Below are 139,470 nucleotides of genomic sequence, written 5' to 3'. Positions count from 1 at the left end.
GGGGGGGTTAGAAGGGTTTCGTCCAACTCTTCCTGCTTTTTCTTTTGTTTAGTTTTCATTTCATTCAGTGGGTAAAGTCTAGCTCCCGGTCTTTCTAGCCACACTTCCGCATATCGACTCTCCTCTGGGTTAAGGGGTTTTTTATTATTAACCCAGAGGTTTAATTGCTGTCTTACCCAATCTTCTTCTGACCCATAGACTGGCCAAAAGACATTTTTAGAAATCTTCTTCCCTCCCCATATCTTAGTACAATATTCTATCATCTTCTGCTTATCTTTCCCTAGAGTTCCAGGGAAATATCTCCAATTGTCTAAGATATATGCCAGAGGGGTATTCTTAGGTACAGTGGGTACCCTTCCCATGGGAGTCGAAGGCTTGCTGCCCTTCGCCCCCATCTTCTGGAATATCCACAAACATACACTCACTCGTTATATTCCAGGAAACCCAATCCCGCCCGAACGGCAAACCCGCGAACAAATTCGCAATATACTTACGCGTCCTGCGTCTTCGTCCGGACTCCCGTGCACAGAATTTTTATGGGATTTTACCGGTTTCTCCTTTGCTCATTATTCTAGAATTTAGGTTCGTCGGTAAGGTTGGAGTAAGCTGTTGGTCGCGGGGCCGCGAAATGTCGCGGGGCGCCTCCCCGGAGGACCAAAGCCCACCGTTCCTTATCCGTGTCACAGCACCAGAATTGTTATAAATTGAGACCACAATAGATCATAATCCAATTAAAATTTTTATTAATTATAGCAAGTAGAATATGAGCAAAACCAGCGCTGGACGACAGGGGAGTCTGCGCTCCGCCAACTGCCGTCCTGAGCAGTTCAAACAGTCCCTTTTTATACCTTTTTTTTTACTTTCGTGTTCATGAAGTAGTGGAGGTGTTGACCCTTCATTCATATGCACAAGCGGCATCCTGGACACCTGGCTGTTATCTTATCTTTTGTTGCCTAATCTTTACATTGGGCTTAACATAAATCTTAATAAACAATACCCTAGTCCATAGTTTCTTACATTATAATTATATGCAAATTAATAATTGATCATTGTAACTGGGAGTGTATGATCTTGTAATTTATGTGTATAAATGTAACAGTGAAATCTGCATAGGTGTGCTGGATTTGTGGAGATTCCACTGAGCACCCAACATTGCAATAAAGAAGTGCCTGCTTATTTACTTTGTGTAGATGGGGTTTTTGTTTCTCAGCTAACATGCAGAGAAGGTCTTGGGGGTACTGGTGGATGAAAAGCTGGACATAAGCCAGCAATGTGCACTTGCAGCCCAGAAAGCCAACTGTATCTTGGGCTGCATCAAAAGGAGCATGGCCAGCAGGTTGAGGGAAGTGATTCTGCCCCTCTGCTCTGGTGAGACCCCACCTGGAGAACTGCATCCAAAACTTGTAATGTAAATTAAGATCCTTGAGCCAAAAGTTACTTTCCTAGTGAGTGACCATTCCTCACTTTCACCCTGGTACACACAGCTCTGGAAAGTCATAAAAATATAATGCCTCTATCTATTAAATAAAAGAGTAGGAGCCCATTACAAGCCTGCTTCTGCTGACCAAATTTCAGGGGGTAAGAGAGAGTTAGAATCTATTTATAGAGGTATAAACCTGAAAGCAGCATGTGTTGGGAGGTAAAGCAGAGAGAAACAGCTCATTTCTTATCTACAAGAGCAAAGCCTTCCACATGTGCAAGAAACGCAAGATAAACTTCAAGTTTGACAAATAGATTGATCAATTGGTGTATTATAAAATAACTGAACTGAAAGAAGGATAAGATAGTAACATAATCCAAAATTAAGCAGAAAGAGGGAAAGCAAGTAAGGAAGCATTTAATGAAATCACAGTTGCCTGTTATTACACCAGTGAGGACAGAACCTCAGGCAAACAGCTAAAAGCAGGGCAGAATCACTTCCCTCAATCCGCTAGCCATGCTTCCTTTGATGCAGCCCAAGATACAGTTCTGTTTATACATTTTACTATCATAATGAAATAGGTTTCCTTTTCCAGTTAAAAATTATTTACCAAATCCATGATTGGGATCTTCTCTTTTCATAGACAAATTATGGAAAAGATCAAATGGGTTACTATTGAAAGGCATTCAACAACAATGCAATCATCAGGCAGTCAACAGGTTCACAAAGGGAAAGTCCTGTCTAAACAACCTGATCTCCTTCTATAATGTCACCCAGTGTCCTGGTTTCAGCTGGGATAGAGTTAATTTTCTTCTTAGTAGTTAGTACAGTGCTGTGTTATGGCTATGATGTGAGAACAATGTTGATAAGACACTGATGTTTTTAGTTGTTGCTGGGTAATGTTTATACTAAATCAAGGACTTTTCAGTTTGGGAGGGGACACAGCCAGGACAGGTGACCCAAACTAGCCAAAGGGATATTCCATACCATATGACATCATGCTGAGTATATAAACTAGGGGAAGAAGAAAGAAGGTGGGGGGACATCTGGTGTTATGGTGTTTGTCTTTCCAAGTAACCATTACATATGATGGAGCCCTGCTCTCTTGGGGATGGCTGAACACCTGCCTCCCCATGGGAAGTAGTGAATGAATTCCTTGCTTTGCTTTGCTTGTGTGTGCTGCTTTTGCTTTACCTATTAAATTGTTCTTATCTCAACCCATGAGTTTTGCATTCCTTTCCAATCCTCCTTCCCATCCCTGGGGGGGGGGGGGGGGGGGAGTGAACAAGTGGCTGCATGGTGCTTGCTTGCTGGCCGGGGTTAAACCACAACACCCACCTAGTGGGTGAAGGGAAGATGGTGGATGTAGTTTTTCTGGATTTTAGTAAGGCTTTTGATACTGTCCCTCACAGCATCCTTCTGGACAAGTTGTCCAACTGTGGTATGAGCGGGTTCATGGTGCTGGGTGAAGAACTGGCTGAAGAGCAGGGCTCAAAGGGTTGTAGTGAATGGGCCTACATCTGGCTGGCAACTGATCACCAGCAGTGTTCCTTAGGGCTCAATTCTAGGGCCGTTTTTGTTCGATATATTTCTCAACTATCTGGAGGCAGGAGTTGAACACACCATTAGCAAGTTTGCTGATGATACCAAACTGGGAGGTGCTGTCGACTCTCTTGAGGGACAAGAGGCCTTGCAGAGGGATCTAGATAGTATGGCGCATAGGGCAATGATTAATGGGATGAAATTTACCAAGTCTAAATGCCAGATTCTGCACCTGGGATGGAGTAACACCAGACACAAGTATAAACTGTGAGTGGCTGGAGAGCAGCCCTGCAGAAAGGGATCTGGGGATGCTGGTTGGCAGCAGGCTCAATAGGACTCAGCAGCATACCCTGGCAGCCAAGAGGGAAACCTGCATCCTGGGGTGCATCAAATATCCAGCCAGTCAAAAGAGGTGATGACCCTGCTGTATTTTGCATTGGTGTGGCCTTACCTTGAGTACTGTGTGCAGTTCTGGGCCCCACAATTTAAGAAGGATGTGACACAGGAGAAGAGTCAGAGATCACTCGTACAGATCTGATTAGTCATTTATTGAGTTCTAATCAGTAAATGTAGGTATGTAAAATATTTAATAAGTACAGATGGATTGGTGGTCAATACCCTGCTATTTACTACACAAAGTTAGTATGGGATACAAAGATTAGTGTGTAAGCTTACTATACATATCTTAAATGTTACACGCTTGCAAAAAATGTCACTAACCCATCGATGCCCAGTGTCAGGTAAGGGCTCTCTCAGCTTTAAGCGGTAACCTTGAGAGGCGGCCCTACTCAAGGGGAGATCACCAATGCCACACAGCCAACTGCTATGGAGGGAGAGCTCAACAGACCCTGATGGCTGCACATATTTATACTGTAAAGTGGTTGACTCGTGGTCAGGTTTTCTGCTGTTCTCATGCAGTTTTAGCCGCTTGTCAGCCCAGTCTCCAGCCAAACTGGTTTTGTGGTTTTGGTGCTGGGTTCTTGCTGATAGCTTCACACAACAGGATTAACTTTGGTTAGGCCTACTTGTTGAGCATCTGCCTGGACCAAAGTTCAGTTAGTTCAAACAGGAGGAGTGCTCCTGTCACACTCTCCACCCCATGACTGCAGTCAATTCACTGTACTTCACAGGATGGTGGTACAGTCTCCTTTTGCCTCTGTGCCGTAAATATAGGGCAGTAAAGACATTACCTTCTTGATAGGCTGGTAAATAAGTTAATATATCAGATTTGCTGATTCTTTGATATTAACATATTCACTCATAGATATTATATGTTGAGATAAGCATCATAATTTGATATATAAACAAAGGGTTAACAAAAACCCACAAAACTACAAAGAATAACAAGACTGCAATTAGGTGTAACATCAAATTCAAAGCTCCAGTTGTTGGTGACCATCTAAGGAGAGTTTCCCATCAACGATGTTCTCCATCTTTCTTTACTCTTTCTAGGAGGCAGTATATCTCCTCTGCATCATGATGGATGGTAATTGTTTTGAATTAATTTTAGCAATTGACTCTGGTCATCATGTTGCAACAGTTTTCTTATCAATGTGAGATTCATTCCAATGGGGGTAGGCAATAAATCTTCATACAATGTGTAGTTAGATTGTAACAAGTGGTGGGTTGTGACAGGAGCTGAATAGTTAGTTGCATCCCATAATTTTTGTAAAATTACAAACACAGATAATTGAGTGATCGTGTATATTTACAATGGTATTGCCTATAAATATAGAATCACATAGGTTTGTCATACAAGTGCATCCATTTCCAATGTATACAAGTACAGTTTCAGGGGTTTCATGGGGATGTATTTCAAAATGCCAAACATTTTGTTCACTATCAAGACAAATGTCTTTGTCCTTAATGGTATTACTTTCACAAATCCTTGTTGTTCCAGTACAACACATTTGTCAACAACAACAGGTTGCCATTTGTTCTCATTTTTTTGGGCCCATACTCTATGTTCTAACAGACAGAGGACAGTTTCATTGGTATTTAATCCCAGCACAATGATTTGTTATATGGTGGATACAAAAGCATTACCTATTGTTAAAACAAAAGCTGTGGCTTTACTGTTGGTGGGGACATAAGTGAAATTGACTGGATACCACTGAGATTGGAAATCTTTTTCAAATGGAGTCACATTATCCCAAATTACTTTTGGAATCTCAGTGGACAAAGTGCCCTCATTGCTTTCCCTTATAATTGCTGCTATAGTAGATTGCGCCCATAACTGAGCTTGGATACAGCTAAGAGCTAGAGAAACATTATTCTGGGCAATGCCAAGTATGTCTACAATTAGTTGGTGGTCCTACTCGTTAATTCTTTCCCATTTAGGCAATATATCAGATAAGAGCCATTGACTAATTCCTAGTGCCCTGCAGAAGAGAATTAGGAGAAAGGGTTTAAGAAGTCAGAAATATAGCTCCAAAGAGGCACCCCAAAAGCTCAGGTGGGTGCAGATTTCCAATTTGACTAAACCCCCCCCGATTTATTTAGGAATCTACCCATGGAAAAAAGTATAGAAGTGATTTTTTTCCCTATCAAAGATGCTGAGGAAACACCAATTTTCATAAAGGAAAATATTTCTTTAGAAATGTTTTGAGCTTTCTTAACAAATAAAAGAACTGTCATGGATCAACCCACACTCACTCACAGATTCACAGAATGGTTGGGGTTGGAAGGGACCTCTGGACATCATCTAACACCCCCTGCTAAAGCAGGTTCACATAGAGCAGGTTGCACAGGATCACATCCAGGCAGGTTTTGAATGTCTCCAGAGAAGAAGACTCCACAATCTCTCTGGGAAGCCTGTTCTCTGTCACCCTCAAACTAAAGAATTTCTTCCTCATATTCAGATGGAAATTCCTGTGTTGCAGTTTGTGCACATTGCCCCTTGTCCCATCTCTGGGCACCACTGAAAGGATCCTGGCCTCATCCTCTTGGCATGTGCCTGAAGATCTTTATATGCATTGATAAGATCCCCTCTCAGTCTTCTCCAGGCTAAACAGGCCCAGCTTTCTCAGCCTTTCCTCATAAGGGAGATGCTCCAGTCCCCCTCATCATCTTTGTAGCCCTCCGCTGGACCCTCTCTAGTGGTTCCCTGACTCTCTTGAACTGGGGAGCCCAGAACTGGACACAGTGCTCCAGATTGCAGCCTCACCAGGGCAGAGCAGAGGGGGAGGATCACCTCCCTTGACCTGCTGGTCATGGTCCTTCTAATGTGCCCCAGGAGCCCATTGGCCTTCTTGGCCACAAGGGCACACTGCTGGCCCATGGGCAACTTGCTGTCCATTAGAACTCCCATGTCCTTTTCCACAGAGCCGCCTTCCAGCAGGTCAGCCCCCAGCCTGTGCTGGTGCATGGAGTTGTTCCTCCCAAGGTGCAGGACCCTCCACTTGCCTTTGTTGAACTTAATTTGGTTCCTCTCTACCAAACTCTCCAGCCTGCTCAGGTCTTGCTGAATGGCAGCACAGCCTTCCAGCGTATCGTCTCTTTATCCAGGTCATTGATGACTAAGCTGAACAAGACTGGACCAAGCACTGACCCCTGGGGAACACCACTAGCTACAGGCCTCAAGCTAGGCTCTACCCACTGATCGCAACCCTCTGAGCTCTGCCATTCAGCCAGTTCTCAATGCACCTCACTGTCCACTCCTCTAACCCATACTTCCTCAGCTTGCCCATCAGGATGTTATTGGAGACAGGGTCAAAAACCTTGCTGAAGTCAAGGTAGACAACATCCACTGCTCTCCCCTCATCTGCCCAGCAAGTCAATACATCAAAGGCAGCTATTAGGTTGGTCAAGCATGATTTCCATGTGAATCCATGTTGACTGCTCCTGATAATCTTCTTTACCTCCACGTGCTTAGAGATGACCTCTAAGGATGAGCTGTTCCATCACCTTTCCAGGGATGGAGGTGAGACTGACCAGCCTGTAGTTTCCTGGGTCCTCCTTCTTGCCCTTTTTGAAGACTCGAGTGACATTGCCTTTCCTCCAATCCTTAGGCACTGCTCTTATCCTCCATGACCTTTCAAAGATGGAGGGTGGCTTGGCAAAAACACCTGCCAGCTCCCTCAGCACTCAGGGGTGCATCCCATTGGGGCCCATGGATTTGTGGGTGTCAAGTTTGCTTAAATGATCTCTAACATGATCCTCCTTGATCAATGGCAAGTCTTCCTTTCTCTAGACTTTCTCTCTTGCCTCCAAGCTCTGGAATTCCTGACAGTTGGCCTTAGCAGTAAAGACTGAAGCAAAGGCGGCATTCAGTAACTCTGCCTTCTCTGTATCCTTCATCACCAGGGCACTAACCTCATTCAGCAGCAGGCCCAGATTTTCCCTAGTCATCCTTTTCCTGCTGATGTACTTGAAGAAGCCCTTCTTGTTTCCCTTGACATCCCTCATCAGATTTAATTCCAAATGGACCTTAGCCTTCCTTGTCACCTCTCTGCATGTTCTGACAACATCCCTGTAGAGAAATTTTTAAAAGACCGAGGACATATGTTACCATTGTCTGGGTTGGACAACCCAGGCCTGTTAGTTGAAGCTGCAGAGTAGCTTTAAATTGTCCTTGAAACAAGCAGTGGGAGAAAGAAAACAAGCTGTGCACAAACAAGAAGCCAGGTGCAGAGCAAGTCCTGGGAACCACGGAATCAACACTCTGATCAGGCACCTGCAGCATGCTCACCAATCAGCAACACGGATGCCCACGTGACCAGAAACTTTTATCCAATCACCTGTGTGTAGAGCCACGTGAGCAGTTGGTTTAAGTTATAAATATGACCTTTTTGTTTAATAAAGTGAGCATGGCATGTAGCCATATTGGTGTGATTGTCATGACTTGGCCGACTCTCCATGGGGGACCCTCTTCACATCCCTATATTCCTCCAAAGTGGCCTGTCCCTTTTTCTGCATTATGTAAACTTCCTTCTTCTGTTTGAGGTTTGCCAGAAGCTCCTTCCTCATCCATGCAGGCCTCCTGCCCTCTTTGATTGATTTCATACTCATAGGCATGCACTGATCTTGAGCTTGTAGGAAGTGATGCTTGAATATTAGCCAGCTCTCTTGGACCACCCACCCCACACACACACTTTCCAGAGCTCTAACCCATGGAATTCCTCCAAGTAGGTCCTTGAAGAGGCCAAAGTTATTTCTCCTGAAGTCCAGGGTTGCAATACTACTTTTCCTGAACTCCACCATCTCATGGTCACTGCAGCCAAGGCTGCCTTCACATCCCCAAACCAGTCCTTCTTTATTAGTACAAGATCGAGTAGCACATCTTGCCTCATTGGCTCCTCTACCACCTGTGTCAAAGAATTATTATCAATGCTGTTCAGGAACCTCCTGGACTGTGTGTGCCTAGCTGTGTTCTCTTTCCAGCAGATATCAGGGTGGTTGAAATCCCCCATGAGAACCAGGGCCTCTGTTCTTGAGGCTACTTCCAGCTGTCTGTAGAAGGCCTCATCAACTTCCTCTTCCTGATCAGGTGGCCTGTAGCAAACACCCACAGCAGTGTCCCCCATGTTGGCCTGCCCCTTCATCTTTACCCATAAGCTCTCAACTCATTCTGCATCCATCCCTAGGCAGAGCTCGATACATTCCAGTTGCTCCCTCACATAAAGAGCAACTCCACCACCTCTTTTTGCTGGCCTGTTTTTCCTAAAAAGTACATAGCCATCCACAACAACATTCCAGTCATGTGAGCTATCCCACCATGTCTCTGTGGTGGTTTAACCTTGGCTGGACACCAGGTGCCCACCAAAGCCGCTCTATCACTTCCTCAACTCAACAGGACAGGGGAGAGAAAATATAATGAAAAGCTTGCGGGTTGCGATAAGGACAGGGAGATCAATTACCATCATGGGGAAGTTAGTTCAATATATTACCATTCAAATCAGAGTAGGATAATGAGAAATAAAATCAAAACTTAAAATACCTTGCCCCCACCCCTCCCTTCTTCCAAGACTCAACTTCACTCCCAAATACCTCCTCCCTCCAAACAGCACAGGGAGATGGGGAATAGAGGTTTGTTTTGCCAGTTGACCAGGTCAGCACAAAGTAAACAGACACCTAGTTAAATGTCACAGCACTATCAAAACTAGCTGATTGCAATAAGGCTTTTACCATCACATACCAGGTTAACATCAGTAAGTAGCTCCCACACCTTGGCCAAGCACAGCCACCAATCCCCCAAAAAGTTTCAAAAGTTCATCTACTGTCCATGCTGTTTCTTCATCCTCTTCAGGCCAGTCCACACAGCTTCTTGCCTCTGCTGCATCTGCAGTCTTCCTTCTCCAGGCTCCTCTTCCAGCCACTCTCTCCTCATCCAGGCCCCCTGCTTCTCCTGGGACCTCTCCTACATCTGGGGCATTCTCTCTTTCTCTCTCTTCAGTTAAATAAGTGAGCTTATCTTTACTTACATTTAAAGCAATAGAATAGCAAGTAAAATAATACAGCAAGAATAAAACAAGACAAGGTAATGCACCTAATCACTGGTTTAGAATGGTTAAGAACCATTACCAATTGCCTTAATACTTAATATACTGGATCATCATCCAGATCCGCAGTCACTGGGGAGCCCCAGTTACAGCAAGGTTTTGGAGAGACTTTCTCGGCAATTGGGAGGTCCTATGCACCACATCCACTGATAGGTGAGGTCTTAAGAGGGTCCAGCTTTTATATTGTTGAATAAACAAGTGCGCCTAATTTCAAATGTGGAAACAAATGTTTTCACTCTCCTCTTAGATCCCCCCAAAGCCTGGATAGGGCTCAGGGAGGATCCAAAGGAGTTTCCCTTATCTACTTGATTTTAACCACTGGTTTGCAAACAAGGCCATATATCTGGTTTCATAGCCTTGACTACCTGCCTCTAAGCAAGGAAGGATGCATAATATCTTTGCTAATGATTATATTCTATCTAAGCTACATCTTTCACTAATGATCATGCATATTTTGCTAATGGTTGGATACTATATATATATATAATGTTTGGTTGGCAGGTTCATCGAGAGGTCAACTTTGGCTCAGGACCTGTTGCTCAGGCCTCAGTACTTCAGGGTTATGGTCAGTTCATCACACATTATCTCTGTCACTCCTTTCTCCTCACAGTCTTCCCATACTCCAGCATGGAGTCCCTCCCATGGAAGACAATTCTCCATGAACTTCTCCAACATGAGTCCTTTCCACAGGCTGCAGTTCTTCACAAACTGCTTCAGCATGGGTCCCTTTCATGAGGTGAAGCCCTTCAGGAACAGACTGCTCCAGCATGGGTCCCCTGCGGGTTACGAGTCCTGCCAGAAAACCTGCTTCAGTGCAGGTTCCCATGGGTCACAGCCTCCTTTGGGCATCTACCTGCTCAGGCCTGGGGTCCTCCATGAGCTGCAGGTGGATATCTGCTCCACCATTAACCTCCATGGGCTGCATGGGGACAGCCTACCTCACCATGGTCTTCACCACAGGCTGCAGAGGAATCTCTGCTCCAGTGCCTGGAGCACCTCTTTCCCCTCCTTCTTCACTGACCTTGGTGCCTGTAGAGCTCTTGCTCTCACATATTCTCACTCCTCTCTTCTGCTACAATTGTTAAACATATTTTTTTCCCCCTTCTTACATATATTACCACAGAGGCACTACCACTGTTGCTGATTGGCTCAGCTTTGGCCAGCACTGGGTCCATCTTGGAGCCAGCTGACATTGGCTCCATCAGACATAGGGGAAGCTTCTAGCAGCTTCTCACAGAAGCCACCCCTGTAGCCCCCCCCACTACCAAAACCTTGCTACTCTGTAAATTGCAATGAGATCATGGCCCTGAAACCACACACAGAGTCTTCTTGTTTATTCCCTGTTGGGGTCTGCAGCGGGTCTGCAGACAAGTTAGTTGACTTCAAAGACTTAGCCGTGTACCTTTAAGACAGCCACAAATTGTCAGGTATGTAAACAGGATGTGAAGAACCCGAACTTAGAACCGCAGCATACGGGCACCTACAGCAACAGCAAATAGCAAGCAAGAAGAAGAACACTAAAACCTATCAGGGTCTGACACCTGCACTGTCTAAGAGATATAAATATTTTGTATAAACAATAAAGGGCATTTTGTCCGAACCCAGCTACGCAGACATAGTGTTTTTTCTGTCCGCCTCGACTTGCGTCACCACAATTCCCCATGCTGCGTGCATTGGTGTACAGGCATTTCAGAGAGGTAATTGAGCATGCAGGTTTCCCAGGAGGGTTGCAAGTCAATCCACCATAGCCACACACCCCCTTGAGGTGGTTGGCCTTCTTGCAAGGCAGCTGAGGAACATATGTTGCTGCTCTGGTTGGCCTGGCTTATTCCCCAGTTGGATGTGATGGTGTGAACTTTGCCACTTTGGACCTCGCCCCCTGAATCCTTCAGTTTAAAACCCACCTCACCAAGCTGGTCAGCCTGCTGCCCAAGATTCCTTTCCTTCTTCTAGACAGGTGGAACCCATACCTCCCTAACAGGCTATAGTCAAAGAATATCCCATTGTCATAGAAGCCAAAACCCTCACAATGGCATCAGCCACAAACCCAGAAGTTGATTTGCATTATACATCTATTTCTAACTTCACCCTTTCCTCTAACTTGTAAAATGGAAGGAAAAATAACTTGGATACCAATATTTTTCACTTGCACCCCCAGGGCTTTATAGTCTTCCTTGATTCTGCCCAGGTTCTGACTTGTAGTGTCATTTGTGACCATGTGAAATAGTAGCAATGTATAGTAATCTATGCTCTTGACAGGTTGTGGCACTCTCTTAGAAACATCTTCAACCTTAGCTCCTGGAAAGCAGCATACCTCACATGAGTCCCTGTCAGGCCACCAATGAGTGCCTCAGTGCCCCTTAACAGAGAGTTGCCCACTACAAGCACTCATCGTTTCTTTTTACGGTATCCAGTGTGCTGCTAGTGCAGTTTCTCCTTGCAGACCTTGCTTGTGGGTGTCTATAGCTGGTTTTGGTTGTGATGCTGGAGGGTAGAGACTGAAGCGGAGTCCTGCTTTTGTGGGTCACCAGGGTCCAAAGGTGCCTCATTCTCTGTAGTGTCCATTACAGGAGCATGGTTCTGAAACCACCTATCTATCTCCATCTCATAGATGCCAAAGCTGGCAAAGACATTCAACTTCAATATTTGTGGTGGATAAACTGCTAGGGTAAAGCAGTTCTATTGAGCTAGCTATCATGCCTATGCTAAATGTGACACAAATAACTGACAAAAGGAGTAAGTTAACATTGGTGGTGCAACAGAAGACTAGGGCAGTGTTGTAATTTGCTTTAAGTGACTGGAGGTTCACCATCCACTTTCAACAAAACAGTGACTTGCTGCCTGTGTAGAAGATACTGTTAATGTGTCTGTCTCAACCTAATGTCTATGCTCGGTTGAGAACCTACTGATATTTCACTGGTACTGCTAGGGTAGGAACTGACAAGATTTGGCCCAAAGTTTGCAAAGAGCTTTGAACCATTTGGAATAAATACTCAGAAGTGAATGAGAAGTAGTTTCTCTTGGACAGTTGAAAATAATTGTGGTAGAAAGTCTGCAGGGATTCAGAGACAGAGGAGACACAACTCAAATTAATAGCCGACTGTTCAAATGGGTGGTTCCCATTCCTGTCTCTGACCACTGTGTAACATGGAAGGGTTGAGGTAAATAGAAGTGATTGCATCAAAGTAAAAATATGAGCTCTCCATATTTTAAGTATTTGGATTATTCTTTAAAAGTTAGAAATATTTTTTATGAAGCCATGAAGATGATGAGAACTTAATGGAAGAAATGAGAGCCTTTACTATACTAGAATGGTATATTGGGTTTCTTTTGCAGTGTCTACTTCAGACTACAGGTGTGCCTGGCTTGCAGTAAAGTGTTTTGCAAAATTCCTTTCTACACTTTCTCCTCATAACTCCAAACCTCCAACTAACCCACTTAAATACACTTGAATAACTTTTTAAACAGGGGCAAACAGACAAAAGGGTCTTTCATATGTGTATTGGGCATAATTGCCAGGGGGTTTTGGGGCGTTTGTGTGGCTGTAGAGGTGATCTGTGTAGGTGGAGATCATAGGCTGTCTTGTGTCAGTTACAACTAGCTCCAGATGGCTTGGCAATAGACAAAACAGATCCACTGTGCACCAAAATAGAACCAATCAATCAGATGAGTTTATGGTGCCCCTGCAAAAACATATTTAAGAAAGGATGGTAGCTGCTAGACAGGAGACACAAGTGAGATGCTAGAGCAGTATAGCAGGAAAAACACCAAAGGAAAAAAGCTGCCGGTAGAGGACTGAAGGCGGTGGGTTGATTAGCATTGATAATATGCAGCTGTGGCCTTGCCTCAACTGCAGTGGGTTGATTGACATGGATGATGTGCAGCTGTAGCTCGTTCCTGCTAAGTGGTTAAATAGCCCTAAGGATTATGGGAGTAGCAGTAATGTCTGGTGTCAGGAGATACAGTATAGACAGTAGAATCTGACTGATGGTAAAGTCTTGTTGGAGCCTGATAGCTTACTTGTGCTGCAACAGCTGCCCAGGCAGGGAAAAAAAGAAGACAAGGTACAACTCTGAAGGGACTGTAGCTGGTGGAGGAACCCATGTGCTGGGGAATGTTTGTTTAATCCCTTGAGGCAAATTAAACACACATTTGCACTTAAGTATAAAGACATTTAATGAACAGTGCACTGGACAGAGGCCTACCACCATAAGTGGTTCTTCAAGGAGTTTGTAAAGAAGTGGCAACAGTCAATATCTTATATAGGCTTGCACCAGCACCAATTATATTGTTACATGTCAATACTGTGGCATTTCTTATTTTATCAGCAAGGGAACTTTATATGGAGTTGGTCCACCTCCAGCATTTCTGTTTCTATTGCTTAACCTGGCTGTGTAGTTAGGCCTTCTTGCCCGCCAGGCCAGATCATTCCTCAGTCTCAAGTTATCATTGCTAAGCAGCTACAATTTGAATTTCCCCTTCATATGCTGGAGCAATTGTTCTAGAAAGAGGGAATGACAAAAGAAAAGGGACCACAATGCACTGACCCCAATCTTCTGTGCTGCCTGTGTGGTAGGTTGACCTTGGCTAGATGCCAGGTTCCCACCAAGCTGCTCTATCACTCCCCCTCCTCAGCAGAACGAGGGGTGAAGAAAATAAGATTAAAAAAAAACAACTCGTGGGTTAAGATAAAGGCAGTTTAATAAAGCAAAGGCTGCACATGGAAGCAAAGGGAAACCAAAAGGTTTATTCTCTACTTCCTATCAGCAAGTGATGTCCAGCCACTTCCTGGGAATTAGGGTTTCAGTATGCATAGTGGCTGCTCTGGAAGACAAATGTTGTAATAATGAATGCCTCCCTCTTCTCTTAGCTTTTATTGCTGAGCAGACATCATATGGTATGGAATAGCCCTTTGGTCACTTTGGGTCAGCTGTCCTGGCTCTGTCTCCTTACAAGATCTTGCCCACCCCTAGCGCAGTGGTGGTGGTGGGGGATGTTGGAGAGACAGCCTTGATGCTGTGGGAGCACTGCTCAGCAATAGCAAAAACATTGGTGTATCACCACCTTTCTAGCTAACAATACAGAGCACAGCACTTTGAGGGCTACTACAGGGAAAATTAACTCCATCTCAGCCAGACCCAATACACTTCACTGAAGGAACCAAGTGTAATGTGTCAACAACAAGGGGAACGGAGGTCAGAATGAGGGAAGGAGAGGTGTCTGGAAAGGAGCTGAGTTGTGTTTTCTCTAAGTGTTTATGTATTTGGTTTTATTTCCCATTACCAGAATCAGTAATTAAATGTTTGTTAATTAGCAATAACTTCATCAAAATTCCCTAACTCAAAACTTTTTTTGGCCTGCAACACACATGAGAGCTCATATTTCTCTAATGTCCATTAAGATAACATGAACAAGGAAAAGTTAGATTCTGCAAGACAAATCAAAACTCATTCAGAGAAGAGTAGATATACATGCAGAGACATACTGTATGTAACCATAAATTAACAAGATGTAGTTACCCTAATTTTATTTTCACTATGTATCCTTTTAAGGAGATTTTGTATGAAAGTAAAACGAAACTACTTGTGTTGTGACTAGTTTTCAATCTGTTGTGTAGTTACCAATTTGAGTGGTTTGTCATGGACTAGCAGAAGGCAAGTAGTTGATAAAACCATGAGAACTTTTTCTACTTTTTCAACTCTGAAGAGGACTTCAGCTGGGAAAGAAAAATGCTCCTCCCTTGCAGGAGAGCAGTTCTGTCAAGCCACAGACACAGATAACTTGTCATATAGCCACTAACATGAACATGGTCAAGCACATCCTCATCTATTTTCAGTGCTTACAACCAAGACCAACACCAGGAAAACACTTACTGATAAAAACATTCTACAAGAGGTGTAGAGGAATTTTTAAAGGACCGAGGACATATGTTACCATTGTCTGGGTTGGACAACCCAGGCCTGTTAGTTGAAGCTGCAGAGTAGCTTTAAATTGTCCTGGGAACAAGCAGTGGGAGAAAGAAAACAAGCTATGCACAAACAAGAAGCCAGGTGCAGAGCAAGTCCTGGGAACTGCGAAATCAGCACACTCTCATCGACACACTCTGATCAGGCGCCTGCAGCATGCTCACCAATCAGCGACAGGGACGCCCACGTGGCCAGAGACTTTTATCCAATCACCTGTGTGTAAAGTCAGGTGAGCGGTCGGTTTAAGTTATAAATATGACCTGTTTAATAAAGGGAGCACGGCATGTAGCCATATTGGTGTGATTGTCGTGACTTGGCCGACTCTCCACGGGGGACCCTCTTCGAAGAGGGGCTTCAATGGACATTTTTATGACAGGTCTTTATTATGATTATTTTTAAAGGCACTGTAATTTGGTTGTATATTATGTGATTAGTATTACACTGTCCATGCTCAGTTATTTGCTGCTATATTCCCAGCAGGAGCGTTTTTCTACTTGATGGAAAAGCTTGGAGAGGAAGTTACACATCTGTAAGTTTCATTGCATTCTCAGTTTTAGAGAAATCAACTTTAAATTCAATGACATCCCCTCCATTAATGAAAATGAGAGAACCCCTTATTGGTCAGTCCCACTGGAAATCAAAGGCTATGATCCCAATTCATACCTCTGTACTGTATTAAATGCTTCTACAGAAAACTAGGGTAATTTGTCGCAGGTAAATTATTAAGAGAAGTCATTGTTGTGCGGTTAACTAACAGGGTTTTATTAATGATTAAACAATGATCAAATGATAATTAATTAATGATTGGATGAAAAACAAATGGTAATCAAATGGTGATTAAGCAATAATTGAATGGTAATTAAACAGTGATTTGACAATGATTTGGCAATGATTTAAATTATTTGACAATTATTTAAATGATGATTTAAACAATAATTTAGACAGTGATTAGACACCTGTCACACTCTACTACTTACTAGTCACCAACAATGCCAAAAAGGCAGAAGTTCTCAACACTTTCTTCACCTCTGTCTTTACCAGTACTGTTGGACCACAGGCCTTGGGAACAAAAATCCAGGTTGATGCAAACACAGACCCACCATCAGTGAAGAAAGAGTTGATATGTGAACTATTACAGGAGCTTGACCCCTACAAATCGATGGACCCTGACAATAACCACCCAAGGGTGTTAAGAAAGCTGACTGACATTGCGAGGCTGCTCTCCGTAATCTTTGAGAAGTCGTGGAGATTGGGGGACATCCCAGAAAACTGGAAGAAGGCTAATGTCACCCCCATCTACAAGAAGGGCTTAAAGGAGGATCCAGGAAACTATAGGCCCATCAGTCTTACTTCTGTTCTTGGGAAAGTTATGGAACGAATCCTCCTGGGGGCTATAAACAAGTCAAATGAAGCACGTGATTGGGAAAAGCCAGCATGGATTCACCAAGGGCAAATCATGCTTGACAAACCTGATCATCTTCCATGACAAAGTAACCTGCTCAGCTGATGTGGGGTGAGTGGTGGACATTGTCTACCTGGATTTCTCCAAGGCTTTTGATATGGTTTCCCACAGCCTTCTCCCAGAGAAACTGATGCATTATGGTCTAGACAAGTGGTCCTTGCAGTGGGTGAGGAACAAGCTGACAGGCCACACCCAGACAGAGTAGTGGTAAATAGCTTCTTTTCAAACTGGCAACCTGTCACAAGTGGGGTCCCCCAGGGATCAATATTGTGCCAAACGCTGTTTAATATCTTCATAAATGATCTGGATGATGGGATCAAGTGTACCCTGATGAAGTTTGCCAATGATACCAAACTGAGTGGGGAAGTGGACATTTCGGAAGGGAGGGCTACCCCGCAGAAAGACCTGGATAGGCTGGAAGAGTGGGCTAACAAGAACCTTATGAAGTTCAACAAGGTCTTGCACCTGGGAAAATATAATTCAGGAGTGCAGCACAGGCTGGGATCCACCCAGCTGGGGAGCAGCTCTGTGGAAAGGGACCTGGGGGTCGTGGTGGACAACAAACTCCATATGGGTGAACAGTGTACTGCTGCAGCAAAGAAAGCCAACAGGATGCTGGGCTGCATCAACAAGAGCCATCACCAGCAGAGATAAAGAAGTCATTATCCCACTCTACTCAGTGCTTGTCAGGCCACACCTGGAATACTGTGTTCAGTTTTGGCCCCCACTATGTAAAAAAGATGTGGACAGGCTGGAGAGGGTCCAGAGAAGGGTCACAAAGATGTTCAAAGGACTGGGAAGCCTGTCATATGAGGGAAGGCTGAGAGAACTGGGCTTGTTCAGCCTTGGGAAAAAAAGGCTTAGGGGAGACCTTAACACTATCTTCCAGTATTTAAAGGGTGGTTACAAAGAAGATGGAGTCTCCCTTTTTACAAGTAGTCACATGGAAAAGACAAGGGGTAATAGGTACAAGTTACTCTTGGGGAGATTCTGATTGGACATAGAAGGAAAATTTTTCACAGTGAGAACAATCAGCCATTGGAATAATCTCCCCAGGGAAGTGGTAGATTCCCCAACACTGGACACTTTTAATATTCAGCTGGACAGAGTGCTGGGCCATCTTGTCTAGACTGTGCTTTTGCCAAGAAAGGTTGGACCAGATGATCCTTAAGGTCCCTTCTAACCTGATATTCTAGGATTACTATGCTTCTAATAATTAAGCTATAGCTGGATATATAAATGTTGCTAGCATACAATATACCTTTAGGCCTAATGTAAAATGTCCCTTACCTTGTTATAGATATCAGATGCTGGGTAAGGGGTTTCTCAACCTAAAGGAGTAACCTTGAGATGAGAGGCGCCCCTGCTCAAGGGGGAGATCATTGCCATGCGGCCAGCTGCTGTACAGGAGAGCTCAATGGGCTCGAGGGGTCTACAGATATTTACAGCGTGAAGTGATTGACTTGTAGTCAAACCCCCCTTTGGTGTATGTAGAGGAGTGCAGCTGTAGCAGTTGTAGTTTTGTCTAGTCCCAGCTCAAGCTGGTACTGTTAGCTCCTGATAAGACATGGCCTAGATTCCTTAGTTCCTGAGAAGATATAGCCTAGCACAATTCTCAAGGTTTGTACAGCAGGGCTGATTTCAGTCAGACCTACATGTTGGTGATGCCTGAATCAAAGTACTGTTCACTCAGAGTGGGGGCATCCATGACATTGACTGAAGCAAGTGTCTGTGCATGACTGACAAACACCTTGTATAAAACAAGTTTATAAACACATTAAGGTTGACTCTAGAAGAGTAGAGGAATTGGTCAAATCACACAGAACAGGTAAAGAAAAAAGTAGCAGATTCAAGATTCTGAAGATGTGCCCAATCACTGCAGACCACACAAAAGGTTTACATCTATGCTCAAACAATTAATTTTTGCCTTCTGCATTCGAGTATCATGCATAACTCAAACTTATCAAACAAAAGATAATGCTACCACATTTCCAGGTTGTACATGTCCCTAGTTTAAGTTTCTTGCAAAATCCCACCTAATTCAGCTCTAAAATGCTCTTTGAAAGTATGGAAGCCAGACACTACTTTCACATTTTAGAGATTAAACAGCAAGCAGATTCAACTGATATGGAGCAGTTGCTACTGAATCACAGGAGATGGGCACTTGGTTTATCCACAATCAACATCAAAAAAGGTTTTAGCATCAGTACTGATTCATAGGTCCAATCTGGTGCAAGCTCAGCTTTACAAACTAAAAAACCCAACAGAATAAACAACCTCCATAATGTGTGTGCAAGGTGTCCAAAGTTTATGTACTTGGCAATACTGAAGTGGAAACTCTGCCCCATTGTAGGAGACCAACTGGAAAAACAAACAATCTAATACCAAGGAAAGCTCAGAAGGGTGCGAACAACAGCAGGAGATGAAACTTGTTAAGGGAATAAGGGGTGGAGATCCCCTGAGTCTGTCTGAGGAAGGGCTCAAACACTCGAGGAATGCAAGATCAAACAAAAGGTTACTTTGTATGAACTAAAAACTGATAAGAGGGAACTGCCTGCCAAAGGGTGAAAAATAGCCCCAGAAGCAGTGGAGTCAGCAGGAATCTGCAGTAACTGGGGGAAAGGTAAATGCGGCAGGGGGACATCATGACCACCGGCTCAATTCAAGACCAAAAAGACTTGCCTCCCCCCATGCCTGTAAGGAGCATGCATGCTAATTGACATGGCAAGCTAGGCTGATTTTAATAAGAGGCAGTCCACGCTGAAGGATAAGAATAAAAGAGGAAGGCAAGTGCCATTTTAGGAGGGGAATAAGAATAAAAGAAGGGACTTCTGGATGAGCACTCCTACAAGAAACACCCCCCATCAGCAGGCCTGATGCTGGATCCAGGACTGGTGATACCTCTTTTTCTCTTTTTTTCTCCCTCCCATCCCCTCACCTTATTTTACCTTTTTCTAGTAAGTAATGCAAGGCATAAAACTTTATACACATGGCAAGCGATAAACATTTCTGCTACCCAATTATTTACCAGTGAGACTGACTATGGAATAAAAATCTTTGTTTACCTACGGACCTCTGGTATTGTGTATACCCTATTCCAACCAAGAGAATCATCAAATCTGAGTCACTCCTCCCTCCTTCTTGGTGGGATGTGACACCCATTCAGGACAGATTGCTTCTGATTGGTCTCAATTATTTACCAGCTGGGAACAGTGTTGGGGTTATTCTTGTTTTTTCAGACACACTAAGAAAAGAATCAGTCTCCTTCAAAAATTTTTCATGAAATTTCTCTACTGGCTGTTTGCAGCTACTGTAATAATACACCAGACAATACATTTAAAAAGCATATTTCAATTGTTTGTCAACCATTTCTTTCAAACTGTCATAATCTAGTCAGTTTAATAGACAAATCCACATGCCCTAGACTATTTTGAAAGCTCAGTGTTTCACATACCCAGACTTAAGTAATTTTTCTTGTATCATACCACCAAGATCTTATCAAACTGCTCACTGAAGAGGTGTGTTTCTGCCACATCCAGAAATTCTGTTTCACATTTCTGCAATTTATTTACTTTAACAGTTATAGGTAACCAATTCTGTAATTTTTTTACCTGTTTGTTATTGTCATATAAATGACAGAGGGAAGAAGCAAAAATACTATCATAAAGTTAAGTTTCAAACCAAATTAAAGGACAATTTAAAAGAGTACATACATTATTCCACATCAATCCTCTATCAGTCATAGCTAATAAGACTTATGATGCTAAACCAGTTACTAATAGAGTACTGTATTGCTTTATATAGGAACACAAAAGCTGTTCTGAATTAAAGAGTTTCCTCTTTCCTCATGGTGAGCTTCTCTCATTAAAGAAAAATGGTTTTAAATATTGCAGATAACACATGAAAATCCTCAGGCTTGCAGAGCACAAAATTGCTGAAATACAGCCAGTATGTGATGGTCCAGTTCAGCTGTAAACAGGAGGTTCTCCAGGGTCACCATGTACTGCTGAATTATCTGGTGATGCTGCAGATAAAAAGATAAACCTTTGTTGTTTTCATTCCTCTTCAAACACAAGAACAGGCAGAAGAGTCAAGACATATTGTATCACAGATCAAATGTTTTCACAGAACTAACAAGCACATCTAATTTCCACAACACATTAATCACCGTTGACTGCAAGAATGGAGCGTATGTTGAAATCCTGTTTTGAGAAGTACTGGGTTCCCTGTAGCTACTCAGTTCTAATCCTGATTCTGAACAGTGTGTAAAGGCAACTGTACAGATATGCTAGGATGTTTGCTTTAGCATTAAGTCATTTTTATGATAAGGGTAGAGACTAACTCATAGGGGGAATTATGCCATTAATCCCATGCAACTTCCCATCCTCTAACACAATTTATGTTCACGTAAACACAAATAATTTTCTACTACTCTGGCTGTTGCCAAGAGTTCCAAATTATATTTTTAAATAGGCATTCATTATAATCAGATACATAAATTTAAAACATTTTCATCCACTTGTTAGGCACTTATTTTGGTATACTTGTTCTCTCAAGACTCTACCCTTACTATAATATGCGGTAAGAAAAACTAATCTACATTTACAACCACATCTCAATATTGTTTTGCACTATATTCACAGTGCAAGAAACAAATCAAGGAGCTCACCATTCAGTCATTTAGCAAGTCTGTAGCAAAGATGGGGTCAAAACCAGAGACAGACACAGTCAAAACTCACACTAGTTCCCAAAAAAGACTGGTGATGCCAGCTATGTCTGTTCTAACGGAGCTGGTAAAAATAAGTAACCAAGCTCAGCTCTCAAATCATGTAAGCTTTTCTTTCCAGCAGCTGCCCAAAGCCTTCCAAACCAAGTGAAACTTACCTGTAGGAAGATTTGCTGCAACCTCTCTATACAGCTTTTGTACCAAGGCGTAAATACATCAATCCCACCAGTTTCACAGCGCACTAAGTGTTCAGTTAACAACATAATGAAACGCTGTAGAACACAAATAGAATGTTGGTTCAGCAAATCTTTTCAGATGAAAATAGGTTACTAGACTCAGATAAGATAATCCATGGGACATTTGACAGACAGAAGCTTTGAATGGCAATATCAGAATTAATACTTCATTTAGGAGACACTAAGTAGAGTAACTACTTACATTCAAAATACCTTTTTTTTGTTTAGGAAATTGCATGCTATCAAAAGAACTTGTTTTCTCAAGTTCTTGATGCTGAAACAATTCTTGTTTAGGGGAGTTAGGCAGTTCTTTGATTCTGGATAAGAATAAGCCCATCTACTCCTTCCCATGTACTCACCCCAAGAAAATTATTAAAATACAAATGATGCTGCAAAGACATCACCCATCATTACCTGGAATATAACAAGGAAAAGATTCTTCTGTTCACTCTGTGCTGATTCTACTCTCTCCTGCAAGCGTTCTATTTGCTCTTCTAGAGGTCCATCTTCCCTATCACTACTTTGGTCATTGTTGTCATCATGTTCATCACTTTCTCGCTGTTAAGTAAAAACAAAACACAACTAACTGAAGATGTGACTACTTGTGGATTCTGCTAGTATCCACTGGAGTGATAAACAGGCCTCTTGAATAACTAAACACAGTCTGCAGCACAACTGAAGCTGCTCTGTAGCCTTTCAAGTGCTATATGTTGAGGGTTGCTTACTTTATAAATACAATTCAAGAAGGAAATTGGGAAGGAAGGAGAATGAGAAGCTTAAGCTGAATCAACTTGAGACAATGCCAGGATGGAAAAGGCCTGAAAACAAACAAACAAACAAAACCAAACAGAAGAACCATGGCAGGTTGTACTGGGTCTGGCTCAGGTGGAGTTAATTTTCTTCATAGCAGCCTATATGGTACTGTGTTTTAGATTTGTGACTAAAACAATGTTAAAAACTGTATTTGGTTTATATGGCAAGGTTTTGGCAGTGGGGGAGTTGCAGGGGTGGTCTCTGTAAGAAGAGACTGGAGCTGCCCTGTGACGGACACAGCTGGTTCCAGCCAGCTCCAAAACAGACCCACCACTGGACAGTGCTGAGCCCATCAGAGAAGCTGGTGGCACCTCTGTGAAACATATTTAAGAAAGGGCAAAATACTACATAGCAGAGAGAACTGAGGGGAAAAAAAACTATGAGAAACAACTCTGCAGACACCAAGGTCAGAGAAGGAGAGGGTGCATTCCAGGCACTGGAGCAGAGATTCCCCTGCAGCTTGTGGAGAGATCATGGTGGAGGAGGTGGATACTCCCTGAAGGACTGCAGCCTATGGAGAGGACCCATGCTGGAGTAGAGGAAAAGTGTGAGGAGGAAGGTGCAGCAGAGAGGAACTTATGAACTAACCACAACCTCTCATTCCCCATCCCTCCTGTGATGCTGCAGGGGAGAAGGCGTAGAAGAGTTGGGACAGAGTGAAGTTGAGCCTTCACTGATAAATGTTGGGGAGAAGGTGTTGCGGTAATTTTGTCTTTGTTTCTCACTATCCCAAATCTATTTTAATTGGCAATAAACTTAATTTTCCCCAAGTCAAGTCTGTTCTGCCCATAATGGTAATTGGTAAGTGATCTCCCTGTCTTTACTTTGACCCATGAAATTTTCCATCTCTTTTATCCTCCTGTCCTGTTGAGGAGGGGGAGTAAGAGTGGGTGGGTGGGCATCTGGCTGCCACCCAAGGTCAACCCACTACAATACACTGTTTTAGCTATTGCCGAACAGTGCTTGCACAGCATCAAGGCCTTTTCTATTTCCCACTTTACCCCTCCAGTGACTAGGCTGGGGGTGGGCAAGAGGCTGGGAGGGGACACAGCTGAGACAGCTAACCCAAACTGACCAAAGGGATATTCCATGCCATAGAACGTCATGCTCAGCAATAAAAAAACGGAGGTTTGGTCCTCCAAGGTAGCCATTGCTTGGAGAGTGCCTAGGCATTGGTCTGCTGGTGGGAGGTGGTGGGTGACTGCCTTTGTATCACTTGTTTTTTCCCTCTTTCCTTCACTTATTAAATTGTCTTTATCTCAACACAGTTTTTCTTGCTTTTGCTCTTCCTATTCTCTCCCTCATCTCACTACAGGGGAAAGTGAGTGAGCAGCTCTGTGGTGCTTGGCTGCTAGCTGGGGTCAACCCACCACACAGGTTTAAAGACTTGCAAGATCATTTTCTAGTGGAGCCACAGAAAGACAGTAGGCTGACTATTATCAACAATTAGCAGCTCAGTAACATATCTGTGACAGACCTTTTAAAAAACTTGTCTAAACACTTTTCCAGGACTCAGATTTCATTCAAGAACTTTACTGATGTCACAGGACTGCCAAAACCAAATATCTTTTGTGCCAGAACTCAAATGGATCTGGTGGGTTAGCACAGATGGAGGAAAGGGACTGGAGCTCAAGGTGTTCAAGTGGGAAGATTACATATGAAACCGAAGTGAATGCTCTCCAATTAAAAAGGGCCAGAAAGGCACCCAACTTCATAACAATAAAAATACCATGCTAGTTCCCCTTTTTTAAAAAAAGAGTACATTATATCAGATCTGCTATCTAGTAATTGGATAAGGAAAAGTCCTACACAAGGAAAGTCCTATAAAAGGCTCCAAGGTGCATGGAGCCTCTGTTGCAGCTGTCCCTTGATTAGAGAGGGTAAAGCACCCTTTTAGCTGGTGCTTGGGAGAGGCCAATATGAGCCAGGCCTAGAAGCAAGCTCACAGACAGCCAACAGGTGCAGCAGTTTGTGCAGAAGGGTGCTTCAGCTGAATTTGTACCAGCATAACAGTCTCAGGTATGGTGGTAACATGCCACAGGGCAGATTCCCCAGCAGTTATTGGAGCAGCTGCCCTTACCAAGGCAGAGGCTTCAACACAGACAAAGCTTTGGATGGTAAAAGCACCTCTCCAAGTCCCAAGCTGCAGGGAGTGCCTGGGTCCTCTCTCTGATAACAGGAGAGAAGGTCCTCTGTTCTGCAGGAGGTGTACAGTCTTGGAGGGGCTGTGTTGCCCACTGGAAGAGTTATGGCAAGAAGTAAGCAGACTGTGATCCTCAAACATTATTCCTTAAACCAATTAATCTCAGACTGGCTGATGATTTGTGGCTTGTGCCAATCCTTTGTATCCATTATGTTAACAAGGGCCATGTTAACCATCCCCCACTATGTTGTCTGGATGTGTAAAAGCCTTACTGAAATGAATTAAAACAGACCTTCAAAATTCTCTTCTTCCAAGCAATGATTTAGATCGGGAAGAGGGAAGCTCAGGGCAGGTGAGAAAATTTTGTGTCAGTGCTGGTAAACCTCTGTGGTGCACATCTCAAAAAAAATAAATAAATTACTTCCTCTGCTATGCTCCTAAGCATGGTGCTAAACCTAACCATAACTAGTGTCTGATGTTACTCTGGATTTCCTATTTGTTTTCAGTCAGAATCATACCAGGGAGACATTTACCCTCTGGTTACTGGAGCCCAGCCAGCACCAACAGCACAGGAGCAGTTGAATAGAATTAGCGAAAGCTGGCATATGGAGAGCAGCCCAAATATTTTTCAGTTGTCCAGTGTTTGTGTAAGGTGCTGTTAGTTCTTGGGTCTATTAACTTCCAGAGAAACAAACAAGGAGGAAAGCAAGATGCATAAAAATTATAGATATAAACCAAAAGGATTTAATGCCTAAAATATTTCCCACAGTGAATAAACTCCAGAAATCTTTCCAGTCAAGTGCTTTAATATTTTCTCCTCCAGATTTTTTAATGCATTGTTTAATGCTGTTTTTTGAATGTCCTCTGTGAGTGCTAAACAGCTGCCTACTTCCCTTTGTAGGGCCTGTCCTGCTATGCTTGAGACCAGATGCTTCACCTAAGGGCAACAAAAGACAGTTGTCATGCCACCAAGGTTGGCTCCAGCAAGGCCTACTGATAGGCAAGGAGCCCTGTGATGTGCTTAGATAATGGAAAACATCCACTAGACTGTGGCAAGCCTCTGCAACCACATGAAGATGTAAGCACAAGCTGGTGGCCCTCCTCAAAAACTCCAGGGACAATCAGTCCCAGAAAGACCAATAAGATTCATGCAAGTGAGAAAGGTTGCTCAAGCTAATGCTGTGAAATGGCAGAGGGCACCAGCCCTCTAATCACAGAGTAGAAGGCTTAGACTCCAGTAGCCCAACATGGATGCGTGCATGCCAGGGACAGAAAGGGTTTTGCTGCAGCCTTATCCCAACAGAGAATCTGACAAGGAATATGGAGAGCTCCGGGGTCTCATTTCCTAGTGCCAAGGTGATGATGCCAGGAAAGTCAGGTACTAAAAAGGAGCATAACACCTTGGGCAGTAACGCATTTCATAGTGGCTCTTACTGATGATACTACTCAATGACAAGCTCAGTGTCTCTATCCTTGAAGCTGGAGAATAACACAGTGACAAGCTTCAAGATGGTGATGAAACCTCTGGCCAGCAGAGAAGCATGATCATACAGTGCTTTATCTTTGGCTTTGTCAGGTGCAAAGCATCAGAAAAAGACTCTCAGTCCACCTGAACAACCAGGTGAGATTCTGTAGCGGCTGCTTGTGCCCGAGACCTCTGTTCTGTCAGCACAGCCTGGAGCAATTGAGGATTAAGAGAGATGACTCACAGAGGACCTTTTAGTCCGTCTTCTTAAGAACAAAACAGCATTGGATGGAGGTTGTTGAAGGAGTCATGGGTGGAGCTAAATGATCATGGAATAATGTAGGTTGGAAGGGATGTCTAGTGGTCTCTGGCCCAACATGCTGCTCAGAATCACATGGTATCACAGAATCACAGAGGTTGGAATAAATCTCTTGAGATCATCTAGTCCATCACTACCACCCCCATTCAAGCAGGGTCAACCAGAACAGGTTGCTCAGGGCATTGTCCAATCCAGTTTTGAATATTTCCACTGATGGAGACTCTTGCTCAAAACAGGTCAAATCAGATCAGGCTGTTCAGAGCCTTGTCCAGTGAAATTTTCAGTATCTCCAAGAATAACTGTCCCTTACCCTCATGAACAGCTTCTTCCACTTGCTAATAATTACTGTCTACATTGAAGTAAACTATGTGATTCCATCTCATGTACATGCACCCTAGCTAAACTACTTACTGTCTAAAGCATAAACCCCGATCCACAATATTTCCCATGTTTTTATACATTTATGTTACCATTAACTTGTGTAACAATAGAGCCTTGATACATTTCCAGTAGAAATATACTCATTTCACTGATGGTCTGTGCAGAATAAAGTATGACCCAGATTTGACAACTTCATTGTAAGGGTATGTAGAAGGAGTGTGTCTGCTCCTTTAAGGGTAACTGGTCAAAGGAGCCATATGCAAGAACATACAAAGACATCTATCATCTACATTTCTATAAGGAAAGAAAGACCTGATGGAATTAAATCTGGCCAGGGATGTCAAGGAGAACAAGAAAAACTTCTGCAGGTACGTCAGTGATAAAAGGAAGACTAGGGAAAATGTGGGCCCTCTCCAGAAGGAAATGGGACACCTGGTTACCCAGGACATGGAGAAGGCTGAAGTACTCAATGACTTTTTTGCCTCTGACTTCACAGACAAGTGCTCCAACCACACCACCCAAGTCGCAGAAGGCAGAGACTGGGAGAATAAAGAACCACCCATTATAGGAGAAGATCAGGTTCAAGACCATCTAAGGAACCAACATCTTGGTGAAATGTTTATACAACTGCGTAGTATTCTTTGAGAGAGAAAACATGAATTTTGTATTATGCATATTAGAAGTCATCAGTGGACCGTTGGTTTGGGCGAAGGTAATGCTAGAGCTGATGAAGCAGTCAGCTGTCTGGCAACAAATAAGTTTGAAGAAGCTCGTAACAGCCATGAGATGTTTCATCAAAATGCAAAGTCTTTACATCGACAGTATCAAATACCCATAGCAGATGCAAAGGGCATTGTTTGCTCCTGTCCTCAATGTAGTCATCATGGACCTGGTTTAGGGGTGGGCACTAACCCAAAAGGTCTGAGGGCACTTCAGGTTTGGCAAATGGACGTAACACATGTACCTGACTTTGGGAAGCTTAAGTATGTGCATGTCACAATTGACACCTATTCTCACTTTATATGGGCCACTGCACAAACCGGTGAAAAGGCATTACATGTGGAGAGACACTTAATGTCTTGTTTTGCTGTCGTGGGAGTACCTGTAGAAATTAAGACAGACAATGGTCCAGCGTATAGTAGTCAACGAGTCGCTAGGTTTATGACAACTTGGGGAATTAAACACATTAAAGGGATTCCTCACTCCCCAACGGGGCAAGCAGTTGTTGAAAGGGCAAACCGTACCCTGAAGGATTATCTTCAGAGACAGAAAGTATCGCAGGATATAGACATAACTAAACGGTTGACTAAGGTGTTGTTTACCTTAAACTATCTCTCCCTTAGGGAGGGTAGAGAGGGACCACCTGTTGTTATACATCACCAAACAGCGTGAGGGAACCAAACAACTACAGTTCCTGGTTTGAATGTTTTGTATAAAAATATGGCTTCAGGCGTATGGGAAGGACCTAATCTGGTGTTATTTATCGGTAGAGGTTATTTTTGTATCTCCACAGATAAAGGACCTATATGGGTCCCTAGCAAGTTTGTGCGACCTGTATGTCAAGATCAGAAGACGGAAGAGAAGACTCAGAGCGAGCAGACGGAATAAACTGTCTATGTTGTAAGGGATGTAAACCACGGGTATTATGCCAGTGTATGCTATGTGGGGTAAAATGGTACTGTAAGCCAAAGTACTGTACGTTTGATTAGTAACCGGGCATGAAGCAAGAGAAAACATACGACTAGTGCAATACCATACTGATTGGAGACAGTATACATCATCAGAATCTGTGAATCTGTGAAAGCACAGATTTGTTGGGTGGAATATGTAAAAAAAAAAAAAAAAAAAGAGAGAGAGAGAAAAAAATGTGGAAATTATGGGAGTAAACATGTTTGAGTGGTGGACTTGGTTTATGGTCTTGATGAATTTTTTATCTATAGGCCAAAGTATTATTGACATCTTGCCTAGGACAAACATATGGGTGACATGGGCAAATATCACGGGAATAACAGACTTGTTTAAATCTGCAACAGGCAGACAACCCCTTTAGAACTTGTTTAATTTGTATTCCCCTGCAAGTGAATGAAACAAATTTTGATGGTTTTTGGAATGTTAAAGCAGTGAATCTGACTTCCAATCAGAATGGTACATGTCTGAGTCCAAATGGCAGCATTACATGCTAAGAATATACGAAGGTTAGCATGTTGAGGAGAGAAACAATTTAATCTTACATCACAGATTTTAAGTTTGTTATTGCTTGATGTAGATAGTGTTAGCTATGCTACATTACAAAATAGAGCTGCAATAGATTTTTTGTTATTAGCACATGGACACGGTTGTGAGGATTTTGAAGGGATGTGTTGTATGAACCTTTCCGATCATTCCATATCTATGCACAAGGAGTTGTCACAACTGCAGGGAAACATGAAGCATATTCTTGCTGATGATAATCCCTTCGATGAATGGTTGAGAGGATTGGGGATAACAGGTTGGTTAAAGTCGTTATTGATGGAAGGAATACGCATTGTTATAATCACTGTTGTAACGTTTTGAATTTTTGGCTGTTTATTTTCTTGTTTGAAGAAAGGTTTAACATCTACTGTGAAACAGACATGGGTTGTCCAAAAAGAAAAAGGGGGATATGTAGAGGAATTTTTAAAGGACCGAGGACATATGTTACCATTGTCCAGGTTGGACAACCCAGGCCTGTTAGTTGAAACTGCAGAGCAACTTTAAATTGTCCTGGGAACAAGCAGTGGGAGAAAGAAAACAAGCTGTGCACAAACAAGAAGCCAGGTGCAGAGCAAGTCCTGGGAACCGCGAAATCCACACACTCTCATCGGTACACTCTGATCAGGCGCCTGCAGCATGCTCACCGGTCAGCCACACGGACGCCCGCGTGGCCAGAGACTTTTATCCAATCACCTGTGTGTAAAGTCATGTGAGCGGTCGGTTTAAGTTATAAATATGACCTGTTTAATAAAGGGAGCACGGCATGTAGCCATATTGGTGTGATTGTCGTGACTTGGCCGACTCTCCACGGGGGACCCTCTTCGTCCTGAAGGTGCACAAGTCCGTGGGACCTGATGAGATGCATCTGCAGGTCCTGAGGGAAGTGGCACACGAAGTGGCTAAGCCACTATTCATCATGTTTGAGAAGTCATGGCAGTCCAGTGAAGTTCCCATTGACTGGAAAAGGGGAAACATAACCTCCATTTTTAAAAAGGGAAAAAAGGAAGACATGGGAAAATACAGGCCAGTCAGTCTCACCTCGGTGCCATTATCTTAATGGAGCAGATCCTCCTGGAAACTATGCTAAGGCACAATGGAAAATTAGGAGGTGATTGGTGACAGCTAACATGGCTTCACTAAGGGCAAGTCATGCCTGACAAATTTGGTGGCCTTCTATGATGGGGTTACAGCACTGACAGATGAGGGAAGAGAGATTGATGTCATCTACCTGGACTTGTGCAAAGCATTTGACACTGTCCCACACAACATCCTTGTCTCTAAACTGGAGACACATGGATTTGATGGATGGATCACTCAGTGGATAAGGAATTAGCTTGATGGTTGCATGCAAAGAGCTGTGGTCAACAGCTCAATGTCCAAGAGGAGATCAGCGATGAGTGGCATTCCTCAGAGGTCGGTACTGGGACCAGTGCTGTTCAACATCTTTGTTGGCACCATGGATTCTGGGATTCAGCGCACCCTCAGCAAGTTTGCCAATGACACCAAGCTGAGTGGTGTGGTTGATGCACTGGAGGGAAGGGATGCTGTCCAGAGGGACACTGACAGCCGAGAGGTAGGCCTGAGTGAATCTCATGAAGTTCAACAAGGCCAAGTGCAAGGTCCTGCACGTGGATTAGGGTAATCCCCCAGTACCAATACAGGCTGGGCAGAGAATGGATTGAGAGCAGCCCCAAGGAGAAGGAATTGAGGGTGCTGGTGGACCAAAAGCTCAACATGGTCTGACAATGTGTGCTTGCAGCCCAGAAAGCCAACTGAATCCTGGGGTGCATCAAAAGAAGTGTGGCCAGTAGGTTGAAGGAGGAGATTCTTCCCCTCTGCTCTGCTCTTGTGAGACCCCACCTGGAGTACTGCATTCAGATCTGGGACCTCCAACAGAAGAAGGACATGGACCTGTTGGAACAGGTCCAGAGGAGGGCCACAAAGATGGTCAGAGTGCTGGAGCACCTCTCCTATGAAGAAAGGCTGAGACAGTTGGGGTTGTTCAGCCTGGAGAAGAGAAGGCTCCGGGCAGACCTTACAGAAACCTTTCAATACCTAAAGGGGGCTTATAAGAAGGATGGGGACAGACTTTTTACAAGGGCATGTAGTGATAGGACAAGGGGGAATGGCTTTAAACTGAAAGAGGATAGATTTAGATTAGATATTAGAAAGAAATTCTTTACTGTGAGGGCGGTGAGGCAATGGCACAGACTGCCCAGAGAAGTTGTGGATGACCCATCCCTGGAAGTGTTCAAGGCCAGGTTGGATGTGGCTTTGAGCAACCTGGGCTAGTGGAACACATCCCTGCCCATGGCATGGGGTTGGAATTAGATGATCTTTAAGGTCCCTTCCAGCCCAAACCATTCTATGATTTAAAAGTCCATGCAGTAATACTTTCAATAAGATTGTGTCTGGGTACTCTCCATGAGGGCAAGCTGCCCTTTATGTGAGAACAGCTGGAATGCATGGAGCCCTGCCTGGGGAGGGCTGATGAGCAGACTGAAAGCTTATGGGTAAGGCCTGAAGAGGAGACGGGTAAGGGTGGCATTGTAGTGGGCACCTGACCAGGAAGAACAAATGGATGAGGCCCTCTACAGACAGATAGGAGCAGCCTCATGTTAGCAGGCCCTGGTCCTCACTGGGGACTTCAACCACCACGATATCTGCTGGAGGGACAACACAGCAGGGTATGAGCAATCTAGGAGGTTCCTGGAGTGCATTGATAAAACTTCCTCACCCCAGTGATAGAGAAGCCAATGAGGAGAGGTGCTCTGCTGGACCTCCTACTGACCAACAAGGAGGGGCTCGTTGGGGATATGAAGGACAAAGGCAGCCCTGACTGTGGTGACCAAAAGATGGTGGAGTTCAGGATCCTGGGAGGAGGGTAAAAAGCAAGCTCACAACCCTGAACTTGAGGAGAGCTGACTCTGGCCTCTTCAGGGATCTGCTTGGAAGCGTCCCAAGGGATAAGGCCCTGGAGGGAAGAGGGGCCCAAGAAATGGTTAATATTGGAGGGTTACCTCCCCCAAGCTCAAGAGCAGTTCATCCCAACGAGCAGGAAGTTGGGCAAAAATGCCAAGAGGCCTGCCTGGATGAGCAAGGAGCTCCTGGCCAAACTCAAGCACAAAAAGGAAGCCTGCAGAGGGTGGAAGCAAGGATGGGTAACCTGGGAGGAATATGGAGACATTGTCCAAGCATGCAGGGCTGAGGTTAGGAAAGCTGGAATTCCCAACTGGAATTGAATCTGGCAAGGGATGTCAAAGACAACAAAAAGGGCTTCTGTAAGTACATAGCTGGCAAAAGGAAGACTGGGGAAAATACAGGCCCACTGCTGAATGAGACAGGGGACCTGATGACATAGGACATGGAAAAGGCTGAGGTACTTAATGTTGCCTTTGCCAAAACCAAGACAGCCTCAGTCTGTACTAGCAAGACCAGCCTTCAGGAATCCCAGACCCCAGAGACCAGGGGGAAAGTCTGGAGCAAGGAAGACATACCCTTGGTGGAAGAGGATCAGGTTAGGGAATACGTAAGCAAAAAGGATGTACATAAGTGCATGGGCCCTGATGGGATGCACCCATGAGCTCTGAGGGAGTAGGCAAATGTCATTGTGAGGCCACTCTCAATAACCTTTGAAAAATCATGGTGATTGGGAGAAGTGCATAAAGAGTAGAGGAAAGCAAATGCTACTTTTCTCTTCAAAAAGGGTAAGAAGGAGGACCCAGGGAACTACAGGCTGGTCAGCCTCACCCTGGGAAGGTGACGGAACAGCTAATCCTGGGAACAACTTCCAGGTGCATGAAAGACAAGACAGTCATGAGGAGTAGTCAACATGGATTCATCAAGGGGGAGTCATACTTGACCGACCTGATAACTTTCTCTGATGAAATGTCTGGCCTGGTAGATGCTCAGCAGTAGCCAAAACATTAGTGTGCTCTCAACACCCTTCTAGCTACAACTACAAAGCACAGTGCTATGAGGGCTGCTATGGGGAAAGTTACCTCTATTCCAGCCAGACCCAATACATTTACTTATAAAAGTTATCTTATGGCATAACACTGCCCATTAAAGCACTCAATATTCAAGAGCTGCAGCTAGGAGACAGTACAGAAACAAAACCATAGGCATATCCATTGAATGATACCAGACAATCTCTTTGACTCACAGTGAAATCAATGAAAAGCTCTTCAACAGTCACAAACATTTGTTAATTGCTGATGAACATAGATTAAGGAGGTAAGCAACTACCATGGCTGCTGCTGGGAATGAGCAAGGAGAAGACCTGAAAGAGTTGGGATGAACTGACATCAGCAAACCATGAGGTCCTAGCGATTTCTCAGCTGATGCTCTGTGGATAACTGGCTAGCTGAAAAGGGTCACATAGACATAGTCCAGCTGGCTGGACAAAAATGCACATCGCTCTCAGCTTATCTGAAGTAAAGCAAAAGTTACACAATAACAGGAAGATCGCGGTGGGAAAAGAATGTTGCAGGTGGGAACAGATAACTACAGAAGAGAAACTAGGGGCGGGCTTGGTATTTAGGCAACTAACCAATAATGAGCTTAACTTTTGTAATATGTATGAGCTAATTATAACAAGGCATAAAAGGTGACTGTAAGGTACAATAAAGAAAGTCTGCTGATCACTCATATTGAGTGACTGTGTCTTCCCTCCCTCGTGACAATGCTCATAGGAAATGACTTGTGCTGGTGACAATTTTTGCACGATCCTGCATGTGTTCCATGTTGTACCAAATTCTGATGTTAACCTAGGCCAAAAATTTAGAAGTAGCCTAGTGTTTTGTGCAGGTACTGGAAGAGCATAGATCAAAAAGGAAATACTCTCCTTTCTATGAAACTAAGATAATTTCTATAAATTGGCTTCATTTGATATCAGGATTAAATATTGTAGTCAGCCAAACTGTCTTGGGTACTGCCCTCTGGGGTTGGTACAGGAGATGCCACTCTCACTGTACTTTACAGCATTATTACTTAGACCTGAAGCCCCAAAATAGCCAAATGTGAACTAAAATAAGGACTAATTAGACTGGAGTGGCTGGCTAGGGACACTGAAAGTATTTGGTGCCACAAAACACTCAAATGAGGAAGGCACAGAAAGCACCTTCTTTTTCCCAGTGCAGTACAAAATCCCAGTAACCCAGCTGCTTGTCCAGGAATAACAAGTTTCTACTATCGCTTAGGACTTGAGTCACACAATGTGTCTAAAAATATTTGATAGTCACTGTAAATCTGTAAATCTCACTGTAAATAGTAGTCTAGGTCATACAAGGACATTTGAAAATAAAATTCAAGAGAAGCAAAAGGCAGATGCAACTGTCCGAATCCAGCAGCATCTGTTAAAAGAACAGCGACAGGTATCTCTTCTTCTCAATGACAGCTGGCTGTTTCCATGCACTTCTCCACACAAGATACGAGGTCCTAAATGACTACTTACTAGTAAAATCTGAAAGTAACTAACAACCTACAATAAACTTGAGTATGAATTTGACTGTTCCTATTGCTACCCAATAATGTAACAGGAACCAAGATTCAAAAGACAGAGTGAAAGAAGCTCACATTGGAACAAAAACTTACAAGAAAAACCTTGAATGGTGCAAATGCACATGAACTTCTTTAAAGACTTCACTGAATTCTCAAGCTCTAAAAGCCTTTAGAAAAACATACAAAAAATTGTGTTGACTTTAGTGTCCTAGTACTAGAGATGGCAACACATGTAGATATGCCTCCTGACTCTTTATTCAGCCCCTCCAAGAACCAATTGTGTGTCAGTCTGATATGTGACAGCCTGTGGGTTACTTAAGTGTCAAATATATGTATAAAAAAAACCCCAAAATCCAAATTACCCTTTTGTGCTGTCTTGCCAATCTTGCCTTAGTTTCATCCAGTTCTTTGTGAATCTTCAGTACATGCTTGTTCATTTTACGAATAGTGGAATGTAAGATTTCCCAGACGTAGAACCTAGGAAAGATGCAGAACCCAAAACAGTAAATTGCACACTGCTCCAAGACAGAAAATGTGCAGATCTGCTATAACTCTCAATTCTTCTTATTCAAATCATCAGAAACAGGGCAACTTTGTATTGCTACAGAGCAAGTTAGATAGAAAAGTGCACAACATTGATCTGGGGGAGATTTACAACATTTCATTGCCATTACCTAGGACATCTACTGGAGCGAGCAAACATTCAATATTAAGAAAGCATATCACTCACTTCTTACCTGTACTTTGCACTGAATTACCAAACCAGCACTTTATTTCAGAATCATTCTGCAACACTACTAGCATCAAAATGCCAGGTCTGAGCATTTTTCCCACTCTCAGTAAACAATATATCGGAGGGTGATGCAGGATACATAGAATCATAGAATCGTTTAGGTTGGAAAAGACCTTTAAGATCATCAAGTCCAACCGCTAACCCAGGACCGCCAAGTCCACCACTAAACCATGTCCCTAAGCACCACATCTACACATCTACACATCTTTTAAATACCTCCAGGGATGGTGACTCCACCACTTCCCTGGGCAGCCTGTTCCAATGCTTGGTAAACAATTTCAGTAAAGCAATTTTTCCTAATGTCTAATCTAAACCTCCCCTGGCACAACTTGAGTCCATTTCCTCCTGTCCTATCACTTGTTACCTGGGAGAAGAGACTCTGTCTACAACATCCTTTCAGGTAGTTGTAGAGAGCAATAAGTTCCCCCCTCAGCCTCCTTTTCTCCAGACTAAACAACACACCTATATGCCCTAGGTGCAAGCCAAGACTCCACCAGGCTAGCAGCTATACAACAGGGTTGATGGTTCTTGTCCAGAAATGGTCCTAGAGCTTCTCCTTCCACTTTGGCAAACTTACAGGCTACTTGCATGAATCTTGCTAGCATAGCTTTTTGCAGGACATAGAAATGTACGCTGCAGCTCAGAGGAAAATCCTAAAGCTTGTGTTTTAGGGAAGCAACACAATTTTATGTAGAGTTTAAAGCAAAATAATAAAGGAAACACTACAATTATTCTAAATTTTTAAAAAATGGATTCTAATAATTTAAAATAAAAAGTCAGATAAAAAGCAACTCAAGACAGAAATTCCATACTTGTTACCTAGTAAAATCATGTGCAAGTTCTGAAGAGAAGATCCAGTTTGCTACTGCAGCGCAATCAACAATCTGTGTTCGAATCATCTTATCCACAAGAACAGCAATCATCTACATTTTGGGAAAGACAAGATGGTCATTCCTACTACAAGAAATGTTCAAGTTTACCTGCTGCAACATGGAATCTGTGAAATTACTGTGGGCTAAGGTACATCTAGTGCTGGGTTGTATGAAAAGTTATTAGAGTCAAGTTTGGTTTTATGCAACTTTGCAAATACATTAGTCAAATTAACGAGTGATTTCAAACACTTTAGGAAGCTAGTATTGCTTAAATTAGACATCTCATTTGCTGAACCTAAAAATGCTCAAACTAGGGGAGCTGTATCAATCATGCCAAGTATGCATTCGCATTTTAACAAGTCATCTTTATTCTTCATATATGATGACTTCACTTTTCATTCAAGTGAGTACTTCTGCTATTCCCAAGAGCAAAAATACAAGAACTGAATTTTGAAACAAGGCATCAGAGAAGCAAGTCCCAATAGTCAACATTGGAGTATCCAACCAGAAGACATGTTCCTGTTACATAACCATAAGGTAACAGCAACTGCTAGCCTACTCTCCTTGGACTTTGACAGTCCCCAACCACAACCATGTGCTCTTTCCTGCAGGAACTCTTCATTTTAGAATGAAACCAGCACCGTATATAAGTATTTACTACAGGACCCTACCTTGGATGAGGTTTGTGGGAAAATCAAGCAGGTAGCTACAAAATCTTTGATTAGAACAGCTTTGTGACATTCAGAAGAAAGGGCCCATCTTAATTATTCATGTACTCCATACCACAATACCCAAGAAACTCAACCTGCAACGTGTTTATTCTCATAATCATCCATTCTCAAATATAATAAGAAATTGTAACAAAGCTCAATTTAAGGTAGAAAACTAAATTAATGGAATGAAACAGAGAACTCATGACTCGTTTCTCAATTTCCAAGACTACTTCCTATATGCATTTGTCTTAAGAAATTCTTCCTGACATCATCTAGATAATTCAGTTTGAGCCTTCATGTAACACAGACATAGGAATTCGTGAAAGTATTCGATCTTCATGTTAAAGTTTCCCTTTATGACATCAAAGCCTTTGTGCCCCCAGAAATAGTTGAGGCTGTGACCATCCATAATTTAAAGGTTGATATTTCAGATAGGAACTTATATATATATTTAATCTCTGCTTTTTTTGAGCATTTTATTTAAGAAGCTATTTTACAATATCTTACCTCTCTTTCAGGACCTGACTTTTAAGAATATTAAAAGCAATCTTTAGTAACCCTAGAAAATGGGCCTTAGGCCCAGTAGTAGATGCAAGGATTCTCCAGCACTCAATGAGATTATTTTTGCAAGTCTGGCTCATGCAAGTGAGGCAGCAATCACTTCCAGACATAATATCATATATTACAAACACACCAGGGAAAAGTATCCAAATAACTAATAGAGAAAAAATGAATACAAGTTTCTTACTGTTCTCCATTTATAAAACAACATCAACACGGGGAAACAACAACTGCTGTGAAGAAACTGCATGTTCTAAACTGAGGTATTTTTCATAGTTCTTTCAGCACATTATTTCATCAGACTCAGGAATTAATTTTAAGCATGGTAGTGTCACAGACAAATCTGTTCTGAACATTGGTTCAGAGCAGATTTCCTTGCTCTGCCTGTACATAACACTGATTCCAACCTGGTCTTTGTGGCTCGTGATTGCTAGTGAAAAACCACACAAGTGCTAAATAACCAGGTTCTATCTTTTTACCCTACTAATCAGGTTCTCTCTTCAGCCTACTTCTGTGTTACTAGATCTACATCTTAAAAATCAAAAAGCACAAGAACACTGTTCTAGTATTGAAATCTTGAAGAAAAACAGGGTTGGGTTGGCTTGGGTTTGTTTTGGTTTGTTTTTTAAGTTACTCTCTCGTAAACCAGACCATAGCACAAGGCTGAAAGTCTTCTACGCTGAACTTTTAACATGAAAATCTCACTGATAGAGAATAAATTTGATGTCCAGTTTAAGGCACTTAACAGTAGTAAACACAACTTCAATTCATTTAAATACAAATAGACAGTATTTTTAAGTAAACAAAGGAAATTGTAATGCTTTATATTTTAACATGACTTTCTGTGAGAGGCAACTTCAACAAATATCTGCCATTGATGCTCTTACTTGCGGATGATTCTTCCAAACCTCATATACAACTCTCAGGACATGGAGTTTCCCCTCATCACTTTCAGCAAGTACTTTGAAGACTTCGTGAAACCTTTAAAGAAATATAGGTAGTGAATAGAGGGGTTAGGATCAGGGCAATGAAGCAGAATCATGTAGTAAGGGGTTTAGATGGTCCCAACATTTTCTTTTGGCCAATCTGCAACAATTCTGGAAAGGCTACGCCCTGACAAATGGAACTGTCCTGAGTTTAAAATGTTGCAGAGACAAAACATCTCCTAAAAGCAATATAACCCTGCCTCAGGGCAAACTTACTCCTCAAAGCTAGGCTACAGTTTTCTTGCTTTTAAATGCAGGAGAGAACTCTGCTGCTTGATGTGCTTATCTATAAAACTATCATTAAGAGGATGTAATAAATTTGCAAGTAGCTAATCCAGACACTAGCTAGGATATTTTTTCATTACACTGTGGGTGTTTCTCAAGACTTTGCAATAGTATGCACGAAGAATCATAACACACCAGACTTGTTAGAAAGATTACTTAAGACTTCCTATTAACTCTCTTTTTATTTTAGGTAGATTAAGTTTTCATAATTAGAAGTCACATACAGAAATATCTACACACTTAACGAGTTGATGAACTGCCACACAAATGACCTCCCCACGTTTTGTTTTTTAAAAAACAAATTACTAACCTGCATGTTATTGACTGATTTAAACACAACAGCACAAGCCAACAGCAGTATGCTTGTGCAGGCAACTAACTCATAGCGTAATACCTTTTGTTAGCAACAAAAGCAAGGTGAGAGCTGGGTTGAAAGACATTTTTGTAGGCTACAATGAAGGGTACAAGGGGATTTATTTCAGCATGATTTCAGGAGTAACGTTTACATTTAAGAAAGATACAATGATTTGGGGGTTTTTATTTCAATTACAGACATTTATAACATTCTCTACTGCATAGATGTACATTTCCTCTTGCACTTTATGCCAACATAAAGCTCCAGGAACGACCTAAATGCTTCTGTGCAGTGACTGAGCTTAATGATGGTGACAATAGGGTTGAGTGTTTATGAGTGAGAATCAGGGGGAAGGCCAACAAGGCAGATGTCATGGTGGGAATCTGTTATACAACACCCAACCGGGATGAAGAGGCAGAGGAAATATTCTATAAGCAGCTGGGACAAGCCTCAAAATCACTAGTCCTTGTTCTGACTGGATGGCCAAGCCCAAAGAGTGGTTGTGAATGGAGTCAAATCCAGCTGGTGGCTGATCACAAGTGGTGTTCCCCAGGGCTCAGTGTTGGGGCCAGTCCTGTTTAATATCTTTATCAGTGATCTGGATAAGGGGATTGAGTGCACCCTCAGGAAGTTGCAGATGACACCATTACGAGGGGAGACTGTTGATCTGCTTGAGCGCAGGAAGGCTCTGCAGAGGGATCTGGACAGGCTGGATTGATGGGCCAAGGCCAATTGTATGAGGTTCAACAAGGAGAAGTGCCGGGTCCTGCACTTGGGTCACAACAACTGCACACAACGCTACAGGCTTGGGGAAGAGTGGCTGGAAAGCTGCCTGGTGGAAAAGGACCTGGGGGGGTGCTGGTCAACAGCTGGCTGAACATGAGCCAGCAGTGTGCCCAGGTGGCCAAGAAGGCCAGCAGCATCCTGGCTTGCATCAGAAATAGAGTGGCCAGCAGGACTAGGGAAGTGATCAGCCCCCTGTACTCAGCACTGGTGAGGCTGCACCTCAAATACTGTGTTCGGTTTTGGGCCCTTCGCTACAAGACATTGAGGTGCTGGAGTGTGTCCAAAGAAGGGCAACAAAGCTGGTGAAGGGTCTGGAGCACAAGTCTTATGAGGAGCGGCTGAGGGAAGTGGTGTGGTTTAGCCTGGAGAAAAGGAGGCTCAGGGAAGACCTTATCGCTCTCTACAACTACCTGAAAGGAGGTTGTAGCGAGGTGAGTGTTGGTCTCTTCCCCCAGGTAACAAGCGATAGGATGAGAGGAAACAGCCTCAAGTTGTGCCGGGGAGGTTTAGAATGGATATTAGGAAAAATTTCTTCACCAAAAGGGTTGTCAAGCATTGGAACAGGCTGCCCAGGGAAGTGGTGGAGTCACCGTCCCTGGAGGTATTTAAAAGATGTGTAGATGTGGTGCTTAGGGACATGGTTTAGTGGTAGACGTGGCAGTGCTAGATTTATGGTTGGACTCAATGACCTTAAAGGTCTTTTCCAACCTAAATGATTCTATGATTCTCTTTAACTATTGTGCGTCAAATTAACATAATATAAACAGCACCAAAGCTGTTTCATTGTAAATATGGGTGCAGTTGAAATCATAGCTGGGTATTTTTGTTTATAAGTTTTTTTAAATGGTTCATGTACAAATCTTGTATAAAAATCCAAAATCTTTTCTTATGATAATGCTTTTTTTTGTTAACTTTGTACTGGAGTTTAAAAGCCTATCTTTTAGCTGTTGATTCTACAACTTGCTCATGTTAAATCTCCATGAGTGTCTAATTCAATCTGTCAAGATTTATTTTTTTATGTGTGCGTGCATGCACTTTTTAATAAATTCTTTTTCTCTGTAGTGATCTTTCATCCATCTTGATTCCATTTTAATAGGGCCCTGTCATGCCTGGCAGTCATTCTGTTGAAAGATTTGTAATAGAAGAAAACCTCCACTGCATCATCAAATCACACTGGAAAGAGAGAAAGACTTGGTAAGGTGCTGCTTATTGTTCTGGATTCCCAGCACTGTTTATATACAGTCATGGCTTCCCCTAACATCAGGGACCTTCGGAGCCCAACAACATTTAAGTAAAAGTTTGGAATTCAGAATTTCCCAAAGTGTGCAGTGAACTGTGGTTGATGCTGTTGTTTGGAATAATGTGAGGCTGCAGTATCCTGATCATGGTTTGTTCATGTAATTCAGTAGGGGTGGGGCACCCTGATGATTCCATCCTGGATTATCCAGGATTTCTCTACAGAGCATGCAGTGCTGTAGGGACTCTCAATGTGTTTGTGCCATGCTTTCCAGCACAAGCATGAGTGTTGAACTGGCTCTGTCTGGAAGGTTCCTGTTGCTCCTGCTTCTTCTTCATCCCATTCTTTTTTCCTCTTTTTGTAATTATATGGAAGAGATAATTGAGCTAGATCTGCATGGGAGCCAGTACATTGTCAACAAAGTTTATTATTTAAAGTTCTAATGGTTTGTAGGAAATGATGTTGCAACAATGTAGCAAATCTCAATGAGAGACCTTATGAAGAGGGAAGATGGTTTAATTTTAAAATAAAACTGAAGTAAAGCTCATTCACACTTGCCCTCTCAGGCATCAAAACATGAGTGAGTCCCAAGCAGTCTGTCCAGCAGTCAGGCACAGAGATGCCTGTATCTGGGTTATCTGTTCAAGATTACTTGAATTGACAAGGACAAGGGATTCTCATCAGCTACTGAGTCTTCCTTGTGTCTCCTGGGTTCTTCATTTGGCAGCTGTGTGCTGGTTTGGGGCCTTTTTGTATGCTTAAGGTGTTGACAAGTGGTTGCAATCTTTTGTCTTTCCATCCTGTGTCAGACACCTCTGAGAGTCAGTAGCATTTACTCACTGTTTCTGTTCTGTATCTCCTTATCTGGGCATCTTATGGCTCCTACCCCCTTCTGTCTTCCCACCATTATCTCTTAATGGCTTGAATCTTAGTCTGGATGTGGACTATCATTTTTTTTGGCTGCCCTTCCTTCCCTAAATTGGGTATCCTGATAAACTGCTGGTAGAGGTGTGCTAGGATCTTGATGATTTGTAAATCTAGGTGGCATTAACATATGCTCTAATAGCCTGTCAGAGAGCCACAAAGGTAGGGTGCCCTGCAAGGAAAGGGATGCTGAGGGTGACCCCAGCACAGGCAGGGCAGTGACCTTGCTGACAGGGTGCAGTCCCTCAGGACCCAATCAAGAGCAGAGTGGGTCCATGATGATAACCAGGGTCAAGCACAGTCCAGTGATCACCAGGCAATTCTGTAGTGATGAGGCAGGGCTGAGGTCAAGTCAGTGGGTCAGAATCAGGGAGGTAAAATCTCAGGTGTAGGCATAGCTGCAACACAACTGCAGTGTAGCTCATGCAGGACCAGGTGCAAGAACCTCAGCTTAAAAGCAGCTCCCAAGGAAAAAGGGTTGGGGGGAAACCTCTGCTGAGCATTCTTCAAAGTCATTATTTTAAAGTCATTTAATGGGTCTGGCTGGGATGGAGTTAATTTTCTTAATAGCAGTCCATATGGTGCTGTGCTTTGGATTTGTGACCAAAACAGTGTTGATAACACACTGATATTTTAACTATTGCTGAGCAGTGCTTGCACAGTGTCAAGGTGGCCTTTGTTACTCAATACCCCCTCAGCAAGTAGGCTGGAGGTAGGCAAGAGGCTGTGAGAGGACACATCCAGGACAGCTGACCCCAACTGACCAAAGGGATAGCCTGTACCATATGATGTTGTGCTCAGCAATAAAAGTTTGGGAAAAGGAGGAGGAAGGGGGAGACGTTCATGGTTATGGTGGTTTTTTTCCCAAGCAGCCATTACATATGCTAAGACCCTGCTTTCCAGGAAGTGGCTGGACATCCTTCTGCCAATAGGAAGTTGTGAATTAAATCCTGATTTTGCTTTGTTTGTGTGTGCTGTCATTATCTTGATCCATGAGTCTTCCCATCTTCCTTTGGTTTTCTCCCCATCTTGTGGGAGAGGGGAGTGAACAAGCAGCTGGGGCTAGTGTGTGGTTTGTGTGGTGTTGACTGTTAGCGAAGGCTAACCCATCACAGTCTAGCAGCAAAAGCTTGTGTGTGTGTGTACACTCAGGGCCTTCCTTTTCTCTCTTCTTTCTGGTGCTTTCACATCCAGACATTCCTATTAATTTTCCATTGAGGCCATTCTTAACACTTGTCTTGCAATTCTTTTTGCTGCCAGGCAACAGTCCAGATTTCTTAATTTCTGCTGAAATAATATCTGATATGGGTAATTTGGAACCCATATAATTTACCACAGATATTTAGCTCTCTTGTGCTCCCAAGTAAGAGCCAACAAACTTGATATACTGTGCAAAAATTAGGTAGGAATAGTGGTTTTGGCATGGATATGTGTTGTAGGTTTTTTGTTACAGCTTTTTGACTCAGCAGAGACTAGAAATCCAGCACTGTTGAAGTTAATGGAGGGGACTTCTTTATTCCCCAAAGAAAGTAAGTCTAGAGGGAGGTTATAAGAAGTGCTAGAGAGCTAAAATTTGAAAAAGCACAATTTTTTTTGCTTTTTATAAATAATGGGTGATTCTGTATCTTTTAATCAATTCATTTGTGACACTAATATGTCTTCTGTAGCCCATTAGTTTGGTGGGTTGAGAATGACTGGAAAGCAAATCTATTGTTTGGATATTTATATTTTTTACTTTTCCTGATATACCAATGTCTTTTGTCCTTTAGTGGACAGATGACAGTGTCACAGGTCACTGTGAGGGTTTATGTAAAACTGTGTTTTGTTTAGCAGTCTGTGTTCAAACATCGCTTGGGTATGGAGATGAAATGTGTCTCTCCGAACCATGGTTCAGATACTGCTGTTAATATCTTGTGCCAGGTGTTTTGTATGTGTTCTATGGATAAATAGACTATTTCAGTCTTTGAGGTCTGCTTAGTTTGCCTGTTTCATAAGGGTAAAATCTTGCAAAGAATTAAATATTTCATGTCTATTTAGTATATACATAATTTTTGCTGTGTTTCAGTTTAAATGCATCTGTTAATTTGCAGTGCTGCACAGCTGTTGAGCTATCCAGGAAATAATAAGATACCCTTGAACTACCACATAGTAGAGGTATGTGTTTTACAGATAACCTCTTTATTTCCAAAGTAACAAACCCCAATTAACTCCATGATGAATCTATTAAATTACGGTATGATTTAGGAGTCTGCAGTCTTATCCTGTTGACTTAAAGTGCAATGGCTTTGAACAGGTTAGATAATAACAATAAATTCAACTATTATTTCTATTGTTATTAATTTATTTATGTGATGTTTAGGAGCCTTGTTTGGGAATCAGGATCTTATGGTGCAACAGCATTCCAATTTGTGGTATTTCTCAAGCTGTTCTTGAACGTTTCTCTGTGTTTATCACTCTGATGTGCTAGACTGTCTTGGAGATGACTGCACTTAAAAGATCTTGCAAGTCCGTTTTTTTAGCGATATTCTAAGTTACTTGGATGAATTGCATACCGATTCACCTGAAAGGCTGTGAAATAGTAGTATGTTTTCTTCTTCAAATTGGAGGATTTTAAATAACCATAAATATATATTGGAATAGGAATGTAGTTTTCCTCTTGCTGCCTCCTTTCAGTGGACTGCTAACAAGATGCAGAGCTGCATAAAACCTGCTTCAAAAACTCCTGTCTAAAGTTAAAAGATAAAACATGATTGCAGTAATAATAGCAAATTGTCATGTAAAAAACTTAAAAAGAGGTAGTAAGAAATGAAATTCAGAGCTAATTGCAAGAACTCATAAGATTGTGGAATGCTTACTTTAATCAAGATGGAATTAACGATTCAACTTTGCACTGAAATCCCAAATATTCTGAATGCCCTGAAATTTTGTTTTGGTCAGCTTGAGACACTTTCCGTACTCCAAGTTCAGTCAAAAGAAATCTTAGTTAGTGAAGTTTTTCTGCTGTTAACATCTAAGTGCTTTCAGGGACCTTAAAACCTCAGGTGTTTGTATAACTGTTTTACAGAATATTAATTTATGCTCAATTACACATTACTTCTAAAAACAGTTATTGCAGATCATGATTAAACAAACTACTTAAAGGCCTTGAAAAATTGATTCAGAAACTCATCAAATCTGAAAATAACCAAAGTTTGTATAGATGAAATTTTTAGAATCATAGAATGGTTTGGGTTGGAAGGGACCTTAAAGATCATCTAGTCCAACCCCCCTGCAATGGACAGGCACATCTTTTACTTGATCAGGTTGCTCAAAGCCCCATCCAGCCTGGCCTTGAACACTTCCGGGGATGGGGCATCCACAACTTCTCTGGGCAACCTGTGCCAGTGCCTCACCACCCTTGTTGTAAAGAATTTCTTCCTTATGTCCAGTATAAACCTACCCTCTTTCATTTAAGCCCCCTTTATCTATTGAAAGGCCAAAAAAAGTCTCCCTGGAGCCTTCTCTTCTCCAGGCTGAACAACGCCAACTCTCTCAGCCTGTTTTTATAGGAGAGGTGCTCCAGCCCTCTGATCATTTTTGTGACCCTCCTCTGGACCCACCCTAACAGGTCCATGTCTTTCCTGTGCTGAGGGCTCCAGAGCTGAATGCAGTACTCCAGGTGGGGTCTCACCAGAGCACAGTAGTGGGGCAGAATCACCTCCCTCGACCTGATGGCCAAGCTTGTTTTTATGTAGCCCAGGATACAATTGGCTTTCTGGGCTGCAAGCACACATTGCTGGTTCATGTCCAGCTTTTCATCCACCAGTATACCCAAGTCCTTCTCTGCAGGGCTGCTCTCAATCTCTTCATCCCCCAGTCTGTACTGATATTGGGGACTGCCCCGACCCAGGTGCAGGACCTTCCACTTGGCCTTGTGGAACCTCATGAGGTTTGCACAGGCCCACTTCTCAAGGCTGGACTGGAAAGTTGTTACTCAGCCATGCTGGTCTCCTTGCCTAATTTCTTATGCATGGAAATAGAGAGCTCCTCTGCTCTAAGAAAAATGTCCTTAAAGACCTACAATCTCTCTTCAGCTCCTTTATCCTTGAGGGCAGTTTCCCAGAGGGTCCCATCCACTAATTCCTTAAACACCTGAAAGCTTGCTCTCCTAAAGTTCAAGGTCCTGACTCAACTCTTTGCCTAGTCCATATCCCTCAAGATCGTGAATTCCACCAGGGCATGTGCACTGCAGCCCAGGCTGCCACCAGTCTTGATCTCTTCAATTAGCTCATATGTTTTGGTGAGTAACAGGTCTAGTAATGCTTCTCCTCTGGTTGGGCTGTCTATCATCTGGATTAAGAAATTATCTTCAATGCACTCCAATAGTCTCCTGGACTGCGTACAGCTTGCTGCGCTGCTTTTCCAGCAGCTGTCAGCGTGGTGGAAGTCCCCCAGCAGGATCAGAGCCTGTGAGTGTGATGATGCTTCTAGTTGAAGTAAGAACGCTTCATCAACATCTTCCCCTTGATCAGATGGCCTGTAGTAAACACCAACTATGAGGTTTCCTTTGTTGGCTTGACCTCTAACTTTCACCCATAGGCTTTCAACCTGTTCATTGCTGTCTTTCAAAGACAGCTCTGTGCAATCAATCTTTTTTTTTTTTGCACAGACTGCAAGCCTGTGTAAGGACTCCACTCCTCCTTCCTTGCCTGTCCCTTTACTGAGAAGAAATTGAAAGCTGATATACAAACTGTTTGAGCATAACTGCTAATTTCCTTGGTTTCCCTCCCAAGCATTTGAATTTATTTTGGAATATTAATCTTATTTCTTGTCTACAAATGTTTTCAACAGAGCTGCAGTCTTTTAAACTTTAGTGTGAATTCTGTAGCCTTGTATTCTGTTTGCTTAATGCAGTTTCCTTGTAAGGCCTGTCAAGTTGATAATACATTGCCTTCAACTACAGTCTAATAAACATCTCTAAGAAATTTCCCTTGGTTGGCAGATGGACACAGAGCAATAGATATAATTTAGCCTAACTAATATTTTCTATATATTAAGCCAATGCTTTTCTTTATTTGCAAGACAGAAGTAAATATAAACTGAAAGCACTCTATCCCTTTTCAAATAAACCCACTTCTAGTGGTGGTTGAAAGGATTAATCACCTGTGGGATCTCATGTCTTTAAATTTCATAAGCCCAAGCCCAGAATTCTCCATACTACTCTGTAGACTGTGTGAAATGCTCTGAAGCGTGGCCCCTTTTTCTTAATAGCTCCACATAGATGTATGTGTTGATTGTATTTGTGTCTGTTAAAACAATACAAGAACTTAGAACTTAACTTAGAACTTAAGCTATACAGAGTCTGGGTATGTCATCAGTACCTTGATCTTCCAGATAGCCAGGTGATTTCTTCCTCCTCCCATCAATATCCCATGATATGCCAGTTTGAAAGTTGTATCTGAGCATTTGATAATAAACATTTGAGAATTTAAAAAACATGGTCCTATGTAAAGTCTCAAGTTGATCAGTCCTTATCAAGTCTCAAGTTGATCAGTCCTTATCTATTTTTTTTCTGTTTTGTATCCTGAGGATAGGAACAGTTTTTTGCCTAACAGACATGCAAATACCCTTATATAACTTTTTAGGTGGGAGTAAAGTAAATGCAGTGCTATAAGAAAGGTACAGATGTCACTTTCATGCAACTGTGTTTTCATGTTAAATGCTTATCTTTCATTTAATGCTTTCCTAGGTCAAGAACAGATTAATTCAGCTAGCGTGCTCGCTTCCTTCCTTCCTCAGATTCTGCTATAATAATCCTTTAGCTCGCTCTATAACTTAGTGCATATTTCTACACGGTTTGTTGTATTTAACTAGACATAAAAATTGTTTCATAATGCTAGTCTTATGCATGGTATTAATCTAAAATGATAGGGATAATTAAGGAGGGTTATGTTAGTATTGTTACCGAAATCTCGGAATGAAGAACTTATCGACACCAATGTGATGTAGATAAGCAGACACTTCTTTATTGACGGCCGGGTGCGTGAGCGAGTCCTCTCACAATCAACGCACACCAAGTCTCAAAATCATACACCATATATAGAACTTATTCATACATATTCATTAAGTATTCATGCATAATCATAATATTTCCCGTAAATCATTAATATACTCTCCTCCCATATCCGATTCTGCACAGTAGAGCTTAGAAAGGTCTAGAAATGGGTCTGGGGTACGATTTAGGTAGGTGGTATATGAGTCGGTGGTCGCGATCTCCCCCTGCCGGAATTACCTTTTACTAAAGTTCACGGTTTCTTGGCAGGTAACTACAAGCTGTTCCAGTCGACTCTCCCCAGTTCCCATTAATCCTATATACTGACATTTCAATACACCTTCTACATACAGAAGACTGGTCAAATACAAAGAAACCTTTCAAACCCTAAGTTATTACCTAAGTTTTAACAATGATTCTAGCCCATTCTTCTGGCCTTGGTACGGGATGTACAGAGGATCTCATAGCAGCTTTTACTGTGCAACTATAAGTTTCATTAAAATATATTTCTTATCCTTCTATATTTCTATTCTATAAAATAATTTTATAAAATCAAATAATCAATCAAATAAAGTCAATCAATCTTAACTTATTAGCAAATCTGTAACAGTATGGTGAAGAATTTGCACTATCTTTTGAAGGTACTCTCTTATTCCCAGAACATGAGTTTGACAGAATAAAATGGGCCTCGGTTTGGTAGGTAATTGCTGAATGTTTGCATTGCTTTTCTCAAGTTCAAGACTGCAGGCTGAGTCTGACTGTGCTCTGATTCTGTGTTTTCCTCCCATGTAGGTAATATTTGCAGAATTGTTTCAGCTTCCTTCTCCACCACATATTGAGGTTATGTACACAGCACTCCTCATTGAACTGTGCAAACTCCAGCCTGGCTCTTTACCACAAGTTGTATCCTTTTCATGCTGCTAAAGAGCCTTTTTAAAACAGAGTATTTTTTTCTTTTGTTCTGTACAGGATAGAATAGCAATAAAAGTCAGCAGTAATAAATTTTCCTTCTTTCCGTGTTTAGCTGTATGAAACTACCAATAACACTGTTCACATGAAAGAATAACACAGCTTAACAGTCATAAGTAAAACTTGCATTCACATCTAAACCTGTTCTTTAGCTTGCAGACCAGGCAAACTGAGAGGCCGTGTTCTGATTCTTCCTCAGATCTTTTTGAAGAGCCATCTTGTAGCCAAAGGATGGAATAAATAACTTGCATGTTTCTGAGCCCTGTTCTTACATCAGGGAAGTTTATGGCATCATTGTAGTCACATTAAAACCGGGAAAAGTAAATGAAATTATTAATTTCTTAAATCTTTTGTTTTAACAGCAGTATGAGTGCTTCTAGTCCATTTCACTGCAAAGTGCAGTAGTTAAATTAACTTGTTTGAATTTGCACTCAAATGGACTAGGAATATTAATAAAGTCAATAATAATCTCTCAGGTCAGAGAGTAGCTAATGGTGAGGAAAGAAGTATCAGCTCTTATCTAATTCTGAGTGTTGCATTGGCCCTTTTTCATTGTAATTTTAGATTGTGGCTAATTGAGCTACAGTCACTGAGAATGGAGGACTAACAGACATGCCTACTGGTAATTCCATTCCCAAAGTTTTATTCTACTGCTTGAAATCACCCATTGTTTGTAACCACATAGCCTAAACTCTCACTGAGACTATCCCTAAAATTGTGGGGACCTGCTTGCAGTAAGTATCAATAGGGGTACAGCAACAAAGGATCAGGGTTGGCCGGCCATGGTCTTTGGGTCAGGCCACTGTGGACATACTTTCTTGAACTGTTAATGATGAGCAAAGATGGTCCATTGATTAGGCAGCAACAGGAGCATGTGAAATGTGGTCCATAATGAGATTGATGTCCATTCGTATCATTAGTGTGCAGTTTTTGTTGTCTCATGGTGGGGATTCTGGCTTCCAGTAAAAGCAGCTAATGGTCTTGCTGTAATAAATGGAAGAAACCCAGACTTGGTTTAGAGAATAGATGTTACTTATTGGAGAAAACTGCATGCTTTATTATTTTATTTATTCCTGTGGCCTTTTCAAAATGGGGTAAGTCGTGATATAGAGACAGGAAGCTGTCAGTAGAGAGTTGATGAAATCATCTCTGAAAAATGGAGAGTAACTTATGATTTCAGATGCTTCTCTGTTAACTTTAATAAGAAACTTTCAGCTTGCACAAGCCACAGAAATGCTTTACATGCGCTTGGATACAATGAATACTACGTGTATAGACAGGTAAGTATATATTTTGGGGGCAACAGAATATGTTTCTCATTTTTCTTGTGCATTGGATATCGATGCATTTTTTAAAAGGATCATCTGAAATCCTTGATAAACAGTTTGATTCTGTACAAAATGTTTTTGGGGCTCTAGACTTGAGCCATCTGAAGAGAAGGTAAGGGATGAACTGACCACTTGCCTTTCTTCCCCCAGAAACTCTTTCCTTCAAGTCACTAGTCTGATTAGCTATACAGTGCAGCTAAGACAACTCTTCCACATCCATACCCCCTTCTGTTCTGTACTACTTTCTCCTCCCTGTTGGCCTGAGGAAGGAAAGGGTTGGAAGTGGGTTTATGGGAAGGTTGGCTAGCTGGAAAAGAGCAGTGGTGTTTCTGTGATTTGAGTGGTCTGCATTATGTAGAACTAAAATTACTGTGCAAAAATGTGAAAGCCTGTAGACTTGCACTAAGTTTTTTCACTGCTTATTAAAATGTCATTGGTCTCGTATATGTACAAGAACAAGAGAGACTGCACATTCATCCATAAAGTCTGGCTTTTGACTCTCAGTTCAATCTTTTTGTATGAGTCAACATCGATGTATATTTAATGCATTGATGACTACAGATTGGAGACTTTGGGCTTATCTTTGAGATTTTCTTATAGATGTATTCTACTTGTGAACTAGGAGGTTTGTGGGGAGGTTTTTTTGTTTGCTGTTTTTCTTTGCAGTTCTGGTATTTAATAGAGCTTTCTTCTTTTAAAAAAGGTTTATTAACTGGTTTTCCCACCACTTGAGTAACTTTCAGTTCCGTTGGAGCTGGGAAGATTGGTAAGTCAGTCTGTCTCCCATCATAAGTTAAACCTTCAAACTTAGCCAGCAAATGTCACAACATAGTGGTTCTGTTAACTGCTTTCCACTAATGCTTTTGACCCCTCCCCCCCCACCTGTTTACTACCATTCCTTGGTAGACAAGGTTGGTAACCTGTAGTCATTATAAAAACAATCACAGTTTTCTGTAATGAATCCAAGAAGTACTGTGTTCTGTAAATAGTGGAAACCTGATTTGCCTGTATATTTTTGTCCTTATCACTTCAGTCAGTTGTTTGCAAGCTTTTCAGAAGGGTTCTCCTACTTATTAGTAATTTGCCTTGACTCTCCTTCCATTTGGTTCTCTTTATTCATATGTGTAACTTCACTGTCTGAGTGCCATCCTAACATGACAACCCCCACCCTCCCCCTGAATCTTGATCTTTTGGCTTCTAGCAGGAGTTCCCTGCACCCCCTCAGTGCCTAACCATAGCTTTCCCAAAGCCTTGTATTCCAGGTACCATGCCTTCTGCTTACTCCCATTCTGTTCTGCTCCCACATAAAAAAAAGATTACTTGGGGGCTTAGTCCCTCCTACAGTATAACTTCTGCAGCCTGTTACCATACCTGCATCCCATAGCCAATGTACCTAGGTGTCCCTGGGAAGAGGAGTACAGCCCTGTATGTGATGCATTACTTCAGATTTACTTACATCCCCTGTGTTGTGCCAATTGGGAGTTGTACGTTTGCTTCTTATCAAGTTTGTTCATGTTGATTGACCAAGTGGGAGCCTCCAAATAGCTGTTTTTTCATTGCCTGCATTCCCCTTGTTGGGAACACTGATGTGGATAACTCTCTACCAAGCTACCAGTTTTCACAAAACTTTTAAGAATGTAGCTGTCTTTGAGACTTCTCTTTCTCTGAAATGTATTTAATATTAGCTAAGAACCCAAAAATTGTTTGGAGGGAGGAACATAGTGAAATCATACAAGCTTTGTTTCCTCGGGAAAACAGTCTAACCGACAGAGCAAATGCTGCTTTAATTTTTCAGAGAAGCCATTCAAAAAATTACCTTATGAAGAAGGGATTCTTAAGATTGCTAATGGCCAATAAGGAAGTAGGGATAGACTGGCTCCTTATCTTCAAATTGTGTGCACTGTAAAACGTGAAAGTCTAAAACAGTCTGCTGACTAGGGAGTAATCTGCTGGTTAGCTGCTGTGGGTGACACCTGTTTAGCTGGTAAGCCGAAATGCAGCTCCCAGAGTACAGAAAATAGAAGCAGTCAGCACACCATGGAGCTCCAGACAGTGTGGGGCTGTACAGCAATGGTGGTGATGTGCCACAGGGCTCTGTCCCCAGCGCTGGTTGGAAACAACACCCCTGATAAATTAAAAGCCTTGTTCCAGATAGAGCTTTAGAGGAAGAATGTTGCTGTCGAGGTCTGGGGCTGCAGGAATTGCCTGAAGCAGGAGGCAGTGGTGGTTTTGCTTGTGGGAGGTGTGCTCTGGTCAAAGAGCAGAATTGCCAGGTAAAGGAGCTGTGTAAGGAGGTGAGCAGGCTGTTGTAGCATTAGGGAAGGCGAATGGATCAACAGAGTCTGCGTAGAGACCTTGCAAAGACCAGAGACTGAGCCACATAATGCAAGGAGGAAGGGACAGCAAGACGCTACACTTAAACCAGTGGTGGATGAGAGATAGCCAAGATGGGGGAGGCCAGAGACTTGTAACTTCTGGAGCAGAAGACTCCTCTGTCCTTAGATCTGAACAGTCCTGTAATATCTAATGCAGGGGAACAGGCTCTCTCTGTAAGGGAGGCTTCAGAGCCAGCTGGGTATGAATTGTGCATTAGCAACAGGAGGCAGCAGTGGTTAGAGATCCCTTTCTGCAGGGGATGGAGGCACCCATCTGCTGACCAGACATGCTGTCATGGAAGGTTTGTTTCTTGCTAAAGGCCCATATCCAGGATGGTTATGGAGAGACTGTTAAGACTTGTCTGGCCTTTGGACTATTACCTCTTGCCACTCATCCATGTGGGCACCAATAATACTGCCAGGGGAGACCTGGAATATATCAAGTATAACTACAGAGCTCTAGGGACAAAGGTGAAGGACATGGGTGGTGTCTCAAACCTACATGAGGAGTGGATGCATTTTGTGAGTTAGCAGCTGGCTGCATGGCTGGTGTTCGAGGCAGCACTTTGGGTTTTATGACTGTGGGTCCCTCTAAGGAATAAGGATTGCTAGGGAGAGCCAGGATCCATCTGACAAGGTGAGGCAAGAGCATCTTTGCCAACAGGCTTGCCAACCTGGTGAAAATGGCTTTCAACTAGGTATGTTGGGTGATGGAGTTCATACCATGAAGTGATATGAGGGAATGGAAAATGGGGTGGAAAGAACATGGGGTGGGGTGATGAAAGCGAGAAAGCACTTGGAAGGATAAAGCGGGACAAAAGGGCCCCCCCCTTCAAGTGTCTGTGGACAAATGCACACAGCCTGGGAAACAAAGAAAGTGCTAGAGCTCTGTGTGCAGATGAACCACTGATAAGTAGCTGAGCTGTGATGAGAGAGCTCATTTAACTACAATTCTGTAATGGATGGATTCAGACTCTTCAGAAAAGGCAGGCAGGGAAGAAGATGAGGGGAGTTGCCCTCTATGTGAAGGACCAGATTGAATACCTCTTCTATAGAATAGGCAACAGGCTGATTGAGAGCTTGTTGGTCAAAATAGGAAGAGAGGCCAGTGAGGGTGACATCATGGTAGAATTTACAAATTACCTGATTAGGATTAGAAAGCAGTCAGTCATCTTTAAACAACTGGAGGAATCCTCTGGATCACAGACCCTGTTTTTTATGGAGGACTTAAACCTCCCTGAGGTTCCCTGCTGAAAGGGCAATACGGAAGGATGCAAGTCTGCAAAGGAGGAATTTAGAAACATTGCCTGGGTTGGCAGGGATGGTATTAGGAAAGCCAAAACTCAACTTGAATTGAGATTTGCAAAGAACATAAAGGGCAATGAGAGCTCCTGCTGCTACATTATCATTAAAAGAATAAACAAGGAAAACGAAGGCCTGCAGCTGAATGGGGCAGGTGATTTAGTGACAGCAGAGGTAGCTAAGGTACTCAATGCCTTTTTTTGCCTCAGTCTTTACAAACATGGTCTCTCAAGTCTCTGTGCTTAGAGATAGTGTTCAAGGAGAAGAATTACCAGTAGTGGAAGAGGATCAAATTGGCAATCTCTTGAGAAATCTTAATCTATAAAAATTAATGGGACCAGATGGGGTGCACCTGAGGGTGCTGGGAGAGCTGGCCAATTTCATTGTGAAGCTGCTCTCTATTGTCTTTGCTTTGAAAGGCTGTGTAGATCAGGAGAAATCCTTGATAACTGGAAAAAGGTAAATGTTGCACCCATTTTCAAAAAAAGGTCAACAGAACAATTTGTGGAACTATAAGCCTGTCAGTCTCACTTTGGTCCCTGGGAAAATCATGGAGTGAGTCCTCTTGGAATGCATTTCGGAGCACAAGGGATAAGGTGGTGACTGGGAACAGTCAGTATGGGTTTACCAAAGGTAAATCATGCCTGACCAACCTCATTGCCTTGTATAATGAAAGGACTAAATTTGTGGGTGAGGGGAGAGCAGTAAATATCATACACCTTGACTTTAGAAAAGCTTTTTACGTGGTCTCCTACAGAATCCTTGTATCCAAATTGGTTTGTTATGATCTAGATGGATGAAAGCCTGTCTGGTTTGTCATGCTCAGAGGGTAGTGGTTAATGGTTTGTATTCTACCTGGACCTTGGTTACAAGTGGAGTACTACAGAGGTCAGTCCTGAGACCTGTCCTGTTTAAGATCTTTATTGATGACCCAGAGGAGACAGAATGCACCCTCATCAAGCTTGTAGACAATGTTACATTTGGGGGTGCAGTTGATATGCTTGAGGACAGGGCTGTCATTCAGAGGGATCTATTCAAGTTGGAGAAATGAGCTGAGAGGAACCTCCCAAAATTCTACAAAGACAAATGCAGAGTCCTGTACTTGGAATGAACTAACTCCTGCAATGGGGCAGGTGGGGGACTGACTGACTGGGGAGCAGCTCTGCTGAAAAGGACTTGGGGATTTGCTGGACAATAGGCTAAACAAAACCCAGTATCTTGCCAGTGACAAAGGCTAAACAGTATCCTGGGCAGTGTCAACAGGAGTGTATCCAGTAGATTGAGGGAAGTGATTATTCCCCTTTACTTGGCACTTGTTAGACCTCATCTAGAGCACTGTGTCCAGTTTCTCCCCCCAATGCAAGACAGACATTGAGAAACTGGTGGTAGTTAATCAGAAGGCCACCAAGTTGGTCAGGGGGCTGCAGCACATGCTCTGTGAGCAGAGGCTGAGGGAACTGAGAGGATGGGGCTAGTCTCCATGCTGAGGTGTATGACAGGAGGACAAGAGATAGTAGCCATAAATTCAAACATGGGAGGTTCCATCTGGATATAAAGCAAAATATTTAATTGTGAGGATAAACACTAAACCAGGGGCCCAGAGAGGTTGTGGCATCTCCATCCTTGGAAGCTTTCAGAACTGATTGGACAAAACCCTGAGTGATCCGATTTCATTGTTGACTATGCTTTGAGCAGGAAGTTGGAGTATGTAGCCTCCTGAGATTCTTTCCAACCTAAATGATTTTATGAATTGTGATTATCCAGTGAATGTTCCCTACCTGTAGTATCAGACCAAAACAGATTAGAACACAAATACATTTGTTAGAAATTGTTTGGGGGTTTGGGTTGGGGTTTTTTGTTGTTTTTGGTTTTTATTTGATAGGTCAGACTGTCTTACTCAGGACCTTGAGAAGCCCAAATCCAAATTTGTGAGAGAGGTTTTGGAAAAATGCATGAGGTAAGTAAGACTTCTGAACATCTTGCTTTTGTAGTCAAATTGTAGTTTGGCCATTGCTTCCAGGTAATGATGCATTCTTTTTAAAGTGGCTCTCGTCTTAAGCATACATATTTTCTCAGTTAACTTTTTTAGCTAAAGTTTGTTCTGTTGTCTTGCTCAGTTTTGTTCTAGTGTATCTGTTGTAGAGCACTGCTTTTCCTAGTGGACTAGGGGACAAATAGGTGGAGCAAGTGGAGGTGACATTATTAAGAAGGCTTTACTTTTTCTGCTTGGGGATAGGTAAAAAGAGCTGATAATAGGGCAGGCAGGCAGGGAAGGGAAAAAGAGTTCAGGTAACTTACTGAAAAACTGTGGCTATTCACAGAAATAAGAGGGGTTATATGTCTAATTTAAGATAAATAAGTATCTTCATTGTTCTGAGTATCTCCAATTCTCATGGACCTTAAAAAGAAGCTGCAAAAGCACAACAGCTGTCAGGATTGGGCTCGTGATTGTGGAAATGGGGGTATAGGAGAGTGCAAGAGCAAAATGTTCAAAGAACCTATGTAATTCAGTATTTTACATGGAAAAAGCTTACCTGTTGTTTTGCAAGAGTTTAATGTACAAAGTGTGAAATTGTGCTGCAAAACTATTTCATTTTGTTTGTGTCTCCTTTTGATTTTACTGCAAGTTTAGTAGAGGAATTCAGTGTTTGTAAAGTAAGAAAGATGGAAGATAAAACAAAGCCATTTGGTTTAATCTTCACACACACACACACACACACACTTTTAATACCAGTATTTTACCAATTGTCCCTGTAGCATCTTAGACTTGTGTGAGGATGAAATTCTAGTATTTAAGCATCTACTAGAAAGTTTTGATTAAGTTATCTCTTGCTATCTTTCAGGAACTACCATTGTATTGAGTAAACGTTTTGATTTTTTTTTTTTTTGCACAGTCCAAATTAAAAAATAGGAAAAATACTTTAAATCAGTGAGTTGAGTCAACCCTGATGATGATATGCTATTATAATTCTACTGCTGTGAAACTTACTTTTGTAGGCTTTCCTATCATCAGCGAATAATAGACATTGTTCCTCCAAGCTTTTCTGTTCTCAGTCCTGCAAACCCAGTGTGTGTTTACAAATATGGAGATGAAAGCAATAGTAAGTATTTAAGTTACCAAAACTTCAATTCCAAGCAAATTGTTTCAAAGCAAGGGAATATCCTAGTGTCAAATTACTCTAACTTCATGAAGGAGAACTCAGCTGAAATAAATATGCTTGGTTTTGATCTAGTGCTGTCTGGATCTTTCTAATCTAAACCTTTTTTTAAAAAAATAATCTAGATGTATGAAGTTAAATCATGCTGAGGTGACTGCAGTCTAGGTGTGACAGTTTGCTTTGGTTTTCCAGGAGTCTAAAAAAAGAAAATTTCATTTATTTCCATCATTCAGGTAGAATTCTGTGTAGAAATTAATGTAACAAGATAATATGGACTAGTTTTTGAATGAATAGGGCACTTAACAAAAGATTTTACTAAACAAATCTGGTTTAATGACGCAAACAGAGAGGTAGCAAATCATGTGAAGGTTCTGTCATTATCACAGGCAGAGATAACTGAGAAAATGCAGGTAAATATTGTATTTTTATGAAGCTGATGGAAAATAGAATGGAGTTTTAATAAGGGGAGTTATTCCCCCCATAACTCTGAAGGTCCTAGAAAAGGACCTTAATTTGTGAAAAATAGGAAACCCATTGATTAATTTTATGGAATGGTCATGTGGACAGTGGTATTGGGAGCAGCAAGTTTTGGGAATAGCTGGGAAGTATACATGCTTCTCTGAGAAGCATGCTGATTAAAAATATTCATTCCATCCTAGACTTGAAAAAGTTTATATGAACTTTCTCTTTTCATTTAGGGTCTCTTCCTGGGTATACTGTAGCACTCTGTTTAACGATTGCAATTAAAAATAAGGCCAGTAATGATGAAATCTTCAACATTTTAAAAGATGTGCCTAATCCAAATAAGGATGATGACGATGGTAAGGACATCTGATATTAGGCATTGCAAGGTTGTCATTAGTTTTGCATCTAAACCATTTTGCTGTCCTGTAGTTATGGTTTCTGCTGCTAATTTAACTGTATGCTTTTCTTTCTCATAGTTGGTTTCAGTTTAACAATAAATGGAGGTAACATAGAATTTGTCAGTATTTCTTCTGCTCTTGTCATGTACAGAGATCTGTTCTAGTTAATAGAAGTAGCTTGGCCCTTGATGTGGGTTCTGCTAATTATCCACAGAGGTGGCATGAAGGATATTTAACATTTTTCTTTGCCTTCAGCATTAGAGCTCATTTCATGGTGTCAGCTTTGTCCTGAAGATCAAGTGTCTTTGCCCTACTTGCCTCCTGTTGATACAGCCTCATAGCAGTTAAAGCTAGCACCCTGGCTATCTTAGCTTTCCCTAGATCTAAATGAAACTGTATTCTCACAGTAGGACTTTGCTCAACTTCTTTCCAGATTTGCTGTTGGTCCAGCCTCACGTAATGCTCAATTTCCAAAGCCAATGTGCTCTTGGGGTCTGAAAGGAGTGTGAGCTACCCGTTTAAGGAGTGATCTTGAAAACATAGGGACAGTTTGGGTAATACTGCAATACTTGTAAGTGTTGTTATGTTATGCAACCACAAAGCAGCAGCAAGCCTTTTTTTGCTTGAGAGCCAGTATTGTTTTCCTTGATTTACTATAAAGACCACATAGTAATTGATGTTCTGTTTTTTACCCATTGTTGCCAGCAGGTCTACAGCAGCGTCCAGGGGATTCAGAACCATTCACCTCAGGTGTCCCGTATACCCCTTCCCCCCAACCATTACAAATATCCAACCTCTGTATTATAATCATCTGCAGCTTCCTCTCTTCTCATCCATTCCCCCTTTCCCATGCTCTTGTCTCCTTGCATGCCTGCCTTGTCTCCAACCCAGTGCAGACTTCTGCAGCATCTTCAGCTGTTGTTCCCTGCTTCTCTCTATCAGTGCTCTTAGATGCCACTAGCATAGCTGTGTCTTTGCTGCTATTTCTTGTTAACCTGGAACCATTTCTACATGTTTTCTCCATGACAGATGAAAGTCTCAAGATCTGCACCTTCTAGAAGATATTTACAAACTCCCTGTTCAGCTGTGCAATATCCAGTTGCTGAATTTTTTTTGCTTTAATTTATTTTAAAAAATTTACAAAAATTATCATTAAAGTATTTGGAGCAACTTAAAACCTCTACTTGAAGTACTTGTTTTAACTTTAACTTACAGATGAAGGATTCACCTTCAATCCTTTGAAAATAGAAGTTTTTGTGCAGACTCTGCTCCATCTAGCTGCGAAGTCTTTCAGCCACTCCTTCAGTGCTCTGGCTAAGTAAGTGTGGTATGTGCATTATTTTGGGGCTTACAGAACCATTTCATTCTGACTGTGAGGTGCCTGGTAACTCATCTGCAGGCTTCAGTAACATTTTAGATGCTGCATAATGTGATGTGATGGTGTGTTTTGGGCAGAAGCAGTAACACTACTAAAAGAAAGGTAATGTGAAAACTAGGTTACATAGCTGAATGGAGTTATTAACAAGAGCATATACATCTTAAGCATGTTGATTGCCTTAGGGTGAGGGTTTTTTTCTGCTTTAAGTATCTTGCAAGTATAAAGGTACATATCAATTTGAGATTTTCATGTTGTCACATCTGGCCATATCAGCATTCTTTACCTGAGCATGACTCTGAGTACAGCCTTGAATGTCTGATTCTACCAGTAGCCCTGTAGGGGTTCTAAAATAGAGACTGTTTGGTACTCATAGAATCATTTAGGTTGGAAAAGACCTTTAAGGTCATTGAGTCCAACCATAAATCTAGCACTGCCACGTCTACCACTAAACCATGTCCCTAAGCACCACATCTACACATCTTTTAAATACCTCCAGGGACGGTGACTCCACCACTTCCCTGGGCAGCCTGTTCCAATGCTTGACAACCCTTTTGGTGAAGAAATTTTTCCTAATATCCATTCTAAACCTCCCCGGCACAACTTGAGGCTGTTTCCTCTCATCCTATCGCTTGTTACCTGGGGGAAGAGACCAACACTCACCTCGCTACAACCTCCTTTCAGGTAGTTGTAGAGAGCGATAAGGTCTTCCCTGAGCCTCCTTTTCTCCAGGCTAAACCACACCACTTCCCTCAGCCGCTCCTCATAAGACTTGTGCTCCAGACCCTTCACCAGCTTTGTTGCCCTTCTTTGGACACACTCCAGCACCTCAATGTCTTGTAGCGAAGGGCCCAAAACCGAACACAGTATTTGAGGTGCAGCCTCACCAGTGCTGAGTACAGGGGGCTGATCACTTCCCTAGTCCTGCTGGCCACTCTATTTCTGATGCAAGCCAGGATGCTGCTGGCCTTCTTGGCCACCTGGGCACACTGCTGGCTCATGTTCAGCCAGCTGTTGACCAGCACCCCCCCAGGTCCTTTTCCACCAGGCAGCTTTCCAGCCACTCTTCCCCAAGCCTGTAGCGTTGTGTGCAGTTGTTGTGACCCAAGTGCAGGACCCGGCACTTCTCCTTGTTGAACCTCATACAATTGGCCTTGGCCCATCAATCCAGCCTGTCCAGATCCCTCTGCAGAGCCTTCCTGCGCTCAAGCAGATCAACAGTCTCCCCTCGTAATGGTGTCATCTGCAAACTTCCTGAGGGTGCACTCAATCCCCTTATCCAGATCACTGATAAAGATATTAAACAGGACTGGCCCCAACACTGAGCCCTGGGGAACACCACTTGTGATCAGCCACCAGCTGGATTTGACTCCATTCACAACCACTCTTTGGGCTTGGCCATCCAGTCAGAACAAGGACTAGTGATTTTGAGGCTTGTCCCAGCTGCTTATAGAATATTTCCTCTGCCTCTTCATCCCGGTTGGGTGTTGTATAACAGATTCCCACCATGACATCTGCCTTGTTGGCCTTCCCCCTGATTCTCACTCATAAACACTCAACCCTATTGTCACCATCATTAAGCTCAGTCACTGCACAGAAGCATTTAGGTCGTTCCTGGAGCTTTATGTTGGCATAAAGTGCAAGAGGAAATGTACATCTATGCAGTAGAGAATGTTATAAATGTCTGTAATTGAAATAAAAACCCCCAAATCATTGTATCTTTCTTAAATGTAAACGTTACTCCTGAAATCATGCTGAAATAAATCCCCTTGTACCCTTCATTGTAGCCTACAAAAATGTCTTTCAACCCAGCTCTCACCTTGCTTTTGTTGCTAACAAAAGGTATTACGCTATGAGTTAGTTGCCTGCACAAGCATACTGCTGTTGGCTTGTGCTGTTGTGTTTAAATCAGTCAATAACATGCAGGTTAGTAATTTGTTTTTTAAAAAACAAAACGTGGGGAGGTCATTTGTGTGGCAGTTCATCAACTCGTTAAGTGTGTAGATATTTCTGTATGTGACTTCTAATTATGAAAACTTAATCTACCTAAAATAAAAAGAGAGTTAATAGGAAGTCTTAAGTAATCTTTCTAACAAGTCTGGTGTGTTATGATTCTTCGTGCATACTATTGCAAAGTCTTGAGAAACACCCACAGTGTAATGAAAAATATCCTAGCTAGTGTCTGGATTAGCTACTTGCAAATTTATTACATCCTCTTAATGATAGTTTTATAGATAAGCACATCAAGCAGCAGAGTTCTCTCCTGCATTTAAAAGCAAGAAAACTGTAGCCTAGCTTTGAGGAGTAAGTTTGCCCTGAGGCAGGGTTATATTGCTTTTAGGAGATGTTTTGTCTCTGCAACATTTTAAACTCAGGACAGTTCCATTTGTCAGGGCGTAGCCTTTCCAGAATTGTTGCAGATTGGCCAAAAGAAAATGTTGGGACCATCTAAACCCCTTACTACATGATTCTGCTTCATTGCCCTGATCCTAACCCCTCTATTCACTACCTATATTTCTTTAAAGGTTTCACGAAGTCTTCAAAGTACTTGCTGAAAGTGATGAGGGGAAACTCCATGTCCTGAGAGTTGTATATGAGGTTTGGAAGAATCATCCGCAAGTAAGAGCATCAATGGCAGATATTTGTTGAAGTTGCCTCTCACAGAAAGTCATGTTAAAATATAAAGCATTACAATTTCCTTTGTTTACTTAAAAATACTGTCTATTTGTATTTAATGAATTGAAGTTGTGTTTACTACTGTTAAGTGCCTTAAACTGGACATCAAATTTATTCTCTATCAGTGAGATTTTCATGTTAAAAGTTCAGCGTAGAAGACTTTCAGCCTTGTGCTATGGTCTGGTTTACGAGAGAGTAACTTAAAAAACAAACCAAAACAAACCCAAGCCAACCCAACCCTGTTTTTCTTCAAGATTTCAATACTAGAACAGTGTTCTTGTGCTTTTTGATTTTTAAGATGTAGATCTAGTAACACAGAAGTAGGCTGAAGAGAGAACCTGATTAGTAGGGTAAAAAGATAGAACCTGGTTATTTAGCACTTGTGTGGTTTTTCACTAGCAATCACGAGCCACAAAGACCAGGTTGGAATCAGTGTTATGTACAGGCAGAGCAAGGAAATCTGCTCTGAACCAATGTTCAGAACAGATTTGTCTGTGACACTACCATGCTTAAAATTAATTCCTGAGTCTGATGAAATAATGTGCTGAAAGAACTATGAAAAATACCTCAGTTTAGAACATGCAGTTTCTTCACAGCAGTTGTTGTTTCCCCGTGTTGATGTTGTTTTATAAATGGAGAACAGTAAGAAACTTGTATTCATTTTTTCTCTATTAGTTATTTGGATACTTTTCCCTGGTGTGTTTGTAATATATGATATTATGTCTGGAAGTGATTGCTGCCTCACTTGCATGAGCCAGACTTGCAAAAATAATCTCATTGAGTGCTGGAGAATCCTTGCATCTACTACTGGGCCTAAGGCCCATTTTCTAGGGTTACTAAAAGATTGCTTTTAATATTCTTAAAAGTCAGGTCCTGAAAGAGAGGTAAGATATTGTAAAATAGCTTCTTAAATAAAATGCTCAAAAAAAGCAGAGATTAAATATATATATAAGTTCCTATCTGAAATATCAACCTTTAAATTATGGATGGTCACAGCCTCAACTATTTTCTGGGGGCACAAAGGCTTTGATGTCATAAAGGGAAACTTTAACATGAAGATCGAATACTTTCACGAATTCCTATGTCTGTGTTACATGAAGGCTCAAACTGAATTATCTAGATGATGTCAGGAAGAATTTCTTAAGACAAATGCATATAGGAAGTAGTCTTGGAAATTGAGAAACGAGTCATGAGTTCTCTGTTTCATTCCATTAATTTAGTTTTCTACCTTAAATTGAGCTTTGTTACAATTTCTTATTATATTTGAGAATGGATGATTATGAGAATAAACACGTTGCAGGTTGAGTTTCTTGGGTATTGTGGTATGGAGTACATGAATAATTAAGATGGGCCCTTTCTTCTGAATGTCACAAAGCTGTTCTAATCAAAAGATTTTGTAGCTACCTGCTTGATTTTCCCACAAACCTCATCCAAGGTAGGGTCCTGTAGTAAATACTTATATACGGTGCTGGTTTCATTCTAAAATGAAGAGTTCCTGCAGGAAAGAGCACATGGTTGTGGTTGGGGACTGTCAAAGTCCAAGGAGAGTAGGCTAGCAGTTGCTGTTACCTTATGGTTATGTAACAGGAACATGTCTTCTGGTTGGATACTCCAATGTTGACTATTGGGACTTGCTTCTCTGATGCCTTGTTTCAAAATTCAGTTCTTGTATTTTTGCTCTTGGGAATAGCAGAAGTACTCACTTGAATGAAAAGTGAAGTCATCATATATGAAGAATAAAGATGACTTGTTAAAATGCGAATGCATACTTGGCATGATTGATACAGCTCCCCTAGTTTGAGCATTTTTAGGTTCAGCAAATGAGATGTCTAATTTAAGCAATACTAGCTTCCTAAAGTGTTTGAAATCACTCGTTAATTTGACTAATGTATTTGCAAAGTTGCATAAAACCAAACTTGACTCTAATAACTTTTCATACAACCCAGCACTAGATGTACCTTAGCCCACAGTAATTTCACAGATTCCATGTTGCAGCAGGTAAACTTGAACATTTCTTGTAGTAGGAATGACCATCTTGTCTTTCCCAAAATGTAGATGATTGCTGTTCTTGTGGATAAGATGATTCGAACACAGATTGTTGATTGCGCTGCAGTAGCAAACTGGATCTTCTCTTCAGAACTTGCACATGATTTTACTAGGTAACAAGTATGGAATTTCTGTCTTGAGTTGCTTTTTATCTGACTTTTTATTTAAATTATTAGAATCCATTTTTTAAAAATTTAGAATAATTGTAGTGTTTCCTTTATTATTTTGCTTTAAACTCTACATAAAATTGTGTTGCTTCCCTAAAACACAAGCTTTAGGATTTTCCTCTGAGCTGCAGCGTACATTTCTATGTCCTGCAAAAAGCTATGCTAGCAAGATTCATGCAAGTAGCCTGTAAGTTTGCCAAAGTGGAAGGAGAAGCTCTAGGACCATTTCTGGACAAGAACCATCAACCCTGTTGTATAGCTGCTAGCCTGGTGGAGTCTTGGCTTGCACCTAGGGCATATAGGTGTGTTGTTTAGTCTGGAGAAAAGGAGGCTGAGGGGGGAACTTATTGCTCTCTACAACTACCTGAAAGGATGTTGTAGACAGAGTCTCTTCTCCCAGGTAACAAGTGATAGGACAGGAGGAAATGGACTCAAGTTGTGCCAGGGGAGGTTTAGATTAGACATTAGGAAAAATTGCTTTACTGAAATTGTTTACCAAGCATTGGAACAGGCTGCCCAGGGAAGTGGTGGAGTCACCATCCTGGAGGTATTTAAAAGATGTGTAGATGTGTAGATGTGGTGCTTAGGGACATGGTTTAGTGGTGGACTTGGCGGTCCTGGGTTAGCGGTTGGACTTGATGATCTTAAAGGTCTTTTCCAACCTAAACGATTCTATGATTCTATGTATCCTGCATCACCCTCCGATATATTGTTTACTGAGAGTGGGAAAAATGCTCAGACCTGGCATTTTGATGCTAGTAGTGTTGCAGAATGATTCTGAAATAAAGTGCTGGTTTGGTAATTCAGTGCAAAGTACAGGTAAGAAGTGAGTGATATGCTTTCTTAATATTGAATGTTTGCTCGCTCCAGTAGATGTCCTAGGTAATGGCAATGAAATGTTGTAAATCTCCCCAGATCAATGTTGTGCACTTTTCTATCTAACTTGCTCTGTAGCAATACAAAGTTGCCCTGTTTCTGATGATTTGAATAAGAAGAATTGAGAGTTATAGCAGATCTGCACATTTTCTGTCTTGGAGCAGTGTGCAATTTACTGTTTTGGGTTCTGCATCTTTCCTAGGTTCTACGTCTGGGAAATCTTACATTCCACTATTCGTAAAATGAACAAGCATGTACTGAAGATTCACAAAGAACTGGATGAAACTAAGGCAAGATTGGCAAGACAGCACAAAAGGGTAATTTGGATTTTGGGGTTTTTTTTTATACATATATTTGACACTTAAGTAACCCACAGGCTGTCACATATCAGACTGACACACAATTGGTTCTTGGAGGGGCTGAATAAAGAGTCAGGAGGCATATCTACATGTGTTGCCATCTCTAGTACTAGGACACTAAGTCAACACAATTTTTTGTATGTTTTCTAAAGGCTTTTAGAGCTTGAGAATTCAGTGAAGTCTTTAAAGAAGTTCATGTGCATTTGCACCATTCAAGGTTTTTCTTGTAAGTTTTTGTTCCAATGTGAGCTTCTTTCACTCTGTCTTTTGAATCTTGGTTCCTGTTACATTATTGGGTAGCAATAGGAACAGTCAAATTCATACTCAAGTTTATTGTAGGTTGTTAGTTACTTTCAGATTTTACTAGTAAGTAGTCATTTAGGACCTCGTATCTTGTGTGGAGAAGTGCATGGAAACAGCCAGCTGTCATTGAGAAGAAGAGATACCTGTCGCTGTTCTTTTAACAGATGCTGCTGGATTCGGACAGTTGCATCTGCCTTTTGCTTCTCTTGAATTTTATTTTCAAATGTCCTTGTATGACCTAGACTACTATTTACAGTGAGATTTACAGATTTACAGTGACTATCAAATATTTTAGACACATTGTGTGACTCAAGTCCTAAGCGATAGTAGAAACTTGTTATTCCTGGACAAGCAGCTGGGTTACTGGGATTTTGTACTGCACTGGGAAAAAGAAGGTGCTTTCTGTGCCTTCCTCATTTGAGTGTTTTGTGGCACCAAATACTTTCAGTGTCCCTAGCCAGCCACTCCAGTCTAATTAGTCCTTATTTTAGTTCACATTTGGCTATTTTGGGGCTTCAGGTCTAAGTAATAATGCTGTAAAGTACAGTGAGAGTGGCATCTCCTGTACCAACCCCAGAGGGCAGTACCCAAGACAGTTTGGCTGACTACAATATTTAATCCTGATATCAAATGAAGCCAATTTATAGAAATTATCTTAGTTTCATAGAAAGGAGAGTATTTCCTTTTTGATCTATGCTCTTCCAGTACCTGCACAAAACACTAGGCTACTTCTAAATTTTTGGCCTAGGTTAACATCAGAATTTGGTACAACATGGAACACATGCAGGATCGTGCAAAAATTGTCACCAGCACAAGTCATTTCCTATGAGCATCAGCTGAGAAATCACTAGGACCTCATGGTTTGCTGATGTCAGTTCATCCCAACTCTTTCAGGTCTTCTCCTTGCTCATTCCCAGCAGCAGCCATGGTAGTTGTTTTATCAATAATCCAGATTATTGATAAAGATATTAAACAGGACTGGCCCCAACACTGAGCCCTGGGGAACACCACTTGTGATCAGCCACCAGCTGGATTTGACTCCATTCACAACCACTCTTTGGGCTTGGCCATCCAGCCAGCTTTTTACCCAGTGTAGAGCAAAATCATCCAAGCCATGAGTAGCCAGTTTGTCCAGGAGAATGCTGTGGGAGACAGTGTCAAAAGCTTTACTGAAGTTCAGGTAGACAACATCCAAAGCCTTTCCCTCATCCACTTATCAGGTCATCTTGTCATAAAAGGAGATCAGGTTAGTCAAGCAGGACGTGACTTTCATAAACCTATGATGGCTGGGCCTGATCCCCCTGTTGTCCTGCATGTGCCATGTGATGGCACTCAGGATGATCTGCTCCATAACCTTCCCTGGCACTGAGGTCAGGCTGACAGGCCTGTAGTTCCCCATCCTCCTTCTTGCCCTTCTTGTAGATGGGCATCACATTGGCTAACCTCCAGTCAAATGGGACCTCCCCTGTTAGCCAAGACTGTGGGAGAGGAGGACAGAGAATGTCTTAAGATAGATATATGAGAGGAGGATGGAGAATGTCTGATCTGGCAGGAGATGAGAGAACAGCTGGGTATTGTGAAGGAAAGTAAGAAACAAACATGGTTATCTAGTAGCAATTAGGTGTCTGCATGCTTGTAGTGATATATAGCTATGTAACTGCATGAATGGTTTCTGCCCTGAGCCTGGTGGTACATACAGCTGGAATTTGTATCTGGGCTCAGAGATATAAATATGAGCTTCTCTGTACAATAAAGTGTCGCTGGTTGCACCACAACTGGAGTATGTGACTTCATACGCCACACAGGACTGTTGATAAATGAGGGAGAGTGGCTTGGGGAGCTCTTCTGCCAGCTTCCTCAGTACCCTCAGTTGGATCTCATCCGTCCCCATAGACTTGTGCATGTCCAAGTGGAGCAGCAGGTCACTAACTGTTTCCTCCTGGACTGTGAGGACTTCATTCTGCTCCTCGTCCCTGTCTTCCAACTCAGGTGGCTGAGTACCCTGAGGGTAACTGGTCTTGCTATTAAAAACTGAGGCAAAGAAAGTGTTAAGTACCTCAGCCTTTTCCTCATCCTTTGTGGCAATGTTGTTCCCCCCCCCCCCCATCAAATAAAGGATGCAGATTCTCCTTGGCCCTCCTTTTGTTTCTAATGTATTTGTAAAAACATTTTCTGTTATCTTTTACAGCAGTGGCTGGCCTGAGTTCTAGCTGGGCTTTTGCCTCTATAATCTTCGCCCTGCATAACCTTGCGACATCCTTATAGTCCTCCTGAGTCGCCTGCCCCTTCTTCCAAAAGTAGTAAACTCTCCTTTTTTTCCCTGAGTTCCAGCCAAAGCTCTCTGTTCAGCCAGGCCAGTCTTCTTCCCTGCTGGCTCATCTTTCAGCACATGGGGATGCCCGCTCCTGTGCCTTTAAGACTTCCTTCTTGAAGAATGCCCAGCCTTCCTTGCCCTGCCTCCCAAGGGACTCTGCCAACCAGGCTCCTAAACAGGCCAAAGTCTGCCCTGTGGAAGTCCAAGGTAGCAGTTTTGCTGACCCCACTCCTTACTTCTCAGAGAATCTAAAACTTTATCATCACGTGATCGCTATCCCCAAAACAGCCTCTGACCACATCACCCACCAGTCCTTCTCTGTTTGTAAACAGCAGGTCCAGTGGGGCATCTCCCCTGGTTGGCTCACTGACCAGCTGTGTCAGGAAGTTCTCTTCCCCACACTCCAGGAACCTCCTAGACTGTTTCCTCTCTGCTGTGTAAGTACTTCTATATTTAGGCAGCTGGGACCATGCTAAAGGGTTGACATTTTGCATCTTTTGTTTTTTCAGGTTACATAAAATCATTATACATCAGGAGTATATTAATACACACTTCATCTTTTCCAGCTACACCACAGAAGATCAGAGCGATCTGGGAACTGACAATACAGCCTGCTCTAGTTGCAAACTGAAAACATTGCACCTTTAATAATCTTGATGTTCTATCTTTATGCACGTTATAAAAGCATAGTTTAATAGCTAGCTTAACAAACATGCTTTACTTCATAATTATTCTACAGTGTCTCTTCGTTGTATATTCATTGTCTGTTACTATGCATCAGCTGATGCAAGAACTCGATTGCATACCAGTACCTTATTATCCTTTATAGCCTTGTAAAACTAGACCCCAAAGCATCACAAATCTACATTTATAGCAAGTGCAATACTTGCAAAAGATAATTCTCAGAGCCAATGAAATAGTTATCTTCCAAAAACCCAAAAGGAAGTTCCAGAAACATCCTTAAAAGTAGGATAGAATGATTTCATAAGCATATTGTTAATTCTTTGTAATGTGCTCACAGTTATGCATCAATGTTCCAGAAAATACAACTAAATGGCACTGAGATTACTGTATCTATTTGCTCTTTCCATTGTGGCTATGGTAACAGCTCTGTTCACAGAAAGGTGGAAATTTTGACTAGGCAAGGGCAATCTCACTATATAACTGAAAAACCATCAAGGTATAAAGCCTGCAGGAGCGAGTAAAGGCCATACTGTTAGATGAGTGATGTTGCATGTTAAAGGCAGCACAGATACAAATCAGATCAACTAGCTAAACATGTAAATAAGTAACTGAACACTAATGGATTGAAATTCCAGGCCTAAACAGGGAAAAGATATAGTATTTGACTACATAACTGACTGTGACAGCAACATAGGCTATAAAAACACACTACTGCATTTTTTTCATTTTACATACTTAGCTTCAAAAAGGGCGTTATGAATAGAAGCTAAAAGTGGCAGCTAACAAGTTCCATTTTTGAGGGTGGCACAGAGACTATTTAAAGTTACCATGCAGCAAATGCATACTATTTACTGAGAGAGACTTGCAAAAAGGAAATCAGATATGCTAAACACTATTAGTACAAGAAGCTAGCAAAAGGAATCCTGAAAGCTGAAGTTGTGTTTAGATGATGATGTTGATGCGTGTTGTACAAGAACAAGGATTTATTTGTGAAACACACACTATTAAGGCCCAAGACATTTGTCTTGACACTGAACAAAATGTTTGTCATTTTGAAATACATCCTGATGAAACCCCTGAAACTGTATTTGTACGTGTTGGAAATGGATGTGCTTGTATGAGAACCCTTTGTGATTTTATACTTACAGACAACACCACTGTGGAGACACATAATCACTCAAATATCTGTATTTGTAATTTTACCAAAATTATAAGATGTGACTTTAACTATTCAGCTCCTGGCACAACCTATCAATTGTTACAATCAGACTACACACCTTATCAAAAGTTACTACCTACCTCCATTGGAATGAACATTACATTGGTAAGAAAATGCTCCAACACAATGACCTAACTCAATTGCTAAAGCAAATCCAAGACAATGGGCAAAATACTAATTACCATCCATCATGATACAGAGAAGATTCACCATGTCCTAGAAAGAGTGAAGAAAGACAGAGAACATCACTGGTGGGATACCTTATTCGGATAGTCATCGACAGCAATAGGAATCCTGAATCAAATACTACATCCCATCATAATTTTATTAATCTCTGTTGTGTTATGGTTAGTGTTAAACATTATTTTATATGTTAAGGTATGGAGGACAGCTAAGCAGATAACACCATTTACAAAAACCTTGCATATATAACACTGCTTAAGAATCACATTTAACAAAAGGCAGCTTCCCTCTAATCATAATTGGAATATAACATCACTCTGTTTATAAGCATAGAGGCAAGAGGCGACCACACTACCACTCTATGAGAGATAGATTGACTTTAGTAACGGGGTGGATTGTGGTGGCACACTTCTCCCCCTTGGTCTGGGCTGTTCTACAACCCCAGGAGATACCAATTAGGACTTGGCAGCTTGAGTAATGAGTTGGGCGGTTAAGCACCCCAGACACTGTCTACTGAAACTCCCGTTGACTGGCTGGAGCAGGGAATGAGAATGGAGACAATCAGTTATTCCCTGACAACCACAGAACACTCTTGCCTGGATCGTAGTCCAAGTGGTAACCCAAGTGGAATGACAGCATTGATCTTGGAATTTTTGAAATATTACCAACTCAGGTTGCAGCGAGAATGGAAATTTACTGATGACTAAAACCAATCATCTCACAGCAGTCCTAAAGTGAGACCCTTTTGAGCTCTCCTGGACCACAGCAGGCTGCGGCCAGCATCTCTCTGAGCAGGACGCTGCTCAGAGCTCGTGAACTACCAAGTTTGCCATACTAGGGGGACTGTCGCTGAAAGCTGACAACAGGGCCTGGGCTGATACCCCTGCTCCTCAAGGCTCAACCCTTCACCCACTGAGGAATGCAAAAGGTGTATTTCACTGAACACAAGGGGAACTTTTAACAGGTATACCTTTGTCAAAATAAGTATTACAATCTTGAACTGGTTAAGTTATTCTAGTAATTTGAACAAATTCCATTGATTTGTTTTGTTGCCAAAATCCTATGGATAATCCTGAATTGTGAAAAAATCCTCTCTCTCTCTCCCCCCTTACCCTTTAGACATTGTCCAAGTCTGAGACTGACTGGACTTAGCTGTACCTAAACTCCGTAAGAGTCTAAGAAAGCAAGGAGGTCTATTCTGGACCTCATGACTCAACAGTAGAATTCCCCTTACTCTTTATATTTCTCTAGATCTAATCCATTGTCCAAGTCTGAGACTAGGAGTAGACCTAGCCGCACATAAACTCTGAGAGTTTAGAAAGCAAGGGGGTGTACCCTGAACCTCATGACTCAGTAGAAGGGTCTCCCTTACTCTTTATCCCACTCTCTATATCTCTCCCATTAGACATAAACCATTGACCAAGTCTGAAACTAAGACTGGATCTAGCTGCACCTAAACTTTATGAGAATTTAGAAAGCAAGGGGGTCCACTCTAAACCTCGTGACTCAACAGAAGGATCTCCTTTACTCTCTTACGCATTTGATCTCTATAAGCTATTTCCAACTCTGTTCTGACTCAATTTCAATTTGATTTATCTCTGTGCATTTAGTCCACATAATAAATAATAGAGTGAACCTTGCCATCAAATCTTGTGTAGTTGCATTTCCACAAATTCATATTAAACCTATTTCACTCAAACCCTTAGTGGTGATTCTTTAAGCAACCTGACATAAACCACTCATTTTGCAACACGTGCCAACAAGTGATTACCCACTGAAGAGTTCAAGGAACTTGAGAATGAAATAGCTGAGCTATTAATTGAGATGCATATCCTCTCATTCAAAATCAACTAAGATTATATCAATTGCAAAGGTCTTCCAGGAAATTGTAAACCAACAAGGCTGACTTCCATATTGGGAAAATTATTGAAAACTAATAGAAAATAATAGCATTAAGAAGCTGTTTGGAGAAGCAGTAGCACAGCTTTTGTAAAGTCAGGCCTCTCAAACTTATTGGAGTTCTCTAACAAAGTCAACAATCGTGTGTATGAGAAACATGGCTGACAGCCTAGCTAGATCTTCAAAAGGCTTTCATGTAAACTAAGCAACCACAGTACAAGAGGGGAAGTCCTTACACAGAAAAATAACTGGTTAAAAGATAAGTAATCAGTCCTCACAGCAGAGGAGGGTCACCAGCAGAATCCCACAGAAATCTATCCAGGGACCTGTGCTGTTCAGCAGATCCACAAATTATTTGGAAAGGGAGCAGGCGTTGGATACGAAAAAGCTTGCAGATGCTACTTTTAAATAACTTGGTAACAATAAGGACCATTAACGGAAAATTGCAGATAAAAAAAACATCTTGAGAAACTTGGTGTCTGGGTGTTAAAGTAGAAGATAACCATAAAATGACTGGTTGACTTCTCCCTACAGATGGGAAAAAATAGACCAGCTTCACATATAAAGTGGTGAACGCTGAACTGCCCTCTACTGTTCAGGAATGCAAACTTGGTTGTAACATAGTTCTATACAAACCTTATCTCAGTATGCAATAACAGACTGGACTTAGCAGAAAAGGAATAGGGAACACCACTGAACATTATGCCATTGTATAGGTTCATGGTGCATCCACATCTTCCATTCCATATGCAGTTCTACTCATACTTGCCACTCTCCCCTCCCCCAACAGGATGTAGCAGAACTGGAAAAGTTTCAGAAAAAGGTGATGGTGATGACCTAGGGTATAGAACAGCTTCTGTATAAGGTACAATTAGACAGGCTACTATCATTCAACCTAGAAAAGACACAGTTGAATCAGGATATGCTAGAGATTTTATAAATGATGAATTGCCTAGAGAGGTTGGAGAGAACAAATGTTTGTTGTCTCTTTCAACGCAAGATTTGAGGGCCATCAAATGAAGCAAACAGGTGAAAAAGCACTTGGGGAAAGCATTTTCTTTTCTTCCTCTATGCATAAGTTCTCTTGTCAAAACATCTGCTCTTAGCCACTGCTGGACACAGAAACTTGGCTAGATGGACTTTTGATCTAACCCAGGTCAACCACTATGTTCCATGTTCTATATTAATCAATTTGAACAGATGGGTAGAGGATAATCTTCAATGTATAAAGTTCCTATGTGCAGCTAGGCTGATGAAACCCAAACCACCATCCTCACAGAAGGAGAGGCTACTACCTGAACACATTTATATTATTAGACATCAAAGAATCCATTCAAGACATATCCTTAATGAAAACATCTGAAAATCACTTATTAAATTTTAAACTTCAATAATCTGCCTGTCAGTATTAGCTCTGTCATCTAGTTAATCTCCCCAGCAGTATCAAAGTGTAATTACTTCTGACTTTCACACTGATAACCATTCTGGGAAAGGTGATACTGCATCCTGACCAGCACTGCCTCGCAACCACCACCCCATTGCACATTCAGTTCCACCCTAGAAAATACATACCTCTGGGTCATCTGTGTAGTCAAACATCCGAAAAATAACCCTTGGCACTGGGTACACTGAATCTTCCGTGTGAGGCGGAGGAGTGAATGGAGGCAGGTTATGCTGCAATGCTTCACAAAGAATACTGTCAAAGGCAAGATAAGGCCTCAGAATATGTCTTTCTTGCCAATGGTCTTTTTTCAGCTTCTGAATCTGGGCCCAAAGGCAGTCCAAGTACTGAAGGAAAAGACACAAAATCTCAGATATGCTGAATTTTATAACTGAACTTGTAGCTCCCTGCGATGTATGGACTAGCAAACATTTAGGTAAATTCCTTATTGCATTCAGAAAAAAACCAAACAAGCACCTATTTAAATTGCTTATTAGAAGCCATCTAATGATTCAGTAAACCAAGAGACAACAACTCTGAACAGCAATCTTGCTCCTAATTTCACACATTAAAGGCATCTGCCATTTTACTAATAAAATAAACACCAGAGTGCAGTCCAGGAGTCCAAGTGTGATACACAAATTCATTCCATCAATATTAATTCAGTCAACATTCATTCCACCTACAAAAAGACCCACATTATTTCAATACTACAATTAAAGATTTAAATACAGTCTAAGAGATACCAAATTGGGGGGAGCAGTAAGTACAAAGAGAGCAGGGCTGATGTTCAGAGGGACATAGCCAGGCTGGAGAAATGTGCTCACAGGAACCTCATGCATTTCAACAAAGGCAAACACCAAACCCTACACCTGGGGAGGAACAACCCCATACATCAGTATATGCTGGGGGCTGACTAACCAGAAAGCAGCTTTGCAGAAAAGGACCTGGGGGTCCTGGTAAACGAGTTAAACATGAGCCAGCAGTGTGCCCTTGCAGCAAAGCAAGCCATCCGCATTCTGGGCTTTATCAGCAAGAGCATAGCCAGCAAGTCAAAGGAAGTGATCCTTCCCCTCCATTCAGTACTTTTAAGGCCACATCTGAAGTGCTGTGTCCAGTATTGGGCTCCTCAGTACAAGGCAGACATTGATATTATACGGGAGTGAGTCCAGTGGAGGAAAAAGTAAAAAGCTCAATAAAAAGAAAAAAAAAGCATATCAGCCACCTCTCCCCTCTAATACTTTTGGTTTAATTATGAAAGAGGGTGCAATTAGTGCTGCATAACATTTGCCTGTATTTGTCTAGCACTTTCTAGAGCTGTAAAAAGCAAAGGTACCACAGGAAGAACACTCTAATAGTTTTCTTTTTGTGGAAGGGAAACATTTTAATGGGTAAATTACATCTTCCTTCTCCAAAAGGTACTTTCAGTACAGAGCCTTGTAACCCCATTTCCCAAGAACATTATATTCAGTGACAATTCCTTGTTTAGCAGCATTTCCTAAAGGGGACTGTCACCAAGCAACAAAATGCTCTCCCACTCACCCAATGCAGCTCTAAGTTTTAGCCCAAGACTTAAGAGAACTTCTTACCTAGAATCCATTTGGAATAAAGACACATGGGAGGGTGATTCAGAAAGAATTAAATTTCTTCTTAAATCACCTTTATTTTAAAATTTCCAAAGAACACTTCAGCTAAATAATTATTTTAAAGCATCTTTTATACAGTACAAAATAAATAAAGCCTACTTGCCTCTTCTTGTGGATGTGGTTTATCAGCAATCCAAACTTGTAACATGGGTACATGAATTTTCTGGCGACGCCTGTTTATATAGGAAAAAAATCTAACACTTAAAAAGCCGATCTAAGAAAGCAATGTTTTCTTATTGTGAATGTACTACTATTTGGTCTATTAAGCTGATGAGATCTGCAGTAATATAAAAGCAGGTTTGTGAACATTTAAATTATCACTGACGCCTAGTCTCAATGGCAATGTTAACTCAAATCACTTAGAGAAAAAGACACAGACACAAACAGACAGGCACAGACACAGGTGACCAGCAGCCCAGTCATAACAATGTAGACATATATGCATCAAGAAAATATTACCTTCAACACACAGAGAAGTTGAGAGTGATACTTAAGTCATTTAGATTCATAAACCTCTCCATCTATTTTATTTTTCAGAGTCTTTTCCTCACAGTTGTTTTTGTCTCAGAATTTAGAGTATTTATAAATTAACAATAATCAAAGCTTTTGATCCATACTTGAATAGGTACCAGAAAGAATATATTTTTACTGGTTATAGCTTACTTCAGATAACTTTCTGTGTGGGACAAGAGGCGATCTATTTCAGCATCTTTCTTCTCATACAACTCCTTTCCAACCCAAGGCAAAGATGACAGAAATGCAAACACATACCAATCACATCGTACCTACAGGAAATAAATTAAAAAGGAATTTCTTTGACAAACTTATTGAATTTGTCTCAATGCAAAGAGTAGCAAATGCATTATTATTTAAAGGGATACAGAGATCAACTCCAGTTAAATCGGCAATCAATACTTGGGATTACAACCATGTGACAGTTCAAGTTCCTGAAAACATGTCAAGAGGCTGTTTGAAAACAGGAATGTATAATTCAAGAGGCAGACATTTAGACATACAATATATTTGGAGACCTACACAAAACCCTTCTAGAGTCTCTTTACTTAAATCATTCAAAGTTACCAATGCCAAATTTCCTGACAAATTTCTCTTAAAACTGTTAACAAAGAAAAAAAAAGTGAAACTGAAGTTGAACTAAGCTATCAACAGAACAATTTAATAACTGACCCTTCCATAAAGTAGTTATGCAACCCATAAGGTGCATCACTGTTACAGTGACCTTAATGTGATCTATGAAATATTTAGGCTACTGCAATGCACTCATCAGCAAAGAAATAACTAAACCCAATTCCCATAGTCCACAGTCACAGTGTATTAGCTGGATTGGCAGCCAAAGAAAAAATATATTCTTACCTGAAAGATGTTACATTTTATTTGAAACATGACATGCACACATAAGAAAACAAATATACGTTTAGAATCTTTCTGCAAACCAGCTATATATTACAACTGTTCAATAAACTTGGCAAAACTCACTGAGTATTATAGACTTGCCAGAAGCAAAGGAAAAGAAATTTACTTGAGTTACCTCACTACAGAACACTTAAGTAGTTCACTGTATGCATGTATTGTCTAACTCACAAAATCCTTTTATTCATGCTAACTGAATGTTTTCTTCATGATAAAGTGAAATTGTGTAAAAACAGCACAACACTTGAGATGGCAGTTACTATGCTTACTTGTGGTATATCTTCCTCCTGTGTCACACTCACAAAGTTCTCAAACATGGCTACCATTGAAGGTGCAGCTATTACATGACAATTCACAAGATCAGATAGAAAACGAACCTATTGAACAACAACAAAAATGTTATTTTATTAATTTTTAAATCAATACTCTTGCATCCAACCACACAAAAAGAAACAAGCATTAATTCAACTTCAAAGGAGGTGAGGTGGATGTACACACAGAGGGAGGGGGAAAGGGGGAAGAGAGCACAACAGAGCAGGGGTGGAAATGGATGGGGGACAGTGACAGCTGAAGAAGTGAGAGCGAGACACAGGGCACAATATAGAATGTGTCACAGGGTGGGAACATGAGAAGCAGCAGCAAGAATGCACAAGCCAAAACACATGAGCTAGAGCGCATGACAGGGTGGGAGCTCAAGAAAGAACAAAATAGAGGGCACCAACAGTTGACTGCTGAAGAAAGTTGAGTGAGACATAGTGAATGCAATCCAGTACACAATAGTTAGAACACATCTGTGGTTAAAATTTTTTAAATTGATTACTGCTTATGAAAAAGCCTTTGTCTTTAATTATGAATCATTTAACCTGGACAGGGAGCTCAGGGACAACTTTAATGAGCAGGTGGTGTTTGTCCTCAGCCCCCCGAACAAGCAAGATATGAGCAGGAAGATCCAGACAATCAATACTGTGTGCAGCTATGTCATGACAGTAACTCCACCATGCTCAGGCATCTGGCCAATGCCCCTGGCGTGTGCAAATTTTACGAATCATGAGACAGTGCACACCTGCACTTAGCCTAAATGTAAAAGTTTACATATACTAGGTATGTAAACTATTTTTGTTTTTCACCGAGTATAAAGGTGGGCAAGCACCTATGGGTAGACGCACTGCATAGGAATTTTCCCTGTTACAGAGAGACTCCTGGTGCCAGCTGCAATGGGACTTCTCAGCCAAAGTGTGGGCCTGGATGATGTTAAGGTGGTAATTGGTGATGTATCCTTTTCTTAGTGTCTGTAATGCTTTGCAGTAATGATTTGGTGCTTCACTCCTATTGCTCTTTTATCATATTGTGCATGACTAGTACCGTTTCCTTTTATCATATTCCATGCTATTTTTCCTTTATTATAATGTACTAAACTGCATTTATTCTTATATTTGATTTGGAATTCATTTTTACTTCGTATACAGTCAATCAGCAAAATAACATCACAGGGAAGAAACTGGAGAAAGCAGGAGCAAGAGAACGAGCAAGCCTAAGAATGAGGGGGGCACAAGGCATGAGCCAGAGCGCACTACAGGGTGGTAGCTGGAGAAAGAACAAGCAAGAGTGAGACACAGGGTACAAGCCAGAGAAAGAAATAGCCAGAAGACAAAGGGCAGGGGCTGGAAAGAGCATGCATGAGACACGGGGCAGGGTCCTGTGAGCGAGAGAGCATGACATGGGGCAGGGGTGAGAGTCAGAGAGAGACATGGGGAGTGGGCAAGGGGTGGGACAGAGGAGCTGCTGGGGGTGTCACACACAGAGTAACATGCACAGAGTATGCAAGACTGAAGATGGAAATTTATTTTTTGCATTTATCCAGAGAATAATAGTACACATCAGTGTTAAATCAGTATGCTGCTCATACAGGACTTTCATACAAAATGCATTTCTACAGTCACTTATTCATAACTTGAACTAGTTTCATACAGACAGACCCTTAAAACCACTGCTACTGTCGTGTTTTAACAAGGCACCAAATTAATGGTATACTGCTAATCAAATTGAAGTGGTTTCAAAAGGAGCCAGCACTGAAAATTATCCACTTGGTCTTCATTACTCACAAGCAGGATGAGCATACAGAACTGATTACAGCCATCCAATAAAACCTATCCACTTGGGAATAAGCTGTCTTTAAAACAACCACCAAACAAATAAATAAAGGGTCCCAACAGGATCAGTATTTGTCTCTGAGCACAGTAGAAATCAATAGCTTTCATTCACCTTCTACATTCTCCTGTAGAACAAACTAGGAGGAAGGAAGAAAAAGAAAACCTCTGATTTCCCAAGAGTTAATTTGACTGTGGGAAATTTCACACACAGTTTGGAGATCAGTTTTGCAATCATAACCTAAATTTTCCTCTCCTTAGGAATACCCACACACTTTCTCCTGGCATGCCTATGGAGCACTACATGGGGATGTCAGAAAAGACCATGCTGATTTAAGAATGATTTACTTCAAAAAAGAAAAAAAGAGAGGGGGAAAAATGTAAATATAGTGAAAAACAAGAAAATTTTGAAAAAAAGAGGATGTTAGTTAAATCCTTACAGTTAACAAAACAAGACCTTGGGAGAAGGAATGGACACCATAAATATGTCAAGCTGGGGCATAACAAGATAAGCTCAAGGAGAACCAAAAGGTTAATGAGACCAAACAGAAAATTACTGGAACTGTGTGTGAATTATCCTAAGTAGCATACTAAAAGATCCACCCTCGAGCAAAGAGAGCCCCCTACTAATAAAGCCCCCTCCCCACAGAACATGCATGGTAAAAAACACACCACTGTAACTTTAAATGGAGACAAGGCTTGTAAGAACCAATGAGAATTAAGTGTGACTAAACGTTAATTGTATAAAAAGTTTTACTATGTGTTAAGAGACATGCTAGCTTTGTGGATTCACCACCTAGCACCCATCTCTGCACAGACATGCAATAAACAAGTATCTCAACTGGGTGTGTGGATCTGCTCTTGCACACTGTGTGAAGAACCCAGAATTGGGATAACCATGTTGCATACAGAAAACCTCCAGCCCCTCTGGATGTCAAAGAGCAAGTAATATTGGGTGAGGACGAGGAGAGGAAGACTAGAGGAAAGAGAGATGTGAAAGATTCCACTTACTAAGTACTCAGCTTCATTATACATGTTGACTTTCAAACATTCTTTGAGCTGACGAATCATGGCTTCTACAAATTCCCCACCAAAGTTGTAGTTCCTGGCATTCAGCAACCCAACTAACGTTGTGTAAATGGTAAGCTTTTCTGGTAATAGACGTGCACTGGTTTAAATGAAGAAATCCAAGCATTTTGTTAGATGTTCATTTATCACATGCCAATCATTGCATTTACATAGCATCTTTGAATCTGCTTTGTATATGTTATGCTTCTCTTGTGTTTAAGCAAGGTAAACTGCTAACCTCATGTGTCCTGTCGACAAAAAATTACAGAACATCCTTTTTAGGACTATAATTCTTTAGGAATATATACACTACTTTTAACTACATTTCAATAAATTTTCTCTTTATTTTTAACTCATAAGCATTTAGGATTATAGTAGATTCTAAAACCTACAGCAACTACACTTTAAGACATTTTCAGCTGCAGTCTCCAACTCAGCAAAAACTTTTAATCTGGACAAAAGCTGTTATTGAAGCAAAGGACATAAGGTATAAGACTGGAATGACATTTGACAAAAGCTTCTAGTAATATAATTTTAAGTACTGCCCAAATATATAATTTAACAGATTTTTAAAATATCAGTCACTTTAAAGCAAAAATCTGTTAATTAAATATATATATATTAGTAACCATTCTGACTATTCTGCCTCGTTTTCCAATGTTTTATATACTCTATGGGAATATGACTGAACAATACCATTTAAGACAACTTGTTCAGTGTAGCATGTCAGCCATTCTATTATGCTAGAACAGCAAGAATACGCAAGACATGTAAACTTTTTACATCACTTAAAAATTAAATTTGATTGTAAGTATCTTGAACTTAAGTAAGCAATTTTCAGTATAAGGTCTTAAAGAAATAGACAGGTTAGATCCTATTGTAACCACTTATTTTCTTCAAATGTTTTGTAAATGTGTGAGCTAATTCCATGCCTTCAAAGGCATTCAGCTGTTGTTGGAAACATGTACTGTTTGATTTATGTTTATGAACAGTGCTACAAAATTGATTTAAAGTTTCCTTACAGCTATAGCACAAGCTGGCACTGAAACACCCCCACCCCCAATGTGGTATACTATTGCAGACCCCACACAATACTCTCCTGGGAAACTTCCCTAACGGCCCAACAGACAAAGCAACTCTGTTCCAGGACTTTGCTAGGGAGAGGAAGAAGTGCTGCTAGCCAAGGGCAGAGCCTACCTCTAGTCCCTTCATCTCTCCACTATTACATACAGGGTAGGTTCATGGAGAAAGGAGCACCTCAGCCCATAAGAAAGGGAACAGGAAAAGTAGAAATACACAGATAACAATTAGCACTTAACAGATTTTTGTTTTCCTTAGTGACCATTCAATTCAGAAACAAGATACTACCCAGCATATTCCCCATAGCAACAAGAAAGCAGCTCTGACATCTACTTTGCTTATGACCTCGTGCACACATTTCAAGTAGGAGTACTGCACATGGATATTTTCATTGATTTATGCCTAAGCCAACAGACTAAGCTTCTCAAATTTCTTTTGCCCGAAGTAAGACAAACCCTAAGCAATAACAGTGTTCAAGAACTAAAAGCTGTTCACACCATTTAAAGTGCTTCAAATACTTAAACTTTTCTATTTAGCATAGATAACAGAGCACCTCCCAAATCTTCTGCATACGTACACAGCACAAAGAATTCTTAATATCTTGCTTTTATAGTTTGGTAGATCAGCTTCCAAGACACCAGCTAGACCTTCCAAGTTGCTCTCCAGAGAGGAAGTACTCTAAGAAAGAAAATGGTGTCTTCTCATCAATCAGGTATATCAACTATTCCCATAGTAACAAACAGAAGACAAGCAAATAGGATAAAACAAAATATTACTTTGCATTTTTTTTCCTGTTAGCAATGGTTCAAATCCCATTAGGAATTCACAATTTTTCTCATTTGCTAGAAATAAGAAGCAAAAATGACTAAGAGGAGCTTCAATTGTGAGTTTTCCATAGCAAGGAGCTCTAGTGTTTTCCTAGGAAGAGTTAACATAGCTTCAGAGGTCTCTCAGTAACCAAATTAAACATTACATTAATGACGTTAGGGGAAGTGAAACAACTACATAGCTTGTACGTGGCTTAAATTAATGTATAAGACCCATAATATTTGCTGTCACCCTTTTTTCTATGCTTGTTAAAAGCACCAAACCCAGCCAAGTCCCAAGATCAGTTGTGACAGTGGTGGAACCTTTTGTTGTTTGCTTGTTTGGGTATGTATCTCATTAGCTTCCCTCTACTCCCCAAAAAAACTGGAAGCAGTGATAAAGTTCAGAGTTGGAATGATACAATGCTGAAGTATAACTAGCAGAGGGGTATCAGAGGGATAGCACTTAAGAATTTTCTTTTTTTTAAAAAGAAAAAAAAAAGAAGTTTTACTGAGGCCAACAATTTTCCAGCTAGGAAGTTTCCAATGGATTTTCTTCTTTTGGATCGCTAATGTTCTATTAACACATTAAAACATATAAACCAAAGAAAACAACATATTACATTCAAGGACCCCAAGTCACAAAACAATATGGAAATAGTATTTATACCTTCTCTCCCACTCTGCATATTAAAGATTCAAGTCTCTCTTCAATTTCAGATGGCTCAGACGTTCTCCTCCTTTTGCGAGTTTGCCCTGTTTCAATACATTAAACGTTATTTGCCTGCTGTGGTGGGTTGACCCCAGCCAGCAGCCAAGCATGCACACAGCCACTTACTCACTCCCCCCACCCCCAACACAATTGAAGAAATAATAGGAAGAGCAACAGTGAGAAAACTCATTAATTGAGATAAAGAGCAGTTTAATGAGTGAAGAAGGGCAGCATTGCAGCACAAACAAACTAAACAAACTAGTAGGCTGCAACAAGGCTTTTACTGTCAGTCAGATTCTACTGTCCATGCTGTTTCTCCATCCTCCAGAGGTCAGACCACAATGTTCCTCTTCCATCCAACTCCCCCCCCCCCCCCCCCCCCCCATCTTCAGTGGCATTTAACTACTTAGTGGGAACGAGCTGCACATCATCCATGTCAATCAACCCACTGCCTGCGAGGCAAGGCCACAACTGCATATTATCAATGCTAATCAACCCACTGACTTCAATTCTCTACAGGGCAGGAGGAAAATAAGTGATACAAAGGCAGTCACTCACCACCTCCCACCAGCAGACCAATACCTATCCAGTCTGACAACCACTTTGGAAAGACTACCCCCCAACCTTTATTGCTGAGTATAACATTATATGGTACAGAACATCCCTTTGGTCAGTTTGGGTTAGCTGTCCCAGCTGTGTCCCCTCCCAACATCTTGTCTGCCCCCCAGCCTACTCACTGGAGGGGCAAAGTGGGAAAAAGAAAAGGCCCTGACACTGCAAGAAGTGATCAGCAATAGCTAATAATGTTGGTGTGTTATCAACACTGCTTTGGTCATAAATTGAAAGTACAGCACCATATAGGCTGCTATGAAGAAAGTTAATTCCATCCCAGCCAGACCCAATACACCTGCTTATTCTAAAAGAACTCTCTAGATACTTTTACCATTCCAGCAACATACTTTAAGTCCTGACAAAGCATTCAAAATTGACTCAATAAACAAGAAAAACAAAAGTATAGCCATGTTACTGATGACTTAATCCATGAAGTAGAAACAGTTAACATTGTAGCTATCTCAAATTTTGTTTAGAAATAATTCTGCATTTCTACTATTGTATGAGACAGTATATGTGAGATAAACTAAGCATACTTTACAGAGTTATCAGTTACTGTGTATTTTGCTTAATAACACCTTCTTCAGCATACATTAAAAAAAGATATTAAGAATCCTTGTTTATATTTTTAGGGGGGTTATAAGCTTAGAAAAAACTGCACATCAAAGCAATTAAAAAATAAAAGTGTGATTAAAAACCAGTTTATCTTTGCAATGAAAATCTGAAAAAGCTAGTCACAAAACTGTCCAACTCTCCACTCATGCAGATTTATGTTATAAAGAGAAACAGCACTTGTTTCAGTTTCTGAAGTCAGTTATTCTCCATTCTCAATGTTTTCTGAGCGTTTTCCATTAAAGCCTCTACATGATGTGAGAGCACATCCTTCTGACTACACATATGCAGAGCTGAGTGCTCTGATATAAGTTTACTTTCACCCAAGGCGCTCCCCGTATTTGAGGCAGACCGAAGCAACGGCTCAGGGCAGTCTTTAGCCCCAGTTACGTAAGCCGATTCCTTGCACCAGAACGCCCTACAAGTCCTGACAGAGGAACAGTGTGAGCCGCCACCACCCCGAACCAAAGGCGAGGCAACGCGGGGAGTTATCTCAGCCGAGACTTACCACTCCCCCAGCCCTAAGGATAACACGGCCCCAAGCGCAGGGCACGCGGAGTCCAGACCCTGGAACTCACTCCATCCATACTTACCATCGCTCTCGTCACTGTGCCGTCGCCGTCGCGACATAGTAGCACCACCCCTGCGAGAAATCTGCGTGTAAAAGAGGAAAAAGCAGGAACGCTATACCCACAGTCGGAGAAGGAAGAGCACTATGTAAAAACTATACAATAGGGATCAGAATATTTTCCTCTGCTTCCCCTCTCCCTACTTCCTGTTCGTCTCAATCTTCTTCCGGAGTAAAAGAGCAATAGGAAAAGCTAGTGCCTTCTCTTTCATGACTTCTCGCGACTCTCTGGGAGTTAGTGCTATTTTACCTGTTTATTGTACAAAGAACTTGGATGATTTCTAAGATGGGAGAATAGACACAAAGTTAGTGAATTTTCCATTAAATGAAAAAGTCGTATTTACTTTCACTTGTGCCTGATCTCTTTTGAAGGCTTGTATTTTGCCCATTGCATGTGTGAATTGCACTCTGTGTGCCCCACCCCTAGGATACCTTACTGATGTCTGGTGACATCCCAAGGTTTCTGGTAGGCTCCCAGACACAAGCCACACTAGCTCTGATGATCTGACAAGGTAAGAAAATCCCTTGACAGTTTGAAAAAGTTACTTGCTATAAGCAGGTTTGCATCTGGCTCACACCTCACATCAATTAGCACAAGTCCAAATTTCTCTTTTTTAAAAATTATATTTAGACAAGTGATACTCTGAGGTACAGAAAAGACCGTAGCTTTTGATCTTCCTTTACTCAACTGGTTTAGATCCCCTCTACAATTCATCCAGTTTCCTTGAACTCATTCCCAATTTTGTGCACCTTTCACAGCTGCTTACACCTGCACAAAGCATTACTGCTGTGCTGATACAGAAGCATTTGCCTACATTTATAATGGAAAAGATGGGGACTCTATAGGATCAACCCACTCCCACCCCCTCAAACTGTATTTTTCCTGCAGTGTCAAAGCAGACCTGTGCTAATGTTACCCAACACCTCATGTCTATAAAAAGACACACAGCAAGGAAAGCCAGCAACAGGAGGGAGTAGGAATAAGTAGGTCATGCTCTTCATAGATCCCTTTTCTCCTCCCTTGCAGGTACGTTAAGGGTTCAGATATGAGAGTAGATGCAGAAGAATCTAACTGTATGTTAGGGAGTCTTGTGCTTGTGCTTCTCAGAATGCATCCAAAAACTATCCATTTGAACAATTTGTGTTTCTTTAGATAATACAATTAACTGGATTCTTAGGATAAAATTTCTAAAATTCATCTTTTAATGAGACACTAATAAGTCCAGAAAACAGGAGTACTTGTGTCTAGTGTGTTAAAAGAAAACTTATCACAATATGCTGACAGAGATGAACTGTATAAGCATAGGTTAATTTATTTTGTCAGGTTTCCAAAGAACTGTGAATGTGGCAAATGTCCTAACTTTAGTGTATATTTCTCTCTTAGAACTAAATGATAAATAGATGTGCTAGCTCCACCAAGTTTTTTCACATCTCCTTGGAGAAAATTGGCTGCTTTTTGCGGGGTTAATGCTAAAAACGTGGGGGGTGGGGGGGTGGGGTTGTGCTGCCAAGTCTAAAATCCTCTATCTGCTTTAATTTGTCATGTTATAAGCAACAAGGTAGGAGAAGTACTGCTATGTTATTGTGAGGTGAAGGACCCAGGAAAGCTCTCTGGCAAAAGGCTCAGCGCCAGCACCTGCATCTCACTGGTAAGGTAATGTTTTAAGCAGCAGCAGTTACTTTCTTTACAGAGATTTGTCTTTGCTTAGTGCAGGATAATGCGTTTTATGGAGAGTGAAATTGTAATCTGTATTGTCAAGCATGAAAAAAGCAAAACAGCTGTCAACTTGGATAAAATCATAGGAATAGCACTGCTCATTACTCCATAATATCCTTGTTCCCTTAATTCCTCAGACTAGATCCAAGGAGGTCAGTCGGTCAGGTTTCTTAGGCTCCCTTTATAGCCAGTGGGGAAAGACTCCTCTAGAGGGCAAGTCTGAGCAGAAAATTAAACTATTTGAATTGTCTTCCCAAAGGAGTCTGTCTTTCTCTGTGCTGACAGTGGGAGAATGGTCTCCCTAGGCTGAACTTAACCATTGTGGTTACCCTTGAAGTTAACTCAGTTGCACTACTGACACTGGAAGATATATTTCCTAGCTTGACTGGAGTATCTCCAGAAATATCTGCCTCATTTCTCCTTCTCTTGGTGTTCCATTTCCCAGGACCTTTTTTCTAACGTAGAGTGTGATTTTTATTTTATTTTTATTTATTTACAGGCTTTGGATTCTTGTTCTGCCATTTTCTTGAATGCTGAATGTTGTTGTCAGTCACTTATAGCTTAACTGCATAGAAATTATTGTCTGAGTTTTGTCTGTATCCTCTGGTGCAGGATGAATTGTGCCATTGATGCTCTGTGTCCTTTGTGTCCTGTGTCCCAAACGTCATAATATTTTTTCCTTCTTTTTGTGCTTTTTTTTTTCTTTTCTGTATCATCAAAGGTTGGAACAAAACTTCACACAGCATTCTAACTCAGCTAACAGACTTGCATATCTGGTCTGTGACCTCCTTCCCAGAGCCAATACTATTTAAAGCAAAAGAAATACAGTATTCCGCAAATACAAAGACAGTCTTCCTTGTTCAGATTAAATGAAAGGAAGGTACCCCCCTCCCCCATAGATGTACACTTCTCTGCAGCTCCCAGGGTAAAATCTCTTGATGCTTCTTATCTCATAGTATCCCAGCTCTTTTTTCTCCAAGTGTATTTGGTTTATGTTGGGGGGAGAGGGGTGATGCAGGGGCTGCTCCTGTGTCACACAGTGCTGGTTCTAGCCAGCTTCAAAACAGACATTCTGCTGGCCAAAGCTGAGCCAATCAGCAAAGCTGGTGGCACTTCTTTGATAACATATTTAAGAAAGGATAAAAATCACTGCAGCATCTGTGAGAGAGAGGATTGAGAAAATGTGAGAGAAACAGCCTGCAGACATCAAGGTCAGTGAAAAAGGAGGGGGAGGAGGTGCTCCAGGAGCAGATACCCCTGCAGCCCATGGTGAAGATCATGGTGAGGCAGGCTGTCCCCCTGCAGCCCATGGAGGTCCACAGTGGTGCAGATATTCACTTTGCAACCTGTGGAGAGCTGATGCTGGAGAAGGCTCCTGGCAAGAACTGCAGCCTGTGGGTGACCCATACTGGAGCAGTTTGTTCCTGAAGGACTGTATCCCCTGGAAAAGACCCATGTTGGAGCAGTTCTTGAATTGCAGACTGGGAAGGACTCATGTTGGGAGCAGTTTGGGAAGGACTGTATCCTCTGGGAGGGACCTCATGCTGGAGCAGGGGAAAAATGTGAGAAGGAAGGAGTGGCAGACAGGAAGTGTTATGAAGTGACCACAACCCCCATTACCCATCCCCCCTGTGCTGCTTGGAGTGGGAGGAGGTAGAAGAGTTGGGAATGAAGTTGAGCCTGGGAAGAAAGGTGGGGGAAAGGTGTTTTAGATTTGTTCTAATTTCTCACTATCCTACTCTGGCATTAAATTAAATTAATTTTCCCCAAGTCAAGTCTGTTTTGCCTGTGACCATAATTGGTGAGTGATTTCCCTGTCCTTATCTTGACCCATGAGTGTTTTCATCTTATTTTCTCCCCTTGTCCTGCTGAGGAGGAGGAGTGAGAGAGTGGCTTGGTGGGCACCTGGTGGCCAGCCAAGGTCAAGTCACATCACCATACCAAGATAGATACTGCATTTGTCTTTTCAGTCAATTGAGGAATTTTTTCCCCCTCACTCCCTTTGATTCAATAAATTTTGTTTCACCGATTCAGAGATTTTGTTCATTTATGTCAGTGCTGTAGATGGAATGAATAAGCTAGATTTAATGTCAATATTATGCACTGACATTTTTCATTCTAGCTACCTGAATTACTGGGCACAATTCTACTGTCTGTCCTCAGGCAAACTTCCAGTGGGAGTTTCAACTTTATAACGGCTGTAGGATTTGCCTGTTAACCAGTCATCACTTTTTTTCTTGCACAAGTTTTTTGTAACTCTTTTCTATCATTCTTAAGAAAAGATACAAAAGTGGCTACTGAACATTTTTTCCAGTTCTTCTTTTATTGTATCCTTCTTTCTCAAGACCATTGTTAAGGGACATTAGGAATGGCCACCACCTCCAGCAGCTCTGGCCCAGGACTCCCTCCTGCCCGCCCACTAGAACCCAGCCTGGTGTGCTCAGGGACCTGGGGTTTCTGCCCAGGCTGAGTGACATAGCTGCCACTTTCCCATTTGGAGGTTCAACCAGTAGCAAAGCTGAGCACGTATCACAGAGACACATACACAGGACACTGAGATGGGCAATCACACAGACTGCCACAGACAAGGCACTACCTTCAACAGCACATACATAAAGGACTCACATAAAGCACAAACACAGACAGCCAAGTCTCCTTCCTCCTCTTTATCTGGCAGAGACAGAAGTTCACTAGTGAAGGCACACACACACAACAATCTGTGGATTCACAAACACACACACATTTGCGGATCCTTTGAATTCCAGCATGGTCCCTCTGTCTGCCTAGTACACCTGCACAGATCCCCCTACTCACCAGCTGGTCCAACTTGCAGTTTGCTAGTGAGTTACATGCACACACCTAGTCTGACTCCAGTTGCTGGCACCCAGTCCACTCACACAGTCCCCCCAGTAGCTGGCACTTAGTCCTTGCAACATGAATACACACAGAATAGAGAATGAGATTACACAGAGAGATAGTTAAGAAAGGATTTAATAATAAGATAGAACAGATGGCAGTGATCAGGCACAGGGCTCAGCCAGACAAGGGTACTGACTGACCATGTTTTACATGTAGTCAGCCCCTTTTGTCTACCCCCACTTTGTTCCTCCTTGCTCCTTCCCCTGCATGTTGCCTCATCAGTTGGCATAGTTCCACTGACCCCTTCCAAACTCCTGGGCCTGCTTCTCCTTTTGACTCCCAGGTACAAATTGCTTCAGAGTCACTCAGCTCTGTGCAGGCTGCACAGAGGTGAAGGAAGAGGTGTGTTCCAACCCCATCATTTCTATCACACACCTTTACTCCAACCACCCTGCCCCAATGAAGACCACACACTCCATATCTTTATCCTTGAAATGTATTCTTGTGCTCTCTTCCTCACTCTCTCTTAAGACCCTGGCTTAGTTTGCACTGGTACAAATGTACTGGTTTGGGTTCATGGAGAATTTGTTGTTGTCCCAGGCTACCTGTAAGGTGCACTGTTGATTCCATGAATCAGACACCTTTGTTTTCTAGAACAAATGCACAGAGTCAAGACCCTTCTCCCAGCTGCCATCAGTGCCTGACTGGAGGGAGTCAGGTGCTAACTCCTGCCTATGTCTGAGCACGTGTTGACTACTCTGTTCAAACAGTGACAGCAGCTGGAGGTACCTCTGGAGAGAAGTGTATGCCATTCTGATGAGCTTTCTCTCCCATAGTGCTATGGGTAGTGTATGCTATTTTTGAGGAGAAGCTATTTGCTCTTCCTGTTATCAGTATTGTTGTCTTCCAGACAGTTTTATTTGCAGAAAGTACCACTTCATTTTCTGTACATAACCAAATCAAAGATTAGAGATGGTTGTTCCCCTCAGGCCTCCAGGACCCTGCAATATTAGCTTCTAGTGAAGATGTCAAGACCAGAAATGCACTGTACTTGTAGCACATTCAAGTGGATAATTTTATCTTGACAACTAGATATTTTTAGTGTAGTGTTCTTGTATTTGCTTTTTTAGAGCAGCTGTCATGGTTTAACCCCAGCCAGCAACCAAGCACCACACAGCCACTCGCTCACTCCCCCCACAGCAGGATGGGGGAGAGAATCAGAAGAGTAAAAGTGAGAAAACTCGTGGGTTGAGATAAAAACAGTTTAATAATTGAAACAAAATAATAATAATAATGATAATAATAAAGAAATTGTAATGAAAAGGAAAATGACAGAAAGAGAAATAAAACCCAAGAAAGACAAGCGATACAAATGAAAACAATTGCTCACCACAAACCGACATGCTCAGCCAGTCCCCAAGCAGTGCCCCCCACCCTCCAACCTCCCCCCTAGTTTGATTGCTGAGCATCATGTCACATGGTCTCCAGATATTCCAATATCTCTTTGGTCAGTTGGGGTCAGCTGTCCTGGCTGTGTTTCCTCCCAAGTTCTTGGGCACCCCCAGCCCACTCGCTGGTGGGGCAGTGTGAGGAGCAGAAAAGGCCTTGACTCTGTGTAAGCACTGCTCAGCAGTATCTAAAACATCCCTGTATTACCAACACCGTTTCCATCCCAAATCCAAAACATAGCCCCATACCAGCTACTGTAAAGAAAACTAACTCTATTCCAGCCAAAACCAGCACAGCAGCCTAGGAGGAGCTCACTTTTTTCCACACCTTTAAAGTTGTTGTGTTTGAAGAAATTGTACCTGTGGGTACTGATACAAAAACTACCTCCTATAGAGAAACTGGTAAGCTGATTTAAGGAAAATTAAAACCTGTTTTTAAAAGAAATTATAACTTAAGCAAGAGTTAAGTGAAGAAAAAAAATCACCTTCAGCAAAAAAGTTTCCTTTTGCTCAATTACTAGGATATGGGGAAGGAAGATGTGGAAAATTGATCTGTTGTTGGTAGTCAGAGTTCCTGGTGCAGAGTGTGGGAGAAGAGGATAGAGAATGTATGAGAGGAGTATGGAGACTGTCTGACCATTACTGATGGGAGATAAGAGAGAGGAGGATAGAGAATGTCTGAAGAGAGATGTATGAGAGGAGGATGGAGAATGTCTGACCTGGCAGGAGATGAGAGAACAGCTGGGTATTGTGAAGGAGAGTAAGAAACAAACATGGTTATCTAGTAGTCAAAAGGTGTGTGCATGCTTGTAGTGATATATAGCTATGTAACTGCATGAATGGTTTCTGCCCTGAGCCTGGTGGTACATATGGTTGAAATTTGTATTTGGGCTTAGAGATATAAATATGAGCTTCTCTGTACAATAAAGTGTCTCTGGCTGCACCACAACTGGAGTCCATGCCTTCATACGCCACACAGAGGCTTTGCTGGATCAGGCTTTGGTTTGCTCAGTCTTTAACTACTTTGAAAAGTTAAGACTGAACTGTTTTATTCATAACTATAATAGCACAAGTGACATCAGTTATCTAGCATTGGGGTAATAATGTTGTGCTTTGGTGTGAAAATCAGTCACAAGGCATTTGCTTAAGGAGGACATAAGGAGAAATTACATATAATTGTAGAGGACTGAAGGCAGTGGGTTGATTAACATTGGTAATATGCATCTGTGGCCTTGCCTCAGAGGCAGTGGGTTGATTGACATGGATGATGTGCAGCTGTAGCTCGTTCCCGCTAAGTGGTTAAATAGCACCGAGGAGGGAGGGAAGAGAGGCTGGATGGAAAAGGTCCTGGATGAGGGAAGAATCTGGATGTAGCAGAGACAAGTAGGTGTGTAGTTGGGCTTCTGGAGGATGGAGAAACGGTATGGATAGTAGAGTTTGACCTATGGTAAAGCCTTGTTGCAGCTTGCTTGTACTGCAACAATGGGTGCTCTGTGTGAGGCAAACTGTTTTGGACTCAAATTACTATATATAATGATTAGGAAAATTTTTTTGGTATGTTAATATATTTATAACTGGTCTAAATGTTTAAGACAGCTCAGAAATGGTACTGTATAAAGAGCTTCAATGAATTGTCTTTGTGGTTAGCCAGTAATAAGAATCAAGCTGCATCTGAAGAGAATTCTATAGAGTGTTTCTGTGGACTTCACAGGTTTTGGAATGAAAACTAAAGCTCTACTTCAGCCAGGAGCTCTGCTTGGCCTTGAGAAAATACTCAAGTCCCACTCAAGTTTTAAGTTTAGCATCATTGTGTGCTTTACTCAATTAAAGGCTAGTGATGGCTGTTATGTGAAGGGGGGGAGAGAGACTTCTCTCAACCCATAGTGCAGGTGTCCTCAAACTTTTTAACCAGGGGGCTGGTGCACGGATGAAGTGGCAGGAGGTCATCTGCGCTGCTTGGTTCCCCCCAACCCCCGGCAGGGGGGTTCTGTAAATACCGGGGGCCAGTTTGAGGACCCCGGGGTCCTCAATCTGGCCCGTGGGCTGTAGTTTAAGGACCTCTGCCCTAGTGTTTGATCTGTCTACCAGTGCTCCAGGAAAGCTGAGATCCTTGTGCCAGACCAGTCTGTCAGTGTCCTGTTACAGGGACTCTTCACTGAACAGTCTCACTGGATCGGAAGGCAATTTGATTGACTTGTTCAGGGAAGTGCACCAATAGCATCAGGGGACCAGTCAGCAGGCCTTCCCACTTTATATAAATGTTACCTGCTGCCAGCGACTGCTAGTGCCCACGAAGGACTAATACTAACAGTTTATGGAATAAAACTCTTTATTAATATAAAATCATTACAAATTAAGGTTTGTGATTGTGGGTGATAGGGACTGTCTGCATAAACAAGCTTGAAGTGATATACAGGTCACAACACAGGAGCAAGCACAGGAACAGGACAACTCAGTCAATGATTCCATTGACACTGGTAAACCTTTCGATCCAGGTCCTATAGACCCAGAAAAGGACCCAGACTCCCCCCCCCCCCCCCCCCCGGTGTCTGTCCTGATGCACTGACTGTATTTTCATGGAGGGTGAAAGGGGGTCAGAGGGATCAGTGGCAGGAATGCAAGTCAGAAGTGCTTAAGCAAGGAGATTTGGGAGTCGCTAGGGCATGTTCAGTATTTTGTCAGACAAATCAACCTGCAGAGTGGCAGCCTGTGCAATACGAGGCTGTTAAAGGGTTAAGCAAAGCAGTGCGGGAAGGGAGGATTCATAATACATTTGCTATGTCCCTTCTTGAAGTGATGGCAGAGCCTTACACACTCACACTGCATGATTGGAAGTTATGGCTTTGTATGGTACTAACTGATACAGTATATGATGTGGTTATTTGATTTTTGTGAGCTATGTGTAGTGGCCTTGACTGAAAACCTTAATCGGGGAATTGCTGTTAACTATGAGCAGTTGGCTGGAGAAAATAATTGTGCTGATTCTGTGACTCAGGCAAGGTATGCCAGGGACAACTGTTTGCAAATGAAGAGATGGCTATTAAGGCAGTCAGGATGCGGGAGTCTTGCCACAGTCTTGCAGGGTCCTAGAGAGTCTTATACTAACTTGATTGATTGGCTTCAGAATATTTTGCAACCACAAGTCGAGCATGAGGAAGCTCAAGGGTTGCTTTTAAGACAACTAGCTATGATAATGCCAATGAAAATTGTAAACAGGCAACTTTCACAATCGCAACCCCAACATGTGTCAAATGATTGTAATGCAGAACTCACAGCAGACTGTAACTCTCAGGTTGAGTTTTGGAATGCAGCATAACAGTTTTTCTTTTTTGCTTCTCTAATCTCTTCTGTAGAGTAGTACACACTCTTAACTTGCTTAGTGATAAATAGGTGTCTGCATGCTTGTAGTGATATATAGCTATGTAACTACATGAATGATTTCTGCCCTGAGCCTGGTGGTGTGTGCAGCTGTGGTTTGTGTCCGGGCTCAGATGTAAATAGGGGCTTCTCTGTTACGGTAAAGTGTCTCGGGTTGCATATAAAAAAAAAATATGGGGGGGAAAATCAAGGGAACAACCCCAGAGGCATGTTGAGAGAAAGCATGCTATGTTTTGAATTTTCTGAAAATCTGTCAACCATGCGGTGCCTCCCATTGTGTGGCACGTTGTTACTTGGTGACAAGCAGCAAAAGCACGAAGGCGTCTTAGTACGCATGAAAGACCCTCGTACCAGGCATTGGTCGGGACCCCATGAATTCTTACCTTGGGGAAGAGGTTATGCTTGTGTTTCTACAGATGAAAGTCTAGGTCTACGATGGATACTTGCTCCCTGTGTATGGCCTGAGCTTAGCGTGCCGGATCGTGGGAGAGCTGCTGCTGCCAGTCAACCCAACAACTAATGTGTGGCCTCCTTACTGAACCAGTCTTGTTTGGTGTGCCCTTCCTGACTTGCAGACATTGTTGCAAAAAAGTGAATGTATGTAGGGAATGAAGAATCTTACTGAAAGCCTTGATATTAGGGATAATTGATTACCTCTGTATAATGTTAATCCAAAAGAAGTTGATATTGTTTGCACTTTGAATGTTGATAGTTGTCTTTATGTAGATGCTAATGTGGTAGGAGGCTATGATGGGACCGTGACACCCACATAAATCAACACATGAACATGCTGATAAGCATAATAGGCTTAAATGCAATATAGCTTTGGATGAAGCATGTAATGATGTTGTGACAGAGGGAAGACACAGTCACTCAATATGAGTGATCAGCAGACTTTCTTTATTGTCCCTTACAGTCACCTTTTATGCCTTGTTATAATTAGCTCATACATATTACAAAAGTTAAGCTCATTATTGGTTAGTTGCCTAAATACCAAGCCCGCCCCTAGTTTCTCTTCTGTAGTTATCTGTTCCCACCTGCAACATTCTTTACCGACCGCAATTTTCCTGTTATTGTATAACAAGAACAGCCAAGGACAGTGTATTTTTGCTTTACTTCAGATAAGCTGAGAGCGATGTGCATTTTTGTCCAGCCAGCTGGACTATGTCTATGTGACCCTTTTCAGCTAGCCAGTTATCCACAATTCCCCCGTTTTTATTTTGGGCGACATAGGCCTGGTTGACCATTTTCAATAACAGCGTTTTAACACAGGAAAATACACAGCCAACTTATAAAATCTCAGTTCAGAAGTATAATTCCTGAAATACTTGAAAAATAAAGTTAGCTTGAAGTTTTAATTTAGATGCTCTTTCTGTTCCAGTGATATAAAAAGTTTAAAAAATTCAAAGGTAATTTTAAAGTTCTGAACATGGACTAATGCAAGCTCAAAACCCCAAAAGAAACCAAACTGATGTTTGACCAGGAATATTTGCAAATATTTTAGTGGAAAATCCCTGACCATTAACAATTTTCTGTCCAAATAACTGCCCTTATGCAACCAACCAGTCCATACATTTTCTGAAGAATACCTCATTGATATCAAAGAATTAACAAAGGGAAAAAATTAGTTCTAAGCTATATACATTCATAAGTGTTTTTTTCAATAGTTACATACAGATTTACACACTAAGCCATAATGGCTTGTAGGTGATACACACAAGAAGAGTACGTTGCTTATCTGTCTGAATGTCTATGCTAAATTTGACAACTGTGCCACAAGCCAAGCCTACATGGGTGCTGTGTGTTATGCACGTTCCTTAACAAACAGAAGTATAATAGACAAATTCCCAAGATCTAGTCCCCAACCTAATTATATTATTTTGTAGCCAATTAAGGAAAATAACACAAATGTGCATATCTACATGTGCACACACCTTTTAGTTCAGAACCAATCTGCGATAAAAGGCCTTAGCCTTATGGCATCATTGAATCTTAACGAGTACAGTAATTAAAAATGCAGTCTTACTGTAAGTGCGATTTATGCTGACATTCCCTCAAATGCTACACGTGAGTATTTCTCACTCAACTGCCTCAAGGTAAAATAGTAGTATTTGTTAATATGTATTAAAAAATCATTAATTCTCTACAATAGCAGTTGACTTCCATAACACTATGTAAGCAAAAGAGGCTTAAGATGGGTTTTCTGAATGCTAACAATTTATTTTAGACTGTCTAAACTCGGGTCTTGAAAGATTTCACTCTGCCAGACATAGAAACACTGTTGCACTCCAGTTGTGATATCCCTTTTCCCAAGTTGTCACATTCACATCTCGTTCAAGCAACATTATTGTCAAAGTTTCTCTCTGCTACATAAAAGCATATTGCACTTGTAGATATAAAAGACAGCACCCTTACTTAGATTATTACCTTATTACCTCATAACTCTTAGTATACCTTGTATCTCTGATTTCATCACTTCAAAAATTCACCAGAAGCAGATAAAACCACAGCATCAGACTAAACTACACCTTAACTGCTGATTCAAATAAAGGCATTCTCTTCAGATATGCCTAATGCTTACAAATAATTTTGGCTGGTTTTGATCAAAAAACTATTATTACAATAATGATCAAAAATAATAATCCCGTTTGCAAAATGCCTTTAAGCCAGCCTCCTAGTCCCAACCAATTTCCACATTCAGAATACAGCATAAATACAGAATACAGAATTATCTCCATCAAGGCAAAAAGGCTTCTCTTTAAGCACAGAGATGTTTCCTAGTTCAAGGCAGAAACCCATTTCTTGTAGGGGACATCTGAAGCACTTTTTTTGGTGGGTTTGTAATCAATTCCGTATTTTTCCTTGAGAAGCTTAGGCTGTTCCTCTTGTTTCAGGAGTGTTTCCAACTCTGATTTGTCGAATAGGTCCGTATTTCCCAAAGATATCATACATTTCCTCCGCTGTGATTTCATACGGCAGGTTCCGAATATAAAGGACCCGATTGACCTCTGGGGGCAGCCGGATGTCAGCTCGCTTGGCCGCTTGCATCGCCATGGCGCCGATCGGAGGGGGGGGGGGGTGCCGCCTTGGAGAGAAACCGCGGCCGGGACGGGGCCTGCCGGGCTGCGCCGCCGCTCGCCGCTGCCGCGGGGGTCCCGGACGCTATCCCATTCGCTAATAACCCGAGTAATTCCTTTTTACAATCTATGTCCTGAACGCTCCGCTTTTCTAAAAAGCATATGAGCGAATCGTACGTCGCTTGTCCCTCCATACCTTCGTCAGCGCTGTTGCAGCCTTTGCGAGACTTCGGCGACGCGTGGCCGGCGGGACCCTCTGTAGGTGCTCCCGGGCGCGGGGACTGTGCCCTTCCGCCTCCTGCGCTGCTTTCAGGACCGGTACCCGAATCTCCGTCGAACCGTGGCTCGCAGGTTCAGCCCTCTCTAGGGTCCCTGTTCGGGCGCCATTTGTCGCGACGGAGGGAAGACACAGTCGCTCAATATGAGTGATCAGCAGACTTCGTTTATTGTCCCTTACAGTCACCTTTTATGCCTTGTTATAATTAGCTCATACATATTACAAAAGTTAAGCTCATTATTGGTTAGTTGCCTAAATACCAAGCCCGCCCCTAGTTTCTCTTCTGTAGTTATCTGTTCCCACCTGCAACATTCTTTTCCCACCGCGATCTTCCTGTTATTGTGTAACTTTTGCTTTACTTCAGATAAGCTGAGAGCGATGTGCATTTTTGTCCAGCCAGCTGGACTATGTCTATGAGACCTTTTTCAGCTAGCCAGTTATCCACATAATGATGTAGTTGATTTATGGAACTGATGGGAACGTATTGCAGCAGTTCTTCTCTTATCCGGAGCAACAGTAGGGAAAGCATTAAAGAGTTAAATCACCTTGTTTGGTAGGCAGTTAAGAATGTGAGTCAAATTTGCCACTATGGCATACAAAACAGAGCAACTATTGGCTTTTTGTTGTTGGTTCAAGGACACGGCTGTGAGGATTTTGATGGTATGTGCTGCATGGATTTTAGGCGCCCCATTGCAGCAACATGTTACCAAAATCTGAGAAAATGTCAGCCTTTTTGGCATCCATTCACTCAATTGGCAGTATTGTTTGTTTGCTGTTACCTTGGTTGCTGTCATGTTTGCAAGGGCCCTGCAGAACATGGCAAACCTGGTACTAGCTGTTCAAAAACAAAAAGGGGGAAATGTAGAATTGTATGGAACAGAGACAGTGGGTTGTTTTGACATTGATAATGTGCAGTTTTGGCCTTGCTTTGACGATGTGCAGCTGTGATCCTGCAGCAGAGAGTTAAATAACTTTTAGGGAGTATGAGAAGAAACTAGGGTGAGACAGAAACAAAGGAGGAATGTGATCTCACCTCTAGAAGATAAGGAAACAGCATGAACAGTAGAGAGTAGCCTATAGTGAACAGTGCTAAGGAAAGTGTTGTATGAATTTGACTGTTCATTCAAACTCTATTCATAAGCAGCTTGCTGAGTTGAGAAAAAATGTACAGGCCGTAAAGATTGAGAACGGGTTAATAGACTGGCTACAGAGTTTAGGAATTACTGGATGGTTAAAAGATTTCTTTCTGCACAGAATAACGGTATTAATTGCCATTGTAATCTTTTTAATGATATTAGGCTGTGTGTGGAATTGCTTTATGAGAATGATGAACCGAATGATAAAAGGGGTCTGGATCACTCAAAAACAAAAAGGGGGATTTGTGGAATGGCTGGAAGAAAACGGGCATATTATGAGCAATCCAGACCGAATAACTCGGTTGTAATAACAGGCTGCAGCCCTAACAAGCTGCAGGTGTTATGAAGGACATATGCAAGGCCAAGGGAGATAAACTGTGTATTCACAGAGAGATAAGAGAGTTGGACAGAAAGATGAGAAAAAACAGGATGCCTGCACAAGGGGGGAGCAGCGTGTGGGCACCACACCGGGACCAATCATAAGGGAGGTGGAAGCGTGTGGACGAGTGGTTTTAACCTGTCACCTTTTACATAACAAAACCTTTCGTAGCGTGTGTATCTTTTGCTGAGAATATAAATTGCTGTAAGTCTTTTAATAAAGTGGCACTAACTTGATCACATTGGTTATATAAGTTGTGTCCGAGCCTTCTGCGTCAACATACAACCAAACTATAATCACTAATAACAGCTAGTGTGGGTTAGTTACTTAGCATGCATAAGTCAATGTTCTTGCCCAATAGGCATCCCTATGGGGGAGAAGACAGGTTCAGCCCGTCAACTGATCCCAGGAGTTACGATGGAGTCTTCCCTAACTTCTCCCCTCATCTGTCCACGTTTTATACTTCATAGTATATTGCATATTCATTCATACATGGGATTGGTTACAAGTTTCTCGCTTCCAATGCGAATTAGTACACATCCTGAGATAGCACTACTGAAGTTCTCTACTAACTACACGTGCTCCTCAAGCAGGGTTTTGCCCTCTTGTGGTGGTGGTGGTGGGGGAGCTATTTGAATTGGAGGTCATGGTCTCCCACTACCACTGTTATCTTTGTCCTATTTTCAACTAATTTTCTGTTGATGTCAGTGGATTGCAACACCTTATCATCCTGTTTCCTCTCATAGCCAAACCTACCCTCACTTGAAGGTTTCTTTCTGTGTAACTTAGATAACTGTGTTCTTTTCACTGTCTGTTCTGTGTTTCTCATGCTCCCCAAGGCTGACTACCTTGATTAGAAGTCCCTTCATTCATAACAGCTTTAGAGAGAGTCAGTTTGACCTAGCTCTGTGAACACTGAATCAGAGTTGGGTAATTCGGGAGTTTAGACAACAGTTTCTCCTCCCTCTGGACTTGTTTCTGTCCAGGACTAGTCCATTTCCATCACATTTAGGTGGCACTTGAGTGACTCTAGTCATACATATTGTTGTTGCTAACTGGTATCATGTGCCCAGTGAGGTGTAGTAGTACCTCGGAGGCAGGTAACTTTGAGATGGAGGTGTGTGTTAGTATTACAATGAGATTATTTAATCTGAGGAAAGTCATTTTGCCTCAATGGCTGGCTCAGCCACAGACATCTCATGGATTCTTCATGTGATAACTGGTATGTAGCTTATCAGCTGTATGGTACCATCAAGTTCCCATTCCTGCAGGGAGCACAACAGAGCCTGGTCACGGGGTCTCCACTCCTCTCCATCCTCCATCACTCCTATCAGCATGTGCTGAGCTGGCAGGGTGTGTTGCTTAGGGAACTGTAGTGATGTAGATTCCGTGCATGCCAACCATCCTGAAGGTGATACCTGTATTTTACCCTTAAAAACTTTCTTTAATACTACACTTCTATTAGGTCCCAGTTTTCTCTAATCCCCCCCCCCCCCAAGTAATTTTCCCACACCTAGAATTGCTTCTGTTGAAATTTAACAATAATGTTCCTGCTTACTTCACTGAAGCAGAATCAGTCCCTAAATTTGGATGTGCACCTGACACAGATTGTGTCTGTTTTGTTCTGTTTGTAGCTGCTTAGTACAAATTATGGCTTCCACTGGTATTTTCTGCCACAGATGCTCCTGTACTAAGGCCAGTGATATAGATGGAAATTGGCAGAATGTTCAGGTGCTGATACTGCAACTTGCTGTGCAGCATTCCTCTCCTCCTATTGTGTTTGCATGCAGTTCCATTTATTGCCGTGGGACTTCCCGTGTAACTCAGATATAGAATCGTAGAATCATAGAATGGTTTGGGTAGGAAGGGACCTTCAAAGATCATGTAGTCCAACCCCCTCACCATGGGCAGAGACATCTTTCATTAGAAACCTGACCTTGGACACTACCAATGATGGGGCATCCAGAACTTCTCTGGACAACCTGTTTTCCAGTGTCTCACCACCCTCATGGCAAAAAAATCTTTCTTATATCTAATCTAAATCTACCCTCTTTCAGTTTTAAACTGTTGCCCCTTGTCCTACAGGTCTTAGTAAAGTTTCCCTCCATCTTTCCTATAAGCTCCCTTTATCTATCGAAAGGCTGCAATAAGGTCTGGACCAGCTCTAACAGTTCCACATCTTTCTTGTTTGGGGACCCCAGAGCTAGATGCAGTACTCCAGGTGAGGTATCACAAGAGTGAAGTGGAGGGGAAGAATCACCTCCCTCAACCTACCGTCAACAATTCTTTTTATTCAGCCCAGTTATCAACTATGTCTGCCAGTTCCCTTCGGACCCTGGGATGCATCTCATTGAATCCAATGGACTTGTGTATGTTCAGGTTCCTCAGGTGGTCTCAAACCTGATCTTCTCCTACAATGAGAGAGTCTTTGTTCCCCCCAGCCCCTGCCTTGAGGTTCAGGTACTTGAGAGATGTAGGAACAGTGATTGCCAGTGAAAACAGAGGGGAAAAAAATCATTAAGTACCTCAGCCCTTCTCCATGTCAGTTGTCGATACTTCTCCTTATTTGTCAGAGTGGGTGCATTTTCTTTAATCTTCATTTTCTGGCCAACGCAGCTGTAGAAGCCCTTCTTATGATTCTTCACATCCCTTGCCAAATTCAGCTCCAACTGTGCCTTAGCTTTCCTGTTCCTATCCCTGCACACCCAGGCAGCATCACTATATGCTTCCCAGAACACATGTCCCTGCTTCCACTGCCTGTGGATTTCCTTCTTGCGCTTCAGCTCAACCAGAAGATCCTTACTCAGCCATGCTGGTCTCCTGCCTTCATTGCCTGATTTCTTATCTGTGGGAATTGAGAGCTCTTCTGCTCTAAGAGAAATGTCTTTAAAGAGGTGCCATCTCCTTTCTGCTCCTTTATCCCTGAGGGTAGTTTCCCAGGGGGTGCCATGCACTAATTTATTAAACAACTGGAAATTCACTGTCTATCACCAGCCCTGTGGAGAAGGACTTGAGGTACTGGTAGATGAAAAATTGCACGTGAGCCGGCTGCATAAAAAGTAGTGTTGCCAGCAGGTTGAGGAAGGCAATTCTCCTCCTTTACTCTGCTTTCATGAGACCCCACCCGTAGTACCACATCCAGCTCTGGAGCCCCCTGTACAAGAAATACATGGACTTGTTAGAGCGTGTCCAGAGGAGTCCACGAAAATGGTCAGAGGGCTGGAACACCTATCCTATGATGAAAGACAGAGAGAGTTGGTATTTTTCAGCCTGGAGAAGGCTCTAGGTAGACATTATTGTGACCTTTCAATAGATAAAGGGTCCTTTATATATTATATAAAAGGGCGGGGGGGGGGGACGACACGACTAGATGATCTTTAAGGCCCCTTTACAAGCCAAACCATTCTATGATTCTATGATTAAGAAATTATCCTTGATGTTCTCCAAGAGTCTCCTGGACTGCGTACAGCTTGCTGCGCTGCTTTTCCAGCAGCTGTCAGCGTGGTGGAAGTCCCCCAGCAGGATCAGAGCCTGTGAGTGTGATGATGCTTCTAGTTGAAGTAAGAATGTTTCATCAACATCCTCCCCTTGATCAGATGGCCTGTAGTAAACACCAACTATGAGGTTTCCTTTGTTGGGTTGACCTCTAATTTTCACCCATAAGCTCTCAACCTGTTCATTGCTGTCTTTCAAAGACAGCTCTGTGCAGTCAATCCATTTAATTTTTTTATACATAGGGGGCAATCCCCGGCTCTCCTTCCTTCTGAAGTTTATAGCCATAGATTGCAGAGCTCCAGTCATTTGATTCATCCCACCACATTTCTGCAATAGCAATTATATTGTAGCTTTCTAGCTGCACAGTGTCTTCCAGCTCCTCCTGTTTGTTACCCATGCTGAATGCATTGGTGTAGAGAGCACTTCAGTTAGGCTGTTGACCATGTCACCTTTTTAGAGGAACAAGCCCTAATTCCTTTGAGGCATTTATCAGGTGTTGCCTTGTTGGTTCCTAACACAGCAGCAGCCCCTGGCTCTTCTCTGTTGCTCAGAACTCCATCCCCTTCACCTGATAAATCATACATATTAACAGATCTGTGACAAGATCTGATGGCAGTATTATCCAACCTTCTTGGGTATTGCAGTGTCTTGGTGCTCCACTGCCTAATGGAATTCTTAATCCTGAGATAAGCACTCTGCTCACAGTGCCTGTGGAAAAGTAAGTGCCTAAGAGAAGCTTTACCTAGATTAGTCAGGAATGAAAGACGGAGGACTAGACAAGGCTTCTGGCCTTTAGTAGCTGAGATGGGTAGGTGCCTGTCTTCACTAAGGAATGCACCTTTCTCTGCTATGGATATAGAACTCTGAATACGAGCTTTTGGCATTAGTTGCAAAGCCTAGCATAAATTGTAGCTAAGCAATTGCAGCATTTGCCCTCAAGGTGGGAGATCTGTTTGAGTAGCAACTTAATGTCATTCAGGCTGGGATTTTTCCTGAAGAGAAAGCAATGACTACATGTGGTGGGCTGACCCTTGCCAGCAACTAAGGACATGAGCTGCTCGCTCACTCCTCCACCTGTCAGGTTGGGGAAGAAAAAAGGAAGAGCAAAAGCAAGAAAACTCATGGGTTGAGATAAATACAGTTTAATAAATGAAGAAAAAGGAGTGGGGAACAAGTGATGCAAAGGCACTCACCACCTCCCACCAGCAGAATGATACCCAGCCATTCTCCAAGGAATGGCTACCTTGGAAAGACTACCCCCCAGGTATTTTGTTGAGCATGATGTTATATGGCATGGAATATCCCTTTGTGTTCCAATGATTATTTAATTAGTTCTGCAGATTAGTGCAGATGACAAAAGAGAGAAATTCCGCTCCAAAATAAGCAGGTTTGTGGCCGCTGGAGCATTTGGCTAGGACATTCAGGCAAGAGCCTCTGACTTGAATCAGAGCAGAAAATGAAATGTCCCTCCTATATTCCAACTCCCAACCAATTGGATATTCCAAGGATGGTCAGATCTTGCTTCTTTTCTCCATGGATCAGAAATGGCACACTGGAGCTGAGAAATTTTCTGTAGGTGAACTCCACGAGAATTGGTTAATGACCAGCCACCATGAGGCACCACCCTGAGAGATGATCAATGCCCTGAGCCTGTCAGTGTTTAAGAGGCATTTGGACAATGCCCTTAATAACATGCTTTAACTTTTGGTCATTCCTGAATTGGTCAGGCAGTTGGACTAGATGATCGTTGTAGGTCCCCTCCAACTGAAATAGTCTTCTGTTCTGTTCTATTCCATGAAGTCAGCACAAAGCACTTTCAAAGGCTTTTCTGCTGAATGTGTTGGGTATGTGTGTGTATGTTTAAACTGTACCATTAAATATCTATTTGAGTTCATTATCAAGCCAGCATTAAGTATGGGCAACCCACCAATCCCATCTGGAACTGGCTAGAGTTGTGGAGCATATGTGGTGTCTTCTGATGGCCACTGAGAAGGTGCGACTTCTCAGCCTGTCATTTCCAGTATGTGATTTGGGCAATCTGGTACAAGCCTGCTGTCACTGTCTCCAGATTTTCTGCCAATTTGCTTTAAACAGGCACTGTGCAGAGAGATTTTCCAGCTAAAAGGAGGGATTCACAAATACCTGGTAGAGGGTTTTGATAGATTCTATAGGGGGAAGCTTTTGGTATTTGATGATCATTATACCATTTGTTCTAATGAAGATATTTCAATCAAAGTAACTGAGCAGAAAAGGCTGGGGTTATATTGCAACAGTCTCTATTGAGTTGTCTAGGGCAGAGGGAGTCCAACTACCCTATGGACTTCTTCATCTTACTCTCTCAGTGCTGCTCCTTTCTCTGGTGATCAGCTATTGCACAGCTTGAAAGGCAGCTAAAATGAGAATGAGAGCAAAGGGAGCACAAGGCAAGGTCCCCTTAAAGCTGGTCAGTAAAACAGTGTCCCCCACAGAATGGCTGCTGTTATGAGCCACTAGCAGCTGTAGAGGTGTCAGATGCTACTGCTCAACTGTCCAGTTGTTGCTCACAGCACTGATCAAACCATGTTTGGCCCTAGTGACCAAGTCACAAAATGCTTCTCATGCTTGCCACTAGTGCCTGCTCCACTAATCTCAGTGAACATAAAAATAGACTGGCCAATCTAGAAAGTTGTGGCACCAGAGTATGGAGCACTCGGTTGTTTCTTGTTTGAAAAGTTTGTGGCCTTCAAAATTCCACTGACCTCTAGTTAAAATTGATAAAAACATTGCTGTCTTCTGACTGGGGTTGTTCTTCAGCTATTTCAACTGAAATAGCTAGTTGCTGAGAAGAGTCAGATACAGATATAGAAGGAACCTGGCTGTAGCCTTTCTTTAGGGATTAGTGCTGTTTTTTTCTGAGGAGGTAACTTTTTGATCATCAACTGTCATTCTTCTGCATTTCCTGTACTATCCACCTTGAAGGTGCCTGACTTGATGCAGAGATCCAACATATTTTGAGATATCATGGTCATCCCTATAGAAAGATCAAAGGGGGAGTGTTGAGGGTGGCTTAAAGGGGCAGGCACCACCTTGATGGTGAAACTGAATTAGGAAAAAAAGCTTTCTGTTAGAAAGTCCTGATCTGTATTGTGGATGGATTCTACCAGAACTCCAAATGACACCCCATGCACACAGAGACAGGCCATTGCTTACAGACAGAGGCAAGTCTTGTGGTACTCTTTTTCCAACAGACAGCATTTCCTGGGGTGATGGTTACCTAACAGTACGTTTCTTGTTCTTCTAGCAGCAAGAGTCTGTAAATCTAAGTGTCTGTTCTGAACTGAAGGAAGCAGTAGCAAGCACTGTTTTCCTGGTCAGACCCTATCCTGAGAGGCAGCTTGCCATAAGCTTTTGATATCAAAATGCCTTTCCTGGAAAGGACTAGACTTTGTCTCAGGAAGGCCAGGCTGAAACAACAATAGAATACCTGGAAGACAATGAGTAACCACTTGAAAGAGAGATTGAAGCCCCTTGTGCCACAGAGGTGGACATTTTTGATTGGTCTTAGCTGCATACACAGAAGACCTGCAGAAGCGACAGATGGAGCAATATAACTCTTAACTGCTGCTTCTCCCTTCAGCATGTGGATGCTGCAGGACACTGGGGCCAGTGTAAACTGCTCCAGTCAACACAGTTGTGCTGGTTTTGACTGGGAAAGAGTTGATTTTCTTCATAGTAGCTTGTATGGGGCTATGTTTTGGATTTGTGCTGAAAACAATGTTGATAACACAGGGATGTTTTCATTATCGCTGAGCAGTGCTTACACAGAGTCAAGGCCTTTTCTGCTCCTCACACTGCCCCACCAGCGAGTGGGCTGGGGGTGCCCAAGAACTTGGGAGGAAACACAGCCAGGACAGCTGACCCCAACTGACCAAAGAGTTATTCCAGACCATGTGACATGATGCTCAGCAATAAAAGCTGGGGGAAGAAGAAAAGGAAGGAGGGACATTCAGAGTGATGGTGGTTGTCTTCCCAAGTAACTGTTACATGTGATGGAGCCCTGCTTTCCTGGAAATGACTGAACACCTGCCTGCTGATGGGAAGTAGTGAATGAATTCCTTGTTTTGCTTTGCTTGTGCATGCAGCTTTTGCTTTGCCTATTAAACTGTCCTTATCTCAACCCATGAGTTTTCTCACTTTTACCCTTCTGATTCTCTCCCCTATACTGCTGGGGGGGAAGTGAGCGAGTGACTGTGTGGTGCTTAGCTGCTGGCTAAGGTTAAAGCATGCCAACTGCTGGTAGCCTGCCCTGATGTACCTAAGCTGTTGTAAGGAAGGGCTTACATCATGCTCTTCTGTTGACTTCAAGGCCTTCAGGACAGATGCTCAAGGAAGAATATGAATGTACAGAGAGGTGGCTGAGGATCATCATTGAACATCTCATGAAGTAAACTGGTCATAGGGAAAGATTAAGCTGTTTCATTAGTTAGTTCGCAACTGATACTTGTGCTCTCAGGCAGGGCTTCTAAAAATAGATTCCCCTTTGTCATTGTGATTAGATTTTGAAATCACAACTATTTTGTTTTCTTGGAAGGTCTCTCACCCACATGCAGGAGCGGGCTGGAAACTAGGACCATGCGTGGCAATCAGTTAGCTGAGGGGAATGTGCTCGAGCTTGTCTGGACAACAATTAACATGAGGCATGTTTACAGAGCACAGGGGAGTGGGAGAGGGATGGCGCCAAGGAAAGGTAACACCTTGCGGTTAATTGCTGGTAGTTAACCACCAATCAGGGATTGCCTAGTATGCAAGGCTTAGCTTCAAGAACCAATCTGTTTAAAACGCGCAGCTTCTGAAAGCGTATATAAACTCGTGCTTCTGTACAATAAATTGACATTTGCTTGCATCAAGCTGCGTCCCGTCTCTTCATTCGCCGCAAATTGGTGACCCCGACGTGATGCGTTTAAGGATCCGACGTGAAGGGCTCTCGAATCGCCTATCTGAGCGACATGCAGCGAATCCCACAGAACTTTGAATGGAGCGCTGAAAGGAAGCAGGAGCCGGCCTGAAATCCCTCCGGAGTTGAGAGGTGAGCTGTGGGAAATCCGTAATGGGGAATCAGGCTTCGTCCCCAGAAAGAGACGTATATGGACTCATGAAGGGTCTTCTAGTCAGATCAGGGAGTCCGTGCCTCAGTCTCCTCAAATGGTGACCCCTATGGTGGTGTCCCGAAGCCTTGGAAGAATAAGGACGGAAAAAAGACAGCTCGTGGAAGAGGGCTGCGTTCCGGAGGAGACGGCTTGGCTGAACGATCGTCTTGCTGTCTGGACCAGGCGGACAACCTAAACCCCGAGGATAACACCTGTATGCATCGAGACAGGTGAGCAGCCAAGAAACTTTAGAGACTTTGAAAGAATGAAAGTGTGTACAGACAGCAGCCAATTGTATGATGCTGCCGCAGAGGGGAGCTCCGTGTCGGGAATGCATTTAGCGCCTTGGTGGCAAATTCTGACTACTCTGCCAAGTGTGGACTAATTCTACTATCGGTGCTAAACCAGAGGAAGCTGTAAATTCCACCGACAGCGCGACTCTTCTCAAGACACCGTCAGCGATGGCGATTCTGTCCACACCTCCTCTGCCCCCAAAGCTTCTGTCACTGATTGCAGCGACCCTCACAACACAGGACCAAGCACGGGAACAGGACAACTCGGACAATGATTTTATTGACACTGATAAACCTTTTGATCCAGGTCCTATAGATCTGGAAAAGGAGCTAGACCTTTCCCCACCCCCTCGTCTCTCCTGATGCATTGATTGTATTTTTGGGGAGGGTGAAAGGGAGTCTGAGGGATTGGTGGCAGGAATGCAAGTGGGAAACACTTAAGTGATGGGTTTTGGGAGTCGCTATGGCATGTTCAGTATTTTGTCAGACAAATCAACCTGCAGAGTGGCAGCCTGTGCAATACGAGGCTGTTAAAGGGTTAAGCAAAGCAGTGCGGGAAGGGAGGATTCATAATACATTTGCTATGTCCCTTCTTGAAGTGATGGCAGAGCCTTACACACTCACACTGCATGATTGGAAGTTACTGCTTTGTATGGTACTAACTGATACAGTCTATGATGTGGTTATTTGATTTTTGTGAGCTATGTGTAGTGGCCTTGACTGAAAACCTTAATCGGGGAATTGCTGTTAACTATGAGCAGTTGGCTGGAGCAATTAACTGTGCCGATTCTGTGACTCAGGCAAGGTATGCCAGGGACAACTGTTTGCAAATGAAGGAATAGCTATTAAAGCAGTCAGGATGCGGGAGTCTTGCCACAGTCTTGCAGGGTCCTAGAGAGTCACTAACTTTAATACTAACTTGATTGATTGGCTTCAGAATATTTTGCAACAAGTCGAACATCAGGAAGCTCAAGGGTTGCTTTTAAAACAACTGGCTGTGATAATGCCAATGAAAATTGTAAACGGGCAACTTTCACAATCGCAACCCCAACATGTGTCAAATGATTGTAACGCAGAACTCACAGCAGACTGTAATTCTCAGGCTGAGTTCTGGAATGCAGCATAACACATTTTTGCTTCTCTAATCTCTTCTGTAAGAATAGTACACGCTCTTAACTTGCTTAGTAAATTAGGCTGCTAGCTTGCTAAACAAAGTAATACTACAAATACTGTTCTTTTTTTCTGGCTTATTAACAGATGTTGATTCTGTCCATCATATGTTGCTACAGAACCGAGTTGCTATTGATTTTTATTATTAGCACAGGGACACAAGTGTGAAGGCTTTGATAGGATGTGTTACGTGAATCTGAGTGACCACTGTGAATTAATTTACAAAAGTATACAAAACTCAAAAGCCTTAAAACAAAGATCTGCAACAGAGCCAGGGGCGGGATGCCTTTGGTCTCTTCTCACGGCTGGGAAACTTTGGGCCATGACTCAAAAGTATTACAGGTTTTATTATAATTATCTTTAACCACCTTATTGATGTTTGCCTTATGTCTCCCATACCTTTTTTTCCTGTATTCAGTGTTTAGTTGATTGTCACATAAATCAGGTCATGGTCACCCAGCTACACACAACCTTTGCCTTGTCGCAATTAACAAGCAAAAAAGAGGAGGATAGAGAATGTCTGAAGAGAGATGTAGGAGAGGAAACTGGAGAATGTCTGACCTAAGAAGAGATGAGAGAACAGCTGGGTATTGTGAAGGAGACTAGGAAAGATAAACATGGTTATCTAGTGTTTAATAGGTGTCTGCACGCTTGTAGAGATATATAGCTATGTAACTACATGAACGATTTCTGCCCTGAGCCTGGTGGAGCATACAGCTGCGGTTTGTGTCCGGGCTCAGATGTAAATAGGGGCTTCTCTGTTATGGTAAAAGTGTTTCTCTTTGCATAAAAAAGAGAGGGAATGAGGGGAATGACCCCAGAGGTATGTTCAGAGAAGGCATGCTATGTTTCGAACTTTTTGACTGAACCAGTTCTTGTTTGGTGTGCCCTTCCACCTATGTATAATGTTAATCCAAAAGAAGCTGATATTGTTTACACTTTGAATGTCGATAATTGTCTTTCTGTGGATGCTAATGTAGTAGGAGGCTATGATGGGAACGTGTCGCAGCGGTTCTTCTCTTATCCAGAGTAACAGCAGGGAAAGCATTAAAGAGTTAAATCACCTTGTTTGGTAGGCAGTTAAGAATGTGAGTCAAAATTGCCACTGCTTTTGTTGTTGGTTCAGGGACATGGCTGTGAGGATTTTGATGGTATGTGCTGCGTGGATTTTAGGCGCCCCATTGCAGCAACATGTTACCAAAATCTGAGAAAATGTCAGCCTTTTTGGCATCCATTCACTCAATTGGCAGTATTGTTTGTTTGCTGTTACCTTGGTTGCTGTCCTGTTTGCAAGGGCCCTGCAGAACATGGCAAACCTGGTACTAGCTGTTCAAAAACAAAAAGGGGAAATTGTAAAACTGTACGGAACAAAGACAGTGGGTTATTTTGACATTGATAATATGTCTTAGTTGGTTTTTTATTTGTTCTATTACTTGTGCCTTGTTTTTGCTCGGTTTCAGGGGTTCTTTTGTGCAACAGGAAGGGGGAGATGCAGGAGCCGTCTGGAAACTAGGACCATGCGTGGCAATCAGTTAGCTGAGGGGAATGTGCTCGAGCTTGTCTAGACAACAATTAACATGATGGGGCATGTTTGCAGAGCACAGGGGAGTGGGAGACGGATGGCGCCATCGCCAAGGAAAGGTAACACCTTGCTGTTAATTGCTGGTAGTTAACCACCAATCGGGGATTGCCTAGTATGCAATGCTTAGCTTCGAGAACCAATCTGTTTAAAACGCGCAGCTTCTGAAAGTGTATAAAACCGCGTGCTTCTGAACAATAAATTGACATTTGCTTGCATCAAGCTGCATCCCGTCTCTTCATTCGCCGCAGGCCAGTGCTTCCTCTCCAACTCTTGTCCTAAAGGATGTCTCCCCAAAGCAGCTAAACCTGACTCAGATATGGTTCTCTCTTCAAACTCAAAGGGCACGCTGTAGATTCTGACTATAGACATATGGGCCTACTACTGTGCAAGATGTTCCAAGCAATTGGACATTCTGGCTATAATCTAGAATAAAAATGATGCTTATCAGTAATAGCCATGAGGTAATCAGGGAACCAAATGCTCCACACTATCCACGAAAGTGCCCATCTAAGCATGGCATCACTGGGATGTATATATGTGCTCAAAGGCTGAGGAATGCCTTCCTGCAGTGATGACCAGAAATGCTGACTTACCTGCTAAAGTGAAGGTGACTCGTAACACTTGCACAGAATAAGACATAAAAAAGTTTGATCAAGACAGTCTAGGATTCGTTTTTAAACTCCTTGAACACACCTATTGTACTGAGTCATAAGTCCATGTATACACTGAAATTTCTGCTATTTTGCTCTCAAGCTGCTTCTCAGGACTTCTTTGCAGGAATCACTTTCCACAGAAAGGATGAGCTCAGTCACCCTGCTTCAGGAACCACAAGCTTTTAAAGCAATCTTTTGTTATAGGTCTGCATTGAGAAAAATTGGCAGCTTTAGTGAGGGCCTACCTATTTTTTTAAAGATCCAGACACTTGTTTTGTACAATGTGGAGATTTCCATGCAATTGCAAGTAAGGGCTAATCTACAAAATGTCTTGACTAAGAAAACTGCCCAGCTCCAGAAACTTTCTATTGAAAAATGCGTATTATGATGATGCTAGAACTTTGTTAGCAGTAGCACTGGTAGGATCTTTTTGGCCATAAGTTGTATCAGACTTTTTTTATTATTATTTAAATAGTCTTTTGTTCCTGTTTCTAAGGTACTTTCAGTATTAGTAAGCAAAAACCAGTGTTTAATCATGGAATCACAGAACGGTTTGGGTTGGAAGGGTCCTTAAAGATCAACTAGTTCCAACCCCCTGCCATGGGCAGGGACACCTTCCACCAGACCAGGTTGCTCAAAGCCCCATCCAGCCTGGCCATGAACACTTTCAGGGATGGGGCATCCACCACTTCTCTGGGCAACCTGTGCCAGTGCCTCACCACCCTCCTCATAAAAAATTTTCCTTCTTATGTCCAGTCTCAACCTACACTCTTTCAGTTTCAAACCATTTCCACTTGTCCTGTCACTACAGGCCTTGGTAAGAAGTCTGTCTCTTTCTTATAAGCCCCCTTTATATACTGAAAGGCTGCTATAAGGTCTCCCTTATAGCTTTATCTTCTCCAAGCTGAACAACCCCAGCTCTCTCAGGCTTTCTTCACAGGAAAGATGTTCCAGCCCTCTGACTGTTTTTGTGGCCCTCCTCTGGACCCACTGCAATAGGTCTATGTCTTTACTGTGCTAGGCACCCAGGAGCTGGACTCAGTACTTCAGGTGAGGTCTCACCAAAACAGAGGGGCAGAATCACCTCCCTTGACCTGCTGGACACACTTCTTTTGATGCAGCCCAGGATTCAGTTGGCTTTCTGGGCTGCAAGCGCACATTGTCAGCTCATGTCCAATTTTTTGTCTACCAGTACCCCCAAGTCCTTCTCTGCAGGGCTGCTCTCAATCCACTCATTCCCTAGCCTGTACTGATATGGGGGATTGCCCTGACCCAGGTGCAGGACCTTGCACCTACCCTTGTTGAACTTCACGAGGTTTCAGATGGTTGAAAGCATTTTGTCAGCCTAACAACATCTATTGTAGGCCCATGTGTAGTAAAGGTGAGAAAATAATAATAATAAAAAAAGCTGAAAGACAAAAGTTGTTGCAAGAAAATGTTCCTTGATATTCCCTGGACATGTTCTTAACTGCACACTTTAGATGAAAGAAGAGGAAATACTTCAAAGCTTTCATATAGTTCGTGCACTATTTAAGATAAATTTATTTATCCTTCAAGCAGGTTATATAGGTGATTTTAATGCATTTTCCAAATAGAAAATGTATTTATTGATGATACTCCGTGATTCTTCAATATCATGGAGGGAAAGAAGATTTAGGAAAAAAGAAAGTTTTGAAGTTCTGAGACCTAGAAAAATAAAAGAATAATGAGCTTAGAAGAATTAGTGGTCAGAAAGTTCCACCAAAAAGACAGTGAATTAAATTACAGAGGTTTTTTTACAGCAAGTTGGGAGCCCAAAATGTGAGTAATACTATAGCAGGATCAATGAGGACAAAGGAAACAGCAATAAGACTGCATACAATGCCAGAACTGCTTATGGGGCAAAATCTATGAGCCAGGAGTTCTCATTTGCAGCCCACACACTGACACAGCATCACTCTTTTTGTTTTCACATGTTCACAGTCAGTTACAAAGCTGACAGCACTTGCATGGCAGCTAAAAATGAGTGTATTTCTTCTCAATAAGGTGCTGCACAGTGATAGTGCCATGCATATTTTTTAAAGCTAACTTTTTTCTCCGTAACTTTGACCTAGAGCAGATTCAAGCATGTTTCTGGTAGGTCATAATTTTCTGAATGCCTGCATAAAACAAAACTAATGAAACATAGAAGAAAACTGTCATAATGAGCATGTGGGGCTTATTAACAGAAATGTGATAGGCAGTACTGTTCATTGTGTGACTGATAAATACCTAGAGGAAAATAAGGAGCAATATCTAAATTTGAGGGTGCATTTTTATAACAGCTTTTGTATTTTTAAGCAAGATGGACAAGCGAATTTTCCACAGAACATTTTTGCTCTGTGAAGTTTGCCTTTCTATATAAAGAGCTCATCTATATTTTTTTCCCACATGGTTCGAGGAATGATGTAGCATCTCAAATTAAAAATATTTTTCAGTAACTATCTTATGAAGGCTATTGTCGCGATGGAGGGAAGACACAGTCACTCAATATGAGTGATCAGCAGACTTCGTTTATTGTCCCTTACAGTCACCTTTTATGCCTTGTTATAATTAGCTCATACATATTACAAAAGTTAAGCTCATTATTGGTTAGTTGCCTAAATACCAAGCCCGCCCCTAGTTTCTCTTCTGTAGTTATCTGTTTCCTCCTGCAACATTCTTTACCGACCGCAATTTTCCTGTTATTGTATAACAAGAACAGCCAAGGACAGTGTATTTTTGCTTTACTTCAGATAAGCTGAGAGCGATGTGCATTTTTGTCCAGCCAGCTGGACTATGTCTATGTGACCTTTTTCAGCTAGCCAGTTATCCACAGGCTATCACTGCTGACAAAACAGAAGAAGGAGAGAATTTTAAGTATGCGTTTTTGCATGGCATAGAAGTGCAAGTTTTGAAGAAATTGTAAATCCTGTATACTGTAAAGCTGGAAAACATTTAGTTTGCAAATAGGCAGAGAAGAAAAGCATGGGAGAGAATAAAACACTTGCACATTCAACAGCTATTGAGAGGCTCTACTTGTTGCAAAGTGATTTTAGCTTTTTTATGTGGTTATCTTTTGTGTATATAAGTTCTTTGGTTTTGCAGAGGCAATGGAGGAAGAGGCCCCAGAAGGCGTAATCTGGTTTGCTGTCAGTGGAGCAGTTTTAAATTTAAGCACTGAATCAGTCAAAGTGCAGTTTCACTCCCACACTAGTTCCCCTCTTGCAGACTGACAGCAACTGGAATCAGATTACTTAATGGCTCAGAAAGGCACGTGTTGTATAGTTTGGGCCTAAATTTTAATTGCAATAAAATATTTTTTCTTTATAAAAGGCCTGTTCTTGGGATTGTTAATAGTACTCTTCTTCTTGTTGGGCACTTTATAAAAGGCCTGTTTTTCTTAGTATTCACAAAGAGGCTACCCTGTTTATTAAATTGTCCTACACCCACTCAGTGGCCGCAACGGTTACCAGTTTTAGCTGAAAGGTATCCAAGTATGTCACTATGTTGTCAGATCATGTAATGATGATAATATTGCAGAACAGTTTCAATGACGCTAGAACAGAATGTATCGTGCTGTTTGACTAAGGGATTTCCCCTCCTCTTTTAACAGAAGTAACAACTTTGCAGACAGCAGTATCTAAACAAAGGGCTGACAGCAGAGCTGGAGACCCTCCAGCTCCGTCCTCTCTGGATCACGCTGTTCACCTGCAGGTCGGGATTCTCTCCTGCTTGTCTGAACTGTCACAAAAGGCGTGATTACCTACGTTTTAAAACAAATTTTATTTGTAAGACTCAGAAGAATCTCACCCTGATATACCAAAATAAATATTTTTTTTAGAATCAATGCCCCAAACCAATCAACCAACAAAACAGAAGATGGAGCCAGAGAGCAGCGTTTAAAGCAAATTGCCAGAGAAGATTGGGAATTCCAACTGCTAAGCTTCAAACAAGACTGCAGATGAGGAACTGGAGAAAGTCCTTGCTCCAAGGCTCCGGTGTGGTACGAGGGCATGGAAGGTGGCTGCACTGTGTGTAAACACATCGGTTCAAACCAGAGGTCTTCTGTTGTCACCCTGTACATGAATGCATGAGCCACTGTTAATTGCTCATAAGCAGACAGCCTAATTCTGCTCTATCCATATCAAAAGAGTGAAAGTCAACCCGCATCAAGAAAATAAAGACCAAAACTAAGAGAGGGAAGGATGTTTGATTTACCATGGTGGCGTAGCAAAACGCAGAGCAAGAGAAATGATGCTAAGAAACAAGGATGAGGTAATAATAACTTGATATAAAGTAAGCTGTATTTTTCAGCTTGTTTTTCACTCTGATGGATATACTCTTCCAAGAAAGTTCAGATAATCCATACGAGTAACCACGCTTTCTACAAATTCAGAATTTATGTTAAGAAGAAAAAGAACCTTTAAATTATGTCATCATATAAATTTCCTTACATGTAATTTTTGTGATTTCCTGCAAAAAGCACATACCAGAGGAGCACCATATAATTCTTAACCCTACAATTTTTTTAAATGTAGAAAAAGAACTGAATAATCTTGCTTTTTTTGGCATCAAATTAAATTACTAAATTGTCTTGCTTTTGGTCCTAGCAATGTTTTTAATCCACACAATTTAACCTAAAAGATATGACAAGAAATGGAAAACAATCTGCTAGGAAGTATTTATAAGATTTATTTTCTTGATATTTTTTTTTTCAATTATGTGGGGAAACACTTTTCTAAAGTACTCTAATTTTGCTTCTATAGGTACTCATTAAACTTGATGTCTACAGTGATTCTAACTTGAAGTCTTTTTGTCCATTAGTTTTTGTCACTATGGGGAAATTGTTTTTTTAAAAGTTTTTGTTGAACTGTGTGTGACAACAGTAGATCTGTGAGAACACTCAGGTTTTGTTGTTAATTTCACTGCCTTTTCCTACCATTACGATAATATTCTTTTAGCTTGTCGGGTGGAATGCAGGAGGAAGCTCCAGGTTCCCATCTCACTTTGAAATCTTTCTTTCTTCTCTGTTTCCCTTCCTCCTCTCCTCAGGTTTCCATGCATTACTTTTTCTTCCCTCAGTCATAGCAAAACTGCTTTGGTGTGCAATAATTTCCCACCCATATTTCCCATATAAGGGAGAGTAGAGCATTGACCTCAGGTTTGCATACCTGGTAAAGTGATGTACTAGACTTCAGGATACCTTTCTATTATTCACACACCTTCCTGGTCTTGCAGAGGAAGTCACCATTACAGACAAGCTTTAGAACATGCCCTTAAGATTTTTATCATGGCAGCTGGAGCCTCTCTTGCATTGTGGTTTTTTTTTGTTGGTGGTTTTTTTTTTTCATTTCCCCAATGGGTAACTTACTTCCAAAGATCAAACCTTTATAAAAAAATCCGTATTTTATTTCAGCATATTATTTGGCTTTGGTTCAAAATGCACGCCCACCTTTCAGCATTTTCCTCCAGTGTCTCAAACCTTGAAGGAGTAGTGTTGGACCTGAAACTGTTTAAGGATATAGGAGAGACAAATAGGGAAATGTAATATGTCTTCATATGCAATTGAAAAAAATCCAGCTAATCTGGGGGATACAAAGGACCTACTTCCAGTCCCGTGAACCATGGCTGTTTATTAAGATACTAATTTTCTCCATTACCTGCTTCCTTAAAGGCCTGTTTGGCAAAAAGTATTCTGGGTCTCTGAAGAGCCTGCAGTCTGTTGTCTCCAGCATACTCTCAGCCCCCATTTATCTGTCAGCCCAGTCACAGTGCCCAGTCTTGAATGCAACCAACTGCAAAGACAGCGGACCTTGCCAGTTCTAAAAAACATTTAGATACATGTCCATTCTGAAAACTATCAAGTATATACACATCTTCAAAGAATATCACGTCTCATCAAGTTGCAAGATGTGCATTTCTATCTGTAGGTCTAGCCTATGACCACAGGTTCATCCATAGTGGTACAAGGATTGGTCTTTGCCTCTTTAGTATTAGTTCCTGTCTAAGAACTGCAAGAAAGAGATATTATCTAGTGCAATCACACATCCTCTGGGAAATACTTTGAGACTGCAGATTCATGTCCTATAAGCCATTTTACAAGCCACTGGCTGTTTCTGTCTGGACCTTTCCCTCCACAGGATGCTCTGACGGCTGAGCAGAGTATAGCTTAAATGTTGTGCTGTTCTCCTGCAGATACTGCCTGTTTGTTTAGTATATCAGAGATTACTAAACATTGTGAAAATTTAGTTTCTGCCCCCAAAAATTTACTATATTTTTCCTCTGTTGCCTATTAGTACATAGGCAACATTGCCAACCAACCGGGCAAGGAGGGCCTGTTCTGTTGCTGACACTGTTGTATGTTACTCCCAGAGAAAAAAATAAACTCCTGATCTCCAAGTTTTTCGTATCTGATTTTTTTCATGAAGAACTGCTACTCATTGGCTTAGTGTGGGTAAATTTAAAGTTACAACTGAAGTAACGCTTCCCAATCGGCTGACTAGTTCTGTGATGCAGGGTTACAGTTTCAGACACCGAACATGATTTTCCAGAATCTTTTTGAGACAGATTATGAAAGTCTGGTGTACACCTCCTGGAGGTGCTTTTCACAGGCTTTAGCACAGAGCTTTGCGCAAGTGATTTGATCTGCTTGGATCTCGATGAATCCATCGGGAAAGGCAGGCGAGCAGTAGCATCTTGCAGAAAATGAGCTGCTGGAAGCCTGCTGCCTTCCCCTCAGGAACAAGCTCTCCAGGGGTGAATCCCTGCGGCCAGCCCCCACCAGCCCAGCTGCCTCCGCGCTTTATTTCACCCATTTTCAACACTGAATACTGAAATTCACGTAGAAATCGTTATGTAAACGTTGTGCAGAAAATACTAGAGAGATGTGAATACGACAAGGTCCTGCTGTCCGATGTAGCAGCAAAAATCTCGTCTTTACCTCACCTGCTGACCTCTAGCCCCAAGGTAAACGCAGAGAGGAAAAAGTAATGTAAACACAGGGAAGCAGTCGCCCCGTTTCATCTTTACTCCCTTTTCTTTCGCAAAAGGGTTCACCGCAGCGTGACGACGGGGCGGCAGCAAAGCAGCCTAACGTGCCGACCGAGCCAGCCCCAGGCGTTTGTCAGGAGAGGGACAGGATTATCTGGCTGCCCCTGAGAAGCACCAGCGCTCGGCCCGGGCAGCCCGCGCCCCCGGGACGGCGGCCATTGAAGCAGACGTGCGTTTAAAACGCCGCCTGCCCGGCAGGTTTCCCTCATGAAGGCGCGGCGCAGCAGCCCCATACCGCGCGATGGCAGCGGGCGGCCGCCATTTTCCCCGCCTCAGACCACCGCGGCTTGGGGGCGGTGCTGCCGCCGCGTTGTTTCTTGCTTCCCAGGGAGCCCGCGGCGGCGCCAGGCTCCGGCAAGTCCCTCCTCCGCCTTGGCGGTGCGGGCTGCCTCCCTCGGCTGCAGCCTCCCCCGGCCGCAGCGGTGGAGCCCGGCGGCCCCGCGGCGCCCATGGCGGCGGAGCCGCAGCCCAAGGCGCTGACCCGCAAGCCCCTCCTGCTCAACAAAGTGGAGGGCTCGCAGGAGGTGGTGAACATGGCAGCGATAGTGCCCAAGGAGGATGGAGTCATCAGTGTCTCAGAGGACAGGTACCGGGGAGCGGGCGTCCACGGGACCCGCCGTGGCCGTTGTCCGTCACCTCCCACCATCGCTCCTCCGTAGTGGTCGACCACCACTGTCATCGACAGGTGATGGTGGGAGGTGACAGGTCCCGCGGTGGTGGTCCACCACGGTCACCGGCGAGTGGCAGTGCTGACAGACCGCCACCGATGTGACTGTGGACGCCCCGGCTGGAGTCTCGGGCAGCGCCAGGGTCGCAGCGGCCCCGCACGGGGACATTGCTATAGGCAGCCGCGTCTGGCCCTGGGTGGGAAGGAGCTTTGGGCAGGGGTCTCCAGCCTGGTGTCCATCTTCTCCTCCGCTGCCGTGTGGGTCAGGGCCGGGAGCGGGCAGAAGCGCGGCTGGAGCTGGCGGGACGGGAGTGACTCCCCTCAGCGTGGGTACAACGGGGTCTGAGATGGCCTTCATCGCAGGCGGTGCCGGGGAGGCTGTGGAGATCTTTGACCGTGCCTGAGGACGGTGGTGTCATTGGCTACAACAGCAGTTTTGGTTCCCGTTTCCCCTCTCCAGGCGTTTCTCGGTAATTGTTTAAAAATACCGTGTACCGGCGGTAAGATCGTGGAGTGACATCCCGTGCTGTAAAGCTGCCAAAGAGCAGGATCCGTTCCGGCCGGTCAGCTGGGCTGCGCGGGCTCGGAGGCTGCCCAGAAGCAGCTCGGTGTCTGCTGAAAGAGCTCAAACTTCATTCAGCCCTGTGGCCGGAGCTTCAAAACTCTGTGCTGAAGGTGCCCTCCTTTAAAGTAAGAGCTTCTTTTCCTTGCAGAGCCCATAAATAACTGTTTTAAGCAGAGTTTCTTTGCAACTCAGATGCGTGGTGTAACCCGTGTCCCCAGCTTGAAAGACAAACGTTGACCAGTGTGTGAAGATGTTTTGGTTCTCAAGGGTTTTTGGTAGACTGCTTCTCTGGGATGCCAGTTACCCTGTTGAGCGTCTGCTTTTATGTCTCTGCTAGCTTTCCAGAAAAGTGTCGGTATTTCTTTCATCTTGTCTTTGTCCTGCCTGTGAGTTAGTTTTCAGTCAGTTGTCAAATATGAGTAAATTTAAGATCATTTTTCATCTAAGCTGTGGTCTCCAAGTGATCTCTCGTGCCTCACAACAAGAGGAACTGAGCTACTTAAAATTACACTGTCAAAGGGACTTCAAGCAGAGTATTATATTGCCATGTGCTCACAATTTTGTCTTTACATTTTTATGTGTTTGTTGTGGAGCTGAATAAAGCTTGAGTGTGTTTTTGCTCATTGTAGGTTGTTAGGCTCACTCAGCCAATTCTTTTTATCTGTAAGAGAGTATTCCTAAAATTAATTTGCTGTGGTATAGGTGCTGTCTCTCTCAATCTCTGCCTCTCCCCCCACCTCAGAAAAAAATAAGTAGCTTCTGCTGTTTTAGCACATATGAGTTGTTGAGAATATTGATGCTCCAAGTTGATATTTCTATGTAGAATAAGGGAATTATCAGATAACTTTGTTTCGCTAATAACTGATATGTCAGGTTCAAGAAACAAGTGGTGTACAGAAACCAGGGGTTTCACATCAGGAAACTCACTAGTTAGCGAGCACCACCCTCTCCCTTCCCATCCCAGAGCAAACACCTGATGTAGGTCAGTTAGGTCCTGCTTGCTGATTAAACTGGGTAAAGAAATCTGCTGATGTCCAGAATTTTGCTGGTGATGCAGAATAGCTCTACGGACAGTAAGTCTGGAGGTTCCCAGGCTATTTTCTGTTTAAAGGCACTAACCAGGTAGTTTGCCTGCTTGTGGGGCTGGTTTGCAGTGTCTTTGAAAAGCTGCAAGCTATGATTGTGCCTCTTATTTTTTTTTACACATGAAAATGTTGATTGATGGCTCTTTCTTTCATTTTCCACCTGCATTAGCATTTTAATTGTAATTAAAAAGTTCAGAGTCTAAAACTCATTTGGCAGGAACAGCAGGGTGGGAGTCGAACTTGGAGGTCTTGGGATACCTGGGGTGGAAACATAGTTTAACAGACATTCAATACGTGCGGCTTATGATTAGGCTTGTGCAGCTCCTTATGGTACCTTTGCCTGTTTGGTCCTGCCTTCTAGTGTTAGTGTTGAGGTGGTTGTTTAATGGCCTTAATGGAATGTGGAGGGCTTGTAGTGATTCCTGGAAACTCTAAAGGATGTTTATGGAGATGTTATCTGTCTCTCTACTTGTTTGACAAATAAATGAGTTTTGGCCAAGTTTCTCAGCCTGTGATATGTACTGCTCATACAAGAGAGATGTTCTGAAACTTTTGCAGAGGACTTCAGCTGAACCAACTTGCCATCTCCAGCACTCTCCTCATGCTGGGGAGGATGAGTCTTCTGGAGATGAAAGGGAGGGAGTTCTCAGCTGGACTGCTGGCTCATGGCTGAATATACCATTGTTGAAGTTGTTAGTAGTTTTAACACACACAAGAACTAGGTACAGCTTTAAAGGTTTTCTTTAGTGCATGGTGTGGCTCTAAATCCGTAAACCCTTCAAAGCAGGAGCTCGGTTTCTAGCCTTTATTTTGTATAGTACCAGTGGTTTTATCTGGCTTGAAAAGCCACGGAAGTGGTTTCAGCTATAGCTTGCAGACATAGTCGTGCATTATATAGCCCTGAATTGCTGTATTTGTAGCATATACATGCATATGTTTTAAGAAATAAAATGAAAACTAAGTAATGATAGAGAGTGTGGTAATTCCTCATAAAGAATGGCATAGAGGAGGAAAGGAGTAGTCTCAGGGGGGTTTTATATATAAACTAGATTATCTAAACTTTACATAATCTGCAAGGTTAGATTTTCTTTTCACTGTGCATCACCTGTATGATCTACATATTTCTCTCTTCTGAATCCTAGTCAGTCATGTTAGTTGAACAATGTGCATTTTGTCCAAATCTTAGTTGTTTTGTCTGATTCCTTATTAGGGCAAAATAGACTGAGCCTGTTACCTCTTTACAAGTACAGCTGGCGTGCATTGGGAGGGATAAAATGTAATTTTATTTTGTGTTTTTCTTCTAAGGAAAAGGGATGCACCTGTCTAGGCAGGTGAGAGTTAAAGGAGTGGCAGCACATTTTATCCAAGAAGGTATGAATCTGATACAGGAGGGCTACAAGAAAGAAATTATTAGCTTTCATCCATGCTCTTTCACCTGCCGGCAAACGAGTGGAATTAACAGACACATATATTCAAACATGTGGAGTCTTGAGTGATCTATAGCGTTGAATGCCCTAGGTGCTTGCTACACATGAAACTAAAGTGGGATTTTTCCTAACGTGCACAGCTGGCTCTAAGCTGTCATCAGCTTCCTGTGTGCTAAAAGCATGTGCTACCATTTCAAAATTGCTGAGCAACCTTGTCTTTTGTTGCCTTTAGAGGGAGATGTGGGTGTTGCGCATGTCTGAAAAGTAGGTCAGTGGCATGTCAAGTTCAGACTTATCTGACTTCATGCTCCAGAGAAGATTTAGTGTCGTTAATCTTACCTGAGCATGGGGATATGGTGGGAGAAGTGCACTGACTCACTCAGCTTTTAGTGCAAGCAGTTCTGCTTGGTGTTGGCACACTTCTGTGTTTCCCAGGAGTCTGCCAGTGATGTGAGTGCTAATGCAGCTGGGTGTCTGATGTGCTGATCATGTATCACTGTTCAAGACTGGCAGGAGGGGGCTAGGTGTCATCATGGTAAACCTGCACTTCACCACTAGCCATCTTTTTTTTCACTAGCTATGTTGTAGGTGAGGAAATCTTGGACATGTGCTGGTGTAGGCAGCTGTCCTGGTAATTATGAATTCCAGTCTGCGCCCTGTTTTGGGTGGGAGTTCTGTGCTCACTTCCATGCTACAGACCTTGGAAATGTAGGTGTTGGTGTTGCAGTCAAGAACTCTGTTTTCCTTAAAGTGCTCACAGGAAAGAGGTAAAAGCTTTCATAATCAACTAAAAATTGTCAAAATCCGTTCTTTTTTAAAACGGGCATTCTAGTCCTCTAGGCAGTGACAAAACCTAGAAGAAAAATATTTATGCCATAGGGTGGGGTTTTGTATTGTGTTTTTTTAAATAGGGGACCAGAGACCTTTGGCTTCTCCACTACCTTGTATCACCTTACTTCATCTTGAACTGAAATGTCTCAGTTTCTTTTTATGGATCACTATATAAACAGTGAGCCCAGACTGTCATGTACATTCATATTAGTGTCTTCATCTCACATAGCAATACAAGCTCTGCATTTTTCTCTAGGTTTGGTTTACAGTTTGAGGTTTTTAAATGTAGATGTGCACTTAAGCTGTGGTCCAAGGCTTGTCTTCTGGGTATGCTAAGTAGTAGGTTCTTTAGGGCGTATGAAAAAATGTATGACTGTCTTGTGTAGATGAGATCTTGACTTTGGTAAACTAATGTGGATTCCCACTCCTAGCTCACCATATGTGACAAGAAATGTCAGAGTTGTCTTTGGCGTCCTGCTGACATGTCTTCTAGCATGGAGAAGTATGATCTTTCCACCCCTAAATATCAAAAGCAATCTTTTTGCTCCTTATGGTTTTCTTGTCCAGATCCAGAACATAAAGCATATATCATTATAGTTCATCCCTGTGAAATACCTCTAGTGGAAAGGTAGGATTCTTCACTCAGTGTTGCAACCAGGCAGTGTGCGAGGAACCGCAGATCCTTGGTAAACTCTCTGTGTTTCCTTTCTCCTGTGGTGGGGTGGTAGAAAGTGATTGATTTGCCCAGCAGTATGGTTGCAATACAGGTCTGCAATTATCATCTAAGCACAGGGATATGTTGCTGACAGCCATTCTGCCTTGTGTGTGGCTGTTGGTTTGCAGCAGAAATGCAGGTGGTTTGAGAACCGATTTTGATGCTATCCATTTATATATATATCATTCTAAACCTGTAGGTTTCACACCCAGGTTATTGCAGCGTGAGCAGTAGTTTAAGCAGTCAGGTGTGGATGCGCTTCACAGGTGTACAAAGACTTATTCCTGCCTGGAGGTTCTTTAAATTCTGATAAAAACATCAGTCACCAATAAAATTGTTGAGAGGAAATGAAGAAATTCTTAACAGCGCAAAGGTTCGTAAGAGACCTATTGCTGTAGATGCAACTTGTTTGCTCTGAATTTTTTTAAACTAATTGGATGTGTTGCAACGTGATGACTATGTTTGGAATAAAGCTCAGGGTGGAGGTTAGTGCTGGCTGTTCAAGTGAAAGAAGTGGATGCTGGCAAGAGGTTTAAGGACAGACAGGAGGTCCAAACCTCTTGGAATAAGAAACTGTTGCAAATGTTGAAAAGTAACTGTTTTGACTAACATGTATCCTGTTGAGATGCCAAAATTCTGGGACTAGCACTTAAAAATATTTTGCTGAGTGTTTGTTGGGGTTGATTAACTTGTGGGAGACCTTGCAATGTATTTTTTTTAGCCCTCTGTGGTGCTTTGCCACCAGGAGGTGACTTGTTGAAGTTTGCCAGAGCTTGTATATCCCTTCCCTTAAGATGCTCTCCCCCGAGTACTTAATGTCAGGTAAAGATTTAAAGCACAAGCATTTAGTCTTGCAGGATAGCTTGAATCAGAAAGACAACTGCTAGCTCATGTAGGTCAGTGCACAGATTGATGCAACTCCTGCAGTTGTATTAAGTTCATGTCTTAACTGCAATGTGGCAGCTGCAATAATGTGGTATGACATGACTTGGACCGTGACTTGTGCAGACCCAGTTTCAGCAGTGCAGTTACCACTGCAGGCATCAAAATAGAGTGGAACATGAGGCACTTAAGCATTTAGTCAGAAATGCAGTGGTTTTTACTCACCTCTCTGTTTTAGAGATCCTTCTTTATATAAAAGGTGTAGATGCATGTATCTTATCTTACAAGCTTTATTTGGAATAAGAAGAGCTATGTAATACACCTTCCATTTGCCTTATGGTAGCCTCTCTGCCAGTTGCTGAACAATGCTCTTGAGTTGCAGCAAGTTTTGGGATGGTGCATCTGTCTCCCATACTAACCAGTTCTTGTTTTTCTTCTTGTCTTCCCTGACCCTGTCTTAATTTCACTGGCATCTGTTTACACAGAGACTGGATCTCTCATCAGTGTGTCTCATGTCTGTCAGGCTTGGTGACCTTCCTCTGCAGTCTCTCCAGTTCTGCAGCTGAACAAGCTCCTCGATGAGAGGGGACTGCACAATGACACCCCTGTGTGTGCCCTGCAGCCCCTGGAAGAAAAGCAAATGCCTATTATGGAGTATGTGCAGTGCAGAGCAGGCATATAACTGAAAACGTGCTGTTGTGGGAAACTTGCTGGTTTTTCTCCTCAAGTTGAAGATGGCTAGAAGCGGCAGTAATGCTGCAGCATTAAAAAGCTGCAATACAATTTAATGTAACTAAATTATTTTATTTAATTTATATGTCAAAACCAACTCAGTTTCATTTCATTTAAAAGAAAAGGGTTTGCAACAATTTTGAAGCTACCAGGCAGGTTCAGTAAGGCTGGCCTTTCACTGAAGGTCCCTTAGCAGACTCAAGGTCTCTAACAGCATAGAATCATTTAGATTGGAAAAGACCTTTGAGATCATCAGGTCCAAACATTAACCCAGGACTGCCAGATCCATCATGAAACCATGTCTCTAAGCACTGCATCTATATGGTTTTTTAACACCTCCAGAAATGGTGATTCCACCTACCTTATAGGATTTTGATTGCTGAGGCAGACTTTTTTTTCTTTCCCTCTCTTCAGCTGCACTGGTTCCTGCATGGCATCTGCTGACAGTGATCTGTGCACAGGTTTCCCAGTAAGATCTTTCAGCTGTGTGATAACACAGGAAAGAGCACTGCTCAAAAGTAGCACAAGTTTTGTAGAATGTTGTTTGTAACAGTCTTAAGAGGTCAGAATATAGTTGGCAGTTCAAAGAACAAGGGAGAAGGAGACAATAGCAGGCTGTAATGCAGACACGTGTGTGCTCCCGTGCTCGGCTCTAAAAGCTTTGTAAATGATGCACAATGCCCCAAGGAGAACAACTGGCTTTTGCACAAGTATCTTCTGTGCATCATTTGTGTTCTGTGCCCCATAACCTCTCGGATGTTGGAAGACCATTTGAATAAAAGCAACTCAGAAGCCATGTTTAATTGCCTTGACCATGGTGCTTCTGTCATTCACCTGTCAAATACAAGTGGTTTTATATAAAACTCTGCCAGTATCTGCCTGTATTTGCCCAGGGATTTGATGGGAATTACAGTAGTCCTTAGCGTAGTCTGTTGCAAAGACAAGAGCAAGAAAAACCATAGCGGTTTTCCTTCTGCATATGGTGTGAGGAAGTGATGGGTGCAGCCGTGGCCCTGCAGGATGTGGCAGGCTGCGATAGGGCACCATGGGAGGGGATGGGAGCCATGGCCATGGTGTGCTGAGAATAGCCACACACAGCAGGATGCATCCTGTTCAGCAGAGCCTTGTCCTGCATGGGTCATTTTAGGAAAGAGAAAATAAAAGCTTCCTTCTTTATACTTTCGTGAGGTGAAGTATGAAATGAAGTAAATGGGAAAACTTTAAAACAAACATCCGCACAGGAACAGCAAGTACCCCAGCAAGCAGGTTGGGTGAGTGGCTGGAGCAAGCCCAGAGAAGGAAAAGGACAATTTCATGAAAGGAGAAGCAGGAGAGGACAAGTTTACCAGGCAGCCCTCCAGGGAAGGAGCTTTACATAATCACAAACTCATATGCATCTCTCTGGGTTCTTTATATGTCACAGTCTGTGTGCCTGATGGCTTGAAACTGCACATAAATAATGGTCAAAATGGATATTTGGCTATCAGAAAGCAGGTCATAAATTTTTTGAATTAGACTGTGCTGAAATTTTAGATGGGCAAAATACAGCCTTCATCCTCATGAGTGGGAGAGCAGTTGTGAAGGCTGGGTTAAAAAAAGTGGCGTTTTAATTTTTCTCTTATCCAGGCTGCAGGAAAAAGCATTGTGTAACTAACCTTGGCCAGACTTCGAGCATATGGGCTTTGCTTATCGTACTATGTGCATTCACCACTTAATTTAAGATTTTTCAGGGAACTCTTAAGGTTTTGAGCACTGAATCAAAGGCGATGCCAAAGCACAGTTCTGGGTAGAAAAGCACTGCTGTTCTGCTGCCAAGTTTACCAAGAAGAACCCAGGCTTCGGTTCTGAGAAGCATGACAGTACCTCCACTTCTCAGGTCAAGTCAAAGCTTTGGTCCTGTATTTTTGAAGTCATAGAACAGTGCTAAGCTGTAGTAATGATCAGTTTTGAAATATAAGCCACTAAACACTACCCCTTTGAAGCATGTATACAATTGGGTGTTATGTTCTGAAGAGAGAATTCTTCATTGGGGTGATCCAAATGTAGAGCAAAGCTTGGAGAAGATCAGGAAGTCCAGAGACCCTATACAGAGAGGCTTTACCTAAGCTTTTAATTTTTGAAAAGACCTTTGGTCATAAAAATGACATTTCTGTTCCTTTCAGGCCCTAAAATACTTGAAATAAGTTAGGCACACAGTTGCCACAGACCTTACTGCAAGCATTGTTTTCCACCCATACATCTTTTCTTGTAACCAAGGCTTCCATAAGATCTTTGGTGTTGCTGCCAAATGACTATAGAAAACTCGTAACATAATATGTAGGTTGTATTAAAACTTCAAGGTGGACAGAAGATAAGAAACTTTCATTTCCTAGTAAAGTTGGTGATGCCACAAAGGAACCAAGAAGAGGAAGCGTGCTACTTCAGTAGCTTGTGAACTTCTCTACCTGAGAAAAGCATAGGAAACTTCAGGTACAAAAATTAATCTTCAAAGCACATTTGCAATAGAAAGCACTGTACAGTTAGAGATGCTTGTTCTGTAACTATTGCGTAGATCTTTCTGCCTTGTCCAGTTTGCCTGCCACTGATAATGTAATAGAAGTTACACATGTCATTGGGGCAAAGGCTTGTGGAGAGAAAGTCTCTCTTCTGTAGTCTTACATAGCTTATTTTTGTACAAGCTGTTCCCATTTGGGTATATGGATGAGAATTCACACAATATTTATTTCAGTCTTCTCCCCCCACCCCCCTTTCTCCCTTTCTCTTTACCAGCTGATGTGCCTCCTGTTGGGAAGAAGTAGGAATTCACTTTCGCTTTAATATATGAACAAACACTAAAATTATCATGGTTGGTTTCATCCTGCTCCAGTGTCTTTTCAAAGTTTTGCTGATGACCTCATTGTGAGCAGCATCAGAGGAGTGCTTTAGAACTGCAGCTGATACTTGCATTACTGGAGGAGTGCATCTACAGCTGCAGTGGTAGGCAGAAGGATGACAGGTGTCCCTTAGTTGTCACTGCCACAGGAATTGCGATGGGGCAGCAGTAGAGTCAGAAAATAACATGCTAGATGTAGCATCTTTCTTTGGACACTCTTTGACGTGGTGCTGCCCTGTGGCAGTTGCATTCTTCTGCTGCTCCTGAGCTTGGCCCAAGCTGCGAAGCTGCATTTCATGTCTTGGAGCCAGGCTTTCCAGTGGCAAGTAGTGTTGGGCTTTCCTCATCTTTCATGGCACACTATTGTTCCCTCCTGGATTGTGAGGGAATTTATATATTTGAGTTTGAGTTTCTTGTGTGGAGCATCTTGTTGTAGGAGTTTGTTGTTGTTTTTTTTTTTTATTCCCTTTACTATGGAAGCTTCTTGTTTAGTTTTTAATACCACTTTAACTGTTCTCAGGTTGGTTGGTCTGACATTGTTCTCTGGTACAGTTACAATACTGAGGAAAGTGTGTCAGATTATTTTAGCTCAGCTTTTAGCCCAGATGTTATAAGATTATGATTGCCTTTTTAAAGTCCAAGATCAAAGGATCAAGAAAGCAACAAAATTTCCTTAGAATTGTATGACCCTTGAATACCCAGAACATAAGGGTTTTACAGCAGTCTTTAGTATTTTTCTATAAAATCTGCTGCTTTTGCTGTACCACGAGATTGCATTTTCTTACTCTGGACACCAACAGAAATTTTTCTTGGCCTCCATTGCATAAAAACTTGTGGAAAAAACCCAATTTTAACCAGATACTAAGAAAGAAGCAGATTTGGAATCAAATAAACTTAAATTATGAATAGCTATCAATTATGCAGAAGTAACATAAAAATAAACAGAACAAGATGTCTAAATTGGCTCTCCTTCCTCCTACATAACTGAATTGATATTGTTTCTGGAAATCACAGATTGGAGTGACACTGGTGTTGCCAGCGTCACATTTGGCAATGTGTTATGGTTATGTATTATCTGAAAAAATTAGGCAATTGGGGGGAAATATGTCAACTGCTGAAGCTGAAAGTTGAAATGGAGAGCTCATTTGTAGAGGGAGAGACTGGGAAGAATGTGTGATTATCGTCCTGCCTTGCAGAGAAGTTTAATTCTTGTTTAATTGGTGTGTATCCAGGCTTGATGCTCTGTAAAAACTTAACTGTTATATCTTTGGTAAGTTTGTATAGTGGTTAGTTGCTGTTGTAAGAACTTAGCAGGTACAGGTGACTTCTGAATCTCCTGGGGAGAAAATGGCCAGGCTAATGTCCATCCTACCAGGGGACTTAGCATCAACTGTTTATTTAATTATCTTTTTCCCACCAGACTCATGTTTCAGATGAGTTTCTGGGGAGGGTGGGGTCTGTCCCCACGTGCTGAGGAGTTCATGTAGCTTGCCTTGTCCTCCTAGTTGAGTCCTTATGCAGCTAAGCTGTTATGGGGTAAAAATGGGTGTCATGTAACAAGAGTTTGGGATGCAGGCGCTTCCATAGTCCACGATAGGATTGTGGGAGACTGTCGGGGACTGAGGCAGATACAGGATTTCACACATCTTTTTGGCATTTTGTGTTGATTGGCTTGAATTGCCATGTTTAATGAGTCCCATTTTTCAGCACCTGCCTTGTTAGTGGGAGCAGTACTTCCAGACCTGTGTGCTTTATACCTTAGATCTACTGGTGTGTGGTATCACTGTCCTTAAGTTCTCTTGTGGAACTGGGTCATGGTGCTGCTTTGTCTACCTGTCCAGGATTGATTTAGAAGCATCTCAAACACATAGCTTTTATTTTTTACTAATATTCGTATTTTGTGTATATTTCCTGAACAGGACCAAGTTTGATTCTGTGTGTTTAGTCAAAAGCTAAGCTGCTTTGAACAGAAAAATGTTTTATTCTTGAGACCCAGTAGTAACTTGACTCAAGTAGGGGAAGAAATGAGAGTAGGAATTTTGGATTATGTAGTTGGGAAAAGACCACTTGAAATTGAATTCAGATAGTCTGTGTTGGTCATGACTGACTTTTTCAAACTATTGTTTTCCTCTATGCTTAGTTTGCAATGATAGATAACAAACGTTTGTCTTAAATGCCAACAAACAAACAAAACAAAATCTGGTGTCTCTTAAGAGAAAACTGATACAGCCTAATGGATTTAGTGTCCTAAGTGGCAGAGCAAGAACTTTGTATCTGTGAGGTACTGAGGCAAATGCACTGTCTGGAGAAGCTTAATGTGGGAAATAATTTCCGTGTTACATATTGGAGGCTGCATGCAGGGAAATGCTTAGCTGTCGAGTGCAGCTGGAAGAGTTTGCATTACTGTGTCTGTCACCCAGCAGGCTGCTTCATAAATGCAAAATGTGGAGCTGGACATTCCGTGGCTTCTAATTAGCATGTAGCTGCTACACCATGAACTTTTGTTTCCTTCTGCAGAAATACTTTCCTTTCAAAAACTGATTAAACAAAACCATTTGGTCCTCTGGCCAAAAAAAAAAAAAAAAAGGGAGTGGGAAAAGCAAAGATAAACCTTGATCTTTCAGACTTGTGAGTGAAGCAAGAATTTTAAAGGTGCAGTGTCAGCAGGAAAAAGATGCATTTGTGAAATTATCTGATTGATGCATTTCTAAGAACATTGTTAGTTTGCATTTATTTCTACTGTGCAGTGCAGATGATAAAAAATTTGTGTGTGTTTTCAAAGCAACCCATTTGTTCATGCAGTATTCAAGGTTGTAACGTGTCAGGTCTTTCTTGTGAATTTGCTGTTCCTGTTTATTATTTAGGGCAATCTGTCCAGCTGATCTGTTTTAGGGGCCAAGATCCTGTTCACAGGATAGGACAGCTCTGTCCTAATCTCTTCTCCATCCTCCCTCCAACTGAAATAAAAATCTATTATAAAAATTGTTACCTGCCACTGGCCTCTGAGTAAATTATTAAAATACTGCCCTCCATGTGCACTGCCTCCCTCAGGATGCTCAGTACTTGGGACATGTTTGCTTAAACTGCTTAACTTGCTGCAGATTGTTAATGATTTACATTTCTTGGTAACTGCTCACAAATTGCACATATCCCTCCAAAGCTTACTGTGTGTGTTTGATAAGAAGACACAATTCACTGGACTGCCGGGTCTTTCTACCTGGATGTTTTCTGCATGTCTCAAGATACCAGAACAGGAGAGTGGGAGGAGGAACTGCTTGACACAGCAGCACATGCATGGATTTTGAAACCAAAAAAGTGGGGTTTAGTTTGTGGGAAGCATATCTCATGCTCGAGGTAACTGGATGTATTGTCTCAGCATATACTTTTTGCATAGTAGCTTAAACTGTCTGCAAGGAAAGCTGTTCCTCCGCTCCCTGCCCTCTGTGTAAGAAGCAATCCTGTCTGACCTGTGAATAGCTGAGCCAGAATTACAAACCTGATTTAACTTTTCACAGTGCTGAGCCTGCAAGGCAGCAGGATTAAAGAGGACCCTTCTCTTATTTACTACTTTTACCCCATCATAACTCATCTTTTTTCCCTGGCAGATGCTGTGAGCTGATTTTACGCTTTAACTAATAGACAAGGATTTACTTGCCCAATGGGTGGTCTCTAGCTGTATTCTACCTTGTATTACCATTTAAAATCTGGTGTCCTCTGCCAAGGTCAGTGATAGATCTAGCCTGCTTCAATCTGCTGCCATCCTCTGCTTCCATTGGCACTCAAACAGCCCAAAGTCATTATTTCAGACACCTTTGTTGCACTGTCCATGCTTATGCTAATTAATATATCCTGTTGGAAGGCAACATCATGAAAGTACATGAAGTACGTGGAAGTACACCACATGAAGTGGTGTATAAGCTGTGTTCATGTGCATGCAACTCCTCTGCAGGTAACTTCAGGCCACTGTGAAAATATTACTTGACTCAAAAGCTTGGTGATATATAGTTGTCTTGGTTCACACCAAGTTACCCTTTCCTAAAAAGAAATCATCCTCTTGTTATTAGCTTAGTCTTCTACGTCTTTACTCTCCAAATCTTTACTGTTCTTTAAAGAGGATTGCCTGATTAATTTATAGTGCCAACAGGCAGAGCACAATCCTGACCGTGATAGGGATGGGTGGTACAGCACCTGCAGCATACGCTGATGGTGTAGCATAGTGGGTAATGTGCTCTTCATACCTGCACATGTTCTGGGCTGTTGTTGTAGGCTGGCTCTGTGGTGTGTTATAAATACTTCACATCTGTTGTAATCTCCGTACCTGTCAGCTGTCAGTGTTCTTTTATATGAATTCAAGAATCCTCACCTGTCTGATTTGGGCAGGCTGGTGTGGGAGCTTAATGAAAGGAGGTCCCTAGTAAGGAGCCTTGTCTTTATTCAGGATGGGGCAAGGTGATCAGCTTTTTCCAGTGATCGTGTACAACTGATCAGTAGTTAAATCAGCAATGACATTGAAAGTCCTTGCTTTGAAAGAACTCTGTCTCGAATCCCTGACTTTTGTGAATATAAATACTGACACCTTTACTGTGATCACCATGTCCAGTAGCATGACCTAGTAAGAACTTAATATTTTTGAACTTCAGGATGTTGCCTTTTGTATTAGCTTGGAATAAGATTTAAATGTGAGGGGCTGCAAAGCAGAGGAGCAGATCTTTAGAGCTGATTTTATTTCACAACCTGAATTCTGTTTCTTTCAAGATAATACTGATAATTCCCCTATGAATGGCAGCAGTAAAGATCTGGAGAATGCAAGCTGAGACAGCATCTGGACAGGAATTGCAAAGTACTCTTCTTGTAAGCTTCTAGAGAAAAATAAGGCACCAAAGTAAGCTAGTAACAAGGTGCCAGCAGAGAGGTTTTAATAATGTTTGATGCTTTTGCCGTGAACTGGAAGCTGTCCCTTATTGCAAAGTAGAAATTACCTATAAGGCAATGACTAGGTAAATGAACTGAAGCTGCTGCAGGCTTTATTTATTTGATGGATGGGTAGCAGTTGTCTTTACAAAGGTGCATTGTAATATACTGCATGGTTTCACATATTTAAATATTGGTTTTTTCCATACCTGAGGAGAGAGTTGTCTTGTGTCCTCCTACGCTTATATAATAGATGTAGCTTTCCTGTCCTATCTTCACAAGGAGAAAGTGTGATGTATACTGTCAAGGTTTTTCCCTGGCATGTGACTGCTTCTACCCATTGCTCTCTATATCATTTTCTTTCCACCTCTCTTGCTGGGTAGACGTGGTTCTGGGATTGCCCCTAAGAGCTGAGGCTGAATCCTCTGTTCCCTCCCCTACCAGTGCAGTCTGAGCCAGTTGTCTACCTCAAATTAGCAGATAAGCTGATTGGGTCTAGAGAGATGTGAACAATTGCAGAACATAATAAATGGATAGCAGTGTATTGCAGAGAGACTCTAATATTGATAAATATACATTTTCTGCCATCCATCGTTTGTAAGTTTCTAAATCATGCCAGTGTGAATAAAAATTGTGTACAACTGCTGCCAAATAAGCAAATGCTGCTAGGATACATACAGGGAGAAGAAGAGTGATAATGCTCTTATAATTCAGCAGGCTTGTCTGTGTCTGGATTGCTGCGTTTAGTACAAAGACGCCAGTTCAACCAGGATATTGCCTCACTAGAGGGATTGAAAGTCAGGTAAGGAGAACAGGGCACAAGAACAGCTTTCCCAAGAGATTGGAAAGATTGATTATCTTAAAGAGGAAGAACATAAGAAATGCTAGGAGTATACACAGCAATTAATCAGTGGGAAAAGTAGAGACAACAGAAAATTCTAATCTTGTACCACAGGAGCAAGACAATGTTCATTGAAATTCAGTTAGCTACCTTAAAGATGATAAAATCAGCACAGTATGAAGTTGAATGCTGAAGAATGGGAAAGCTGTAACAAGGCGATGTGAAGAGGCACTGCATGTTTGAGATTAAATTTTATTATTAAAATAATCCAAGTTTAGGATATGATGTTCAGTCTTGCAATACAGGTTTGAAGACAGTTTCTATTCACTTGTATTGTTTCATCTCCTTAGGTAATTCCCACAGGAATGCAGAGGTGACAAACTGCCTTGTAACCCTTGAAATGCCAGATTACCTCTAAATTAGAGTCGGAGGTTTGGGTTTTGCTGGCACTCACTAGGCACTCCTCAGTATGTGTGATAAAAGAAATCTGGGAACCCTGGCAAGGCGCTTCAGGGCTGCAGTCCTTTGCAGCTGAAGAACAAACCTTTCAGGATGGTTTTAGGTTTGCATTGCTCTGCCCTGCTTTCTCCATCCCATTTTGCAGGCACTAAAGCTGCTGGGCTTGCTGCTTTCTTCCCAGAGAGAGTACTGTGACACCCCAGCCAAAGTTGCCCTTCTGGGTCAGAGCAACAGAGTCCCTTGCCTCCTCTAGCAGAGCAAAAAGGTAGGAGTTGGGTTTGTGCAAGATAGTGAAAATATCTCTGAGTCAGGCTGCCCTGAGAGGAAAACAACAATGAGCAGAAAAGCTGAGGGAACGTTTTATCACCTGTGAATCACTGTCCAAGTTCACTGGTAAACTGGAGTAACTGGAAATGGGACTCCTCTGCAGAAGGTGCTTGATGCCTCAAGGAGATCATTTCCAGAGGCATCTTGGTGTGGTGCAGAGCATGCTAATGTATTCCAAGTAGATGCGTTTGCCATCTCTGGAAAAAAGTGTTCATCAGTATTTGAAAAACAAAAGCCTATCTGTTCTTAGAGTTGGTGTTCCAGTAAGCCTTCAGCATCTGTAGCTGCATGTGGCCAGCTGATTGTCGTATTTATTGGCTAAGGAACTTACCTATACCATACAGGTATGAGGGCTGGGGTTTGGCTTGAGTTTGGGTTTTTTGGTTTTGTCGGGGGTTTTCTCAAAGAATAAAACCAGACAGATAATCAATTAATAAAGTGAAATCTCATATAGTGACACAAATGTGCAATTTTGTTACCACTCAGCTTTCTGGGAACTGTATGGATGTTAGGACATAACAGCTGCTTGCTTGGAAAGGGGTTCATTTGCATCAGGACATGATTGATGCTCTTCTCAAAATCCAAGAAACACAAGTTTTCCCATACGTCCTTGTGTAGTATGAATTAAACGTGAAGTGCTTTCTGACTGAATGTGATAAAATAAACTGTCAGGGGAAAATAACACTTTTACAGGTTGTGTGTGCTCTTCTTGTCTTTTCACAGCTAGGACCCTATTTTCCTTACAGTAGGATTCTCAAGTATCTGCAATAAATTGTTATACTCTAATACATCAAATGGCCTCCAAGAAGCAGTGAAGTAGTTAATGATTTAATTTAGTCTTTTGTGATGGATAATGCAGATGACTTGCATCCAGAAATTAAAATGCTGAGAGAGAGCATCATCCTATGGATGTGGAAATGTAGTTCCTTTCCCCACAGTAAAGGCATAACTTACTAGATACTGCACTGTATAGTTAACAAAGGAAAACATTTATATGAAAAATAGAGGCCTAAGGGTATTACTGTTTGAGAGAGGATCTCTCGTCTTCCTCCATATTCCTTTATTGCTTGCAAACCTTTTCCTTCTGCATTCATTCCTCTGCCCAAGTGCTGTACTGTTTTCTTACAGATGCTGTGGTATTTACGTGCGGAATTAGACTCTAACTTTAGAGTTATAAAGTAGGTACGTTTTATGCGCGCAGATGCACGGGGGATCACTCCTCCACAAGCGTGCATGCCTGAAGTGACTAACCATCTCACGTTTATACAATAAAACAAATGAAATTCAATTAACGCTTATACATTCGTCACCTAAACCCGCTTACTCTTGCTTCCTTTGTTAATTAGCTTATCAGTTCTTTGCCTGGAATATGGTGGTCTTGCAGGTTTGTAGGTGATTCATGTCCTTGTGACTGACCATCTGATCTTCTTCAGCAAGGAGACTTGGCACTCCCTCTAGATAACATTGGAATGTCTCTCATCCTTTTTATAAATAGCCCCTTTGTTAGAGGAAGGGTAGGCGTCTCCTCAAGGCTGTGTGCCTATGTGACCAGACACCACAACCCAGACCAGTCACCATACCCACATTCCTTGAGCAGACCTATACAATCACAGTCTGTGTCCATTGTCCCCATTTCACACTATTTCTCCATATCAATCCCCCTTTTCTATCAAACTAAGTAAATTCTTTTACTTGAGCAGTCTTCCCGAATGATATAAAGCAGCATACATAAGCGTTACCCTTTTAAACATTCTCCAAACCCACAAATATACATAGTGGTTAGTATTAAGGAAATTCCTAAACTGATCAATAAGATCACAATGGGGTGTACCATAGCGTTAAGAATTCCTGTTGCAGAAGGTGACCAGCCAAAGAGAGTATCCCACCAATTATGGTTTCCATCAGGAAATCATTTACATATTCTGGGAATTCATTTACATATTTCGCTCCTGCGCAATGTCCTTGTGGAGTGGTCATCTGGGGGTCTTCAGGATGAAGATCAGGAGTCTTCCTCCAGTGAACCTTTTTTACCTTCTTGTTTCTGCGCAGACTCTGTTCCTCGATAGACTAATGAGCATGATTCAAATTCCTTGTTTAGGTAGCGTTATATACACAACAAACTTAGGACCAGATGGCCCTTATAAAATAACGAATCCAAGGACCTTGTGTCTAGTACATCCGTGGTGCTGACACTAAGGGTCTTGGTGTATTCATCATGTTGACAATAAGGGTCCTTGAACACCTCCCAACTTTGGATAATTATATATAAGCACATCATTTTCTAAAAAAGTAGTATACCACTCATCACTCATTGTACGTAGCTCATTATTCAATCCCCCCTGTTCTAAAAACTATCATTATGCTCTCTGATCATTATGCTCTCTGATCATTCTTCGACAGCACCAAACAGAACATTGAAGTAATAAGGAGTATGTAATTGCCAATCTATTCCCAATACTGTACTCACTTGTTGTACTATTTTGGCACAAAAGTGTGAGTCTCTATTGGAAGAGATTGTTGCCGGAACCCCAAAGCGGGGGATAATTTCATTTAACAATCCCTTCGTTACCTCTCTTGCTTTATTTGTTCGACAAGGAAAGGTTTTTGGCCAACCTGAAAACATATCAGACATAACTAATAAATATTGGTACCCCCCTTTTCTTGGGAGTTCGGAAAATCAGCTTGCCACTGTTGTCCTGGATAATTTCCTCTACTAATGTTCCCTAGTTTTATTTTATTTGCTGTATTGGGATTATTGCGTAAACACATTTCACATTGCTGAGTCACCTGTTTTATTACAGTATACAAGTTTCGCCCTATCAATTTCTGATTTAGACTTTTATATAATATCAGCTCCCCAATGCGTCTTATAGGGCTGTGGTCCATATTAAATTGGATGGTACCACTATACGACCATCCCTTAAATAAGTCCACTTATTTATTTTTATTTTATCATTCATGTCCTGAATTACCTTTAAGTTTTCTTTAGAATAGTTTGGCTCCTGATCTGTACTTACAGTTTGGATTTTATCGTCTGGTATTAAGGATGATTCCTCCTTTCCTACCTCCTCTGTTACTCATTTGGCCTCATGGTCGGCCAGGCGGTTTCCAATTTCCAAATCAGTGCCTCAATGGGCCATCTTATGTTCTTTCTTCCAGGATGACCCTCTTATAACAGAGGGTGCCATTCCTCACATCAAGGTCTGGCATGGCATTTGTTCCCACCGCTCAACGCCTACTGGGTTGCAGCCAACAGCGGAGCTCAAGATTCTTCTTGGTGGCAAACACAGAGGCCAACCCAGTCTTGCCCTTGACTATGGTAGGAGGCACCTGACCAACCTTATTCCTTGTACTTCGTTGTCAATGCAGAGTTTCATCTGCACATCCCATAACAAGTCACTGTCATGGCAAAACACACAGATTTACATTAGTAGAACTACTACAGAGTGTATTTTATTTCAGTTTTTCTGCCAATATCCCCACAGCCTTGCTGACCAAGGGATATTGTTTTTATCTGAACTGGGCAAGCCTCCTCCTTATCATTTTTACTGTAACAGGTAAAGCATTTTTCACCTTTTCTGGAATTTATTTTCAGATACACCTGGTTAAAAATTTCCTTTACTTCAGGGAGGTCCTCTTTTCCGTTGAATTAAAGATAAGCTCAATATTTCAATTACTTGATCATTTTTAACTTTTAGTTTCATTTCCCTTCTTTAAACGTCTAGATGTTCTAATAAATCTCATCCCAACAAAGATTTTGGTGAATTTGGCATTCTTATTTGTTTTCTTAGTTTGTACTTTAAAGGTTTCAGGATGTTTTCCTGGTGGCCAGCAGCTCCCACAACTGTAACATTTTTTATTATTTTTTTTTAACTGAAGTTTAATCATGCTTACCTAGTAACTCGAACCTTTATCTAGTCCTATTAGATCATCCTGACAAGTCTTTCATAACCAACTTTCAACATCTAAATTTCCCATCAAAGATTCACCTTTATTCTTCTCATACCCATTCCCTGCCCTAGAGGGGCCGTTACCGGTCCTGTTGTACTGCAAATGCTGCAGCAATTGGGGTGACATTGTCGGGTCCTTCTGCTCAATTGTCAGCAACAGCAACCCCCCCTCCTCACCAGCAGAAGGGTTCGGGGCAGGAGATGCTCTTCCTGCTCTGCAGGTTACACAAGCCTGCCTCTGCAGCAGCACTTCTGTTTTAACTCTTTCTTACCCTGAATGCAAATCTGCTCCTTGTTGCTTTAAGTCTGTGTTCTTACCTATCAGCCTTTGCAGGCAAACAGCAAACACCCTGCCATGCGTCCAGCAGGACTCAGCCGCACCTTCGAGGGGGTACGGGGGTTTGTACAAACTCACCCCAATACTTTAACACTTTCACAAGGTCTTTGATTCTCCACCCCCCCCCCCCCGCCTCAGGTTTACATACATTAGTACAAGTTTTATCTTACAACGTGTTTCATTCTGGTTGCTCCACAGAAGGAAACGCAACCTGAGCTTTTTAACACAAAATTTCAACAAGAACAACTTTCTAGTTTAGGTCTCAGGGGGTTTTTTTTTCCTATCCTTTTCTAGAGGCACAATCAAAGATCAGGTGATGTTAATCCCGCACTCTTTCTAGTGCTAGTACCATAGGATCCCGAGGGGGTACTAATCCACAGTCCTTTTGCCACTCAGGTTTGTCCTGGAGGACGAAGAACATGTCTGCATATGATACTTCGTCCCATTTTCCCTCTTTCTCAGAAACAACATTAATTGCAGGAGAGTGTTATAATCTAACGTTCTCCCTCCTGAGGCCATTTCGCATCACTCCCCAATTTATACAAAGGCCACCACTGATTACAATATTTAACCAATTTCCTTCTATTTTCGGTACCACCCTGTCCTACGAGTTCCCTCCAATGTTTTAATATACAACCCAAGGGCGATTTTTCACAGGGCTTACTCCTTCCATTTCCCATTTTGCAATTTTAATTACTTTGTT

General features: G+C 42.1%; 2 protein-coding genes and 1 long non-coding RNA gene across 4 annotated transcripts; 2 read left to right on the top strand and 1 right to left on the bottom strand.

Moving 5' to 3' along the window:
- Positions 1-20,800: 20,800 nt before the first annotated feature.
- On the bottom strand, positions 20,801-84,670 carry LOC119140918 (nuclear cap-binding protein subunit 1-like). The gene is made up of 15 exons (XM_037372581.1): positions 84,492-84,670; positions 82,633-82,718; positions 81,734-81,834; positions 80,020-80,176; positions 77,131-77,238; positions 76,097-76,218; positions 75,537-75,606; positions 73,915-74,134; positions 39,312-39,366; positions 38,534-38,627; positions 36,320-36,423; positions 35,070-35,184; positions 22,267-22,410; positions 21,775-21,888; positions 20,801-20,914 (listed from the first exon to the last, which is right to left on the bottom strand). The coding sequence occupies exons 1-15, from the start codon at positions 84,526-84,528 to the stop codon at positions 20,801-20,803; spliced, it is 1,641 nt and encodes a 546-aa protein (XP_037228478.1). The 5' UTR covers positions 84,529-84,670.
- On the top strand, positions 41,131-59,551 carry LOC119140838 (nuclear cap-binding protein subunit 1-like). 2 transcript variants are annotated; one of them, XR_005101744.1, is made up of 9 exons: positions 41,131-41,252; positions 44,310-44,373; positions 49,043-49,153; positions 50,435-50,499; positions 51,251-51,313; positions 56,107-56,181; positions 57,222-57,325; positions 58,081-58,995; positions 59,461-59,542. XR_005101744.1 is itself a non-coding variant. In XM_037372473.1 (8 exons), the coding sequence occupies exons 1-8, from the start codon at positions 41,164-41,166 to the stop codon at positions 58,215-58,217; spliced, it is 708 nt and encodes a 235-aa protein (XP_037228370.1). In that variant the 5' UTR covers positions 41,131-41,163; the 3' UTR covers positions 58,218-59,551. The 2 variants fall into 2 exon arrangements, 1 of the variants encoding a protein (XP_037228370.1); XM_037372473.1 differs by having other exon boundaries at positions 58,081-59,551.
- Positions 84,671-113,895: 29,225 nt separating the features above from the next.
- LOC119140849 lies at positions 113,896-120,985 on the top strand. Its single transcript, XR_005101750.1, has 2 exons — positions 113,896-118,752; positions 119,197-120,985. It is a non-coding gene; the product is annotated as an uncharacterized LOC119140849 (long non-coding RNA).
- Positions 120,986-139,470: the final 18,485 nt, after the last annotated feature.

Source organism: Falco rusticolus, chromosome W (genome assembly GCF_015220075.1).
Source record: "Falco rusticolus isolate bFalRus1 chromosome W, bFalRus1.pri, whole genome shotgun sequence".
Lineage (NCBI taxonomy): Eukaryota > Metazoa > Chordata > Aves > Falconiformes > Falconidae > Falco > Falco rusticolus.
This window is presented reverse-complemented; position numbering and strand designations above follow the sequence as displayed.

Excerpts from the sequence above, each read along its gene's own strand:
- LOC119140838 (XM_037372473.1), top strand. The coding sequence starts at position 41,164 with ATGCCTGGCAGTCATTCTGTTGAAAGATTTGTAATAGAAGAAAACCTC. Across the intron at positions 41,253-44,309 it reads TGGAAAGAGAGAAAGACTTG|TGCTGCACAGCTGTTGAGCT; the intron begins GTAAGGTGCTGC and ends GTTAATTTGCAG. Across the intron at positions 57,326-58,080 it reads ATATGGAGATGAAAGCAATA|GGTCTCTTCCTGGGTATACT; the intron begins GTAAGTATTTAA and ends CTTTTCATTTAG.
- LOC119140918 (XM_037372581.1), bottom strand. The coding sequence starts at position 84,528 with ATGTCGCGACGGCGACGGCACAGTGACGAGAGCGATG. Across the intron at positions 35,185-36,319 it reads CTTGCACATGATTTTACTAG|GTTCTACGTCTGGGAAATCT; the intron begins GTAACAAGTATG and ends CATCTTTCCTAG. Across the intron at positions 22,411-35,069 it reads TGGCAAGACAGCACAAAAGG|CGAGAAAGTGATGAACATGA; the intron begins GTAATTTGGATT and ends TTTACTTAACAG.